General features: G+C 35.9%; 1 non-coding gene across 1 annotated transcript; it reads right to left on the reverse strand.

The window, feature by feature from the left end:
• Positions 1-75,906: 75,906 nt before the first annotated feature.
• LOC141715686 (small nucleolar RNA R71) lies at positions 75,907-76,013 on the reverse strand. Its single transcript, XR_012572438.1, has one exon. It is a non-coding gene; the product is annotated as a small nucleolar RNA R71 (small nucleolar RNA).
• Between the last annotated feature and the right edge of the window lie 68,166 nt (positions 76,014-144,179).

A 144,179-nucleotide genomic window follows, 5' to 3' on the forward strand; every position in this document is an offset into this window, starting at 1 on the left:
CATGCTGTGCAGACTCTATACAAGATGCATTGGGGTGAATGCTCTTTTCAATAGATACACCCTATTTAGAGGATGTATCTAGAGTCTGTTTAGTCCCCATTATTACAATTGCATCCTTTTGGGAGGATACAGAGTTAGCATGAGTGGTCAACTCAGATTTCTTACTCTTCTTTGTTCTCTTGACCAAGAGTGATTCGGTTTCTGTTTGGTCCTCACCACTCTCATTCATAACTGTTAAGGTTACCTCCTTTCTCTTCCTTTTACTCACCTCATCCTTTTGAGAAGATGAGGTGGTTGGTTTCCTAGCTACTAATGGTTTTGAATGAACAGGCTCAACATGGGTAGGTTCCTGTGGGTGTGCCTGTGTTTGTGCTTCCACAGGCTCAGGAACCATTGTTGCACTAAGTTGGCTTGCACTGGTTCTCATGTCTGGCATAGAATAAGGGTAAGTCTTAAATCTTTCAATCATGAAAGGTGTTAACTTAAGACTTACTGGAACCTTATTCTTAGTAAGAAGTGATCCAAATAGAATTTTAGATACGTGCTTACAGTTTCCAATTAGTGACCTATTTACTCCTTCTAGCATATTTATGTCATTAACTTTATTGTTTAAAGCTGACATAATAAATCTAGGTAGAAAAATTTCCTTACCTCTTGATTCCAATGACATTGTTAGCCTGCTGCTCAATTCCTCCAGTATGTAGTGTCCTACATTGATCTGTTTATCGGTGGCCATTGAGTAGACCAGCTTCTGGACAACACTTGATATGTTGTCAAATCCTGACTTCCTACAGGTGAATGCCCTTATTACTGAGTCAAAAATAAAGGACCATTCCCTCCTTAAATGCTTCTTGTTCATGTTGGCCATGTTGATCTTCTCAGAATAATTGATGAAGTCCATGAATTCATACAGCTCATCCTGAGTTGGAGCCTCCACCAGCTTGTCAATAGGAATGCCCATTGCTAGATTGACATCATTTTCAGTGATCTCCACCTGTTTTCCCTTGATTGTGCATTTTATCATAATTGTTGCAGCTTGGTTCTCATGCACAATTGTCCTTGTCTGTGTTCCAAAAGTCCCCTAACACATCCAAATACAACACAGGATTAGCAGTAAGAGCACCTACAAAGTAGGTCTCGGACAAGAACTTGACAAAGCATTGGAAAATCTCAGGCGCTTGGTTTGCATCCAGAAATGCAAGGAAGTTGCTCTCTTTGTGGATGAAGGGTACAATATTGTTGGCTGCCATTGATATGAGTATGAAGTTTAGTGGGTAAAAGAAATTAGTGAGAAATGAGTGAAAATAAGAGATAAATTGGTTTTGGATTGAAAAGCTGGGTCACTTGAGATCTCAAAAGTTGTAAGTATGTATATGTATCGAGATGTCTGGGTATTTATAGTAAAAGCAAATGACTTGTTGAGAACTAAAAATAGATGTTTGGAATTAGTCTATCGAGAAGTCATTTTAAGAAATGAAAGACATATCGATAAGTTATTTTATTTATTCTTGTAGAGAACTAAAAATAACCTTATCGAGATGTCAAATAAATACCCAGTTTGTCCAGAGTGGATTGAATTTGATTCCAATATTTTTTATTTGAATAAATTCAAAGTAAAATCAGAATGATTTCGCCAAAATTATTTTACCAAAATAATTTCTTGAATTAAATTATTTTAGTTCTGAGTTATTTATAAGTCTAAAAATATATTTGTAGAGAACTCTGTAAATTTTCACTACTAGAGAACTCTACAATGACTTATCGATAAGTCATAATAATGCTTATCGAGAAGTCACTCGAGAAGTCAGTAATTGACTTATCGAGAACTCACTCGAGAAGTCTTAATATGACTTGTCGATTAGTCAGTTTGATTTATCGAGAACTCAGTTCTCTATATACTTTTGATCACTTTAAGCCTGCCTTGTGTTAATTTTACATATTAATGATGTAAATTAACAACTAAGCGGTTTATTTAAAATTTGAAAAATTCCAAGTTCAACTTTTGTTTTTGAAAAATAGATTTATGAAATATTTATAATTCATATTTCAGTTAATTTCTAATTAAATCAAATTAATTTTTATTTACTAGAAATTAATCTGCTACAACACATTAACTGATTTCTTGCCTTATGATAAAGAATTAAGCATTCCAATTTCACCTACAAGTGTAGTGAAAGTTGCTTCATCCAAAGGTTTAGTAAACATGTCAGCTAATTATTTTCTGTTGGAACAAATTGAGCTCAATGGTACCATTTGTAGCATGTTCTCTAATAAAATGGTACCTTACATCGATGTGCTTTGTTCTAGAATGATTCACTGGATTAGCTACTATAGATATAGCATTAGTATTGTCACACATGATAGGAATTTTGTGTAACAGTAGGCCATAATCCATTAGTTGATTTTTAATCCAAAGCACTTGAGCACAACAACTTCCTACAGCTATGTATTCAGCCTCTGCTGTAGAAGTTCATACAAATTATTATTTCTTGCTATGCCAGGATACAAGTATTTATACAAGAAATTGACAGCTTCCACTAATACTCTTTCTGTCAACCCTGCATCCAGCAAAATCTGCATATGTGTAGCCAACAGCTTCAAAACCAGTTCCCTTATAATACCATAATCCCAAGTTTGGAGTCCTCTTCAAGTATCTGAAAATCCTCTTTACAGCCATCAAATGTGATTCTTTTGGATTGTCTTGAAAACTTGCACATAGACATGTTGCAAACATGATGTCTAGTCTACTTGCAGTTAAGTAAAGAAATGATCCAATCATTCCTCTATAGCTTGAAATATCTACACTCTTTCCTTTTCTATCTTCATCCAACTTTGTTGCTGTAGACATAGGTGTAGAAGCAGGTGAATAATCAACCATACCAAACTTTTTCAATAAATCCTTTACATACTTAGTTTGGCTGATGAAGATCCCATCACTTCTTTGACTAACTTGAAGTCCAAGATAGTAACTTAATTCCCCCATCATACTCATTTCATATTCATTCTACATAACTTAGAAAATCTCTGGCAAAGCTTCTCATTTGTAGAACCAAAGATAATGTCATCCACATAGATCTGAACTAGGATCATATCTTCACCATATTTCTTGTAGAAGGGAGTCTAGCATATAGTACCTCTAGTAAAACCATGTTTAAGTAGGAATTCTGACAATGTATCATACCAAGCTCTAGGTTCCTGCTTTAGTCTATATAGAGCCTTGAGTAGCTTGTACACAAAATCTTGAAATTCTGGATCTTCAAAGCTAGGTGGCTGTTTCACATAAACCTCTTCTTCTAGCTCACCATTTCGGAAGGCACTCGTGACATCCATTTGATACACTTTAAAATTTGAACATGCAGCAAATGCTAGAAAAATCCTTATTGCTTCAAGTCTTACAACTAGACCAAAAGTTTCATCATAATCAATTCCTTCTTCCTGTGAGTAGCCTTTTGCAACCAACCTAGCCTTGTTTCTGGTAACTATACCACTTTTATCCATCTTGTTCCTGAACACCCATTTTGTTCCAATTACACTTCTATTCTTTGGTGCAGGAACTAGCTCTTAAACTTTGTTTCTTTCAAACTGATTCAGCTCTTCCTGCATGGAAGATATCCAATCAGGATCCATTAGAGCTTCTTCAGTTTTCTTAGGCTCTACTTGAGACAAAAAGCATGCATGTAGGCACTCATTAGCAGTTGCAGTTCGAGTTCTCACACCAGCCGTAGGATCACCAATAATTGCTTCTCTAGTACGACTTCTATCCCACTTCCTTGTGTGAGTCTGTTGACTTGTGCCTTCATCATTTTCTTCATCATTGGCATGACTTGTAGATACTTCTTCTCTTCCCCCCCTGAGTTTGTGCTGTCAAATTCAGGAGTTTGAGATGAGCTTCCATTTCCATGATTTTCCTGTTCAGTAGTCTCTTCATTCAACATCTGTTGTGCATTGACTTCATCTTCACCATCAGAATCCCTATCAATGTAGAGGTTTTCAAATGCAAGGGCTTCAACTTTATTTTCATCAAGGCATTCCAAGCATGGACACTTGTCATCATCAAAAGTCATATATGTGCTTTCCATAATTTTCTTTTGATCATTCACATAGACCTTGTAGGCCGTTCTCTCCAATAAATATCCCATAAAAATTGCTTCAAAAACCTTTGAGTCAAATTTTCCCACATATTCAAAGTTGTCTTTTAAAATGTAACACTTGCTTCCAAACACATGAAGATGTTTTACAATAGGCTTTCTCTTAGACATGATTGAGTAAGGTAATTTTCCATGGGCCTTGTTAATAAGATATCTGTTTTGAGTATAACATGTAGTATTAACAGCTTTCTCGTAGAAACTTGTTGGCAACTTAGCATCTGGTAGCATTGTTCTAGCAGCTTCAACTAATGTTCTGTTCTTTCTTTCAACTACTCCATTTTATTAAGGTGTTCTAGCAGCTGAGAATTCTTGAATAATGTCTTTGCTTTTGCAAAATTCACTCAATGTTACATTCCTGAATTCTATTCCATTATCACTTCTCAATCTCTTTACACAATTATGATCTTCATCCTGTTTTTCTATCTTCTTGATGTGCTCAATTATGATGTGTGGAGTCTCATCTTTAGAGTGCGTGAATTCTACCCAAGTGTATCTTAAGAAATCATCCACCATCACAAGTGCATATTTTTTCCTTGAAATTGATAAGACATTTACTGGTCCAAACAATTCCATGTGAATAAGCTGCAATGGTGCACTTATAGAATTCACAGTTTTTGACTTGTGACTTGATCTTTTCATTTTTTCTTTCTGACAAGTTTCACAGACTTCAACTTGAGCAAACTCCAGATTAGGCATGTCTCTTACTAACTCTTTTTTTACCAAGGTGTTAATTTCCTTGAAATTTAAGTGAGACAACTTTTTATGCCATAGCTTGCTTTGTTCTTCTGATGCCTTGGTGTAGAAGCAACAAATATCATCCTTATTTGTTGAGTCCAAATTTGCAACAAACAAGTTTCCTTTTCTTGCTCCTTTTAGAGCAACTTCACCAATTTTCTTGCTGATTAAAGTGCATTCTTCTTTATTGAATAAAACTTCAAAGCCTTTGTCTGCAAATTGGCTAACACTAAGAAGATTCACTTCAAGACTAGCTACCAGGGCTACACCATCAATAACAACATTTACGGAAACAATATTACCATATCCCATTGTGAATCCTTTAATGTTGTCTCCAAAGGTCACCAAAGGGCCAACCTTTTCCTCAAACTGTGATAGCAGGGCCTTATCACCTGTCATATGTCTGGAACACCCACTATCTATGATCCATATGACCTTCTTTATTTTTCCCTGCACACAATGATTTTTACGTGTGTTTAGTAACCCAAGCAGTGTTGGGCACTTTCTTCTTGTTAACTGATTTAGCAGAAGTAGAATGAGTTATTTCAGATAAAATAGAATTCAATGACTGTTGTGCATTTTCCCTATCTGTTGTAGACCCATTTTTTGTTTATTTAAGGTCTACTCTCAGTTTGAGACAACTTTTCATCACTTTCAAGTTGCAAGGAATGCAATCAAACTTGTCACAGAATGAGTAGGGATCATTTGCATCTGCTTTATTATATTTGCAGGCTCCTTCAGCTGGCTTGCTAACAGCCTTTTTGCAAAGGTGAGTTAGGTCATTCATAGAGCCACATTTTTCACTTTTGTTTCTTAGAGTGTCTGCAATATAAGCAAAATTATTGCTTTTGTTTATCTCAATTTTCCCATTTCTATTTATCTTCTTCTTTCTTGCATCTTCAGTTTTGGTTTCTTTTACAAGTGTTCTGGAACCTTGGTTATCCATGAGCTTCTCTTCAGCTTTGAAATATTGAGTTACTTCTGCATCTTTCTTCTCATTGTCTTCATCAACAATTTCTTACTTGATAATGAACTCTTCTTCACTGAAGTTAACTTCACATGCCTTGAACATAGGTGAGTCAACCTTTTTCAGGATTGTTGGAACATTTTCATTTTTTGTTGCTTTTCCTTTCTCACCTATATTTTTCTTCTTGTTGTTCAAGGCATCATAATCAAGACCAATAGCAATATTTGCACATGGCTTGTTTTTCTCATGTTATTGCCCAACTAATTCAGATGCATTCTTGAAGGACTTCAACTTTACTTCATTCTTTTCCAGCTTTTTCCTTAACACTGCTTCAATTTCACTTGCACACTTGAGCTTATTCTTTAGATATGCATTTTCTTGTCTTACAGCTTCAAGCTCTATCAGCAACAATTCAGTTACTTGTTTCTCATTTTCAAGCTTCTCATTTATCTTTGTCAATCTGCTAACTTCTTCATTAGCAACAACCATACTTGTATGTATGTGAAACATTTTTATGCTCATCTTCTCTACAGTTTCCTTATATTGACTCATATTTAAATCAATGGTAGTGAGAGTTGGTACCTGTGATTTTGATGAGGATGACTCTCCTTGCTCCAAGGCCATTAGTGCATAATTTCCAACTTCCTCATCTTCATCATTATCAGAATCATCCCAACTTTTTCCCTCTGCAATATAAGTTTTGCTTTGTTATTTCTTCATAAGAGCTTCATACTTTGCTTCCAATTCAAGATAAGCTTTGTCTTTCTTTGATTTCTTGGGTTTCCTGCATTCTGGAGAAAAATGGCCTAGTTCATCACAATTAAAGCACCTTATCTTTGATCTGTCAACAGATACAGTTTTGTAACCATTTTTGCTATTAGATGTGTTTCCTTTTCCTTTCCAGCTGTTGTCTTTGTTAAATGATTGTCCTTTACCCTTGAAGAATCTTGGCTTCTTTACTCTAATATTAGAGAACTTTCTTGCGAGATAGGCCATTGACTGATCAAGCTCATCAAGTTCATCCAGGATGTAGAACTCATCTACTTCCAATTTCAGAATGACTTGTTCTTGTGAATCATTGGTTCTTTGCTTACTTGTTGAGGCAATTAGAGTCTGGGATCTTGGCTCATCATTAGAGGTCTGAATTTCATTAACAATTAGAGCACTTGAACCATCTACAATATGCCCTTGACCAGCTCTTAATGATTTTCTTTGAATCATTTCTAATTCATATATTTTTAAGATTCCATACAGAACTTCCAGAGTTATTCTGCTCAAGTCTCTCCCTTCTCTGATAGCTGAAATTTTCTGTTCCAAATGATCATGGAGTGTAAGAAAAAATTTCAAATTCACTTCTTCAGCTTGATAATATTTGTCATGGAGCTGCAAGTCATTTATCGGCTTATTAAACCTTTCAAACACATCATTGATACATTTTTTGGCTTAGCCATGAAACCCTCATATTGTAAAATCAGTATCCTTCTTTGATTAGATCTTACTTCCTCAGTTCCCTCAAAGAGTATTTCATTCTTTTCCCAGATCTGCTTGGTAGAGTCACAGTGGACAATGTTGTTGTACATTACATTGTCAAGTGACTCAATCAAAATCAGTTGCAAGCCACTATCCATGGAAACTTTCTCTTTTTCAGGCTCAGTGTACTCAGAAGGATCTTTTGGAGCATAATAAGCTGGAATGACCATATCACCATCTGTTGATTCCTCAACTCTAACCATAGGAGTGGAGGGCCCATTTTTGAGAATCTGAATATAGAGTGGATTGGCCATCTTGATAAACAACAATATTTTCTTTTTCCAAAGAGCGTAGTTAGCTTTGTCAAAGGTAGTAATTTTGATGCTACTGAGCTTCTGTGTATTCATTTTTCCAAGATCTTGAATCTGTTTACTTTCAGATTTTTCTCTGATACCACTTGTCAGGTAATGAATTACACACAGGGGGGGGGGTGAATGTATTTTTGTGTTTCTATGCTTTCCTTGAAGTATTTATGGTTTGAACAAAGTAAATGTAAATCTTGCAGTGATATGTGTTACTACTAAATTTAAGCAAGCAATAATAGTGAACACAAATCTTTCAAAACTCAATTTTATATTAAAATTAAAAATGTTTTGCTATAAAATTTCTAGGCTCTTTGTTAATAAAAAGCTTAGCTTTTTCCTTGAGAGAATATAATATTTCTGATCTAAATTGTTACATCTAACAAAGGACCAGTGTTAAATTTATATCATAGTTAACTACTGGTTTACACAGTATACAATAAGAGATGCTGGTTACTTTAGTAAACTGTCACTTATCATTTCCATTTTTGGAAAAGTATATCTTCCATTTTTGGCTTAGCATATCTTTGCATACTGTGTTAATCTTGATCTTTCTTTGTAAGTTAATTTTCACCCTTGATCTTGCACACTCTTTAAACTTCTTTTTATAGACTTGTCAATCCAACTGATTGGATTGTTTGTTGATTGTTAATCTTGGATATTGAACTAGTTTGCAATTTGTACTTTGAGATTTTACCTCGAGATCACCAGTAAGGCATATAGAAATCTTGACATCTCGATAAGTATAATGACTTATCGAGATGTCTAATACTCCATAGTTGATTTAAATTGTAGAGGTCTCTAAGTTCCCTAAGAGAATTTATCTTATCGAGATCTCTAATCTTCATATCTTCACTTTGACTTATCGATATCTTTAAGTTCTCTAGTGACTTATTGTAACGTGCTGATTCTCAATGATCAGGAGAAGCTCAGGATATGACTGTTTTGGATGTCATCAGGATTTGATGTGCCATCAAGATTTGATGCATCATCAGTATCTGTAGAACATCAGCATCTGAGATAGTCTGTTGTGAAGATTAAGTCTGTTCCTTATTTTGAGGGATGGATATTTGTTCGTTCTGAGTGATAGGACTTTGTGTATTCAGTTCAAGATATATATCATTTTCTGTTAGTAATTGATAATGCATATCCTAGACTGATTTGTAGCAGCTGTGTATTATATAAACACAGTTTAGGTCATCACATAGTGATTAACTCGAGTATTGTACGACCTAGCAGCTCTGAAGAATATCAGTATTTCTTGAGACAGTTTATAACAGTTTTTATCATAAATATAAAAAACTGTTATATTTTTATACTTGTTCAAAAAGTTTATACAATTGTATCCAACCCCCCTTAAACAATATTATCATTACTGGGCAATAATTGGTATCAGAGCAAACTGATAAATTTACAATCATGAAGCGATCTAAACATGTCTCTGAACAAGTATGAAAGTATTAAAATCCCCATTCTGAAAAAGGCTAAATATCCTACATGGAAGGTGAATATACTCATGCATCTGGAGGCTACAGATCCAGACTATCTCGACGTAATCAATAATGGACCCTACATGTCAACAAACTGGTGCCTGCAACTCCTACTGTTGCTGAACACTATCAGTTGAAGGAGAAGAGTGAGTGGCACCAGAAGAGAAAGTAGCTGTGCTGAAAGATGTAAAGGTAAGAAACATTTTGCATAACAGTCTTGATTCGGTGATGTCAAACAGGGTTATAGCCTACAAGACTGCCAAGGAGATCTGGGATGCTCTTGAAACTCAATGTCAAGGAACCATGGCCATCAAGAAGAACAAAAGGGTTGTTCTAATTAAAGAATATGAACATTTTGAGGCCAAACTTGATGAAAGCCTCACTGATATCTATGATAGGTTTCTCACCCTTCTCAATAACATATCCTTGGTGGGAAAAGTTTATGATCGGGAGGATTCAAACACTAAGTTTTTGAGAGCCTTGAATGAGGAATGGGAGACTCAGACTTCAATCATACGCCATCAGTATGATTTGGAAATAATCACCCTGGATGAAGTCTATGGCATGCTGAGAACTCATGATCTGGAAGTTCAGCAAAGGAAAGAGAGGAAAAGCAACAAGGTAAAATCAGTTACTTTGAAAGTGAATGCTAAAGCTTCAAAAAAAAGGTCAGTTGAAGTTGCAAGGAAAAAGAACAATCTACCAGTATTAGATACTGATTATTTATCATCAAATCCTGATAATGATACTGATTCTGAAACTGATGAGAACATGACAAATTCTGATATCATGCAAATGGCTGCATTGCTAGTTAAGGGCTTCAAGAGGATACAATTCAGGAAGTCTCTGAAGAATAGAAGCTTCTAGAAAAAGTTCACTAGAGGAGAAAGGAAGTCATCTGGAAGAAGTGAAGGGAAGAACTCTAAAGCTGGAAAAGTCGACATGTCAAAAATCAAGTGCTACAACTGTGATAAACCTGGTCACTTTGCTACAGAGTGAAAAAAGCCAAAGCATGACAAAGGGAAGAACAAAGCCTTGATTACATCAAGCAAGGATTGGATGGACTCCACTGATTCTGAAAATGAAGAAACATGCTATACACTGATGGCTAGCTTTGATGCTCCTGCTTCCTCTGATTCTAAGGTATCAACTTCTTTCTTCTCTTTTGACAATGAAGATAAATCTGAACTGAAATCTATTCTTATGTCTCTACATGGTAATTTTAAAAATAAGACTTTGGAGAACAATAGACTGTTATCTGAAAATGAAGTCTTAAATTCTAGGAATGATCAGTTAGAGTCTAACTTAGTAAGCCAGATTGAAGTTCAGAAAGAATGTGAGAAAGCTAAACATACAATATAGATACTAGAAGCTAAGTATAGTATGTTAGAGAATGAATTAGAAATTAGAGGAAAGCCCTTAAAGCCTAGACTGTTTCAGGCAAAAAGGTTCATGAGATGATCTCTAAGAAAAACTGGAAAGAATGTCTTGGTTATATAGATGGAATTAAGGATGTTGACAATGAAAATAAAAATACCCTTAAGACTCCTGTAAAGTTTATCTCTTCAGAAGCTGATGAACCCAAATCTACCTTTGAAAAGGGTTCAACATCAGCATCCAAAAAATAGTTAATAAGTGATAAATTTCAAAGAATGGAAAACAAGGAAATCATTAAGACTGTTAAGAAAGAAAATAATATAGGACTATTGTCTAAAAGACAATTGAAAAAGAAACTATCTGAGGTTACTCACAAACCTCAAGTTAAAAGTCCTACAAGGAACAGAAATGGTAAGCAAGGTATTTCTAAGGATTCTAATTATAAGTTTGTTCCCAATGCTCCTAGAAAAATTTGTTTTAACAGTGGTAATACTAATCATCTTGCTATTGGTTGCAGGAGGAGTAAGAAAATGAAAACTGTTATTCCTGAGTCTGATGTTAGGGGTAGACCAATATTTTACAAACCATAAAATCCTTGTTTTAATTATGGTAGTAGTTGGCTTTCAATTTACACCTGTAGTTCTTATCATAAGCTGTATCACAACTATTATAAACCTTTGCCTAAATTCAATAAAACTGCTTATGTACTCAATTCTTCTACTTCTACTAAATCAACTTCTGACAAGACAAATCCTGAAAAAGGAAAAATTGTCAGAAATACTTCTGAATTACAAAGGCTTAAGTTGTCTAAAAAGAGGTCCCAATAAGTGTGGGTCCTTAAAAATCCTTCTAATTAATTGCTCTTCTGACTGCAGGGTAACAGGAAAAACACTCTTGTCTTGGATAGTGGATGTCCAGGACATATGACTGGAAATAAATCCTTGCTATCAGAGTTTGAGAATAAGGCTGACCCAAATGTATCTTATGGAGATGGAAATGTAGGACACACTCAGGGATATGGAAACTTGATAATTGGAAAGGTAGAAATAGAGAATGTAGCTCTGGTGGAAGGACTGAAGCATAATCTTCTAAGCATCAGTCAAATCACTGACAGAGGTTATCATGTGGTGTTCTATGACTCCCACTGTGAAGTGGTTCAAAACAAGTCAAAGAAGATTTTCTTGATGGGATATAGACATGGAAATATGTATGAAGCAAGGCTACATGAAAGTCTTGAGCAAGAAGCTACTTTCCTTATCTCAAAGGCATCAGTAGATGAAAGCTGGAATCGGCATAAGAAGCTCTCACATCTCAACTTCAATTCAATCAATGAACATGCCAAGAAGGAGCTAGTAAGAGGATTACCAAATATGCTATACTCATCTGATGGTCTTTGTGATGCTTGTCAAAAATCTAAGCAAAGAAGAGTATCTTTCAAAAGCAAAACAGAATTCTACATCACTGAACCATATCACATGCTACACTTGGATCTCTTTGGACCAGTGAACATAATGTCTATCAACAAGAAAAGGTACACACTTATAATTGTTGATGATTTCACTAGATACACTTGGGTTTATTTTCTACACAGGAAGGATGAAATTCCAGAAATTCTTCTGGATCATATAAGGCAAATTGAGAACGGATCCACCATAAAGTGAAAATTTTGAGAAGTGATAATGGTACCGAGTTCAAGAACTGAAAAATGGAGGAAGTCTGCAAGTACAAAGGCATGCAACAACAATTCTTGGCTCCTGGTACACCTCAACAAAATGGTGTTGTTGAGATAAAGAATAGAACCCTGATTGAAGCTGGCAGGACTCTGCTGGAAGAAGCAAAACTACCCACTTACTTCTAGGCTGAAGCAGGAAGCAGTAAACACAACATGTTATACTCAGAATATAACACTGATAAACAAACATGGTGTTACTCCTTATCAGATGCTAAAAGAAAAGAAGCCCAGTCTCAAACTTCTTCATGTATTTGGATGTGAGTGCTTTGTTTTGAGAACTCATACTGATTAGTTAGGAAAGTTTGAATCAAAAGCTGATGAAGGAATCTTTGTTAGTTATTCACCATCAAGAGCATACAGGGTTTTCAATCCGAGAACAAATATTGTAGTTATCTCCATAAATCTATCTTTTGATGATAAGAAGATTCCTGATTTTGAAGAGGACTCTCATGAAAGTCTAATATTTGAAAATGAAAATGCATTGTTGGAATGTGGATCAAACTCTAATGAACTGTCAAATCTTGATGGTCCAAATCCTGATACTCCTTCAGATTCTAAAGATAATCATTGTACTAATGAACCTGCACATGTTGAGGGGGAGCAACATCAAGGTTTAGCTGATGGTACTAACACTGAAGAATCAACTCAAGGTTCTTCTCAATCTAGTCATTCAGAATCCAATGTTGATTCAATATCAGATGGACATGACTCAAGTCCCAATACTTCATCAAGAGATAACAACACAGATTCAAGGGGGGCGTCAAATACATTTGATGAGGCATACAATTCAGGGGGAACATCTAGCTCTAGAAGGACACTTACTAGTGCTAGAAAATGGACTAAAGATCATACTCCTGATCTAATCATTGGAAATCTTGCTGAAGGTGTAAAGACAAGGAGTGCAACTTAAAATGAATGTTTGTATCACAATCTACTTTCAAAAGAAGAGCCAAAGAAAGTAGAAGATGCACTCAAGGATAGAGATTGGGTCATAGATATGTAAGAAGAGTTAAATGAGTTTGAAAGAAATGAAGTTTGGAAGCTGGTGCCTAGACCTAAGAACAGGTCAATTGTGGGCACAAAATGGGTCTTCAGAAATAAGATTGATTCTGATGGAACAATAATCAAAAACAAGGCAAGATTGGTGGCTAAAGGATATTCTGAACATGAAGGCATTGACTATGATGAAACATTTGCTCCTGTTGCTAGGCTGGAAGCAATCAGAATTTTCTTGGCATATGCTGGACACAAGAAATTTAAAGTCTTTTAGATGGATGTCAAGAGTGCATTTCTTAATGGAGAACTTGAAGAGGAAGTCTATGTTGAACAGCCACCAGGTTTTGTAGATCCTAAACATCCTGATTATGTTTATAGACTTGACAAAGCACTCTATGGACTAAAGCAAGCACCTAGGGCATGGTATGAGACCCTTGCTCAGTTTCTATTGGAAAGTAGATTGAAAAGAGATACAATAGATAAAACTTTATTTTATCTAAATCAAGGTAAAGATCTGTTTTTAGTTCAAATTTATGTGGATGATATCATTTTTGGATCAACTAATCAAAAACTGTATGATAAGTTCTCAAAGTTGATGCAATCAAGATATCAAATGAGCATGATGGGAGAGATGAGTTACTTCTTGGGATTGCAAATTAAACAGACTGATAATGGTATCTACATTAATCAGTCAAAGTACACAAATAATATGTTGAAAAGGTTTAATATGCAAGAGAGTATAGTTGCAACGACTCTTATGGCAACTACTACAAAGCTTGATCCTCATGAAGGTACAACAGTTAATGTCACAAACATTAAGAAGCAGAAATATATTTCTACTTCAAGGGAACCACATCTAATTGCAGTAAAGAAAATCTTCAGATACCTCAAAGGTACTGCATCACTTGGTCTCTGGTATGCAAGGGAAGCTGACTTTGAATTATGTGGATATTCAGACACTAACTTTGCTGGCTATAAGATAGACATGAAGAGTACATCTGGGAGCTGTCAGTTTCTGGGAGGCAGAATAGTCTCATGGTTCAGTAAGAAGCAGAAATATATTTCTACTTCAACTGCTGAGGCTAAATATATTGCAGCTGGGAGTTGTTGTGCTCAGTTGTCATGGATGAGAAACCAGCTCATGGACTATGGATAATCATTTTCTAAAATTCCTATTTATTGTGATAATCAAAGTGCTATTGCTATGAAAGGAAACCCAGTGCAACACTCTCTTACTAAAATATCAGCATCAGATATCACTTTATAAGAGAGCATGTCATGGAAGGAACGATTGATCATCATTTTGTTCCTACTAATCAGCAGCTGGCTGACATTTTCACGAAGCCATTTCCTGAAGCAACATTTACAAAGCTTTTCAATGAACTTGGTATGGTTAGTTGGGACAGATAAATTCTTTTAAATTTATATTTGATCAAATCCTGATGTATGTTGATCAAATCCTGATATGTCCTAAATACTGTTTAAGATATTAAGCTGGGAATTTTTGGTGTATTTTGTTAAATGCATGATAAATTAAGTGAATTTATTTTCTTAATGTGCATGTATGAATATATATATCATTGTCATCATTGCAAATCAGTCTAGGGAGACGCGCTTTAATAAGATATCTTTTGGTTAAATCATCAACTTAACTCTACACTTAATAATTGATCAGTCTCATTGTCCTTTGATATTCCTTTTCTCTCTCGGTTATTTAAACCGTCATTCTCATTCAGTCCAATCATCTCTTCCCAAACACAAAACACTCTCCTCACTATTGTTTCTCATATCCCTTTCTTCTCAGACGATGGCGCATTTCAACTGGTTTTATAACCATTTCATTAATATTGTGACTATCTTTCATGATGGAATACAAACTCCGTACCACATCAATGCCATCTCAAATGACATCTGGATTCAACTTCCAGAAGTCATCAAAAATGATCTTTTGGGTTTCCAAAAAGATCTTCACCTTTACACTCTTCGACAGCAAGAGAGAATCATTTGTCTTGTTGTTCTCTTTGTTGAAAGTAGGAAGAAGCACTGAACATCCTCTGTCTAGTTCTCTTCACCATCAGCTTTTCCAGGCTTCTTAGACCAAGGATGTTGATCTTCTTCTATTAGACTAGGATTTTCTTGTAATCATCTATGCATGTAATCAAAAATTTCATGAATTGTACTCTCTTGAATTATTAATGAAATTTTGTTTATTTTGCTTACAAGACCTAATCTATGATCTTTGGTTGTGTATGCATGTGCTCATTTCTTTTTTTTTTGTAGCCTGTTAATCTCTATATCACACTATTAACATCTATCTTTTGATGATTCTTGAGATTAAAACTGTGGTTCTCTGATATGCTTGTGTTGTTTTGACAAATACTGATGAATTTGAATCGACAAATCCTGACGATGTCAAATCCTGACAGATAAGAGGTACCAAATACTGATGACAGGTCAACTTGTTTTGATTTAGAAAATTATTGACAAATGATTTCTGAATTTTTTAATGCTGAAAAAGTGATTGTCTTCTTTGTTATTGTTTAAAAGTGGATAAACTGTTGAATAAAGTCACACAGTGATTTACTAAAAGAGTGGTGCGTTCTTTGATTCTGATTCCGCACATTACTCCAATTTCCACTCCAATTCTTCAGTAATTACCCTCTATCAGAAGTCTAATTCACTAAGCTTCCTTCTCCGAGTGTGTTACATATAACAAAGCCTTGCAAACTTATATTTACACAAGAACCTCTGTGACACATATTATCATACACATACAGCCTCACTATTCACATCTAACGAACATCTTTTCTCAATACCTATGAACATCATGTCATCTTCTGAGCTTTCACCCTTTTTTAGTCAAACCACTATTATTCATGGCAAAACTTTTGGAACCAATAACTAATTGGCTCCACTTACACATCAACAATTTCCTCAATCGTTTCATGATATATAGGATTTCTTACTCCAACATCCAATTGGATATGCTCTCACAAATCCTACTAAGGTATCAAACAGAGCTGTAATGCAGGTATGGGATACAGCTCTAGTTAATGCAACAAATACTGGTTTCTCTTTTGAATTTAAGGGATACAGGTATGAAGTTGATGCTGATGTTCTAGTTCAAGCATTGAGGTTGTCTGCCTGTGATGGTGCTCCTGACAATTATACAACTGAGAAGCTGTTTGATATGCTCATAACTCTGAACTATAAAGGTGACATCACAACAATTGGGTAATTGACAAGAACAAAATTAAAGAGGAAATGGAATTTCTTCTTTGATTGCATCCGCAAATGTTTCTTGAATAAGACAAGAAATTTTGATGCTCTTCCATCCACTTCTCTGAAAATTGGGTATTCTCTTCTCTATTCTGGTAATTTTGACTATGGTAATACCATTCTTTAATTCATAATTGCTAGGAGAACAGATGCATCAGGTGTAATAGGGTATACTAGATTTCTTCAACTAATTTTTAATTTTCTATTCCTTAATGTTGAATTTGATGATGATGAATTGCTTCTTGTATTTCAAATTTCTGAGAAAGCTATTACAGATCATATCAAAAGAGATGAAAATAATAAGTTTTTAGGACTTCCCTTCCTGCCTTAGGAGGTCAGGCAATTTCTATTGAGAAATAGACCTACTCCTTCACAAGTGCCTGCAAATCCTGATGCTGGCACCTCTATAAATTTCTAGATGCTGTGGAACAAGACACTACCCTTCTTGTTTCTAACCCAAGCATTTCTTCTACTAAACAGAACTCCAACTCAGCTCCTAAATTAGCCAACTCTGATGTCTCTCAAAAGGCATCAGTTGTACTAAAGAAAAGGCTGGTTAAGAAATCTGTTCAATCTAAACAGAAAGCTCAACAGGCCTCACTGAGTGAGAGTGAGAAGAAAGAAGAATGTTTTCCAGTCAGGAAAGGAAGGCTGATCATGCAAGATGATTCTAACTCTGATGATCAGATGCCCATTGGGCCCAGGATGAAGACAAAGAAATCAACAGTTGCAATTCTTGGTGACTCTGTTGACACAACTGGAACTAAGGAGCCAACTACTGATGCCAGTGTTCTGATCAAACAGATTTCAGTAATCAAAGAAATTGCTGTGCTCAAGAAAACTGACGAGAGCAAGTTGAAAAGAAAAGCTAAAGATGTGGTTAGGTACATCAAGAAGAAGAAAAAGAGTCAGTCTTCTACTATGGATGTCAGTCCACAAGAACCTAAGTCTCAAAGGGATTTAGCAACTGAGACACATCCAGTCACACAAGAACCATCTTCTTAAAGGGAAGATGCAGAAAAAGAGGCTGCAAAAATAATTGTTGATTTTGCTCAAGGTGATCTTCTTGCTGACTCTGAACAACTGTTACAAGAAAAGAAGGCTCATCAGGATGTATTGTCAAAGGTGGATGCAGTTATTAATGATCTGATGTTTGGGGAGAGTATACAAGAACCTTCATCACTTCTTGTTGAAGCAGCTTATATTCCTCAGGCCCCACAAGAATCATCAGTTTAAAGTACTAATGTTGGCCTAGTTCATTCTCCTGACTAATCAAATCCTAATGCTACAACAAATCCTGGTGTTGATCAACTGTCCATTCAAGCAGCTTCTACTGATGATTCTTTGTTGCACACTATCTTGTCAAAGCATCCTGATGCGTTGTTTGTTCCTCCACTATCATCACTGCCACTTGAGGACTCACCTTCAGGTATTGCTTATTTTCCTCTGTTGTTCTCAATGTTTGAATGATTATAAATAGTCTCTTATTTGAGGTTACCTCTATTTATATGACAAGCATACTACTCCTCCCAACCATCTCTTATTTCTTTGCAAAATATGTGATTGTGCCTCTCTGTGAGACTGTGTGAAAATACTATGTGAAAAACAATTAAATCTGAGTAGTAGTCTCCTATACTGGCAAAAGGAGAGGTAGTTTTGAGAAAAGAATTTTATAAATTTTTCCTTGCTTATAAACTTTTTTATGTGAGAAACATATTACTCTTCAAAGTAATATATTGTGTGAGAAGTGATGAGATCACTTGAAAAGAAAGGAGAGATTTGGGTGTTACATTGTTTTATATTTCAGGATCTCATCAAAAACAGATAATTATTGCTAAGGATCCTCTGAAAAGCAAAGCAATTATGCGGAGCTCCGCTGTAATAACCCCAATTTTTGGAATTTTTGAAACCCTTATGAATAGTGTTTTGCTGATTATGCTGAGTAAGAAAACTTTTCATGCCACACTATGTAGGGGCTCTTTTATTGATCTTCTGGGATATTATTAGTACTCTATATGATAAATAAGTGTATGTAAAGATCGTCAGAATCCAAATTCGAACACTTTGATTTTTCCCAAAAATCTACCAGATACAGAAAGAATTGAGTATAAGGTAACAGAATAAAAAGGATTTAAATTCAAGGATTAAAAGAAAGGATCATGAAAGGAATATAATGTATTGAGAAAGGTTAAAGAAACCTAAGTAATAAGATCCCGGGTATGATCCCTCAAACGATAAACGAAAACGAAAGTTAAGCGAACCGTATAACAGATCAGCGGTCATTAGGCAAGCAATTAAGAGTTAATCAAGGAGGTTAGGGATGATGATGTCATCAAACCAACAAGAAGAGGACAAGTGTGGAGGGTGACATCACATGATGACCAAAGCATGACATAAGGGAAAGAAGTGTGGTTGATTTATAACCACACAATTTTTTTTCATGGTTAAAGATGATTAAAACAAAACAAAAGTCAACCAACCAAGGCAAATCAAAACAAATCACAAAAAACACAAAAGCTCTTCCCTTTTCTTCATCAAGCTCTCGGCCAAAATAAACACAGTAACTTCAAACTGCCATATCTCCTTAAATGCTCACTCAAATGTTGTGTTCTATAGCTCGTTGGAAAGGTATTGAGATGGCCTACAACTCTTGTTCACAAGTCTTGTCCAAATAAGCATGGTAAGACCCTCATTTTTACAGTTCTTTCAATCGGACTTTTAGAAACTTTAAGCCTAACTTTGTGTTCTTCATTTCTTTGGAAAGATCAAGCTTGTAGTAGGCTCCATAAGGCTTCCTAGTAACTTTCCACCCTCCAAGAAAGGTATAAATCTTCACACCCTTTAGTAATAAGTTTGAATGTTAAAGTTTGGAGATGGTTTGGATGGATGAGTAGTAATTTGAATGATAAGCATGATTCGAGCTTAATTGTTAAGTAGTTTAGTTGAATTTGGAGATGTTATAATATATGATTGGATTGAGATCCTTGAGCTTATTATGACTTAAATCAGTAGCATTGATGTGTATCTTGAGTTGTTGTTGATTGATAGTTGGATTGATATGATTTGGAATTGTAAAAAATTTGGGAAATCGCGTAAACATAGCCGTCGTAATGTCCGATTTACTTTAGACTGTTTTTGCTCTTAACATCAGGACCCGAGAACTCCCTGTTAGGTTTTTACCATTGCCATGATTAGATAGTTCATGTTACAAGCTTCGTTTTGATATGTGGTTTGTTTGAATCCGATGTACGGTTTAGGAGAAACGACCGTTTTATGTAACGGCGTTTCGCGACCGAACCATTACCCCTCGCCTTACTTTGAAACCTTGGTTAAGGAATTTAAATGACTAATTGGAGTATGAAACAATTATGTAAAGTGGATTAGGCAGTTGGTAGAGTACTCGCGAAAGAATCGCCTTAAAATTTGTAACAGTTAATTTATTAAAAATGTTGGAGCCGAGGGTACTCGAGCGACTTATGTAAATCGCTAAGCGCAAAAGCGAACGTTAGGGTCTAAGTGGTTAAAAACTAGTTTCTTAAGCGACCGTGGTCTAATTCCGGCTTATGTTGTTGTTCATAGGTTACCGGACCCACTCTAAGCTTAAGTCTACCCCGGAGCACTCAGGCAAGTTTTCTACCCGTTATACTGTTGTTGTGATGTATATATGTATATGCATTATCTTGTGATAAGTGCATGATTGTTATTAGCAAATTCTTGCGATATATTGGAGCATGTTGATATGATATATATGCATGCCTGTTTCGTATTCTTGATTTATATATCTGTTGGTTCAAATGCTTATTAGTTGCATAATACCTATGCTAGAGATAAGCAGTAGTTGCGTATACCCTGAGTGTAGGGGACCCAAAGGTGAACCCTTTTCTAAAACCGGGAGTAGATGTTCCCGAGTATATTATATATATATATATATTTATTTATTTATATATATATTGATGTAGTTTTCAAAACTATTAATCGAATAAGGTTTATTCGATAACTTTATATTATTTAATGAATATTATTTCGAATATTCATTCGGGGGCTTATGACTCCTTTTATTTTATCTAATGAATATTATTTCGAATATTCATTCGGGGGCTTATGACTCCTTTTATTTTATTTAATGAATATTATTTCGAATATTCATTCGGGGGCTTATGACTCCTTTTTTTATTGAATATTATTCGAATATTCATTCGAGGGCTTATGACTCCTTTTATTTTATTTAATGAATATTTTTTCGAATATTCATTCGAGGGCTTATGATTCAGTTTATTTTATTAACTGAATATTATTTGAATATTTATTCGGGGACTTATGACTCAGTTTATATTATTTAATGAATATTATTTGAATATCCATTTGAGGACCTATGACTCCGATTATTTACTGAAATATATTCTTTATTTTATTAAAGAATAAGGTGTCGATAATCAAACTTATTTTTCATTATTCAAACAAAGATAGTACTTTCGTATAAGTATATCTTTGGTTATTTAATACTCATTTCAAGTATAAATTTTACAACTTCTACTTCAATTATTTGTATAAAGATTATTCTTTATGGGAATATTATTTAAATAATAATATTCAGATATTTTCTAATATATTGGGACTGATTTACTTTATTAAATCAGCATTACTCCAAACACTCTTTAAAGTGTTTTCGAGTCTTTAAAATGATTTTTAAAAGTTAGAGCGGATCCCAAAACTCATTTTTTATATATTTAAGATCTTCCTTTTAAAGAGGATTTAAATACTCGCTCAAAACCAGAGGGATCCGGCTCTGTGGTATATTTTATATTCGCAACAAGGTTGCGGTTTTGGTAAATGAATTGATTACTTACCCAACGTTCGGGAAGTAAGTCCATCTATTTGAGTCGGCATAAGCAACATGGGCTCAGTGGGCGTCCATGAAAGTGTAAGTGGCTCAGTGGGAGTCCATCAAATGCGTAAGTGGCTGAGTGGCAGTCCAGCATAAGGTCCTATTGCGACCAGGGTGATGACCAGTGGGGAATTCGTCCGTCTACTAGTAGGAAATGTTACTTATTGGTATCTTTGCCTGATCAGCAAGATATCAGGTTTATGCTAAGGTTTTCTCCTTTCCAAAATTCATTGGATATTGCAACTCTGTTTATAATTTTCATAACAGAGGTTTTCAAGGAGTGTATGAAATGTACATATATATAGGTGTATATATATATCGGGACTTAATGAAGTATCTCATAACTTCATTATTTATAATGATATTTCAAGGATTGAATCTATTCAAGTCTTATCTTGTAGTCTCATCTGGGTGATGAACTTTTGAAACTGATTATAACTTGAACGGTGGTAGTTCAAGCAGTATTCAGATATAAGTATATTGGAGTATCTTGTAACTTCATCTTTTAAACTTATATCTAGTAAATGATTATCTTGTGCATGTCAAAGATTTTCGGAAAAACATTGAGACACGGTTAGATATAGGAGATCACCTTGCAACGATATTTTATACAGTTATAAACTGGAACTCTGTGTATATTATACATGTCAGAGGATTTCAAAGATTGTGAAAAGTTTATATGTATATATATATACTGAATATTTTGCGACTTGGTCGCGTTAAGATATCAGCTTGGTTCATTTCTTCTTGACCAAGACTTTCATGAGTACTATGAGAATGCTCATATATTGTTAATTATTATACATATTATTTCGGTGGGCTTGTTGCTCACCCTTGCTTTCTTCTTTCATCACACAACAACAGATAGAAAAGATGAACATGACCAAGCTTCCAATTCGCATGCGGTTAGGAAACGTTCCGCAGTTTCCTGTAGGCGTTGATGCCGTTGTAGCTGAGGTAGGAGATACCAGTAGGCTAGGCTTTCAACTTTTGTTGTTCCAGACATATGTATCTCTATCAATTGTAATAATGGCAAAGAAATGTAAATTTATTCAGAAACCCTTTTAAGGTGTAATGGCATATAATTTTGGAATAAAATGTCTCGTGTTATTTTTGGATATTCATCTCTGAGACTATAACTTGTGGTGTGTGTGTTTATTATGGGGTCACAGTACAGAGTAGTTGATTGTTTATTAAGATTGGGTGTTATTAAGGGAAATGGAACTCGTGACAACCCGGATCCCCGACCCCGGATTTGGGGGTGTTACAGTAATGGTATCAGAGCTAAGCGTTATAAACCTCAGAGATGATATGACGGTAAAATAATAAGTTCCCTAAGATAATAAGAACTCTTGCCAAGTTCATAGTCGGACTACCTAACGTAGTACTGACAGTTAAAACCCTTATGGGAACCCTTATAAATATCGTGATAGAAGCGTAGTTCTTTATCATAGATGGTAGCAGGACTCCGAACCCTGAGATTGAGGAGCAACAGCGCGATGATGTTTTATTACTAATTGGAGATCGGATTGTGGATCCGATAGAGCGTCCTAACGCAGGACCGGATGATGTTCATATTGAGGATGTAGTGGTTGAGGATGTTGTCCTAGATGGGATTGTTGCTGAGGAGGATCTCGTGGAGGATCCTAACAAGAATGAATAAAGGACCACTGAGGAATTGATGACCATGGTTAGGGCGACTACCAGAGGTAGGATTGGGCGGTCACTACCAGAGGTTCGTTCAAGTTTGTAAAGATAGTAGCCCCTTTAACGCGACTTACTTATAAGACTGAGAAGTTCGAATGGACAGAGAAATGCGAGAACAGCTTTTAAGAACTGAAGCAATGATTGGTGACGGCCCCTATGATGGCATTGCCGGATGGAAAAGGAGATTTTGTGATCTGTAGTGACGCTTCGCATAAGGAATTAAGGTGCTTCTTATACAGCACATCAAGGTAATCGTGTACGCGTCAAGACAATTAAGGGAATATAAAATTTGATATCCCCACCCATGAGCTTGGGCTCGTGGCAATAGTTTTGCCCTAAAGATTGGAGGCACTACTTGTATGGAGAGAAGTGCGAGATTTACCTAAGCCATAAGTGCTCTAGTACATTTTCGCGCAGAAAGAGCTCAACATGCGCCAAATGAGGTGGTTAGAGCTAATCAAGGATTACGATTATGAGATTCTTTATCATTCGGGGAAAGCCAATGTGGTGGCTGATGCCCTTAGTAAAAAGGAGAGACTCAAGATGATATCTTTGAGAGAGTTTATAAGAGGTTTGAGAAAATGGAAATAGAAGTGAAGGTAACCGGAGCCGGTACCGAAAAGCTGTTTGGGATTGCAATACAGCATGAATTATTGGAAAAGAACAGATTGTGCCAGAGAAAGTGATGAATGAAGGCAGAGAGCCAACAGATAGATAAGAGATTAATACCGAGAAAGATGATAAGGGAATAATGAGGTATTCCTACAGAATTTGGGTTCCAAATGTTCAAGAGCTTAAAGATGAGATCTTAGATGAAAGCTAGTTTGAGGAATAAGATTTAGAGCAAACCGTGAACGTGATAGTCAGGGAGGTCGCCATCAAGATAGAAGGAACACATAACATGATGAAGTGGAAAATAAGGATTTAAAATATGTAGGAGGACCCCGATTATGGGGAGGAGGAGGGAATGTTCAGACTAAGGAAACAGAAGTCGAGTAAGGAAAGGAGATCCGAGACGGTACTCCTATACGAAAATTTATGGACCTTTCTAGACAGAACTTAGACTATTATCCCCAACCACCACCCTGAGGAAACAATGCGGTGAGAAACTCTTTCAGGACCTTTAACTCGCTAAGCCCTTAGAGTTCCAAGGAACAAGCTGACCCAGTCGAGGCAAGAGCCTGGCTAAAGGAAATATAGGAATCATTTGAGATTCTAAATGATGGACGAATCACAAAAGACTATTTTTGTCACTTACCCTCCTAAGAGAAGGGCCACCACTGGTGAAAGACCAAGAAAGGCACGGAGCCAGAGGTTAGAATAAACTGATTAAAGTTCAGTCAATTGTTTTCGGGAAAGTAATTCCCAAGGTTATGGAGATAGTGTAAAAGCTTTAGAGTCAGAACAAAAGCGGACGAGTATGATGAATTATGAACCTCAGTTGTAAAAGTTGTCAAGATTCGTTCTGAGGACACGAATCCAGAATGACGTGATGTTTGAAATCAATGCTTATGTTGTGTTGGGCATGTAATGGTTGTAATAGAAATGAAAATAAAAGACTGAAAAGGGAAGGAGTATAAAGTGATATAAAGGAAATAGAGTTGAGAAGTGATAAGGGAGTTAGGTATGGGAAACCCTAAGAAACCCTTGCAATAAATATAAAGAAGTGCGTCATCATCAGCGCGATGGTGACTGATCATGAGATAAATTCAAGGTTTGAAGGCGTAAGCGATACTTATAGTTAATTCCCTTGAAGTTGAGAGTATTCGATGAAACTTTGAGATAGATCGATGGATTAATAAGGAAACACAGATGGACTGAGGAGACATGATAACAAGAATTTAGGAAAATGTGATGAAGGAAGTGACCTTCAAAAATGTGAAGTGTAAGACCGGTGGCTTGATACCCAGGAAGGGAGACGCCAGGTATGAGAGAAATCCCAATATTGAGATAAACAACAAAAGTAAATACGGAATTATTAAGAAGAAGTTCACGTTGAACACGACCAATATCTTCCAGAACATCCTTGTTATAGTTACCAAATCAAGCAAGAAAAGTAGATAACCTTAGTTATCTTTTGGAGGCCATATTGATTGACCTCATTTTGAATACAGATGTTATTGTGAAATTAGGCATATACTATTGAGGTGGGAATGATTGAATAAGACACCCTTATCAGGGATATATGACTTGATTTATCCATGGAAGGATGCATGTACCTTTTTAAAGGTGGCATTAAAGATTAACATCGGTAACTTAAAATGAATCCTAGGGGAATACATAAAGGTTGGCATTTCACCCTTAATAGGGATAGTATGAGTTTTGACAGTATGAATTGGAAAGGATTAAGGTAATAACAACCTTTAAGTATCAGTGGGGAAATTTTTCAGAAACATATAGACAATGGTTCTAGTATTAGTAAAGGGTATTTCGATATGCCCTATATCTAGGGAATACAGGAGGAACGATTCAAGGATAACCTTAGAGGTTTTACAAGGAGAAAGGTAATATTCAAAATTCTCAAGAGTAAAAATGTTGATAAAGGAAATATGACATAATTATAATGATGCCAAGTGGGGCACGTGTTAAACCACGAGAAAGTATGGATCGAACCAGTAAAGGTCGAAATTGTTCAGGGCCATTAGGGCCTAAGATAAAAGATGTTCTAAGTATGATTGAGATTCAGTCGTGGCAATGTTCACATCTAATGACTAAGGCAATGACTTATGGAAAAAATGGTGATTTTTTTTTTCTCACCAGGACTTAAGAAGAGCATTTTCACATAAGCAGTGATTGAAATGAGGTAGAAAATTTAGTTGGAGGTGGTTAAAATGACATTGATTGTAAGGAAATTTTACTATCAGGAAAGGCAAAGAGGTGGCCGACACTTTAAATGTAAGAGGATAATTATAGGCGCTCGTGCGAGAGGAATACAGTGATGATGGTTGAAGCCGGGAAGGTTGTATTACGGTTTGGAAGATTGACATTCCTTCTGATGACTGTGCAATACTCAACCGTATTAGTAGTTGGATAAAGGTTTAATTCATGTTATCGCCATGAGCGGGCTATCTATCTTAGAAGGTACTATCTTGAGATAAGCCAGGACCATGTTTCAAGAAGGACTAAACGAACCTTTGAGTTAAGTCTTCTATTGAAGGCATATGATTAAGAAGGGTATTAACCTGCTATCGTTGCTTTGATTGAAACTCTTCTACAATTTTATCTGCTTCATGTCATGAATGTACGCCAGGATCTGAAGTGTTCTTCATGAATTATGAATGGTGATTATGTTAACTCCTTAGAAGAATTCGATAAGGTAGGTATGGACTTTGTATGGTTAGATATGAAGATTTCATGGAAAATGAATGACTACAGTAGGTCAGTGGTAGACCATAGTAATGCTCCAATGAGTCTATGAATAATGAGACAATGACAACTGTGAGAGTTGTACTGTAATGAATGTTGAGATTGAGTACCACTAATCGGGTCATGGTGATGTATAAGTTATCATTGAATAGACTAATTAAGTAGATTATTTACCTATTGAATATTTATTCCTCCTTATTAATAGAGGGTCGTATGACTATACGAGGAAGGTTGCGATGCAAGCATAGAATTCTAGTAACGATGATGTCTAGAATGAGATCCCAGATTCGATTTTCAATGTCGAGGGAGTTTCAAAGGTGATTGTGTATAAGCTCGAGGAAGAGCATGGGTCCATAGAATGATGGACGGAATAGCAAAAATATTTAAGCATGTGAAATGCGATGCGATAATACTTGATGTTGATATATATATACGTATATGATTTGTTCTCCTATGACAAACCTCTATAGTTCAGATGTAGATTCCAAGCCAGATATTTTGTGGCAGTATATTTTATATATATATAATTTTCTTCAGTTCGTTCTTTTCTCTCCTTTTCATTTCATATAAGCTGAGAAGAACAACCCTTCCAGAAGGGGAGGTATTGCCGAATGACTATCTATCTGTGTGATAGAAGCCTAGTAGGATACCATCTATTGTTTAATTGCTTGTCAAGTACTAAAGGCTGGCCACCTTCTGTACAAACTATGCGATATAACAAGTGTTCATGATCATAGTGATCTCTCAATAAATTCTTTTACTTCTATATGAAGGACCAAGCTTTCGAAGATGAAAGCAGCTAAAGGAAGTAATATCAGTACTGTGGTATTCCGATTCTAACGCGTTCGTGATAATAAGGTTGACGTGGTTATTAAAAGGTTATAGAACGCTAACGAGCAAAAGTCTAACCAGTATAGTATTATGTACGGAAGATAGTAATGACTACAAACTGGAAAAGAATGGGTATTGAGAAGCAAAAGCCATAGTGCTAGAAGCTATAATGAGAGTATGTGCAATAGACTTGAATGAATTTAGAATGATCACTTAACGCGGATTGAGTTTTCTTATGAAAATAGATCATATGTCATTATTGAGATGTCGCCTTATAAGATCCTTGAGGGAAGACAATGTCGATCTCCCTTATGATATGATGATGTTCCAGAGCGCAAGATGCTTAGACCAGCAGTGGTCCAAAGGACCAAGGATATAATAGATTTAATTAGAGGACGGCTGGTAGTAGCCCAAGATGGGCACACGAAGTATGTTAATTTGTTATGAAAGGACAAGGAATAGGAAGTAGGGGACCTAGTGCTGTTATAGGTATTCCCTTGGAAAGGATGGATGAGGTTCGGAAAGAAAAGAAAGCTAAGCCCACGAATTGTTGGACCCTTTGAGGTATTAAGACGTACTGGAAAGTTAGCATATGAGCTAGCCCTACCCTCGCACATGTAGCAAGTTCATAACGTGTTCCACATATCAATATTAAGGAAGTATAATTCGGATGCCAGACAAATAAGGGCATATGAGCGCATAGACATGCAACACGACGTAACCTATATGGAGCAACCAGGAAGGGTTATAGATTGAAAAAGGAACAAGTGCTTAGGAGAAGGGTTATCAAACTATTCAGAGTTTGATGGAAGAACCACAATGTGGGAAAATTTACTTGAGAATTAGAAAGTGCAATGCTAAGAAAGTATCCCTATTCATTTTCTATCTGATTCCGGGACGGAATCCTTTTAAGGAGGGGAGACTAAAATAACCCCAATTTTTGGAATTTTTGAAACCCTTATGAATAGTGTTTTGCTGATTATGCTGAATAAGAAAACTTTTCATGCCACACTATGTAGGGGCTCTTTTATTGATCTTCTGGAATATTATTAGTACTCTATATAATAAATAAGTGTATGTAAAGATCGTCAGAATCCAAATTCGAACACTTTGATTTTTCCCGAAAATCTACCAGATACAGAAAGAATTGAGTATAAGGTAACAGAATAAAAAGGATTTAAATTCAAGGATTAAAAGAGAGGATCATGAAAGGAATATAATGTATTGAGAAAGGTTAAAGAAACCTAAGTAATAAGATCCCGGGTATGATCCCTCAAACGATAAACAAAAACGAAAGTTAAGCGAACCGTATAACAGATCAGCGGTCATTAGGCAAGCAATTAAGAGTTAATCAAGGAGGTTAGGGATGATGATGTCATCAAACCAACAAGAAGAGGACAAGTATGGAGGGTGACATCACATGATGACCAAAGTATGACATAAGGGAAATAAGTGTGGTTGATTTATAACCACACAATTTTTTTTTCATGGTTAAAGATGATTAAAATAAAACAAAAGTCAACCAACCAAGGCAAATCAAAACAAATCACAAAAAACACAAAAGCTCTTCTCTTTTCTTCATCAAGCTCTCGGTCAAAATTAACACAGCAACTTCAAACTGCCATATCTCCTTAAATGCTCACACCCTTTAGTAACTTTCCACCCTCCAAGAAAGGTATAAATCTTTACACCCTTTAGTAATAAGTTTGAATGTTGAAGTTTGGAGATGGTTTGGATGGATTAGTAGTAATTTGAATGATAAGCATGATTCGAGCTTAATTGTTAAGTAGTTTAGTTGAATTTGGAGATGTTATAATATATGATTGGATTGAGATCCTTGAGCTTATTATGACTGAAATCAGTAGCATTGATGTGTATCTTGAGTTGTTATTGATTGGTAGTTGGATTGATATAATTTGGAATGGTAAAAAATTTGGGAAATCGCGTAAACATAGCCGTCGTAATGTCCGATTTACTTTAGACTGTTCTTGCTCTTAACATCAGGACCCGAGAACTCCCTGCTAGGTTTTGACCATTTCCATGATTAGATAGTTCATGTTACGAGCTTCGTTTTGATATGTGGTTCGTTTGAATCCGATGTACGGTTTAGGAGAAACGACCGTTTTATGTAACGGCGTTTCGCGACCGAACCATTACCCCTCGCCTTACTTTGAAACCTTGGTTGAGGACTTTAAATGACTAATTGGAGTATGAAACAATTATGTAAAGTGGATTAGGCAGTTGGTAGAGTACTCGCGAAAGAATCGCCTTAAAATTTGTAACAGTTAATTTATTAAAAATGGTGGAGCCGAGGGTACTCGAGCGACTTATGTAAATCGCTAAGCGCAAAAGCGAACGTTAGGGTCTAAGTGGTTAAAAACTAGTTTCTTAAGCGACCGTGGTCTAATTCCGGCTTATGTTATTGTTCATAGGTTACCGGACCCACTCTAAGCTTAAGTCTACCCCGGAGCACTCAGGCAAGTTTTCTACCCGTTATACTGTTGTTGTGATGTATATATGTATATGCATTATCTTGTGATAAGTGCATGATTATTATTAGCAAATTCTTGCGATATATTGGAGCATGTTGATATGATATATATGCATGCCTGTTTCGTATTCTTGATTTATATATCTGTTGGTTCAAATGCTTATTAGTTGCATAATACCTATGCTAGAGATAAGCAGTAGTTGCGTATACCCTGAGTGTAGGAGACCCAAAGGTGAACCCTTTTCTAAAACCGGGAGTAGATGTTGCCGAGTATATTATATATATATATATTTATTTATTTATATATATATTTATATATATATATTTATATACTATTAATCGAATAAGGTTTATTCGATAACTTTATATTATTTAATGAATATTATTTCGAATATTCATTCGGGGGCTTATGACTCCTTTTATTTTATTTAATGAATATTATTTCGAATATTCATTCGGGGGCTTATGACTCCTTTTATTTTATTTAATAAATATTATTTCGAATATTCATTCGGAGGCTTATGACTCCTTTTTTTATTGAATATTATTCGAATATTCATTCAAGGGCTTATGACTCCTTTTATTTTATTTAATGAATATTATTTCGAATATTCATTCGAGGGCTTATGACTCAGTTTATTTTATTAACTGAATATTATTTGAATATTCATTCGGGGACTTATGACTCAGTTTTTATTATTTAATGAATATTATTTGAATATCCATTTGAGGACCTATGACTCCGATTATTTACTGAATTATATTCTTTATTTTATTAAAGAATAAGGTGTCGATAATCAAACTTATTTTTGATTATTCAAATAAAGATAGTACTTTCGTATAAGTATATCTTTGGTTATTTAATACTCATTTCAAGTATAAGTTTTACAACTTCTACTTCAATTATTTGTATAAAGATTATTCTTTATGGGAATATTATTTAAATAATAATATTCAGATATTTTCTAATATATTGGGACTGATTTACTTTATTAAATCAGCATTACTCCAAACACTCTTTAAAGTATTTTCGAGTCTTTAAAATGATTTTTAAAAGTTAGAGCGGATCCCAAAACTCATTTTTTATATATTTAAGATCTTCCTTTTAAAGGGGATTTAAATACTCGCTCAAAACCAGAGGGATCCGGCTCTGTGGTATATTTTATATTCGCAACAAGGTTGCGGTTTTGGTAAATGAATTGATTACTTACCCAACGCTCGGGAAGTAAGTCCATCTATTTGAGCCGGCATAAGCAACATGGGCTCAGTGGGCGTCCATGAAAGTGTAAGTGGCTCAGTGCGAGTCCATCAAATGCGTAAGTGGCTGAGTGGCAGTCCAGCATAAGGTCCTATTGCGACCAGGGTGATGACCAGTGGGGAATTCGTCCGTCTACTAGTAGAAAAGGTTACTTATTGGTATCTTTGCCTGATCAGCAAGATATCAGGTTTATGCCAAGGTTTTCTCCTTTCCAAAATTCATTGGATATTGCAACTCTGTTTATAATTTTTATAACAGAGGTTTTCAAGGAGTGTATGAAATGTACATATATATAGGTGTATATATATATCGGGACTTAATGAAGTATCTCGTAACTTCATTATTTATAATGATATTTTAAGAATTGAATCTATTCAAGTCTTATCTTGTAGTCTCATCTGGGTGATGAACTTTTGAAACTGATTATAACTTGAATGGTGGTAGTTCAAGCAGTATTCGGATATAAGTATATTGGAGTATCTTGTAACTTCATCTTTTAAACTTATATCTAGTAAATGATTATCTTGTGCATGTCAAAGATTTTCGGAAAAACATTGAGACAAGGTTAGATATAGGAGATCACCTTGCAACGATATTTTATACAGTTATAAACTGGAACTCTCTGTATATTATACATGTCAGAGGATTTCAAAGATTGTGAAAAATATATATGTATATATATATACTGAATATGTTGCGACTTGGTCGCGTTAAGATATCAGCTTGGTTCATTTCTTCTTGACCAAGACTTTCATGAGTACTATGAGAATGCTCATATATTGTTAATTATTATACATATTATTTTGGTGGGCTTGTTGCTCACCCTTGCTTTCTTCTTTCATCACACAACAACAGATAGAAAAGATGAACATGACCAAGCTTCCAATTCACAAGCGGTTAGGAAACGTTTCGCAGTTTCCTGTAGGCGTTGATGCCGTTGTAGCTGAGGTATGAGCTACCAGTAGGCTAGGCTTTCAACTTTTGTTGTGCCAGACTTATGTATCTCTATCTATTGTAATAATGGTAAAGAAATGTAAATTTATTCAGAAACCCTTTTAAGGTGTAATGGTATATAATTTTGGAATAAAATGACTCGTGTTATTTTTGGATATTCATCTCTGAGACTATAACTTGTGGTGTGTGTGTTTATTTTGGGGTCACAGTACAGAGTATTTGATTGTTTATTAAGATTGGGTGTTATTAAGGGAAATGGAACTCGTGACAACCCGGATCCCCGACCCCGAATTTGGGGGTGTTACATCCGCAAATTCTTCTGAGGGTCTGTCTTGCTCTGATTCTGATGAAGACAGTGATCCTGATGATCCTGACACAACTCAGCTTAAGATTGCTATTGATGCATCTAAGAAGTCAAATATTGGTTCTTCTTCATATTTCAATGTTGATCCTTCTTATTACAATGCTGATGCTGACCATTTTTAAAAGACTGAATGGAATTTTGCATGGAGAGATGCGCATACTTCTATCTCCTCAGCTGTTGGTATGCAACATGTTCACAAGGCATATGATGGACTTCAAAACCCTGACCTTAAATTACATCTTAAGTCTTCTACCATCTCTATGAAAGGAATTCTCTTTGAACTTGCTGATATGAAGACGTATCATGCTAATTTACAGAACAAGATTGATGCCTTTATGATTAATCCACTTACTTCAGCTGAACTCATTGTAACATCCGAAAAATATCGTGTAATTATTTTTATCAATAAATAATTATTATGTGAATTTTGATGAATTATTTGATGATTGATATTAATATTTGGGTGTTTATGTCTGATAAAATTAGGATATTTTAATTTTTAATTATCCAGAATAAAATATAGATAATTTTGGTATTTTCTGGGAATTTTTGGATTGTTATGTGATTTTATAAGGATTTATAGAATTAATAATGATTATTTTTAGATAAATATAAAATTACTTTTTAGAGTCAGAAATCGTCCCACTTCAACCGTTTTTGCGTTTTTACAAACCTGAAACTCTTCATAAAACTCCTTCCTAGCCGAATCTGATAATTCTGAACACTTTCCGTGTTTTGACATTTTCGATCCGGATTGAATGGGGTCATTTGTATATTATTTAACGTTATGTAAAGATTGTTTAGTGACACCAAATCTTGACCCCAGATTTGGGCTGTTACACTCATAAGTGTGAAAAAGGCTGTTAAAGTCGTGGTTCAGTCTCAATAAAGCATGGATGCTCGATTTTCTTCCTTGGAAGATAAAGTGTCTTCAATGGCTGATAAACGGGATGCTATATTTTCTCTTCTTTCAAATACTGATGCCAAAAAGGGGGAGAAGATAGCTATCACAAAATGTACACCTGACTCTATTCAGTTGAAAGATAAAGATACTGATGATGATGTGATAAGAATCCAGTTGCAAATGTTTAAATTGCTCCTGTTGCTCAACAACCTCAACATTCTAAAAGATCTAGTTCTTCAGGACAAGGAAAGCCTACTGGTGCTCATGAAGTTAAGCACAAGACTAATGCTAATGCTCCTGAAACTGGTAATGTTACGATCTCTAACATAGCAGATGCTAAAGGATTATTCTTTCCTTACAGACACAAGAAAACATGTGAAGAGATTGTTCTGTACTACAAGGATAAGAGGTTTGAGCAAAAGAATGCCAGAAGTGCTCTTGGGTTGATAACTGAAGAACTTCCTGATCTAATAACTGAAGAAGCAGTTATGCAACAGAAGGAGCTAATGGCTCAAATTGAAGCTGAAGCAAACACCTCTAAAGAAAGAGGAAAAAGAGGTGGAAGATCCACAAGAGCTAGAAGAAGAAGAGGAAGAGGAAGAATTTCTAATTCAAGTCAAGGTTCTGCGATTGATTTTGTATTTCCGAATGTTCTATTCAGGGAAGGTTTTGTTCCTGTACAAGGAAATGATGTAAAAGAAGAAGCTGAGGATACTGAAGAAATGATTGTCCAAAGAAATATGAAATTAACCGCTGACATTGCTCAAGTTGATATAACTAATGCAAATGTGTCTCTTGAAGCAGACAGAATATCTGAGGAAAAAGCAAATCCTGATGCTGTCAATCTGATAGTTGATTTTGACACTGATAAAAAGGTGATCAAAATATTGGATGAATCAATTCTTGATGAATAAGAAAGAATTGACATAAGAAAAGCTGATCGAGCAAAGAATTCTAAATTCAAGAAGAGAGTTGTGGCAGAAAAAAAGAGGAAAGATTCATGATTTATCTACAGGGTATGCTCCTCTCAGCAAGAAGGATAAAAGATGGAAAGATGTTTATACATTTAGTTATCCTAAAGAATTCAAGCATATTAAATTTGTGTCAGCAGGACATAGGGAGTCTATTTTAGAACAGGAGGATATTGATAAGTCCATCAAGAAACCTTCTTGGGTGGAACATAATGAAAAGCTAAAACTTATCAAAACTCGTACTAGAGGAGGTATTGGTCCTCCTGGAATGGAAACTCTGAGGTCTGATTTACTGGACACAAATATTCTGACTGACAATCTTGGTGAGAGAATTACTCCTTCACATCTTGAAAAAGTTGAAGCTGTAAATATTGTTTATAGGAAGATAAATATTGGTGATGTCATAGAAGAGATTTTGTACTTCTTGAGAGATGGTAAAGTGAAAAGCATTACATTGCAGTAACTCTTGATGAAGACTATATCAGAGTTAAAATATATGTACTATCTTCTTATAGTTGAGGATAATGTCACCAGAAACTGGTCTTCTATGATACTTGAGAGTATCAGAAGAAGAGTCATGAACAAAGAAGAAAAATACAACGGTGATTATGTTTCTATGTACAAAATTTATATTGGTTAAGAAATGAAGAAAGGGAGCTGCAGTTCTGAAAGTTTTTCTCAACAATCCTCAGTTATCTTTCAGTCCTGATCATAAAGATATCAGTTTAAGCTTTATGTTAATTGGTGATCTTGAAATAACTAAGAGTTTGATTTCTAAATTAAGATCAGCCATTTATCAGCTTGGAGAAGATATTGAAGAGAAGAAAGAGTTGAAGAAAAATCTTGTCAAAGTCTTTCAAGACAAGGAGGAAGAAAGGTGAAATAGATTTCTGGAAACAACTGTCAGTTATCTTAGGATGCTGAAGTAAGCCTTATTCCTTGTACATTTTGTAATTGGTTTTGGCATCATTGAGAATAGAATTTGTGCTTCATTACATTAAGCATAAATTTGGGGAGATTGTTACGTGCTCATTCTCAATGATCAGGAGGAGCTCAGGATATGACTGTTTTGGTTATCATCGGGATTTGATGTGCTATCAGGATTTGATGCATCATCAGTATCTGCAGAACATCAGCATCTGAAGACAGTCTGTTGTGAAGATTAAGTTTGTTCCTTATTTTGAGGGATGAATATATGTTCGTTCTGAGTGATAGGACTTTGTGTATTCAGTTGAAGATATGTATCATTTTCTGTTAGTAATTGATAATGGATATCCTAGACTGATTTTTAGTAGCTGTGTATTATGTAACACAGTTTAGGTCATCATATAGTGATTAACTCGAGTATTGTACGACCTAGCAGTCCTCAAGAACATCAGTATTTCTTGAGAGAGTTTGTAACAGTTTTTATCAGAAATATAAAGAACTGGTATATTTTTATACTTGTTCGAAATGTTTATACAATTGTATCCAACCCCCCATAAACAATTGTATCATTATTGGGAAACACTTATTGACTTGTCAATAACTCAGAGTTCTCTAGTCAAATTTGACTTGTCGATAACTCAGAGTTCTCCAGTGAATTTTGGCTTGTCGATATCTCTGAGTTCTCTAGTGAAATTTGACTTATCGATAACTCAGAGTCCTCTAATGAATGTTGACTTGTCGATAACTCTGAGTTCTCTAGTAAAGAATTGACTTGCCGATATCTCCAATCTTCATGTCTTTAATTTGACTTTTCGATATCTCTGAGTTCTCTAGTAGCTTTTCTGAGTTCTCTATAAGTCATTCTGGAGTTCTCGAATGACTTCTCTATGACACTAAATCTGTGACTTGTAGAGATCTTGACTTAGAACATTTTTCCCAAAACAGATTTATTCAACTCAAAGCTTCTTCATAATTCTTCTGAGGCATGATCTTCTTGATCTTCTTCCAAATAGAATTCTTAGGCTTGATACTATTTAAAGAAAAAGACTCCATTCTGCTCTTTTGACATTTTATAGACTTTAAATGTTACAAGTACAAAATGTAAACTTAGATTATAATACAACTTACTTAGGGTTGTCAATTTGACAGTCTTGTTAAAGTACAGGCATGTCTTGCACAATAGAGTAGAAATTTCCGAACCACGTAAATCTTTGTCTTGTGTGATTGTCGTTTATTTTCTTGTTCTTGTTTATTCTCTTTGGGTTTTGCTTTCGTTGTTTTATACTCAACAGAAGGTGTAACAAAATTGTATAAATACATTATTGCAAGTATATTTACATATCAGTAAATGAAAAAAACGTTTACTTAAAGAATTAATTGAATTGAATTACAAATGTTTTAAATGGAGTCTATTTATAGGTTGACTTGGTTCAATTGACTGCTAATTGCTTGTACTTCTCTTCCAATATATTGAAATGTGATGGAGAGAGAATATTCAATCTGGAGAGCAGATTCCAGTGAGTCGTGTGATATAATCTCTTAGTTAAAATGTCAGCAAGTTGATAGGAGCTGGGCACATAGATGGGCTGTATCGGCTTTATTTGCAGCTGTTCCTTGAAAAAGTAAAATTCAATAGCAAAATGCTTAGTTTTTGGATGAAATACAGGTATGCCTGACTAATCACTGTAAATCGCAGTTGAATATGATTGAGGAACAAGTAATTCTCGAATCAATAAGTGCATCCAAGCAAGATCATAAGAAGTATCAGCTAAAGCTTGTAATTCAGACTCTGTAGTAGATTTATAAACCACTCCCAGTTTCTTGGTATTGACCAAAAAAGTACCCAAAAGTAGACAAAAACCAGTAATTCTACGACTAGAATCAAGAAAATTGCCCCTATCACTATCACAGAAAACCTTGAATTGCAAAGTTGAATTTGCATGGAAAAATAAACCTTGAAAAGGAGTGCATTTAAGGTACGTAAGGACCCTTTGCACAACAAGTAAATGGGGAACCCTCGATGCTTGTAAGAACTGGCTCAAGTGATGAATAATGTAAGAAATATCTGGACATAAAACAGTAAGATATAAGAACTTACCTATATTTTTCTTGTAGATAGAAGGGTCATCTAAAAGAAAGCCATCATCTAAAGATAGTTTGATAGTGGTATCAACAGGAAGGGAAAGAGGTTTACAACGTTCAAGGCCAGCATCAACCAACAGATCATGGATGCATTTATGTTAGTGAAGAAAAATTCCAGAATCAGACGGGAGACTTCTAATCCCAGATAATGTTTCAGTAAACCTAATTTTTTATAGTAAAGGACTGATCAAGGAAGGCCTGGACTTGATATATGAGATCAGAAGAGGTGCCAGTTAGCAAAATATCATCGACGTAGACTAAAGCTATGAAAATTCATCATGGTGGTTAAAAATAAACAAGAGTAGTCTACAGTGGTTTCTTAAAACCAAAATTGATCAAGGTTGTTCCAAGTTTCTCAAACCAGGCTCTAGAAGTTTGTTTTAAGTTATAGATGATTTTATTAAGGCGAAAAACAAGATGAACATCAGAATGATATTGAGGATGTCCTTTTGGAAGCTTCATGTAAACTTATTCAGAAAAATCGCCATATAAAAGGTGTTATTTATGTCAAGTTAGTTCCATGGAAAGGACTTAGCAGAAGTAATAGAAAGAATAGTCTGAACAGTAATCGTTTTGGCTACGGATGCGAACGTATTTTGGCTTGAGACTGTTTACAGAAAAATACTCCAATCTGATCTTTAACATTATTACAGACTCAAGTAATACAATACAAAATACAGATTTAGAATATCATACAACTAAGCTTAGGGTTGTCAATTTGACTAAGTCTTGTTATGATACATGCATGTATTGCACAACAATCTCCCCCAATTTTTGAGAAGATTGCTTATTACAAATTTATGCATGGTAACAAGACTAACCCCAAGTTACAATAAAATAATAAAAGATTACATAAAATTGATAGAGCACAAATACAACTTTTATACACTGATTGATTACATGAGTTTGATATGTATATTCATCACATGAAATTCTCATAGCCTGATTCCTTTCTAATGAGGTCCTTTAGATTTAGAAGTACTTGAAGTTCCTCTATGAATTGTGTCCCTCTTAGAGCTTCCACAAGCTTGAGCCAATCATCCAGTGAATATCCATTCAAATAACCAACTCTGAATCTTGAATATCTGGAAACTTTTATGTTCAGAAAATGTCCATCCTTGGAAATTCTGATCATCTCCTTTGCCTTCAGCTCATTTGATCTTTGTTCAAATAATGTAATTTCTTCCGCATATTTCCTATCCCTTTCATCCTTTTTAGGCTTTGCTTTTGTTCTTCTTTCATCTCTTACTTTCGGCCATACATACAACACAGCCCTCCATGCTCTTGTACTAGAGTCCTTATCTTTCATTAAGCTAATCACCCTCTTGATTTATATGGTTGAAAGTGTATTCATTAAGTCATCTTGATAACAAATTCTGACTTCCCTCAATGATACAACCCAAACTTTGACTATTTCTTCAGCTAATTGTTGAAAGTATTCATCATCTGTGATGCACCAGTTTAATGGTAGAAACTCAGTTTGATCAAAGTGATTCCAGATAGCTCTTTCTTCAACTTGCAGCTTCTTTGGTTTTCTCCCAACAGTTTTGAAATGAGTTTTGATAGGTGGATTAAATGAAGGTAGGTTTGAGATTTTCTTTAGAGTGGTTTGGCTAGAGGGGGTTGGTATTTTAAGTAGAGTGTTTGCAGTTTGTTTATAAAAAATTTTAGGCTTAGAGGTCAAGGGTAGTTGAGTGTTTGAGCTTGTAGGTTTAGTGGTTTGAGCATGTTAGATTTGGATTGGTAGGACATTTTTCTTTGAGCCTTCACCATCTTCCTTCTTCTTTCTTCTTCTTTCATCTCCCCTTTTGTAATAACCCCAATTTTTGGAAATTTTTGAAACCCTTATGAATAGTATTTTTGCTGAATGAGAAAACTTTTCATGCCACACTATGTAGGGGTTCTGTTATGGATATTCTGAGATTTTATTAGTACTTTATATGGTATATAAGTGTATGTAAAGATCGTCAGAATCCAATTCCGAACACTTTGATTTTTCCCGAAAATCTACCAAATACAGAAAGAATTGAGTATAAGGTAACAGAATAAAAATGATTTAAATTCAAGGATTATAAGAGAGGATCATGAAAGGAATATAATGTATTGAGAAAGGTTAAAGAAACCTAAGTAATAAGATCCCGGGTATGATCCCTCAAACGATAAACGAAAACGAAAGTTAAGCGAACCGTATAACAGATCAGCGGTCATTAGGCAAGCAATTAGGAGTTAATCAAGGAGGTTAGGGATGATGATGTCATCAAACCAACAAGGTGTGGACAAGTGGAAGCATTATGACATGTGCAAGATGACATAAGCATGACAAGGGGTTTTGTTTTGTTGGTTGATTTTGGGCCATGTAAAATTTACCATGGTAAAAAGCTAAAACTCTTTCCAAGGCCAAAAAGTAGAAGCAACCAAGCAAATATCATAAAACACAAAAATTAGAAGTTGACTTTCCCATTTCAAGAAGAAAGCTCTCGGCTAAAACAAACCCAGTTAACTTCAAACTGCCATATCTCCTTCAATACTCACTCAAAAGTTGTGTTCTATAGATCGTTGGAAAGGTATTGGGATTTCCTACAACTCTTGTTCACAAGTCTATTCCAAATAAGCAAGTTAAGACCCTCATTTTTACAGTTCGTTAAATCGGACTTTTAGAAACTTCAAAGCCTAACTTTGTGTTCTTGATTTCTTTGGAAAGATCAAGCTTGTAGGAGGCTCCCTAAGGCTTCCTAGCAACTTAACACCTCCCAAGGAAGGTACAAATCTTCACACCCTTTAGTAATAAATTTGAATGTTGAAGTTTGGAGATGGTTTGGATGGATGAGTAGTAATTTGAATGATAAGCATTATTCGAGCTTAATTGTTAAGTAGTTTAGTTAAATTTGGAGATGTTATAATATATGATTTGATTGAGATCCTTGAGCTTATTATGACTGAAATCAGTAGCATTGATTTTTATATTGAGTTGTTGTTGATTGGTAGTTGGATTGATATGATTTGGAATGGTAAAAATTTGGGAAATCGCGTAAACATAGCCGTCGTAATGTCCGATTTACTTTAGACTGCTTTTGTTCATAAAATTAGGACCCGAGAACTCCCTGTTAAGTTTCGACCATTGCCATTTTTAGATAGTTCATGTTACGAGCTTCGTTTTGATATGTAGTTCGTTTGATTCCGATGTACGGTTTAGGAGGAACGACCATTTTAAGTAACGACATTTCGCGACCGAACCATTACCCCTCACCTTACTTTGAAACCTTGGTTAAGGACCTTAAAGGGTTAATTAGTGTATAAAACAATTATCTTAAGTGTGTTAGGCAGTTGGTAAGACACTCGCGAAGGAATCGCCTTAAAACTCATAATGGTTAAATTATTAAAAATGGTGTAGCCGAGGGTACTCGAGTGACTTAAGAGAATCAGTAAGCGCAAAGCAAGCGTTAAAGTCTAAGTTGGTTAAAGTATAGATTTACAAGTGACTTTGGTTTAATTCCAACTTACTTGTTGTTTATAGGTTACCAGACTCGTCCCGAGCCATTCGTAACCCCCAGTCGCTCAGGCAAGTTTTCTACCCGTTATACTGTTGTTGTGATGTATATGTGTATATGCATGATCTTGTGATAAATGCATATTTGTTATTAGCAAATTTTGCGATATATTGGAGCATGCTGATATGGTATATATGCATGTCTGTTTCGTAATCTGGTTATCTATCTGTTGATTTCAATGCTTATAGTTGCATAATACCTATGCTAGAAATAAGCAAGTGGTTGCGTATACCCTTAGTATAGGGGATAAAAGGTGAACATATTTCTAAACCGGGAGTCGATATTCCCGAGTATATTATATATATATATTTTTATATATATATATGGATATAGTTTTTTTAAAACTATTAATCGAATAAGAATTATTCGATAACTTTTATTTTATTTAATGAATATTATTACGAATATTCATTCGAGGGCTTATGACTTCTTTTATTTTATTTAATGAATATTATTACGAATATTCATTCGAGGGCTTATGACTCCTTTTATTTTATTTAATGAATATTATTACGAATATTCATTCGAGGGCTTATGTCTCCTTTTATTTTATTTATTGAATATTATTTGAATATTCATTCGAGGGCTTATGACTCAGTTTATATTATTTAATGAATATAATTTAAATATTCATTTAAGGATCTATGACTCCGATTATTTGCTGAGATATATTCTTTATTTTATTAAAGAATAAGGTGTCGATAATCAAACTTATCTTGATTATTCAAATAAAGATAGTACTTTCGTATAAGTATATATTTGGTTATTTAATACTCATTTGAAGTATAAATTTTACAACTTCTACCTCAATTATTTGTATAAAGATTATTCTTTATGGGAATATTATTTGAATAATAATATTCAGATATTTTCTAATATACTGGGGACTAATTTACTTCATTAAATCAGCTTTACTCCAAACACTCTTTAAAGTGTTTTCGAGTCTTCAAAATGATTTTTAAAAGTTAGAGCGGATCCCAAAACTCATTTTTATATTTAAGATCTTCCTTTTTAAGGGGATTTAAATACTCGCTCAAAACCTGAGGGATCCGGCTCTGTGGTGTATTTTATATTCGCAACAAGGTTGCAGTTTTGGTAAATGAATTGATTACTTACCCAACGTTCGGGAAGTAAGTCCATCTATTGAGTCGGCATAAGCAACATGGGCTCAGTGGGCGTCCATGATAGTGTAAGTGGCTCAGTGGGAGTCCATCAAATGCATAAGTGGCTGAGTGGCAGTCCAGCATAAGGTCCTATTGCGACCAGGGTGATGACCAGTGGGGAATTCGTCCATCTACTAGTAGAAAAGGTTACTTATTGGTATCTTTGCCTGATGCAGCAAGATATCAGGTTTATGCCAAAATTCTTTCCTTTCCAAATTTATTGGATATTGCAATTCTGTTCATACTTTACATGACAGAGGTTTTCAGGAAACGTATGTATATATATAGGTGTATATATATATCGGGACTTAATGAAGTATATCATAACTTCATTTTCTTCAAAATATTTCAAAGATTGAATCTATTCAAGTCTTATCTTGTAGTCTCATCAGTGTGATGAACTTTTGAAGTTAATTATAACTTGAACGGTGGTAGTTCAAGTAGTATTTGGAAAAAGATATAAGTATATTGGAGTATCTTGTAACTTCTTCTTTTAAACTTATATCTAGTAAATAATTATCTTATGTATGACAAAGATTTTCAGAAAAACGTTGAGACAAGGTTAGATATATTAGATCACCTTGCAACGATATTTTTATACAGTTATAAACTGGAACTTTGTGTATATTATGCATGGAAGAGGACTTTCAAGATTTTGAAAAGTATATATGTATATATACTAAATATTTTGCGACTTCATCGCATTAAAATATCAAACTTGGTTCATTTCTTTTGACCAAGACTTTCATGAGTACTATGAGAAGGCTCATATATTGTTAATCATTATACATATTATTTTGGTGGGCTTGCTGCTCACCCTTGCTTTCTTCTTTCATCACACAACATCAGATAGGCAAGATGAACAGGACCAAGCTCCCAATTCGCGAGCGGATAGGAAATATTCCCCAGTTTCCTATAGGCGTTGATGTCGCTGTAGCTGAGGTAGGAACTACCAATAGGCTAGGCTTTCAACTTTTGATGTACCAGATTTATGTATATTTATGAATTGTAATAATGGCAAAGAAATGTAAATTTATTCAGAAAACCTTTTAAGGTGTATTGGCAGATAATTGTGGAATAAAATGACTTGTGGTTATTTTCGGATGTTCATCTCTGAGACTATAACGTGTGGTGTGTGTGTTTATTGTGGGGTCACAGTACAGAGTAGTTGAGTAATTATTAAGATTGGGTGTTATTAAGGGAAATGGAACTCGTGACAACCCGGATCCCCGACCCCGGATTTGGGGGTGTTACAGAAATGGTATCAGAGCTAAGCGTTATAAACCTCAGAGATGATGTGACGTTAAGATAATAAGTTCACTAAGATAATAAGAACTCTTGCCAAGTTCATAGTTGGACTACCTAACGTAGTACTGACAGTTAAAACCCTTATGGGAACCCTTATAAATATCGTGATAGTAGCGTAGTTCGTTATCGTATATGGTAGCGGGACTCCGAACCCTGAGGTTGAGGAGTAACAGCGCGATGATGTTTTATTACTAATTGGAGATCGGATTGTGGATCCGATAGAGCGTCCTAACGCAGGACCGGATGATGTTGATATTGAGGATGTAGCGGTTGAGGATGTTGTCCTAGAAGGGATTGTTGTTGAGGAGGATCCCGTGAAGGATCCTGACAAGAATGAATAAAGGACCACTGAGGAATTGATGACCATGGTTAGGGCAACTCCCAGAGGTAGGATTGGCCAGTCACTACCAGAGGTTCGTTCAAGTTTGTAAAGATAGTAGCCCATTCAACGCGGCTTACTCGTAAGACTGAGAAGTTCGAATGGACAGAGAAATGCGAGAACAAATTTTAAGAACCGAAGCAAAGGTTGGTGACGTTCCCTATGTTGGCGTTGCCGGATGGAAAATGAGATTTTGTGAAGTGTAGTGACGCTTCGCATAAGGAATTAGGGTGCTTCTTATACAGCACAGCAAGGTAATCGCGTACGCGTCAAGATAATTAAGGGAATATAAAATTCAATATCCCCACCTATGAGCTTGGGCTCATGGCAATAGTTTTGCCCTAAAGATTGGAGGCACTACTTGTATGGAGAGAAGTGCGAAAATTACCTAAGCCATAAGTGCTCTAGTACATTTTCACGGAGAAAAGAGCTCAACATGTGCCAAATGAGGTGGTTAGAGTAATCAAGGATTACGATTATGAGATTCTTTATCATTCGGGGAAAGCCAATGTGGTGGCTGATGCCCTTAGTAAAAAGGAGAGACTCAAGATGATAATGTCTTTGAGAGAGTTTATAAGAGATTTTGAGAAGATGGAAATAAAAGTGAAGGTAATCGGAGCCGGTACCGAAAAGCTGTTTGAGATTGCAATAGAGACCGAATTATTGGAAAAGAGCATATTGTGCCAGAAAAAGGTGATGAATGAAGGCAGAGAGCCAACAAATAAATATGAGATTAATACCGAGAAAGATGATAAGGGAATAATAAGGTATTCCTATAGAATTTGGGTTCCGAAAGTTCAAGAGCTTAAGGATGAGAACTTAGATGAGAGCCATAGTTTGAGGAATAAGATTTAGGGCAAACCCTGAATGTGATAGTCAGGGAGGTTGCCATCAAGAAAGAAAGAACCCATAACATAATAGAGTGGAAAACAAGGTTTTTAATGTATAAGATAACCCCGATTATGGGAGAAGGTTGAAACATTTCATACTAAGGAAACAGAAAGTCGAGTAAGGAAAGGAGACCCGAGACGGTACTCCTATACGGCAATTTATGGACCTGTCTAGACAGAACTTAGACTATTATTCCCAACCACCACCTTGAGGAAACAATGCGATAGGAAATTCTTTCAGGACCTTTAAGTCTCTAAGCTCTCAGAGTTCCAAGGAACAGGTTGACCTAGTCGAGGCAAGAGCCTGGCTAAAGGAAATAGAGGAATCATTTGAGATTCTGAATGATTGACGAACCACAAAAGACTGTTTTTGTCACTTACCCTCCTAAGAGAGAGACCACCCGCTGGTGAAAGACCAAGGAAGGCACGGAGCAAGAGATTATAATAAACTGATTTAAGTTCAGTCAATTGTTTTCGGGAAAGTAATTCCCAAAGATAAGGAGATAGTGTAAAAGCTTTAGAGCCAGAACAAAGGCAGATGAGTATGATGAATTATGAATCTAAGATGTAAAAGTTGTCAAGATTCGTTCTGAGGACACGAATCCAGAATGACGGGATGTTTGAAATCAATGCTTATGTTGTGTTGGTTCATGTAATGGTTGTAATGGAAACGAAAATAAAAGACTGAAAAGGGAAGGAGTATAAAGGGATATAAAGGAAATAGAGTTGAGAAGTGATAAGGGAGTTAGGTATGGGAAACCCTAAGAAACCCTTACAATAAATATAGAGAAGTGTGTCATCATCAGCGCGATGGTGACTGATCATGAGATAAATTCAAGGTTTGAAGGCGTAAGCCATATGTAAAGTTAATTCCCTTGAAGTTGACAGTATTCGATGAAAATTTGAGATAGATCGATTGATTAATAAGGAAACACGGATGGACTGAGGAGACAAGAAAGTAAGAAATTAGGAAAATTGGATGAAGGAAGTGACCTTCAAGAATGTGAAGTGTAAGACCGGGGGCATGATACCCAGAAAGGGAGACGCCGGGTATGAAAGATATCCCAACATTGAGATGACTGTTGAGATAAATAAAAGAGGTAAATGAGTAGTTAGAACTAAAAGGTTCACGTTGAACACGACAAACATCTTCTAGAACATCCCTGTTATCATTACTGAATCAGGCAAGAAAAGCGGATAACCGTTCTTATCTTTTGGAGGCCATATTGATTGACCTCATTTTGAATACAGATGTTATTGTGAAATTAGGCATATACTATCGAGGTGGGAATGATTGAATAAGATACCCTTATCAGGGATATATGACTTGATTTATCCATGGAAGGATGCATGTACCTTTTTAAAGGTGGAATTAAGGATAGAACATCGGTAACTTAAAACGAATCCTAGGGGAATGCATAAAGGTTGGCATTTCACCCTTAATAGGGATAGTATGAGTTTTGACAGTATGAATTGGAAAGGATTAAGGTAATAACAACCTTTAAGAATCAGTGGAGAAATTTTTTCAGAAGTATAGACAATGATTCTGGTATTAATAAATGGTATCTTGATATGCCCTGTATCTAGGGAATACAGGAGGAACGATTCAAGGATAACCTTAGAGGTTTTACAAGGAGAAAGGTAATATTCAAAATTCTCAAGAATAGAAATGTTGATAAAGGAAATGTGACGTAATTATAATGATGCCAAGTGGGGCACGTGTTACACCACGAGAAAGTATGGATCGAACCAGTAATGGTCGAAATTGTTCAGGGCAATTAGGACTTAAGATAAAAGATGTTCTAAGTATGATTGAGAGTCAGTCGTGACAGTGATTAACCTCTAAAGACTGAGGCAATAAGTTATAGAAAAATGGTGATATTTTTTTTACTTATCAGGTTTTAAGGAAAACATCTTCACATAAGCTGTGATTGAAATGAGGTAGAAAATTATTTGGAGGTGGTTAAAATGACATTGACTGTAAGGAAATTTTACTATCAGGAAAGGCCAAAAAGGTGGCGGACACTTTAAAGGTAAGAGGATAATTATAGGCGCTTGTACCAAAAGAATACAGTGATGATGGTTAAAGCTGTGAAGGTTGTATTATGGTTTGGAAGATTGACATTCCTTCTGATGACTGTGCAATACCCAACCGTAATAGTAGTTGGTAAAGGTTTAATTCGTTAATCGCCATGAACGGGCTATCTATCTTAGAAGGTCCTATCTTGAGATAAGCCAGTACCATGTTTCAAAAAGGACTAGACGAACCTTTGAGTAAGTCTTCTATTTAAGGCATATGATTTAGAATGGTATTAACCTGCTATCATTGCTTTGATTGAAACTCTTCTGCAATTTTATCTGCTTCATGTCATGTATGTATGTCAGGATCAGGAGTGTTCTTCATGAATCAGGAATGGTGATTATGTTACCTCCTTAGAAGGATTTGATACGACATGTATGGACTCCGTATGGTTAGCTATTAAGACTTCATGGAAAATGAATGACTACAGTAGGTCGGTGGTGGACCATAGTAAGGCAGCAATGATTCTGCGAGTATTGAGCTGATTACAACCGTGAGAGTTGTATTGGAATGGGTGTTGAGATTGAGTACCACTAATCGGGTCGTGGTAGTGTATAAGTTATCATTGATAGACTAATTAAGTAGAGTATCTACCTGTTATATATTTATTCTTTCTTATCAATAGAGAGTCGTATTATTATACGAGGAAGGTTGCGGTGCAAGCATAGAACTCTAGTAACGATGATGTCTAGAATGAGATCCCAGGTTCGATTTTCGAAATCGAGGGAGTTTCAAAGGTGATTGTGTATAAGCTCGAGGAAGAGCATGGGTCCATAGAATGATGGACGGAATAACAAATATTTAGGCATGTGAAATACGATGCTATAATACTTGATGTTGATATAAATACTCATATGTTTCGTTCTCCTATGACAAACCTCTATAGTTCAGAGGTAGGTTCCAAGCCAGATATTTTGTGGTAGTATATTTTTTTTTATATATACAATTCTCTTCAATTCGTTCTTTTCTCTTCTTTTCATTTCATGTAAGCTGAGAAGAACAACCCTTCCAGAAAGGGGAGGTATTGCCGAATGACTATCTATCTGTGTGATAGAAGCCTAGTAGGATACCATCTATTGTTTAATTGCATGTCAAGTACTAAAGGCTGGCCACCTTCTGTACTAACTATGCGATATAACAAGTGTTCATGATCATAGTGATCTCTCAACAAATTCCTTTACTTCTATATGATTGATCAAACTTTGGGAAATAGAAACATCTGAAAAAGGAGTAGTAAAGTTATGGTGGTATTCAGAATGGAAGCACATTCGTGATACTAAGGTTGACGTGGTTATTAAAAGGTTATAGAGCGCTAACAAGCAAAAGTATAACCAGTATAATATTAGGAACGGAAGGTAGTAGCGATTACGAACTGGAAAAGAATGGGTATTGATAAGCAAAAGCTCTAATGCTAAAAGCTATAATAAGAGTCTGTGCAATAGACTTGAAAGAAATTGGAATGATCACTTAACACGGATTGAGTTTTCTTACGACAATAGATCTTATGTCATTATCGAGTTGTCGCCTTATGAGATCCTTGAGGGAAGACAATGTCGATCTCCCTTATGTTAGGATGAAGTTGTATAGCGCAAGATGCTCGGACCCGCAGTAGTCCAAAGGACCAAGGATATAATAGATCTAATCAGAGGACGGCTGGTAGTAACCCAAGATGGACATAAGAAGTATGTTGATTTGACACGAAAGGACAAAGAATAGGAAGTAGGGGACTAGTGTTGTTAAAGGTATCCCCTTGGAAACCCTTGGAAAGGATTGATGAGATTCGGAAAGAAAGGAAAGCTAAGTCCATAATTTGTCGGACCCTTGGATATATTAAGAAGTATTGGGAAGTTAGCATATGAGCTAGCCTTACCCCAGAACATGTAGCAAGTCATAACGTGTTTCACGTATCAATGTTAAGGAAATGTAATTCGGATGCCAGATAAATAGGGGCATATGAGCGCATAGACATGCAACCAGACGTAACCTATATGGAGCAACCAGGAAGGGTTATAAAGTGAAAAGGAACAATTGCTTAGGAAAAGGGTTATCAAACTAGTCAGAGTTTGATGGTAGAACCACAATGTGGGAAAATTTACTCGAGAGTTAGAAAATGCAATGCTAAGAGAGTATCCCTATTCATTTTCTATTTGATTCCGGGACGGAATCCTTTTAAGGAGGGGAGACTGTAATAACCCCAATTTTTGGAAATTTTTGAAACCCTTATGAATAGTATTTTTGCTGAATGAGAAAACTTTTCATGCCACACTATGTAGGGGTTCTGTTATGGATATTCTGAGATTTTATTAGTACTTTATATGGTATATAAGTGTATGTAATGATCGTCAGAATCCAATTCCGAACACTTTGATTTTTCCCGAAAATCTACCAAATACAGAAAGAATTGAGTATAAGGTAACAGAATAAAAATGATTTAAATTCAAGGATTATAAGAGAGGATCATGAAAGGAATATAATGTATTGAGAAAGGTTAAAGAAACCTAAGTAATAAGATCCCGGGTATGATCCCTCAAACGATAAACGAAAACGAAAGTTAAGCGAACCGTATAACAGATCAGGGGTCATTAGGCAAGCAATTAGGAGTTAATCAAGGAGGTTAGGGATGATGATGTCATCAAACCAACAAGGTGTGGATAAGTGGAAGCATTATGACATGTGCAAGATGACATAAGCATGACAAGGGGTTTTGTTGGTTGATTTTGGGCCATGTAAAATTTACCATGGTAAAAAGCTAAAACATTTTCCAAGGCCAAAAAGGAGAAGCAACCAAGCAAATATCATAAAACACAAAAATTAGAAGTTGACTTTCCCATTTCAAGAAGAAAGCTCTCGGCTAAAACAAACCCAGCAACTTCAAACTGCCATATCTCCTTCAATACTCACTCAAAAGTTGTGTTCTATAGCTCGTTGGAAAGGTATTGAGATTTCCTACAACTCTTGTTCACAAGTCTCTTCCAAATAAGCAAGGTAAGACCCTCATTTTTACAGTTCTTTAAATCGGACTTTTAGAAACTTCAAAGCCTAACTTTGTGTTCTTGATTTCTTTGGAAAGATCAAGCTTGTAGGAGGCTCCCTAAGGCTTCCTAGAAACTTAACACCTCCCAAGGAAGGTACAAATCTTCACACCCTTTAGTAATAAATTTGAATGTTGAAGTTTGGAGATAGTTTGGATGGATGAGTAGTAATTTGAATGATAAGCATGATTCGAGCTTAATTGTTAAGTAGTTTAGTTGAATTTGGAGATGTTATAATATATGATTGGATTGAGATCCTTGAGCTTATTATGACTGAAATCAGTAGCATTGATGTGTATATTGAGTTGTTGTTGATTGGTAGTTGGATTGATATGATTTGGAATGGTAAAAATTTGGGAAATCGCGTAAACATAGCCGTCGTAATGTCCGATTTACTTTAGACTGCTTTTGTTCATAAAATTAGGACCCGAGAACTCCCTGCTAGGTTTCGACCATTGCCATGTTTAGATAGTTCATGTTACGAGCTTCGTTTTGATATGTAGTTCGTTTGATTCCGATGTACGGTTTAGGAGGAACGACCATTTTAAGTAACGGCGTTTCGCGACCGAACCATTACCCCTTGCCTTACTTTGAAACCTTGGTTAAGGACCTTAAAAGGTTAATTAGTGTATGAAACAATTATGTTAAGTGTGTTAGGCAGTTGGTAAGACACTCGCGAAGGAATCGCCTTAAAACTCGTAATGGTTAAATTATTAAAAATGGTGTAGCCGAGGGTACTCGGGTGACTTAAGAGAATCAGTAAGCGCAAAGCAAGCGTTAAAGTCTAAGTTGGTTAAAGTATAGATTTACAAGTGACTTTGGTTTAATTCCAACTTACTTGTTGTTTATAGGTTACCAGACTCGTCCCGAGCCATTCGTAACCCCCAGTCGCTCAGGCAAGTTTTCTACCCGTTATACTGTTGTTGTGATGTATATGTGTATATGCATGATCTTGTGATAAATGCATATTTGTTATTAGCAAATTTTGCGATATATTGGAGCATGCTGATATGGTATATATGCATGTCTGTTTCGTAATCTGGTTATCTATCTGTTGATTTCAATGTTTATAGTTGCATAATACCTATGCTAGAAATAAGCAAGTGGTTGCGTATACCCTTAGTATAGGGGATAAAAGGTGAACATATTTCTAAACCGGGAGTCGATATTCCCGAGTATATTATATATATATATTTATATATATATATATGGATATAGTTTTTTTAAAACTATTAATCGAATAAGGTTTATTCGATAACTTTTATTTTATTTAATGAATATTATTACGAATATTCATTCGAGGGCTTATGACTCCTTTTATTTTATTTAATGAATATTATTACGAATATTCATTCGAGGGCTTATGACTCCTTTTATTTTATTTAATGAATATTATTACGAATATTCATTCGAGGGCTTATGACTCCTTTTATTTTATTTATTGAATATTATTTGAATATTCATTCGAGGGCTTATGACTCAGTTTATATTATTTAATGAATATAATTTAAATATTCATTTAAGGATCTATGACTCCGATTATTTGCTGAGATATATTCTTTATTTTATTAAAGAATAAGGTGTCGATAATCAAACTTATCTTGATTATTCAAATAAAGATAGTACTTTCGTATAAGTATATCTTTGGTTATTTAATACTCATTTGAAGTATAAATTTTACAACTTCTACCTCAATTATTTGTATAAAGATTATTCTTTATGGGAATATTATTTGAATAATAATATTCAGATATTTTCTAATATACTGGGGACTAATTTACTTCATTAAATCAGCTTTACTCCAAACACTCTTTAAAGTATTTTCGAGTCTTCAAAATGATTTTTAAAAGTTAGAGCGGATCCCAAAACTCATTTTTATATTTAAGATCTTCCTTTTTAAGGGGATTTAAATACTCGCTCAAAACCTGAGGGATCCGGCTCTGTGGTGTATTTTATATTCGTAACAAGGTTGCAGTTTTGGTAAATGAATTGATTACTTACCCAACGTTCGGGAAGTAAGTCCATCTATTGAGTCGGCATAAGCAACATGGGCTCAGTGGGCGTCCATGATAGTGTAAGTGGCTCAGTGGGAGTCCATCAAATGCATAAGTGGCTGAGTGGCAGTCCAGCATAACGTCCTATTCCGACCAGGGTGATGACCAGTGGGGAATTCGTCCATCTACTAGTAGAAAAGGTTACTTATTGGTATCTTTGCCTGATCAGCAAGATATCAGGTTTATGCCAAAATTCTTTCCTTTCCAAATTTATTGGATATTGCAATTCTGTTCATACTTTACATGACAGAGGTTTTCAGGAAACATATGTATATATATAGGTGTATATATATATATCGGGACTTAATGAAGTATATCATAACTTCATTTTCTTCAAAATATTTTAAAGATTGAATCTATTCAAGTCTTATCTTGTAGTCTCATCAGTGTGATGAACTTTTGAAGTTAATTATAACTTGAACGGTGGTAGTTCAAGTAGTATTTGGAAAAAGATATAAGTATATTGGAGTATCTTGTAACTTCTTCTTTTAAACTTATTTCTAGTAAATGATTATCTTATGTATGACAAAGATTTTCAGAAAAACATTGAGACAAGGTTAGATATATTAGATCACCTTGCAACGATATTTTTATACAGTTATAAACTGGAACTTTGTGTATATTATGCATGGAAGAGGACTTCCAAGATTTTGAAAAGTATATATTTATATATACTAAATATTTTGCGACTTCATCGCATTAAAATATCAAACTTGGTTCATTTCTTTTGACCAAGACTTTCATGAGTACTATGAGAAGGCTCATACATTGTTAATCATTATACATATTATTTTGGTGGGCTTGCTGCTCACCCTTGCTTTCTTCTTTCATCACACAACATCAGATAGGCAAGATGAACAGGACCAAGCTCCCAATTCGCAAGCGGATAGGAAATATTCCGCAGTTTCCTATAGGCGTTGATGTCGCTGTAGCTGAGGTAGGAACTACGAATAGGCTAGGCTTTCAACTTTTGATGTACCAGATTTATGTATATTTATGAATTGTAATAATGGCAAAGAAATGTAAATTTATTCAGAAAACCTTTTAAGGTGTATTGGCAGATAATTGTGGAATAAAATGACTTGTGGTTATTTTTGGATGTTCATCTCTGAGACTATAACGTGTGGTGTGTGTGTTTATTGTGGGGTCACAGTACAGAGTAGTTGAGTAATTATTAAGATTGGGTGTTATTAAGGGAAATGGAACTCGTGACAACCCGGATCCCCGACCCCGAATTTGGGGGTGTTACACCTTTTCTTGTTATCTCTCTTCTTGTCTTCTGTCTTGCTGCAAGTTCCTTTGAAGGTTGACTTGAATTTGAGCCAAAAGGTTTTTCATCATCTTTCTTCTACTCATCATCATCCAAGTCACCATTAGTATTGATTTAATTTTTGGGCAATTGGTTTCAGCATCTTTCAGATATCTCCCCAGTAACTTGATCATATCTTCATCTTCAACAGTCTTGTATTGCTTTGTCTTCAAGTCTGTCTCCAAAGTCATTATCAGCTTCTTGTTTGCCATAACATATTTCTTAGGAATTTGGAAATGTTTACAATATTTGGTGGTTGGATAGATGTATACCACTCCCTTGCTTGGTTGTAAATATGCTTCTGGAAAAGCAGCTACTTGAGCCTTCTTCAATTCATTTAGAAAGAGAGTGTCTTCATTAATCACTCTGTTGACTTTGTTGATCAGAATGTCCAATTCGGATGCCCTTCTTGTTATGAGATAATTAAGGGACACCTGTATACACCTATTCATACCAGAGTCATTTATATTGATAACAATCATTTTCTCCTGAAAGTTGTCCTTTGTCACCAAGATCACCCTTATAAAATGTATTGTCGTGTCCTAGGCCTTTTTGTATGTAAGAAGTTGTTGTTTAGAGAAGCCCTAAGAGCCTTTAGTAATTCATCAAATTCTTTGCTTGGACTAGGTCCCTCAGCTGCTTTTAGTAGCCTCTCCATTTCAACATCAACTTGTTGTTCACTTTCCTTGGATTTGCCTTTTTGAGCTTGGACAGATGATCTTAGTAACCTAGCCTCTATCTCCCCCTTAGTCTTGTCAATAGGCAAGATGAGAGGTGTAGGGATTTCAGGCCTAATAGCTCCTGGAAGTGCAGGCAATGAAATTTTTAGAGCACCCATGATGGCTCCCAAAGCTACAGAATTTTGCATTTGAAGATGCTTATGAGAGTCCACCAGAGTTTGGATGTCAGCCTATTGACTTTGTACCAGAGCTATGAGTTGAGAGACTTGAGCTGTCAAAGACTCATTGGATGATTGCAGAGTAGAGATCTGAGTTTGAAGGGATTGAATTTGCATATTGGTTGATGTTGACACTAATGGTTGGGATCTTGAGGAGACAAGAGCACCAAATGTAGCTTGTACAAATTCCTTGATGCCTTCCATTAAAAGAGTTGAAGGTGTATACCTAGCCTGATGCAGTTGATCCAGTTTGAGTCTTATCTCATTTGTACTAGTGATGTGATTCTGGACAACTTCATGGAGAGCAACAAAGGACTGTTTGAGATTCTTAATGCTTTGCTCCATACTGGTCATGTCAAACCTTGCCATTTGATCAGAAAATGTCTTAAACTTTCTTCTTTACCATCCATCTTATTCTGTCTTGATGGATGTCCAGAGTTTGTTGTAGAGCTTTACTCATGAGATGAAAAGCTTTAAGTTGAGCTTTATAGACTTCTGTCACAGCATCATATAGTTCCTGTGGAGTGAGGGCCTTGGAATTGCTTCCCAGTATTGTGACATACTCTTCTCTAAATCTTGCCAAGACCTCATCCATGCTCAAGCTAAAGTCCTTTCTTAACCAAGCATCCACATTTCTATTCTGCTCAGCTTCATTCATAATCTTTTATTGCTGCTTTTCAGCAGTTGTTTTATAAGATAGCAATATGGCTTGATAGTCCTGATTGGACATGTCTGTTGTGAGAAGCTGTTGTGTGATGTTGGCAAGTCTAGAAAGTTGATCAACCAAGAGGTCATTCATTATAATGGGTTGATCTTGGGCATCTTGAAGCCATTAAGAGATAAGATTTGATGGTCGTTGTGAAGGGTTTGATGTGGAAGGTAAGTCTGTTTGGGTTGAGGTTGATGGTTAAAGTTCAGTAACATTACCTTCGACAGATGCCACAGTTGTACTCACAGTTGGAACTATGGTTATGACAATATTGTTGTTCACCACTTGTGGGAACCTCCAATTGAATTGGAGTGGATTTGTACAGGTTACTGTCATATAACATGGCCTTAAACCCTTGTTCTTCTTGCAAAGAGCTAGCACTTGAATGTTCCTGACTTGCCTCCCCTATAAAAGGCTTATTCGCAATTGGACTCCTAGCTTCAATTATTAAGGCAATTTCAGCTAGGGTTTTGAGGGGAGTTGTCCCTACATGAAGAACCTCCAATTAAATTGGAGAGGATTTAGATAGCTCCCCCTTAGGAGTACTACCCTCAAACCTATCAATTTGTGAAGATTTTTTAGCATATGAAGGTGCTTGAGTAGATACCACAGGGTCTTCAGTAAAAACTAATGAAACCCATGTGTTTGTGTTGGTGTCATCAAGGTCTACCCCAGAGTGTATCATATCACCAACTGGATGTGGTTCCTGGGTGGTGAGCATAGTTTAATGAACCATGTCACTTGATTTTGAAAACACTTGAGAGTTAGATTTAATTAGTTGATTGTATGAAGAAGAAATTTTAGATATTAGATTTGTAATTTCAGAATTGAGTGTTGGCAGCTCCCCCTGAATAGATGTGGGAGATTGAAAAGATGTGCTCTGTGTGTGTGTGTGCCATCCTTATTCCTTCTTTCATACACTTGAATGTGTTCAAGTGTTGGTGCAGACTCTTTACAGGTTGCACTAGGGAGAATGCTCTTTTTAATAGACGCATCCTGTTGAGAGGAAGCCCCTGGAGTCTATTTTATGCCCTCTTTTGCAACTACATCCTTTTGAGAGGATGCAGAGGTAGCTTGATTCGTCAAGTCAATTTTCTTTTCCTTCTTAGGTTTCTTGACCAAGGTTGACTCTGGTTCCATTTGATCCTCACCACTCTCATTTATCACAGTCAAAGGTGTCTGCTCTCTCTTCTTTTTACTCACCTTACCCTTTTGAGAGGACGAAATGGTCGGTTTCCTAGCTTCTAATGTAAAGAAGAAAGGGTCTCAGTTTGCGAGGGCCTCTTTTGGTGTTCCTGTGTTTGTTCTTCCATAGGTACATGAGCCATTACTGTACTAGATGTGATTGTAGACCTCATGTCAGGCATTGGGTAAAGGTAAGTCCTGAATCTTTCCAATATAAATGGAGTGATTCTAAGGCTTACAGGTACCTTGTTCTTTGTAATGAGTGAGCCAAATAGATTTTTGGACACTTATTTACAGTTGCCTATTTAATTCTTTCTATACCATTAAGCATATGAATATTATGCACTTTATGATTTAAAGCAGACATTATAAATCTAGGAAAAAGATTTCCTTACCTTTTGATGTCAAGGGCATTGTGAGCCTGGTGCTGAGCTCCTCCATTATCAGGTGTCCTACATTGAGGTGTCTATTATGAGCTATATAGAACACCGGCTTCTGAACAACACTTAAAATATTGTCATACCCGGTCTTCCTACAGGTGAATGACCTCACAATTGAATAAAAAAGGATAGACCATTCCCTCCTCAAGTACTTCTTATTCAGGCTAGCCAAGTTGATTTCCATGAACTCAGCTAGCTCATCTTGTGTTAGAACCTCCACCAAATTTTCAGCAGGGATGCCAAAGCCACATTGACATTATCTTAAGAAATCTCCACCTGTTGGTCTTGAATGGAGCAGTTAACCACCATGGACATATCTTGGTTCTCATGTACCACTGTCCTTATCACAACTATATTCCAGAAATCCCTAATAACATCCAAGTATAGTACTGGATTTGCAGTTAGAGCACCTTCAAAGTAAGTTTTAGAAAGAAACTTCACAAAGCTCTTGAAACTGTCAGGAGCTTCATTTGCATCTGTAAAAGCAATATAGTTGGTTCCCTCATTTGGGATGAAAGGTGTAGTTGTGTTTGATGCTATTTGAAGAGTTTGAATTTGAGTGGGTAAGAAAAATTAGAGAGAACGAGCTTGAAATGAGAGAAAATGGTTTGGATTTGGAAAAATTAGGTCACTAAGAGATCTTTAAGGCGTAAAGAGGTGTATGTCGAGATGTCTGTGTATTTATAGTATAATGTGAATGACTTATCGGGAACTCAAAATAAATGTTTGGAATTAGCTTATTAAGAAGTCATATGGAAGGAATAAATACATATCGATCTGTCATTTTCCTAACTCTTTTCGAGAACAAGAAAATGACTTATCGAGATGTCAAATAAATACCCAGTTTGTCCTAAATGGACTGAATTTTTCTAATTTTTATTTGAATAAGTCAAAATAAAATCAGAAGGATTTTATCAAAAGTATCTTACTAAATTAATTTATTATATTAAATTATCCAAACTCTAAGTTATTGATAACTCTAAAATTTATGCTTGTAGAGAACTCTGTGAATTATCACTTATCGAGATCTCTACAATGACTTGTCGAGAAGTCATAATAAAGCTTGTCGAGAAGTCCTTCGAGAACTCAATTAGACTTATCGAGAACTCAGTTCTCTATATACTTTTGTTCTTTTTGATTCTATCTTGTACTAATTTTACATATTAAAAATATAAATTAATATTTAGACAGTTGTCTCAGAATTGAAAAATTCCAAGCTAAATTTTGAATTTTGATAAATAAATATACATAGATTTCTGAAATATTTATAACTCATATTCCAGTTAATTTCCAATTAAATCAAATTAATTTTTATTTATTAGAAATCATTCTGCTACAAAATATTAGTTGCGTTCTTGCCTTTAGGATGAAGAATTTAGCATTCAAATTTCACCTACAAGTATAGCGAAAATTGCTTCATCCAAAGGTTTAGTAAAAATGTCAGCTAACTATTTTTTTTGTTGGAACAAAAATGAGCTCAGTGGTACCATTTACAACATGTTTTCTAATAAAATGGTACCTTACATCAATGATTAACTGGATTAGCTACAATAGATATAGCACTAGTATTGTCACACATAATTAGAATTTTAATGTAACACTAGGCCATAATCTATTAGTTGATTTCTAATCCAAAGCACTTCAGCACAGCAACTTCTAGCAGCTATGTATTCAGCCTCAGCTGTGGAAGTTGACACATGTTGTTGTTTCTTGCTATACAAGGATACAAGTCTTTTTCCAAGAAACTGACAGCTTCTACTAGTGCTCTTTCTGTCAACCCTGCATCCAATAAAATCTGCATTTGTGTATCCATCAGCTTCAAGTCCTGTTCCCTTAGGATACCATAATCCCAAGTTTGGAGTCCCCTTTAAGTATCTGAAAATTCTCTTTACAGCCATCAAATGTGATTCTTTTGGATTGGATTGAAATCTTGCACACAGACATGTTGCAAATATAATGTCTGATCTACTATCAGTCAAATATAGCAAAGATCCAATCATTCCTCTATAACCTGAAATTTCTACACTTTTTCCTTTCTTATCTTCATCCAACTTTATAGTTGTAGACATAGGTGTTGATGCAGGTGAACAATCAACCATACCAAACTTCTTCAATAAATCTTTAACATACTTAGTTTGGATGATGAAGATTCCATCACTTCTTTGACTAACTTGGAGTCCAAGAAAGTAACTCAACTCTCCCATCATACTCATTTCATATTCACTCTGCATGAATTTTGAGAATATTTGACATAGCTTTTCATTAGTAGAACCAAAAATGATATCATCCACATAGATCTGAACTAGGATCATATCACCACCATGTTGCTTGTAGAAGAGAGTCTTATCAATAGTTCCTCTAGTGAATCCATGTTTAATCGAAAATTCTGATAGTGTGTCATACCATGCTCTAGGTGCTTGCTTTAGTCCATAGAGAGCCTTTAGAAGTTGGTAGACAAAATCTGGAAATCCAGGATCTTCAAAGCCATGTGGTTATTGCACATAAACTTCTTCTTCCAACTCACCATTTAGGAATGCACTCTTTACATCCATTTGATACACCTTAAAGTTTGAATGAGCAGCAAATGCAAGAAAGATTCTTATTGCTTTAAGTCTTGCAACTGGAGAAAAAGTTTCATCATAATCAATTCATTCTTCATGTGAGTAGCCATTTACAACCAACCTTGCTTTGTTTCTTGTCATAATCCCGTTTTCATCCATTTTGTTCCTAAACACCCATTTTGTTCTAATTACACTTCTATTCTTTGGTGCAGGAACCAACTTCCAAACTTTGTTCCTTTCAAACTAATTTAGCTCCTCTTGCATAGCAGATATCCAATTAGGATCAAGTAGAGTTTCCTCAGTTTTTTTAGGCTCAACTTGTGACAGAAAGCATGCATGTAGACATTCATTTGCAGTTGCACTTCTAGTCCTCACTCCACCATTTAGATCATCAATAATTGATTTCCTTGTTTGACTTCTATCCTATTTCCTGGTGTGAGTTTGTTAACTTGAGTTTTCTGCATATTCTTCATCATTGGCATGACTAGCAGAACTTTCTCCTCATTCTCCCCCAGAGTTTGTGCTATCAAATTCAGGTGTTTGAGATGAGATTCCATTCTCATGATTCACTTGTTCAGTTGACTCTTCATTCATTCTGTTGCTTGTGTTGACTTCAGCTTCATCTTCAGAATCACTATCAATGTTGAGATTTTCAAATTTAAGGGCCTCAGCTTCATTTTCATCAAGGCATTCAAAGCCTGGACACTTGTCATCATTAAAAATCACATATGTGCTTTCCATAATTTTCTTTTGTTCAAGCACATATACTTTGTAGGAAGTTCTCTCCAATGAATATCCCAGAAAAATGCTTCAAAAACCTTAGAGTCAAATTTTCCCACATATTCAGAGTTGTCTTTTAAAACATAGCACTTGCTTCCAAACACATGAAGATGCTTCACAGTAGGCTTTCTTTTAGATAAGATTGAGTAGGGTGATTTACCAAGATTCTTATTAATGAGATATCTATTTTGAGTATAGCATGCAGTGTTGACAGCTTCTTCCTGAAAATTTGTCGATAGTTTGGCATCATGCAGCGTTGTTCTAGAAGCCTCTACTAGTATTATATTCTTTCTCTTAACTACCCCATATTACCGAGGTATTCTAGCAGCTGAGAATTCTTGAACAATGCCCATATCTTTGCAGAATTCAGTTAAAGTTGCATTTCTGAATTCTGTGCCATTGTCACTCCTCAATCTTTTTACACAATTCTGATCTTCATCCTGCTTCTCAATCTTCTTGATGTGTTGAATTATGATGTGTGTAGTTTCATCCTTAGAATTCATAAATTCTACCCATGAGTATCTTGAGTAGTCATCCACCATCACAAGTGCATATTTCTTCCTTAAAATTGATAGGATATTAACTGGCCCAAATAAGTCCATGTGAATAAGTTACAAAGGTGCACTTATGGAATTCACAGTTTTACTCTTGTGACTTGACTTCTTCATTTTGCCTTTTTGACAAACCTCACAAACTTTATTTTGAGAAAACACCAGATTTGGCATGTCTCTCACTAACTCCTTTTTTCTCCAGGGTGTTGATTTCCTTGTAATTCAGGTGATAGAGCTTTTTGTGCCACATATTGCTTTGCTCTACAGATGCCTTGGTGTAAAAGCAACAAATTCCTTCCTTATTTGCTGACTGTAAATCTGCAACAAACAGGCTTCCCTTTCTTACTCCTTTCAGAGCAACTTCACTAGTCTTTTTGCTGATGATTAAGCATTCTCCTTTGTCAAATGTAATACTGAATCCTCTATTTGTGAATTGACTGACACTTAGGAGGTTTACTTCCAAACCAGCAACAAATGCTAAATCTTCAATGATAATATTTCCAGAAATTAACTTGCCATATCCCATTGTGAAACCTTTGATGTTATCTCCAAAAGTCACTAATGGGCCAGCCATCTCCTCAAACTGTGATAGCTGGACTTTATCACATGTCATATGTCTTGAGCATCCACTATCTATGATCCATATGACTTTCTTTATTTTTCCCTACACACAATGAGTATTAAGTGTGTTTAGGTACCCAAGCAGTGTTGGGTAGTTTCTTCCTGTTAACAGAATTTACAGAATTAGAATACGTTGATTCAGAAAGAATGGTGTTCATTGATTGATTTGCATGTTCTCTTTTAGCTATATACCCAATATTGACTTCTTTGAGCTCTACTCTTAGCTTGTGGCAACTTGTCATCACTTTCATGTTGCAGGAAACGCAATCAAACTTATCACAAAAGTAATAGGGATCTTCAGTCTTTGATTCATTATAATTGCATACTCCCAATCTTGACTTACTAACAGCCTTTTTATAAAGGCGAGTTAGATGATTTGTAGAGCCATATTTTTGACATTGTTTCCTAGAAGCATCTGCAACAAATGAAAAGTTATTGCTCTTATTTATTCCAATCTTCCCATATCTGTTTTTCTTCTTCTTTCCTGTATTCTCAGTCTTAACCTCCTTTATTAGCTTCTTGGGGTTTTGATCCACGATGGGCTTCTTCTCAGTTTTATGAGATGGAGTTATTTCTGTGTATTTCTTCTCATTGTCCTCATCAGCAAGTTCTTGCTTTATCACCAACTCCACTTCACTGAAATTGACTTCACATGCCTTAAACAAAGGTGAATCAACCTTTCTCAGCATAGCTGGGAAATTTTCATTTATAGTTGCTTTGCCCTTGTCACCTTCATTCTTTTTGTTGTTATTTAAGGCATCATAGTCTAGACCAGTAGCTATGTTAGCACATGGCTTATTCTTCTCATAGTATTGACCAACTAACTGAGAAGTATTTCTAAAAGACTTCAACTTCGCTTCATTCTTCTCTAGCTTCTCCCTCAACACAGCTTCTATATCAGTAGAACACTTTAGCTTGTTCTTTAGATATTCATTTTCTTGCTTGACAGTTTTAAGCTCAACAAGCTGCAGTTTCAGATTTTGCTTCTCAATCTCAAGCTTCTCATTTACTTTTGACAGCCTACTCACTTCCTTAGTAGCTTCCACCATGCTTGTGTGTATGTGAAACATCTCTACACTCATCTTTTTAACAGTCTCCTTATATTGACTAGCATTTAAATCAATAGTAGTAAGAGTTTTTACCTCTATTTTTGAAGTGGATGATTCTCCATGCTCAAGATTTATTAGTGCAAAGTTTCTAACTTCTTCATCCTCATCATCATTATTAGTATCATCCCAACTTTTACCTTCTGCAATATAGGCTTTTCCAGACTTTTTCTTCAAGAAAGCTTCATACTTAGCCTCTAATTCCAAATTTTCCTTGTCCTTCTTCACCTTCTTGGGCTTCCTGCATTCGGTAGTAAAGTGACCCAACTCATCACAATGGAAATATCTTATCTTTGATCTGTCCATAGATCCAGTTTTGTAGCCAACTTTGCTAGCTGAGTTATACTGAGCTTTTGGTTTCCAATTTTTGTTGTTGAAAGATTATCCCTTGTTCTTGAAAAACCTTGGCTTCTTGACACTTATGTTGGAAAATTTCCTAGCTAAGTAAGCCATGGATTAGTCCATTTAATCTAGCTCATCCAAGGCGTAGTATTCATCTTCCTCCGATTCCAAAACAAATTGCTTCTGACGTCCTTTGTTCTTTTGTTCCACAACTTGAATAACTGAAACTTGATTATCTTGCTCATCTTCACTATCTTCACTGTCATGTACAACCAAGGCACTTGAACCATCAACAATATGTCCATGATTTTCCTTTAATGACTTTATTTGCAACATCTCAAGTTCATAGGTTTTCAAGATTCCATACAAAACTTCCAGTGTCATTCTGCTTAGATCTCTTCCTTCTCTAATGGACGATATCTTTTGTTCAAGATGGTCAGGGAGAGATAGCAGGAATTTCTGGTTAACCTCCTCAGCTCCATAATATTTATCATGTAGCTACAAGTCACTTATCAATTTATTGAACCTCTCAAAAACTTCAGTAATTCCTTTTCTTAGCTTTGCCATGAATCCCTCAAACTAAGACACCAGTATTTTCCTTTGGTTGGATCTAACTTCCTCTGTACCTTCACACAAAATCTCTATTTTCTGGCAGTTGACAATGTTGTTGTACATAACATTATCAAGTGACTCTATCAGAATTAATTGCAGGCCACTATCTAGAGAGAATTTCTTTTTCTCAATTCTATGTATTTTGAAGGGTCCTTAGGTGCAAAATGAGCTAAGATGACCATATCTCCATTTATAGATTCATCTAACCTTTTCATGGGGGTGAAGGGGGCATTCTTGAGAATCTGGATATACAATGAATTAGTCATCCTTATGAACATCATCATTTTCTTTTTCCAGAGTGTATAGTTGATTCTATCAAAGGCAGGTATCTTAAGACAACCTCTGACATAGCTCAAGTTGTTCAGAGTGAAGAAAGTTCAAAATAGCAAGCTACAAAAGAATCTGCAAATCCTGAACAAGTCATCAAGACATCAACCTCTGATAGAGCTCAAGTTGATTTTAACAAGATGACAGTTACTAATAAGAAGAAACTCCTATGGAAAAATGTTAAACCATCAGATCCTAAGAAAAGTCAACTGCTATATGATTTCTTGACTGTTGGATTGAATGCCAGAGAAGCAAGAGACAAATCATGGTTAGGATCAAGCGAAGCCAAGCTAAAAACATGAGTTGAAGTAACTATAAAAGATCTATTCTTATTAACTGACAAACCACTTGAGGAAGTTACAAAGAAACATCTTGAGAAGGTTATCTTTGTTCAAGTGTACTGGATGGCCATGATAAGAGTAATGTCAAAGAAAAGCTGATTCTATTTCTTAAATATGGAAGAACATACAGAATGTCAGAATCAGATGTGCTGAATAAATCTCTGAAAGAACTTCAATTCTTTCATTATCTTTTGGAGATAAAGTCTGAGATTATCAGAAGATGGTCAAATTTCATCATGAAGACCATAAGGGATAAAGCCAGAATCTCTGGATCAAGGGTTGCAGAAATTATTCCAAAGATAGTTGAAGATGATGGAAGTGATATTCATATGAAGAAGAATTCTGCTAAGATAGAAGTTATTCTGAAAGAGAAATGTCTGTGCTACAATGAAGACTCTTCTCATCCAAGAGTAATCAGACTTGGTGATGGTTTAAAAAGAAATCATATTTCAGCAATTAGGACTGCCATCTACCAGATTGGAAGTCAAGATGAAGAAATGAAGCAAGTCAAGGCTACATTAGCTCAAGTCCTGAGAAATGCAGAAGAGAAGTTGATATCAAACTTTGTCAAGAATCACTTTGGATTCAGATTGATTCAGCAAGATTGGTAAAAGCTGCAAGGACTGTAAGTTATAGTTGGTTGTCTAAATAAACTCTCATTGTATTTGTACTTAAATATTTTTGACATCATCAAATCTATTAACTTGTATATTTTTTATAATTTACAAGTTGGAGGAGATTGTTAGATATATTTATGATGTCATGACTAATCTGATGTGTTTAGTTTCAGAACTTAATATCAGGACTTATCAGGACTTATTGGAAATCAGAACATACGAAAGTCAGAACTTATATCAGAACTTAAGGCCGTCAGGATTTATATCAGGACTTAAGTACGGGTACTTTAGATAAGGAATGCAACTGATTTCTAGGAGAGGATCTGGACTAAAACAAAGGAAGATATGCATGGAGAGTTGGATGACTAGAAGACTTGTAGAAGATAATATCTAATTGATATATTTTAGGAAGAGATATATTTCATATCAATTAGAAGATATCTTGTAAATGTGTACTATATAAACATAACTTAGGGTTTACACTATATGTGTTATCATTCACGAGAATATTATTCTTTATAACCCTAGCAGCTCTTAGTGATATTGTTCATCACTGAGAGAGTAGTTTAACCTACTTTGTAACAGAGCTTATTATATTGAATAAACTTGATTACTGTTACATACTTGTGTTCTAAATCGATTTGATTGTATAAACACTATATTCAACCCCCTTCTATAGTGTTGTATGACCTATCAAGTGGTATCAGAGCGTCTCTGTTGATATACAAACAATGAGATCCAGTTTACAATCATGTCTGACGAAACACAAAGTCCACCTAAGCCCACCAAAACACAACATACTCAAAACAATCAAACCGACAGTCGATATGAGAGTATAAGGGTTCCCATGCTAAGAGCATCTGAGTATCCTATATGGAAGGTAAAGATGGCTATGTTTCTGGAAGCCACAGATCCAGAATACCTTGATAGAATTAATGATGGACAATATAAGACTACCAAGCTCTCTGTTGCAGTTGCTGATCAACCAGAAAAGATGATACCAAAGGAGAAAGGTCATTACACACCTGAAGACATCTCATCTATTGCCAAGGATGCAAGGATAAGGCATCTGCTTCATAGTGCAATTGACAATGTCATGTCAAACGGGATAATTGGATGCAAGACTGCAAAGGAAATATGGGATGCTTTGGAGACAAGATGCCAGGGAACTGAAGCCATAAAAAAGAACAGGAAGACTATACTCACACAAGAGTATAAGCACTTTGACTCAAAAGTTGATGAGTCATTAAATGATTTATATGACAGTTTTGCCAAACTCTTGAATGATCAGTCACTGCTGGACAAGGAATATGATCTTGAAGATTCAAATCTAAAATTCCTTTTAACTCTTCCTGAAAATTGGGATTTGAAGTCTACTACCATAAGAGATAACTATGACCTTACTAAAACTAATGTTGATGAAATTTATGGTATGCTCAAGACTCATGAACTTGAGATGGATCAAAGGAGAAAAAGGCAAGGAAGAAAGTCAAAGACAGTTGCACTTAAAGCTGATGAGGAATCTCCAAAAGTGGTTGTCTCAAAGAGGGGCAAAGGAAAGGCTCTCATCATACAGTTTGATTCAGAGTCATCATATTCTAATGATGATGATTTAGAATTTGAAAATTTATCTGAAGTGGATGTTAATGCAGAGATGATGCAACTGTGTGCTCTTATGGTGAAGGGTATCACAAAGATAGCCTACAAGAAATTCAGAAAGGGTAAGAATTTTTCGAAGAAAGGTGGAAGTTCTGAAAAGAAAGGGTTCAAAAAGACTGACAGCAAAGGAGGAAAGTCTGACAGAGTAGACAACTCAAATGTCAAATGCTACAATTGTGGTGAAAGAGGCCACATCTCTCTTGACTGCAAGAAAGGAAAAGGCGATAAAGGCCATACACTTATCACAAAGAAGAAAAACTGGGTAGACACTTCAGATTTTGAAGAAGAGGTGAACTATGCTTTGATGGCAAATGCTGATAGCAGTTATGAAACTGCTGAATTGAAGGTACCTCATTCAACTCTTGCTTTTCATACTGATGATATTTCTGAGCTAAGATTATATCTGAAAACCATGTTCATTAGTTTTAGAGATCAGACTTTAGAAAATGAAAGATTAAAATCTGAAAGTCTTGCTCTTAAAAACAGAAATGACTACTTGGAAAAAGAGTTAGTTATATTCCATCAAACTCAGAAAGAAAGAGATGAGGCTTTTTATGTTAAAGATCAACTGCTAAAATTAAATAAATCTCTTAAATATGAACTGGAAAAGGAAAAGGAGATAATCAAAACTTGGACTAACTCTGGAAGAACAACTCAGAAAATCTTAGAAAATGGAAATTGGAAAGAAGGACTAGATTATATAGATGATAAAGAAGAAAAGGAAACTGTGTCATCTAAACTAAACTTTACCAAGAAAGCTGAAAAGCCTAAAGTTAATCCTATCAAGTTTGTGTCAAATTCTGACAAGTCAAAATATGAAAAGGAAGTTAAGGACAAATTAACATCTGATGAACTAAGACAAGATAAACCAACTGTGGTAAATGTTGGCTTAATGACAAAGAAGCAGCTTAAGCATAAGCTGAAAGAGATTAGAAATGTGAACAAAGTCGAGGAAGCTAGGAAAAATAGGAATGGAAAGGAAGGTATGAATAAAAGCAATAATTATATGCCTCTTCCTAATCCTCCTAGAAAGAAATGCTATAATTGTGGAAACTCTAACCATCTTGCTTCTTTTTCTAGGAAAAATAAACATATAAACTCCTTACCTCCTAGATCAAGAGTTAAGAGTCAGTCTGTTAGGTTTAAACCATAAAATCCTTGTTTTCATTGTGGTAGTTTATGGCATTCTATTTATACTTGTAAGGAATATCATAGTTTGTACTATGATTATTATCAAATAAAACCATCTTTAAAGAAAGTTAGTGTAATTCCTTCTAGTGTAAATTCTGTTGCAAAGTCTGATATAAAGTCTGATAAAATGCATGTTAGCATAAACTCTGAAACTAAATCCGCTGCAAATGCTACCAAAGGATCCAAGCAAGTCTGGGTCCTTAAAACTAACCAATAGTGGTCTTTGTGATTGCAGGGCAACAGGAAAAACATCCTGGTTTTGGACAGTGGATGTTCAGGACATATGACTGGAAATAAAGCCCTGGTATCAGACTTTGAGGAGAAAGTTGGCCCAGGAGTTTTTTTATGGAAATGGCAGCATGGGAAAAACTCTGGGATATGGCAATATCAATCTTGGGAATGTCATAATTGAATCAGTAGCTCTTATCTCAGGACTTAAACACAATCTGCTAAGTGTGAGTCAAATCTGTGACAGAGGTTATCATGTGGATTTCTATGAAGAACATAGTGAAGTTGTAAGTAATTCTATAGGAAAAGTGGTTCTGAAAGGTTACAGACATGGTAACATATATGAAGCCAGACTTTCAACAAATTATGACGGTTCTGCAATCTGTCTGTTAAGCAGAGCATCAATTGAAGAAAGCTGGAAGTGGCACAAGAGACTCTCTCATTTAAATTTCAACAACAAAAATGAGCTAGTAAAGAAAGATCTTGTGAGAGGAATTCCAAAATCAGTATTTGCTCCTAATGGTCTTTGTGACTCATGTCAAAAGGCAAAACAAAGAAAATCTTCATTCAAGAGCAAAACTGAATCCTCAGTTCTTGAGCCTTATCACTTACTGCATGTTGATCTATTTGGTCCAGTCAATGTCATGTCCATTGCAAAGAAGAAATATGTTATGGTTATAGTGGATGAGTTCACAAGATACACTTGGGTGTATTTCTTGCACAAGAAGAATGAAACTGCATCTACTCTAATTGATCATATCAGACAGCTGGATAAGTTAGTCAAAGATTCTGTTAAAATAATAAGAAGTGATCATGGCACTGAGTTTAAGAATTCAATCATGGAAGAGTTCTACAAAGAGCATGGAATAAAGCAGGAATTTTCTGCACCTGGAACTCCACAACAGAATGGAGTTGTAGAAAGAAAGAATAGGACTCTTATTGAAGTTGCATAAACTATGCTTGATGAAGCAAAGCTATCAACCTATTTTTGGGCTAAAGCTGTGCAGACTGCTTGTTTTACACAGAATACTACACTCATAACAAGCATGGATAAACACCATATGAGATGGTGAAGAAAAAGAAGCCAAATATGAAATACTTTCATGTATTTGGATGCAAGTGTTTTGTTCTTAAGACTCATCCTGAAAAGCTGTCAAAATTTGATCTAAAAGTTGATGAAGGAATTTTTATTAGATATCCACTTTCCACAAAAGCCTTCAGAGTCTACAATTTAAGAACAAGGGTTGTCATGAAATCTATCAATGTATCTTTTGATGATAAAAAGATTACTGGACTTGAAGATTTCAATGATCATAATCAGCTGAGATTTGAAAATGAAGATATAAATTCTGATTTTGTAAATTCTGATGACCTAAATCCTGATCCTGTAAGTTCCGACGGATTAAATTCTGATGTCATTGAAACTGTGGTAACTACTCCAAAGGAAAATGCACCTATTCAGGGGGAGCAAGCTGATGAACATACCACATCTCAAGACTCTCAAGAAGCATCAGAACTAGTCACCGGCTCTTCAAGCTCTGATAAGCCAAATTCTGATAATTTTGGAAACTCTGATTCTTCAATACCTGAAGGATCCAACTCAAATTCTGGAATCTCAGAGAGCATAACTTCAGGGGGGCATCAGAAAATGCTAAAGGAGATAACATGGATCATGGGGGAGGATCCAGTTCTAGAGATCAAATTCCACCTGCAAGGAAGTGGACTAAATCACACACACCTGACTTAATAATTGGAGATCCTAAAGCAGGTGTTAGAACTAGAACAACAATAATAAATGAATGGCTCTATCATTCCTTTCTATCTCAGACTGAACTAAAGAAAGTGGAAGAAGCTCTTCAAGATGCTGATTGGGTGCAAGCAATGTAGGAAGAGTTAAATAAATTTAAAAGAAATAAAGTCTGGACCCTAGTACCAAGACCAAAGAACAGATCCATTATTGGCACAAAATGGGTGTTCAGAAACAAAATTGACAGTGATGGCATAATTACAAAAAACAAAGCAAGGCTGTTGCTAAAGGTTACTCTCAACATGAGGGTATTGACTATGATGATACATTTGCTCCAGTTGCTAGATTGGAAGCCATAAGAATCTTTTTGGCTTATGTTGCTCACAAGAAGTTCAAAGTTTTCCAAATAGATGTGAAAAGTGCTTTTCTCAATGGAGAATTAGAGGAAGAGGTATATGTTGAACAACCTCCAGGCTTTGTAGATCCAAAATTTCTAAATCATGTCTACAAGCTTGACAAAGCACTTTATGGCCTTAAGCAAGCTCCTAGAGCATGGTATGAGACTCTGACTCAATTCCTTCTGGAAAGTGGATTTCACAGAGGCACAATTGACAAGACTTTATTCTACCTCTACCATGGAAATGACTTACTTTTGGTACAGATATATGTTGATAATATCATCTTTGGCTCTACAAATACAAAACTTTGTGAAAGATTTTCCAAATTAATGCAGTCAAGATATCGAATGAGTATGATGGGAGAACTTAGCTATTTTCTGGGACTTCAAGTCAAGAAAACTGAAGAAGGTACTTTCATAAATCAATCCAAGTACACCAAAAATTTACTCAAAAAGTTTGGAATGCAAGACAGTTCTGCTACATCAACTCCCATGGCCACTCCCACCAAGTTAGATAAAGATACTGGAGCATCAGTATATATTACTAACTACAGAGGTATGATTGGCTCTTTACTCGATTTGACTGCAAGTAGACCTGATATCATGTATGCTACATGTCTTTGTTCAAGATTTTAGGCTGATCCAAGAGTACCTTATCTAATAGCTATGAAAAGATTTTTCAAGTACCTCAAGGGTACAACTGATCTAGGATTATGGTATCCTAGGGAATCAGATTATAAGCTAATAGGTTACTCAGATGCAGATTTTGCAGGATGCAAAATAGACAGGAAAAGCACTAGTGAAAGCTGCCAATTTCTTGGAGGCAGATTGGTTTCTTGGTTTAGCAAGAAACATAAATCAATTTCCACATCAACTGCAGAAGCAAAATATATTGCTGCAGGAAGCTGTTGTGCACATATTCTTTGGATGAAGAATTATTTACTGGACTATGGGTTATAATTTTCTAAAATACCTATTTACTGTGATAATCAAAGTGCTATTTCTATGACAGGAAATCCAGTTGAACACTCAATGACAAAGCACATCGGCATTAGGTACCATTTCATAGGGGAACATGTGATAGAAGGTACAGCGGAATTGCATTTTGTTCCAACAGATCAACAACTAGCAGATATCTTCATAAAACCACTATGTGAAGCTACTTTTACAAGACTGGTAAATGAACTTGGAATGGTTATAGGTTCTTTCTCAAAATTTGTTTAGTTTCTGTTCTCATACATCAGAATTTATTATCAGTGTTTACAGATTTTCTTATCTCAATGTAATCTGTGCTTAAATTGTAACATATTAAACACTGCTTATTATTTGATGTGATTCTATAAACTCTGAAAGTGTTTTGAATGTTCTGTGACTATTCAATCCAATGAGGATTATCTTGTTAGATGCTGACTTAGTAGTATTTACCAAACTAGGAATCCCATGTTTGAATTAGTTATTTATATGGAAATCAATAACACAAGCAAATTCTGATTTTGATCTGAGTCAAATTTACTTTGTGTATCTTATTACTAAGTCACAAACTATATTATTTCTTCTTATCTATCAAATTCTGATGTCAGTAAATCTTAAGGATGAACTACATGCTTGATAAGCCTCACTTATCTGAAGAAAACAAAAGAAAAAAAATTGAAATCAGGTACTTTTTTGAGATCTAGAGTAAATATGTGAAAGGGAAGATCCAAGTGCATTGCTGGTATTAAGTAATATGCATTAGAAAAGAAAACTAATTTTTCTTGGTGACTTTTCACATTCTCTGATTACTGGAGAAATACTCTGATAACATCATAAATTATGATGGCAGTTGTAACTTATTTACACTGAGAAGCCACTGTCTAAAGAATTTCAAAAGATGCATAAAATGAGCACAAACAATGAGGTGGATTCTTGCATAACTTTATTCTATAGTAGACTTCACAATTCAAGACAGATTTTAAGTACTTTTCTTAGTTATGCCTTATTTCTAAGATATACTGAAGTTTATGAGACTTTAATCTTTATCTGATCATTTACACATACACATACTATCACTCCATATGAATGATGAAAATTACTGTGGTGATTAAGTTGTTTCTGACAAACAGTTAAGTATTATTTGCATAAATTCCGAAGACAAGTTTTGATGAAAGTTCTGATGATTAAACTCTGAAGAAACCAGTCAGTATTTGTGTGAAGAAACACATAAATAGTCATTCATTTTTTTGAGTACATGAGCCATGTTCTGATGACCATTAAATTCTGATAATAGTCGAGTGCTGATGCAAATCCTGATGCTTACGTGGCATTATTTATTTACTTGACTTATTTGTAGTTTTTACTATAACGGTTATATTTATCAGAAAATAATTAAGTGAGATAAAAACAGTGATAATCATTTGGTTAATGGGTTGTGTGTTTGTTTTGGTAACCGTATGTGAGCAATAATTACTACACGTTTACCGTGCCCACTAATAATGTTTTGACTGTTTACATGCTGTCAGGTGTCACATGTCTGTTTTACTTCCAAAAAGAGCCGTTGAGTGGGAAGAGTATTGTAACACCCCCAAATCCGGGGTCGGGGATTCGGGTTGTCATGAGTTCCATTTCCCTTATCAATACTTAATCTTAACAGTCAATCAACTACTGCGTACTGTGACCCCCCAATATACACACACACACCACAAGTTATAGTCTCAGAGATGAATACCAAAAATAACACAAGTCATTTTATTCCACAATTATAAATTTCACCATAAAAAGGGTTTTTGTATAATTTACATATTCTTTGCCATTAGTACAATTCATAAAGATACATAAGTTTGGTACATCAAAAGTTGAAAGCCTAGCCTATTGGTAGTTCCTACCTCAGTTACAGCGACATCAACGCCTATAGGAAGCTGCGGAACATCTCCTATCCGCTCGCGAATTGGGAGCTTGGTCCTGTTCATCTTGTCTATCTGATGTTGTGTGATGAGAGAAGAAAGCAAGGGTGAGCAACAAGCCCACTGAAATAATATGTATACTAATTAACAATATATGAGCATTCTCATAGTACTCATGAAAGTCTTGGTAAAAAAGAAATGAACCAAGTTGATATCTTAACGCGACCAAGTCGCAAAATATTCTGTATATATATACATATATACTTTTCACAATCATTGAAATCCTCTGACATGTATAATATACACAGAGTTCCAGTTTATAACTGTATAAAAATATCGTTGCAAGGTGATCTCATATATCTAACCTTGTCTCAACGTTTTTCTGAAAATCTTTGTCATGCATAAGATAATCAATAACCAGATATAAGTTGAAAAGATGAAGTTACAAGATACCCCAATATACTTATATCTTTCCCAAATACTACTTGAACTACCACCGTTCAAGTTATAATCAGTTTCAAAAGTTCATCACATAGATGAGACTACAAGATAAGACTTGAATAGATTCAATCCTTGAAATATCATTATAAATAATGAAGTTACGAGATACTTCATTAAGTCCCGATATATATATATACACCTATATATATATACATTTCATACACTCCTTGAAAACCTCTGTTATGAAAATTATAAACAGAGTTGCAATATCCAATGAATTTGGAAAGGAGAAAACCTTGGCATAAACCTGATATCTTGCTGATCAGGAAAAGATACCAGTAAGTAACCTTTTCTACTAGTAGATGGACGAATTCCCCACTGGTCATCACCCTGGTCACAATAGGACCTTATGCTAGACTGCCACTCAGCCACTTACGCATTTGATGGACTCCCACTATGCCACTTACACTTTCATGGACGCCCACTGAGCCCATGTTGCTTATGCCGACTCAAATAGATGGACTTACTTCCCGAACGTTGGGTAAGTAATCAATTCATTTATCAAAACAACAACCTCGTTGCGAATATAAAATACACCACAGAGGCGGATTCTTTAGATTTTTGAGCGAGTATTCAAGTCACCTTCAAAAAGGAAGATCTTAAATTTGAAAACGAGTTTTGGGATCCGCTCTAACCTTTAAAAATCAATTTGAAGACTCGAAAACATTTTTAAGAATGTTTGGAGTACTGCTGATTTATTAAAATAAATCAGTCCCAATATATTAGAAAATATCTGAATATTATTATTTAAATAATATTCCCAAAAAGGATAATCTCTATAAAAATAATCGAAGTAGAACTGTTAAAACTCATACTTGAAATGGGTACTAAATAACCAAAGATATACTTATACGAAAGTACTATCTTTATTTGATTAATCAAAAATAAGTGTGATTATCGAAACATTATTCTTTAATAAAATAAAGAATATTACTTAGTAAATAATCGGAGTCATAAGTCCTCAAATGAATATTCAAAGTAATATTCATTAATAAAATAAACGGAGTCATATTGATAAGTGGCATTTTATACCACTTAGAACGTCTTAAAATGGCTTAAATTGGTGTCTTAAAATCAAGTATTTTGTGTATTTGATGCGTTTTTCTAGTGTTTATGCATTTCAGGGTATTAGTTGCATTTCGGGGGAGGAATCATCAAGAATAAGCCTTGGCATGTGTTCACCATTGCGAGAGGAAAGGAACGGGCAGATTACGGTGAAGAAATGGAGCAAACTTGGATTTTTTCCAGTGGAGGCCTGCGCGCCCGCGCAGCTATGCTGAGCGGCCGCGCAGGGTCGGGAATTTTGCTGAATTATTTTAAACTTCTACTTCTGTTTGGCTTCCAACTTCTATGTAATCTGAGTTTTATGGGACTATTATATAAGTAGATTTGAGACGTTTTCACAGGGAGAAAAAGAAGAAGAAGATTGTGTTTTACGCAAGAAGCGAAGGAGATAAGGAAGAAGACCGATTTAGCACACCGCAACGAAGAGGAAGCATATTTTCTTGTGATTCTTGTTTCGTTGTAACGTTGGATGCTAGTTTTCTTGCTTTGACTTATTTACTCTTGTGACGTACTCTGTTTTAATATAATTAGTTTAGTTATTATTTTCTTGTGTTTGTTTATCATGATTTCATATGAACCCATGATGGCGATAAGTTCTATTATGGGCTAATCGTGATCATGGGGTTGCAACGGATTTATTATGGAATTATTTAGTTAATTGTTTAATACTTTAGTGTGTGATGATTGCTTGATATCTAGTATTGGTTGTGCGTATTCGTCTTATGTGCGTCGCGAACATATAAGATAGGGTGTTAATCTTTTGTGAAGCGACGGTGGATCTTGAGATTTAGAACTTGCCATGCTAGCATAGGTTCATGTACGTTGTGCATGATTAGTGGGTAACTCTAACAGTTTTATTTGCCCTATGTAATCAAAAAGGAATAACTTGTGCTTAAATCGTTGTGTTGTCAATTTCTGTAGACATATAGGAACTCAACATAATTGATGACTATTCGACTTCTATCTTAATTGTGGATGCTTGGTAGAATGGTATTAGTACAATGAAAGTTGGCTTTTATCAGTTTCGTGTTATTCGATTAATATCATCACTGTCACATGCTAAAGGTAATAACAATGGCTATAGAAGGAAGTAATAATGAAGTTGTGATCTCATGAGTGTTTTATTATTGATAAATTGAAGTGTTAGTTAAGTGGTTAATTAAGTAGTTAATTATAGTTAATATTTAATCAACAATTTTAAGTGTTATTATCTTAACATTGAGAAGTAATCATACATTGGTGAGTGAGTTTAATTAGACAATAATTTAGTCTTAGTCTCTGAGGGAACGAACTAGAAAATATTCTATATTACTTGCGAATGCGTATAATTGCGTGAATATTAGCGCGTGTTTTCGCCCTAACAAGTTTTTGGCGCCGCTACCGGGGACTCGGCGTATTTGTTTAGTTTATGTACTTACCATCATTGGTCATTAGGACTCAGTGATTAGGACGTAGTAGTTACTTATTTTTTTCTGGTTGTGTTTCAGGTACTTTAGCAAGCGTTTATGCAAACGTGTTCTCGTGCTCGCAAGAGGACTTTAGATACAGCTGAGGAGACAGACGAAGTTCTTGATATTCCAGAGAAGTTAGATTTTGAGGATTCGGATTCAGGAACTGAGCAGAAAGAACCAGTAAACATGGGAGATCGTATTGTTCAAGCTGATCCAGCTCTTATGGATTTTTCTCGGCCTAAAATTGATGACATTCAGTCAAGCATCCTTCATCCGGCTATTCAAGCTAACACCTTTGAAATCAAGCTGGGCACTATTCAGATGGTGCAGAATTCTGTTTCTTTTGGAGGAGCGGCAACTGAAGACCCCAACATGCACATAAAGAATTTTGTCGAGATCTGTAGCACTTTTAAGTATAATGGCGTGACTGATGAGGCTATCAAGTTGAGGCTTTTCCCATTCTCACTAAGGGACAAGGCTAAAGACTGGTTACATTCTGAACCAGCTGGGTCCATCACTACGTGGCAAGATCTTGCGCAAAAGTTTCTGGTGAAGTTTTATCCGATGACAAAGACTGCTGCTATGAGGAGTGCTCTTACTCAGTTTGCGCAGCAACCTACAGAATCTATGTGCGAGGCTTGGGAACGCTACAAGGAAATGTTGAGAAAATGTCCACATCATGGAATGCCGGATTGGATGGTGATCACTGGTTTCTATAATGGTTTGGCGGCCCAATCTCGGCCCATGCTCGATGCAGCAGCTGGAGGCGCCTTATGGGCTAAAAGCTATATGAGGCGTATAATCTTATCGAGACGATGGCTGCAAATGAGCATCAAAACCCAACTCAGAGGATGACGTCAGGCAAGGTAGCAGGTATTCTGGAAGTTGATGCAGCCACCGCTATTGCAGCCCAGCTCCAAGCGCTATCAATGAAGGTTGATTCTCTGGCTATGTATGGAGTTAATCAAATAGCTATGGTTTGTGAGCTTTGTGCAGGTTCTCATGCTACAGATCAGTGTTCTCTTGTAAACGAATCTGTTCAGTATGTGAATAATTATCAGCGACAACAACAGCCTATGCTAGCGACCTATCATATTAACAACAGAAATCATCCAAATTTCAGCTGAGGGAATAATTAGAATGCTATTCAGCCACCATATCAGCAAGGAATGAGTAAACAGTTTAACCCACTTGGATTCCAGCAACCACAGAAGTATGCTACAAGGCAATCATATCCTCAACAGGGAAGTGCAGCTGCACCTACTAGTGCTGATTTTGAGGAACTTAAGCTGTTGTGCAAGAGTCAGGCGGTTTCTATCAAGACCTTGGAAAATCAAATTGGTCAATTAGCCAATGCAGTGCTCAATCGTCAACCTGGCACTCTTCCCAGTGACACGGAAGTACCAGGCAGGAAGGAAGCTAAAGAGCAAGTCAAGGCTATTACCTTAAGGTCTGGAAAAGTAGCTGATGCTGAAAAGGCAAAAGAAGTAGAAGCTGAAATTAGAGGTGAAGAATCTAAGCAAAAGGAGAAAGCGGAGGAACCAAGGAAGACTACTGTTGAACACACTCTGCTTGAGGCTAATACAGGGGAGAAACAGCTTTATCCTCCACCACCTTTTCCTAAGAGATTGCAGCAACAAAAGCTGGATAGACAGTTCGGGAAGTTTCTGGAGGTGTTCAAGAAACTTCACATCAATATACCTTTCGCTGAGGCTCTGGCACAAATGCCTAGTTATGCGAAGTTTATGAAGACTATTCTTTCAAGGAAGGTGAAACTGGATGACCTTGAAACCATTGCTCTCACGGAAGAATGCAGCGCTGTTCTGCAACAAAAGTTACCACCAAAATTGAAAGATCCAGGAAGCTTCACCATTCCTTGCACAATTGGCAATCTGACGTTTGGCAAGAATTAATCTGATGCCGTTGTCGATCTTTAAAAAATTGGATCTGCCTGATCCAAAACCCACGTACATGTCACTACAATTGGCTGACCGTTCCATTACTTACCCAAGGGGCATAGTTGAGGATGTGCTCGTCAAAGTGGATAAGCTCTTCTTTCCAGCAGATTTTGTTATTCTGGATTTTGAGGAAGATAAGAAGATTCCCATAATCTTGAGGAGGCCTTTCTTGGCTACTGGCCGTACCTTGATAGATGTGCAAAAAGGTGAACTTACTATGCGGGTCCAAGATCAGGATGTGACCTTCAACGTATTCAAGGCAATGAAATTCCCTACAGAAGATGAGGAGTGCTTAAAAGTGGATGTGATTGATTCTGCGGTTACTTCGGAACTCGATCACATGCTAATGTCTGATGCATTGGAAAAGGCCTTAGTGGGGGATTTTGACAGCGATGATGAAGATAGCAACGAGCAATTACAATATCTGAACGCTTCTCCCTGGAAGCGAAAGCTGGACATACCATTTGAATCTCTTGGTACTTCTGACCTCTAGAACGCTGAAGGGAAGCTCAAACCATCAATAGAGGAAGCACCTACCTTGGAGCTCAAGCCATTACCTAAACACTTGAGGTATGCTTTTTTAGGTGATTCATCTACGTTACCTGTTATTATTTCATCTGACCTTTCAGTAGTGAGGAAGACAAGCTCTTAAGGATTTTGAGAGAATTCAAATCGGTTATAGGATGGACCATAGCAGACATCAAGGGGATAAGTCCTTCATATTGTATGCATAAAATTCTGCTAGAGGAAGGTAGTAAGCCAACTGTGGAACAGCAGCGAAGACTGAATCCCATCATGAAGGAGGTGGTGAAGAAAGAAATTCTGAAATGGCTAGATGCAGGCATCATTTATCCTATTTCTGACAGCTCGTGGGTGAGCCCCGTATAATGTATACCTAAGAAGGGAGGTATCACTGTGGTCGCAAATGAAAAGAATGAGCTCATCCCTACTCGAACAGTTACAGGATGGAGAGTATGCATGGATTATAGAAAATTGAACAAAGCCACAAGGAAGGATCACTTCCCTCTTCCATTTATTGATCAGATGCTTGACAGATTGGCGGGACATGAGTATTTTTGTCTTCTGGATGGTTATTCCGGGTATAATCAGATTTGTATTGTACCAGAGGATCAGGAAAAGACGACCTTCACTTGTCCATTTGGCACATTTGCTTTTCGCAGAGTTTCGTTTGGGTTATGTGGCGCACCGGCCACCTTTCAGAGATGTATGATGGCTATATTCTCTGACATGATTGGAAATAACATCGAAGTGTTCATGGATGACTTCTCCGTCTTTGGACACTCATATGATGAATGTTTGAATAATCTGCGCGCCGTACTCAAAAGATGTGTGGAAACTAATTTGGTGCTTAATTGGGAGAAATGTCATTTTATGGTGCGTGAAGGCATTATCCTTGGGCATAAGGTCTCTAGCAAGGGTCTGGAGGTGGACAAGGCCAAGGTGGGAGTCATTGAAAATCTTCCCCCACCTAATTCTGTGAAAGGAATCCGTAGTTTTCTTGGTCATGCGGGTTTTTATCGGTGATTCATCAAGGACTTTTCAAAGATATCTAAGCCGTTGTGCAATTTGCTTGAGAAAGATGTGCCTTTCAAATTTAATGATGAATGTTTGGCAGCATTCGAGACTCTCAAGGAGAGTTTGATCACGGCACCAGTCATTACAGCACCAGATTGGACAGAACCATTTGAGATGATGTGTGATGCGAGTGATTATGCGGTAGGTGCAGTTCTGGGACAGCGCAAGAAAAATCTCTTCCATGTGGTCTACTATGCGAGTAAGACTTTAAATGGTGCCCAATTGAACTACACTACTACTGAGAAGGAGCTTTTGGCTATAGTCTTTGGCTTTGAGAAATTTCGATCTTATCTGCTTGGTACGAAAGTAACAGTATTCACTGATCATGCAGCTATTCGCTATCTGGTTTCTAAGAAGGATTCGAAGCCGAGACTCATTCGTTGGGTGCTTTTACTTCAGGAATTTGAGTTAGAGATCAAAGATAGAAAAGGTACTGAAACTCAAGTAGCTGACCATCTCTCTAGGTTGGAGAATCCCGATTCTACTTCACAAGATAGGACGTTAATCAATGAATCTTTTCTGGATGAGCAGTTGTTCGCAATTCAGGAGGAAGAACCATGGTTTGCAGATATTGTAAATATCTCGTCAGCAATATAATGCCTCTTAATTTGACATCCGCTCAAAAGAAGAAGTTTCTGCATGAGGTGAAGTGGTATATGTGGGATGAACCATATTTGTTTAGACAGGGAGCTGACCAGATCATCAGGAGATGTATCCCGTTCTGTGAGACGAAGGGGATATTACGAGACTGCCATTCCACGGTTTATGGGGGACACTATGGAGGTGAGAAGACGGCAGCTCGTATTCTGCAAGCAGGTTTTTTCTGGCCTACTTTGTTCAAGGATGCTCATCAGTTTGTTTTAAGGTGTGATCGTTGCCAAAGAGTGGGAAATTTGTCAAGGAAGGATGAAATGCCATTAAATGTGATGCTTGAAGTCGAGGTCTTTGATGTATGGGGAATCGATTTCATGGGGCCTTTGATCTCGTCTTGCAATAATCAGTACATCTTGCTGGCAGTCGATTATGTCTCAAAATGGGTCGAAGTTAAAGCTTTACCGACAAATGATGCAAAGGAAGTACTAAATTTTCTTCATAAGCAAATCTTCACAAGGTTTGGAACACCTCGGGTAATCATAAGTGATGAAGGATCGCATTTTTGCAACCGTAAGTTCACTTCTATGATGCAGCGTTATAATGTGAATTATCGAGTAGCTACTGCCTATCATCCGCAAACAAATGGTCAAGCGGAAGTGTCTAACAGAGAGATAAAGCGCATTCTAGAGAAGGTTGTTTGTCCGTCAAGGAAGGATTGGTCTTTAAAGCTCGATGAAGCTGTTTGGGCTTACAGAACAGCATACAAAACTCCACTTGGGATGTCACCGTTCCAGTTGGTGTACGGTAAGGGATGTCATCTACCTGCGGAGCTTGAGCATAAGGCCTACTGGGCATTGAAGAAGTTGAACCTGGATTTAGATGCAGCTGGTAAGAAAAGAATGCTTCAGCTTAATGAACTGGATGAATTTCGACTTCAAGCGTACGAAAATAACAAAATGTATAAGGAAAAGGTGAAGAGGTGGCATGATAGGAAGCTACATCCAAAGTTATTTGTGCCAGGGCAACAAGTTCTCTTATTCAACTCTCGGCTCCGACTTTTTCCTGGGAAGTTGAAATCAAGGTGGTCTGGACCTTTTATTGTCAAAACTGTGTTTCCACATGGAGCGGTGGAAATTTTTGAGAATGATCCGGACCAAGCATTCAAGGTTAACGGTCAGCGGTTGAAGCACTACTATGGGGACATGGCAAACCGAGAAGTGGTTAGTGCCATTTTGTTGACTACTTGAGCAGGGTACGAAACGTCAAGCTAATGACGAAAAAGAAGCGCTGCGTGGGAGGCAACCCATGAATTATTGTTACAGGAACCCTTAGAAGTTAATAACCTATCCAAAAACACAAAAAAATCTGAAAACAGGGGCTGAAAAAAAAAAATTCCAGTGACCCCCTGCGCGCCCGCGCAGCTAAGCTGAGCGCCCGCGCAGCTATGCTGAGCGGCCGCGCAGGGGTCGAGGACCAGAAATTTTTTTTTACAGTTCAGAAAAAAAAAAAAAAAATGAAACAAAAACAAACACAAAAACAGTTTTAGCCTATAAACCCACGATTTGTTCCCACTACCCCATCATTTTATCCCTTAATTCCCAAACCCTAATCTAATCCACACCCTATATATACATACACCTATCCTACATATCTCCCACAAAACTTCCTACACTTAAACCCTCTCACAAACATCAAATATCAGTTCTTACACGATTTTATTCACGAATCAATGGCTTCCAAGAGAGCACGCACTATTGACAGCAGCAGCACAGTTTCTATTGCTGATTCATCAAGGGGTACTGCTGCAAGGCCTCGGTTAACTGACAGAGCCGCGGAGGAGGAGTACACTAGGCTGTTGGGTAAGCCGATTCTGAAGGAGAGGGGGTTTTTACCATCGGGGAGGGATGGTGAGTTGTTGCCCATGATTGCAGAGAAGGGGTGGATAGCTTTTTATGAGTCACCCGAAGCAGTACCGATGAGCGTTGTTCGCGAGTTCTACGCGAACGCGAAGGCTGAAAAGAATGGGTTTTCTGTGGTCCGTGGGCTGACGATTGATTATCATCCTGCGGCGATTCGCCGTGTGATTGGACAGCGAGAGAGGAAGCCCGAGGAGGAGAACTGGAATGAAAAGACTGCTGAGGATTTTGACTTGGATTTGATTTGTGCGACTCTCTGTCGACCGGGCACAGTTTGGACCCGCAGTACAGGCAATAATGAGTATTGTCACTTTCCGGCGATCGCCATGAACAGGTATGCCCGTGCATGGAATGCATTTATTTGTGCTAATATTTTTCCTTCTTCGCATGCACACGAGGTCACAGTTGAGAGAGCACAGCTGTTGTGGGGAATTCTGAATGAGGAGTACTATGTGGACCTTGGTGAGTTTATCTACCAAGGAATTCTGAAGTTTTTGAGGGGAGCAAAGCATATGAACATCCTTATGCATCTACGGTTACGAAGCTATGCCGGGCAGTGGGAGTGAACTGGCCGGCTCATGAGCAGTTGCAGTTGCCAGCCGCTCCGATTGATTCTGGCACTCTGAATGGGATGCAGGAGTGGACCGGTGGTGAGCCTGAGGAGCATGGGCTGGGTTATCGTCTTCCAGGAAGGCGTCCAGCATGAGGTGCTACTATGGCTAGGCCAAGGCGTGATGAGGCTGGTTCTTCGAGAGCTCAGGAGGGTGCTGGGATGGTTGATGTCCAGTATAGGAGGCTTTCACGGCGGATGGATGCCATGTATGAGACACAGAGCAGGTTTGCTCAGGAACTCACCCTTGCGTTAGGGACTTCTTTTCGAGGCCTTGGAGCTGATATCCGGTGGCCAGTTTTTGGTGAGGACTCTGCATACCCGCCGCCTGATACTCCACCCACTGAGGGTGATGATGATGATGACTACGAGTAGGTATACCCTGTGTTCCTTTCTACTACTTTCACTGAGGACAGTGAAGATTTTTAGTTTGGGGGTGGTAGTTAAGGAATTTTGTGTGTGTGTCATTTAGTTGCATATTCATGATAGTTTAGTTCATATAGTTGCATAATTTATGCCATATAGTTTTTTTTTATGAATGTCATGTAGCTCATGCATTTACCATGATCCCTTTTGCAATGATTTATCGACTGAATTGTGATATTGATGTGAGTGTAGTGATAGCATTAAAGTGATATTAAGTTGTGTAGGTTGATATGCATGCTAGAAACAATTGTAAGTCCACTAAGTCTTAGAGAATGTGAAAGGGCTAGATTGTGTTATGATTTGGTTATTTTCAAGGTCAATCTACTTATTATGCTTAGAATTCGATTATAGGTTCTTAGTGATAAAGACATGAAAAAGAAAAATTTTGGAGAAAAAAATATGGAAGTTGTTGCTAGTTGTGGCTAGGTGTCAAATGGCTAGTAGCCGGCTCGCGTATGTTGCGAGTAGTCTAGGGTTGAGCAAGATGGAGCGAAACGCACTTGCTCAGAAATTAAAAAAAAAAAAAAAATTGGCATAATTGATCAAGAGTGGGCTCTTTGGTATTCGAGTTATTAAGTTCTTAGGGGACTTTGTGCCTAGCGACCTAAGGCTTTTAGAGTCTGGGATCCGCTAACCTAACGCTCGTTACATGGATATCATTGTATAAGTCTTTTGTGGACCTCACTCATTGCACGGTCAAATAAGCACTTGAGTTGTAAATAAAAAGCACAATTCCGTAGTAAGCTCCAGAGTTCTTGTAGTGTTGTATATCACTTTGTGCCTGGAATTTTTATTCTTTGTATAATCGTAGGATTGCCTTGAGGATAGTCTAGTCATAGTAATTGGTCTAGTTCCGAAGCATATCTGTTAAGCATTTGCACACACCACGTTTCTGGCTGTATGTCCGTTTGCATGAGTTTATTGATCTTTAGTTGTCTAACTGCATTCATTGAGATGTGGCAATTTGGTTGATTAATTGTAGTAAGGGGGATCGTTGCATTTTAATATAGATTGTATTCATGCATATTTTTATTTGTTTTTGAGTCTGTGACGCTTGAGGGCAAGCATCGATTTAAGTTTGGGGGTGTGATAAGTGGCATTTTATACCACTTAGAACGTCTTAAAATGGCTTAAATTGGTGTCTTGAAATCAAGTATTTTGTGTATTTGATGCGTTTTTCTAGTGTTTATGCATTTCAGGGTATTAGTTGCATTTCGGGGGAGGAATCATCAAGAATAAGCCTTGGCATGTGTTCACCATTGCGAGAGGAAAGGAACGGGCAGATTACGGCGAAGAAACGGAGCAAACTTGGATTTTTTCCAGTGGAGGCCTGCGCGCCCGCGCAGCTATGCTGAGCGGCCGCGCAGGGTCGGGAATTTTGCTGAATTATTTTAGACTTCTACTTCTGTTTGGCTTCCAACTTCTATGTAATCTGAGTTTTATGGGACTATTATATAAGTAGATTTGAGACGTTTTCACAAGGAGGAAGAAGAAGAAGATTGTGTTTTACGCAAGAAGCGAAGGAGATAAGGAAGAAGACCGATTTAGCACACCGCAACGAAGAGGAAGCATATTTTCTTGTGATTCTTGTTTCATTGTAACGTTGGATGCTAGTTTTCTTGCTTTGACTTATTTACTCTTGTGACGTACTCTGTTTTAATATAATTAGTTTAGTTATTATTTTCTTGTGTTTGTTTATCATGATTTCATATGAACCCATGATGGTGATAAGTTCTATTATGGGCTAATCGTGATCATGGGGTTGCAACGGATTTATTATGGAATTCTTTAGTTAATTGTTTAATACTTTAGTGTGTGATGATTGCTTGATATCTAGTATTGGTTGTGCGTATTCGTCTTATGTGCGTCGCGAACATATAAGATAGGGTGTTAATCTCTTGTGAAGCGACGGTGGATCTTGAGATTTAGAACTTGCCATGCTAGCATAGGTTCATGTACGTTGTGCATGATTAGTGGGTAACTCTAACAGTTTTATTTGCCCTATGTAATCAAAAAGGAATAATTTGTGCTTAAATCGTTGTGTTGTCAATTTCTGTAGACATATAGGAACTCAACATAATTGATGACTATTCGACTTCTATCTTAATTGTGGATGCTTGGTAGAATGGTATTAGTACAATGAAAGTTGGCTTTTATCAGTTTCGTGTTATTCGATTAATATCATCACTGTCACATGCTAAAGGTAATAACAATGGCTATAGAAGGAAGTAATAATGAAGTTGTGATCTCATGAGTGTTTTATTATTGATAAATTGAAGTGTTAGTTAAGTGGTTAATTAAGTAGTTAAATATAGTTAATATTTAATCAACAATTTTAAGTGTTATTATCTTAACATTGAGAAGTAATCATACATTGGTGAGTGAGTTTAATTAGACAATAATTTAGTCTGAGTCTCTGAGGGAACGAACTAGAAAATATTCTATATTACTTGCGAACGCGTATACTTGCGTGAATATTAGCGCGTGTTTTCGCCCTAACACATATGTCCTCGAATGAATATTCAAAGTAATATTCATTAATAAAATAAATGGAGTCATATGTCCTCGAATGATTATTCAAAGTAATATTCATTAATAAAATAAACGGAGTCATATGTCCTCAAATGAATATTCAAACTAATATTCATTAAATAAAATAAAGTTATCGAATAAACCTTATTCGATTAATAGTTTTGAAAACTATATCAATATATATATATATATTATACTCGGGAACATCGACTCCCGGTTTAGAAAAATGTTCACCTTTGGGTCCCCTATACTAAGGGTATACGCAACTACTGCTTATCTCTAGCATAGGTATTATGCAACTATAAGCATTGAAATCAACAGATAGATAACCAGATTACGAAACAGACATGCATATATATATACCATCTCAGCATGCTTCAATATATCACAAAATTTGCTAATTAACCAACATGCATTTATCACAAGATAATGCATATACATATATACATCACCACAACAGTATAGCAGGTAGAAAACTTGCCTGAATGCTCCCGGATAGACTTAAGCTTAGAGTGAGTCCGATAACCTATGAACAACAACATAAGTTGGAATTAAACCCCGGTCGCTTAAGAAACTAGACTTTAACCAATTGAACCCTAACGTTCGCTTATGGTCACTCCTACGCTTAACGAATCACCTAAGTCGTGCGATTACCCTCCGCTCGACCATTTTTAATAAATTAACCATTAAGAGTTTTAAGGAGATTCTTTCGCAAGTACCTTACCAACTGCCTAATATTATTAACATAATTCTTTCATATCCCAATTAGTCATTTAAAGTCCTTAACCAAGGTTTCAAAGTAAGGCGAGGGGTAATGGTTCGTTCGCGAAACGCCGTTACTTAAAACGGTCGTTTCTCCTAAACCGTATATCGGATTCAAACGAACCACATATCAAAATGAAGCTCGTAACATGAAATATCTAATCATGGCAATGGTCAAAACCTAACAGTGAGTCCACGGGTCCTGATGTTAAGAACAAAAACAGTCTAAAGTAAATCGGACATTACGACGGCTATTTTACGCGATTACCAATTTTTATCCTACTCCAAATCAACCACAAACCAACCAAAATTCAACCATACAACCAAACTCCATCCATTCATCACTACAACAGCCCAAACACCTCAAGTTTTCCAATTTATATTAATCTCAAACATGAACTAAAACTATTCTTAAGTTCATTAACTAATAACCAAGATTTACAACTCCAAAAACATCACAAAACCAACTAATCTCTACATATTCAAACACCATGCTTCTCATGAACTATAATACTCATATTAAGCTCTTAACATTCAATAACAAAGCTAGGTTAAGAGATTATACCTTCCTTGGTGAGTAAAAGTAACTAAGGAGCTTGGAATCACCCTTGAAAGTCCTTACCAAAGCTTAATCTAAACAAAAACTCAAGAACAAAATTTCAAGTTTTTGAAAAACACTATTCACCAAGAACTTTGATGAATTGATTAGCTATGTTAAACATGGAATCTTGAGCTTAAACTTATGGCTCATCTAAGTTATGAATTATGGAAGCTAAAGAAACAAACCTCTTGAATTATGAAAGCGTGTAGCTTGATTTTTGAAATTTTTCCTTTGCTTTTCATGGAAAAACCGAGAGCAATAGATGGGGGAAGAAGAGAAATGAGTTTGTTTTGGTTACTTTTGATTTTGGTGTTTGTGAAATGAATATTTGGTGGAGATTGCTTTGATAAAGTGATGACATCACTTGGATGACCTCACCTCCAAGCCACATGTCTTTCCCTTAAGGTTTGATGATGTAACCTTCTCTTTTAACCACTTGCTTTAGCTTTTCTTGGAAGCTTCCTTCCCATTCTACTTGTATGTGCTTGTCCCTTGGTCGTTTATTTGTTTTTCAGTTCGCTTAACTCTGTTCTCTTTCGTTGTTTGAGGGATCACATCCGGGATCTTATTACTTGGGTTCCCTTAAATATTTCTCAATATCTTATAATCCTTTAATGATCCTCTCTTATAATCCTTGAATTTAAATCCCTTTAACCATGTTACCTTATAGTCAATTCTTTCGGTATCTTGTGGATTTTCGGGAAAAATCAAAGTGTTCGGATTTGGATTCTGACGATATTTACATACACTTATATACAACATAGAGTACTAATAATATCTCAGAAGATCAATAAAAGAACCCCTACATAGTGTGGTATGAAAATTTTTCTTATTCAGCATAATCGGCAAAATACTATTCATAAGGGTTTCAAAAATTCCAAAAATTGGGGTTATTACAGTCTCCCCTCCTTAAAAGGATTCCGTCCCAGAATCAGATAGGAAAATGAATAGGGATACTCTCTTTGCATTGCACTTTCTAATTCTCAAGTAAATTTTCCCACATTGTGGTTCTTCCATTAAACTCTGACTAATTTGATAGCCCTTCTCCTAAGCACTTGTTTCTTTTCAATCTATAACCCTTCATGGTTGCTCCATATAGGTTACGTCTGGTTGCATGCCTATGCGCTCATATGCCCTTATTTGCCTGGCATCCGGATTATACTTTCTTAATATTGATACGTGGAACACGTTATGAACTTGCTACATGTTCGGGGGTAGAGCTAGCTCATATGCTAACTTCCCAATACGTCTTAATACCTCAAAGGGTCCAACAATTCATGGGCTTAGCTTTCCTTTCTTTCCGAACCTCATCCATCCTTTCCAAGGGAATACCTATAACAGCACTAGGTCCCCTACTTCCTATTCCTTGTCCTTTCGTGTCAAATCAACATACTTCGTGTTCCCATCTTGGGCTACTACCAGCCGTCCTCTGATTAAATCTATTATATCCTTGGTCCTTTGGACCACTGCTGGTCTAAGCATCTTGCGCTCTGCAACATCATCATATCATAAAGGAGATCAACATTGTCTTCCCTCAAGGATCTCATAAGGCGAAATCTCGATAATGACATATGATCTATTGTCGTAAGAAAACTCAATCTGTGTTAAGTGATCATTCCAATTTCTTTCAAGTCTATTGCACAGACCCTCATCATAGCTTCTAGAATTATAGCTTTTGCTTCTCAATACCCACTCTTTTCCAGTTCGTAATCGCTACTATCTTTCGTTCCTAATATTATACTGGTTACACCTTTGCTCGTTAGCATTTTATAACCTTTTAATACATGCGTCAACCTTAGTATCACGAATGTGTTAGAATCAGAATAGCACCATAATTGGTACCACTTCCTTTCTAGCTGCTTCTATCTTCGAAAGCTTGATCCATCATATAGAAGTAAAAGAATTTATTGAGAGATCACTATGATCATGAACACTTGTTAAATTGCATAGTTAGTACAGAAGGTGGCCAACCTTTAGTACTTGACAAGCAATTAAACAATAGATGGTATCCTACTAGGCTTCTATCACACAAATAGATAGTCATTCGGCAATACCTCCCCTTCTGGAAGGGTTGTTCTTCTCAGCTTACATGAAATGAAAAGGAGAGAAAAGAAAGAATTGAAGAGAATTGTATATATATTAAAATATATACTGCCACAAAATATCTGGCTTGAAATCTACCTCTGAACTATAGAGGTTTATCATAGGAGAACAAAACATATATGTATATAAATCAACATTAAGCATTATAGCATCGTATTTCACATGCCTAATTATTTTTGATATTTCGTCCATCATTCTATGGACCCATGCTCTTCCTCGAGCTTATACACAATCACCTTTGAAACTCCCTTGACATCAAAAATCGAATCTGGGATTTCATTCTAGACATCATCGTTACTAGAATTCTATGCTTGCACCACAACCTTCTTCGTATAGTAATACGACTCTCTATTCCTAAGAAGGAATAAATATTCAATAGGTAGATAATCGACTTAATTAGTCTATCAATGATAACTTATACATCACCACGACCCGATTAGTGGTACTCAATCTCAACATCCATTCTAATACAACTCTTACAGTTGTAATCGACTCATTACTCGCAGAATCATTCCTGCATTACTATGGCCCATCGTTGACCCACTATAGTCATTCGTTTTCCTTGGATCTTAATAGTTAACCATACGGAGTCCATACCTGTCGTATCAAATTCTTCTAAGGAGTTAACATAATCACCATTCATAATTCATGAAGAACACTCCAGATCCTGACGTACTTTCATGATATGAAGCAGATAAAATTATAGAAGAGTTTCAATCAAAGCAACGATAGCAGGTTAATACCTTTCTTAATCATATACCTTCAATAGAAGACTTAACTCAAAGCTTCGTTTAGTCCTTTTTGAAACATGGTCCTGGATTATTCTCAAGATAGGACCTTCAAAGATAGATAGCTCGCTCATGGCGATTACACGAATTAAACCTTTACCAAACTACTATTACGGTTGGGTATTGCACAGTCATCAGAAGGAACGTCAATCTTCCAAACCATAATACAACCTTCACGGCTTCAACCATTATCACTATATTCCTCTGGCACGAGCGCCTATGATTGTCCTTTTACACTTAAAGTGTCGGCCACCTCTTTGGCCTTTCCTGATAGTAAAATTTCTTTACAATCAATGTCTTTTAAATTATCTTCAACTAAGTTTTCTACCTCATTTCCAATCACTACTTGCGTGAAAATGATCTTCCTTACGCTTTGGTGAAAAAATATATCACCATTTTTCCATAAGTTATTGCCTCGGTCTTTTAGAGGTTAACATTGTCACAACTGACTCTCGATCATACTTAGGACGTCTCTTATCTTGGGTCCTACATGTTTTCACCAATCTCGACCTTTATTGGGTCGATCTATACTTTCTTATGGTTCAACACGTGCCCACCTGGCATCATTATAATTATGTCATATTTCCTTTATCAAAATTTCTATTCTTGAGAACTTTGAATATTACTTTTTTCCTTGTAAAACCTCTTAGGTTATTCTTGAATCGTTCCTCCTGTATTCCCTAGATACAGGGCATATCAAAATACCATTTACTAATACCAGAATCATTGTCTATATACTTCTGAAAAATTTCTCCACTGATCCTTAAAGGTTATTGTTACCTTAATCATTTCCAGTTCATACTGTCAAACTCATACTATCCCTATTAAGGGTGAAATGCCAACCTTTATGCATTCCCCTAGGATTCATTTTAAGTTACCGATGTTCTATCCTTAATTCCACCTTTAGAAAAAGTACATGCATCCTTCCATGGATAAATCAAGTCATATATCCCTGATGAGGGTGTCTTATTCAATCATTCCCACCTCAATAGTATATGCCTAATTTTACAATAACATCTGTATTCAAAATGAGGTCAATCAATATGGCCTCCAAAAGATAACAACGGATATCCGCTTTTCTTTCCTAATTTGGTAATGACAACAGGGATGTCCCGGAAGATATTGGTCGTGTTCAACGTGAACTTCTTCTTAATAATTCCTTATTACTCTTGTTGTTTATCTCAACAGTCATCTCAATGTTGGGATATCTCTCATACCTGGCGTCTCCCTTTCTGGGTATCATGCCACCGGTCTTACACTTCACATTCTTGAAGGTCACTTCCTTCATCCAATTTTCCTAATTTCTTACTTTCTTGTCTCTTCAGTCTATTCGCGTCTCATTATTTATCCTTCGAACTATCCCAAGGTTTCACCGAATCCTTCCAACTTGAAGGGGGTACAACATATATATCTCTTATGCCTTCAACCATCAACTTTAACTCATGGTTAATCATCCTCATCCTGATGATCATATACTTTTCTATTTCTATAACTACGAGTCTTTAGGGATTCCTCATACCCGACTCCCTTATCATTCCTCAAACTCTATTGCCTTTATGCTCCTTTTCACTTCAGTTTCTTTTTATTTTCCTTTCTCTTACAATCATTTTACGTACCCACTAATCATTGACTTCAAACATCACGTCGTTCTAGGATTCTTGTCCTCCAGACGAATCTTGACAACTTTTACAATCTTAGATTCATAATTCATCATATTCGTCCGCCTTTATTCTGGCTCTTAAAGCTTTTACACTATCTCCATAACCTTGGAATTTACTTTCTCGAAAAAAATTTTGATTGAACTTTAATCAGTTTATCATAACCTCTTGCTCCGTGCCTTTCTTGGTCTTTCACTAGTGGGTGGTCTCTCTCTTAGGAGGGTAAGTGACAAAAACAGTCTTTTGTGATTCGTCAATCATTTAGAATCTCAAATGATTCCTGTATTTCCTTTAGCCAGGCTCTTGCCTCGACTGGGTCAGCTTGTTCCTTGGAACTCTGAGAGCTTAGCGACTTAAAGGACCTGAAAGAATTTCTCACCGCATTATTTCCTCAAGGGTTGGGGATAATAGTCTAAGTTCTATTTATAAAGGTCCATAATTTGTCATATAGGAGTACCGTCTCGGGTCCCCTTTCCTTACTCGACTCCCGTTTCCTTAGTCTGAACGTTCCCTCATTCTCCCCATAATCGGGGTCATCCTACATGTTTAAATCCTCATTTTCCACTCCATTATGTTATGGGTTCCTTCTATCTTGATGGCGACCTCCCTAACTATCACGTTCAGGGTTTGCTCTAAATCTTATTCCTCAAACTAGCTTTCATCTAAGATTTCATCTTTAAGCTCTTGAACATTTGGAACCCAAATTCTGTAGGAATACCTCATTATTCCCTTATCATCTTTCTCGGTATTAATCTCTTATCTATTTGTTGGCTCTCTGCCTTCATTCATCACTTTTTCTGGCATAATATGTTCTTTTCCAATAATTCGGGGTGTATTGCAATCTCAAACAGCTTTTCGGTACCGGCTCCGGTTACCTTCACTTTTATTTCCATTTTCTCAAAATCTCTTATCAACTCTCCCAAAGACATTATCATCTTGAGTCTCTCCTTTACACTAAGGGCATTAGCCACCATTTTGGCTTTCCCTGGATGATAAAGAAACTCATAATCGTAATCCTTGATTAGCTCTAATCACCTCCTCTGGCGCATATTGAGCTCTTCCTGCGTGAAATGTAATGGAGCACTTATGGCTAATGTAAATCTCGCACTTCTCTCCATACAAGTAGTGCCTCAAATCTTTAGCGCAAAACTATTACCACGAGCTCAAGCTCATTGGTGGGGATATCAAATTTTATATTCCCTTAATTGACTTGACGCGTACGTGATTACCTTGTTGTGCTGTATAAGAAGCACCCTAACTCCTTATACGAAGCGTCACTACACATCCCAAAATCTCCTTTTCCATCCGGCAACGCCTACATAGGGGTCGTCACCAACCTTTGCTTCAGTTCTTAAAAGCTTTTCTCGCATTTCTCTGTCCATTCAAACTTTTCAGTCTTACGAGTAAGCCGCGTTAAAGGGCTACTATCTTTACAAACTTGAACGAACCTCCGGTAGTGACCGGCCAATCCTACCTCTGGTAGTTCCCTAACCATGGTCATCAATTCCTCAGTGGTCCTTTATTCATTCTTGTCAGGATCCTCCACGGGATCCTCCCCAGCAACAATCCCTTCTAGGACAACATCCTCAATCGCTACATCCTCAATATGAACATCATCCGGTCCTGCGTTAGGACGCTCTATCGGATCCACAATCCGATCTCCAATTAGTAATACAACATCATCGCGCTGTTACTCCTCAACCTCAGGGTTCAGAGTCCCGCTACCATATACGATAACGAACTACGCTTCTATCATGATATTTATAAGGGTTCCCATAAGGGTTTTAATTGTCAGTACTACGCTAGGTAGTCCGACTATGAACTTGGCAAGAGTTCTTATTATCTTAGTGAACTTATTATCTTAACGCCACATCATCTCTGAGGTTTATAACGCTTGGCTCCGATACCATTTCTGTAACACCCCCAAATCCGGGGTCGGGGATTCGGGTTGTCACGAGTTCCATTTCCCTTATCAATACTTAATCTTAACAGTTAACCAACTACTGAGTACTGTGACCCCCCAATATACACACACACCACAAGTTATAGTCTCAGAGATGAATACCAAAAATAACAAGTCATTTTATTCCACAATTATAAACCATTTCACCATAAAAAGGGTTTTTGTATAATTTACATATTCTTTGCCATTATTACAATTCATAAAGATACATAAGTTTGGTACATCAAAAGTTGAAAGCCTAGCCTATTGGTAGTTCCTACCTCAGTTACAGCGACATCAACGCCTATAGGAAGCTGCAGAACGTCTCCTATCCGCTCGCGAATTGGGAGCTTGGTCCTGTTCATCTTGTCTATCTGATGTTGTGTGCTGAGAGAAGAAAGCAAGGGTGAGCAACAAGCCCACCGAAATAATATGTATAATAATTAACAATATATGAGCATTCTCATAGTACTCATGAAAGTCTTGGTCAAAAAGAAATGAACCAAGTTGATATCTTAACGCGACCAAGTCGCAAAATATTCAGTATATATATATACATATATACTTTTCACAATCTTTGAAATCCTCTGACATGTATAATATACACAGAGTTCCAATTTATAACTGTATAAAAATATCGTTGTACGGTGATCTCATATATCTAACCTTGTCTCAACATTTTTCTGAAAATCTATGTCATGCATAAGATAATCAATAACTAGATATAAGTTGAAAAGATGAAGTTACAAGATACCCCAATATACTTATATCTTTCCCAAATACTACTTGAACTACCACCGTTCAAGTTATAATCAGTTTCAAAAGTTCATCACATAGATGAGACTACAATACAAGACTTGACTAGATTCAATCCTTGAAATATCATTATAAATAATAAAGTTACGAGATACTTCATTAAGCCCGATATATATATACACCTATATATATACATTTCATACACTCCTTGAAAACCTCTATTATGAAAATTATAAACAGTGTTGCAATATCCAATGAATTTGGAAAGAAGAAAACCTTGGCATAAACCTGATATCTTGTTGATCAGACAAACATACCAATAAGTAACCTTTTCTACTAGTAGATGGACGAATTCCCCACTGGTCATCACCCTGGTCACAATAGGACCTTATGCTGGACTGCCACTCAGCCACTTACGCATTTGATGGACTCCCACTGAGCCACTTACACTTTCATGGACGCCCACTGAGCCCATGTTGCTTATGCCGACTCAAATAGATGGACTTACTTCCCGAATGTTGGGTAAGTAATCAATTCATTTATCAAAACAACAACCTCGTTGCGAATATAAAATACACCACAGAGCCGGATCCTTTAGATTTTTGAGCGAGTATTCAAGTCCCCTTCAAAAAGGAAGATCTTAAATTTGAAAACGAGTTTTGGGATCCGCTCTAACCTTTAAAAATCATTTTGAAGACTCGAAAATATTTTTAAGAATGTTTGGAGTACTGCTGATTTATTAAAATAAATCAGTCCCAATATATTAGAAAATATCTGAATATTACTATTTAAATAATATTCCCAAAAAGGATAATCTCTATAAAAATAATCGAAGTAGAAGTGTTAAAACTCATACTTGAAATGGGTATTAAATAACAAAAGATATACTTATACGAAAGTACTATCTTTATTTGAATAATAAAAAATAAGTGTGATTATCGAAACATTATTCTTTAATAAAATAAAGAATATTACTTAGTAAATAATCGGAGTCATAAGTCCTCAAATGAATATTCAAAGTAATATTCATTAATAAAATAAACGGAGTCATATGTCCTCGAATGAATATTCATGGTAATATTCATTAATAAAATAAACGGAGTCATATGTCCTCGAATGATTATTCAAAGTAATATTCATTAATAAAATAAACGGAGTCATATGTCCTCCAATGAATATTCAAACTAATATTCATTAAATAAAATAAAGTTATCGAATAAACCTTATTCGATTAATAGTTTTGAAAACTATATCAATATATATATATATATTATACTCGGGAACATCGACTCCCGGTTTAGAAAAATGTTCACCTTTGGGTCGCCTATACTAAGGGTATACGCAACTACTGCTTATCTCTAGCATAAGTATTATGCAACTATAAGCATTGAAATCAACAGATAGATAACCAGATTACGAAACATACATGCATATATATACCATCTCAGCATGCTTCAATATATCACAAAATTTGCTAATTAACCAACATGCATCTATCACAAGATAATGCATATACATATATACATCACCACAACTGTATAACAGGTAGAAAACTTGCCTGAGTGCTCCCGGATAGACTTAAGCTTAGAGTGGGTCCGATAACCTATGAACAACAACATAAGTTGGAATTAAACCCCGGTCGCTTAAGAAACTAGACTTTAACCAATTGAACCCTAACGTTCGCTTATGGTCACTCCTACGCTTAACGAATCACCTAAGTCGTTCGAGTACCCTCGGCTCCACCATTTTTAATAAATTAACCATTAAGAGTTTTAAGGCGATTCTTTCGCGAGTACCTTACCAACTGCCTAATCCTCTTAACATAATTGTTTCATATCCCAATTAGTCATTTAAAGTCCTTAACCAAGGTTTCAAAGTAAGGCGAGGGGTAATGGTTCGTTCGCGAAACGCCGTTACTTAAAACGGTCGTTTCTCCTAAACCGTACATCGGATTCAAATGAACCACATATCAAAACGAAGCTCGTAACATTAAATATCTAATCATGGCAATGGTCAAAACCTAACAGTGAGTCCTCGGGTCCTGATGTTAAGAACAAAAATAGTCTAAAGTAAATCAAACATTACGATGGCTATGTTTACGCGATTACCAATTTGTATCCTACTCCAAATCAACCAAAAACCAACCACAATTCAACCATACAACCAAACTCCATCTATACATCACTACAACAGCCCCAACACCTCAAGTTTTCCAATTTATATTAATCTCAAACATGAACTAAAACTATTCTTAAGTTCATTAACTAATAACCAAGATTTACAACTCCAAAAACATCACAAAACCAACTAATCTCTACATATTCAAACACCATGCTTCTCATGAACTATAATATTCATATTAAGCTCTTAACATTCAATAACAAAGCTAGGTTAAGAGATTATACCTTCCTTGGTGAGTAAAAGTAACTAAGGAGCTTGGAATCACCCTTGAAAGTCCTTACCAAAGCTTAATCTAAACAAAAACTCAAGAACAAAATTTCAAGTTTTTGAAAAACACTATTCACCAAGAACTTTGATGAATTGATTAGCTATTTTTAACATGGAATCTTGAGCTTAAACTTATGGCTCATCTAAGTTATGAATTATGGAAGCTAAAGAAACAAACCTCTTGAATTATGAAGGTGTGTAGCTTGATTTTTGAAATTTTTGCTTTGCTTTTCATGGAAAAGCCGAGAGCAATAGATGGGGGAAGAAGAGAAATGAGTTTGTTTTGGTTGCTTTTGATTTTGGTGTTTGTGAAATGAATACTTGGTGGAGATTGCTTTGATAAAGTGATGACATCACTTGGATGACCTCACCTCCAAGCCACATGTCTTTCCCTTAAGGTTTGATGATGTCACCTTCTCTTTTAACCACTAGTTTTAGCTTTTCTTGGAAGCTTCCTTCCCATTCTACTTGTATGTGCTTGTCCCTTGGTCCTTTATTTGTTTTTCGGTTCGCTTAACTCTGTTCTCTTTCGTTGTTTGAGGGATCACATCCGGGATCTTATTACTTGGGTTCCCCTAAATCTTTCTCAATATCTTATAATCCTTTAATGATCCTCTCTTATAATCCTTGAATTTAAATCCCATTAACCATGTTACCTTATACTCAATTCTTTCGGTATCTGGTGGATTTTCGGGAAAAATCAAAGTGTTCGGATTTGGATTCTGATGATCTTTACATACACTTATATACCACATAGAGTACTAATAATATCTCAGAAGATCAATAAAAGAACCCCTACATAGTGTGGTATGAAAAGTTTTCTTATTCAGCATAATCATCAAAACACTATTCATAAGGGTTTCAAAAATTCCAAAAATTGGGGTTATTACAAGTATTAATATTAGAGATAAAAGATAATACAAATTTTTTACCTTATCTCTTACTTTAATCTCTTATTTCTTTTACTCTCTCTCTCTTTCTCTATATTTTCTGACGGACTTTCTTATAGGCATTAAATCAAACACCTTGCAAACACACAACTTTTCACTTAATTTTTCACAGAAATGGCACCTAAAGATCTTATCTATGATGGAGCCAAGTTTGTCCCCAACAACTACATGGCTATTCTCAACAAGGACGAGGCTCCTTCAGAACTTCACTTCATTCAAGATTTTCTCACTCGAAGTGAAATTGGGTATGCTCTGACCCAACCACAGCTTCTCTCAGGAAAAGAAATTCTGGAGTTTTGGAGATCTGGGGTATATGATGATGGTGGTGAAAATGGGTCGCCAAGCATTATTTTTACAATAGGGGAAGATGAGCACTTGGTCACCCTGTCTACTATTCAACAAGCTTTGCATCTGTCAGAAAAATGTACTTATAGTTCACAAGTTGGGGAGTCAACTCTTCAAAATATGATGGTAAATCTTGGGTATGAGAAATCTTTGTCCACGCTAGGACAATTGAAGAGGCCCTACATCAGGAGGGAATGGAGTTTCTTTTTCGACTGCATTACCAAAGCCTTTGCCAACAAATGCTCCAACTTTGATGCTATCCCAATAATGAGTCAGCAAATTGGGTATGCCCTTCTTAATCAAACTCATTTTGATTATGCTACTGCAATTTTGGGTTTTATAGGTGATAGGATGAAAGAAGATAGCAACACAGTTTATTTTGCTAGATTCTGTCAGCTTATATATAATTTTTGTTGTTCTGATGCACCTTAAAACTTTAGTGAGACGATTGAACCCTTTAAACTTCACAAAAGGGCTTTCACAGACTTATTATCTGCTGATAATAAGAAGAATGTACTAAGACCCCTCCAAATTCCTCTATCTGTAAAACAGTTCTTAGTAAATTCTGATCCTCACACATATACACCCATATATCCTGATGTTGCACATACAGAACCTACCACTTCTCAACCTCAACCAACACAGCCTTTCAATACTCAACCACAGCCAACTATCAGAACCTACTATCAACCTGCACAATCCTCTCAACCACAACCATCAACACCTACCATCAGAACCTCACCTCTCAAATCCAAACCAACCTCTGGTACTTCTCAAAAGGTGCCAGTTGTAAAATCTGACACATCTTCTAGGCCCAAAACCAGAAGAACTATTTTTGTGCCTAAATCTCCACCAAGGAGAAGAAGAAGGATCATTATGAGAGATGAATCTGATGAGGATGAACAAGTCCAGGTTCCTGGATAAGAACCTGTGACAAATGAAGCTGAAAAGGTAATTTTTCAGAAGGAGAACGAAACTGAGGGTTTTGGCATTTTGAAAAGGAAAAGATTTGTAAATTCTGATACAGATCATATCTCTCTACCATCTAGAAGATCAAAGAAGACAAGAGCAGGTGTGCATATGGCAGAAATTCAATTTGAAGATGCTGAAGAAGTTGAGGAAGGGGATCAGGAATCTCTAATCTCACAAGAACCTACAGTAATTGAAGCCCTTCCAGCACCCGGAGAAATTCTGATTCAGGAATATAAAATTCCTGAAGTTCACAGATCAAAACCTGTGATTTCTCCACCTCACTCTCTAATCCAAGCTACAGATGATGTTGAACAACAAGAGACAAATTCTGAAATATATATTCATACCTTGAATATTCCTACTATTCTCTATCTGGAAGCTCCACCAGTAAAATAGTCAACACCTCCTGTTTCACCAGTTCTACAGGCTGAGAGACCATCAACTCCAATTCTTGATCTTGGAACTGAAGATCATAATTTAAATGAAGCTACTACAGAATATCCTTCAGTTATACACACTCTGGTGTTAACAGAAGATGATGAGAATTTATCAAGTTCTGGAGACAGTGCTCCAGCAAGTGCTCCAGTCAGTGCTCCAATTCTTGGAAAGGAGGCACTACTTAAGTTTGTTGAAGAAAAGATGCTCCTGTTCCATGGGAGGAAAATTTTAGAGGAGTTGAGTGGATAAAGAAGTGGAATGAACCTGACTTCATTCCTAGCTCACATGTTCTGTCAGAACATATTTCAAAAGCTGGTGAGTTGCTGACAAATTCTGATTTCAAGCACCAACTTAAAGTCACTGCTCTCAGTACTAAAGCACTTCAAGGTCTACACTCCAAGACTCATGAAAAGGTTGATAAACTTCAGGGAGATGCTGATAAGCTAGACCTGATGCTCAAGCTAGACAAGAATAGGTTTATCAGACCAATTCATGACAAAGTGGAAGCTATTGAGCGTGTTCAAGAAAAGCAGCAGGTCCAACTGGATGAGGACCTGCCGAATTAAGCCTCTCAACAAACACAGCTAAATGAAATCCAATCTTCAGTGGAACTCCTTCTTTCACTACTCCTGCCAGATGATGCCAAAACGGGGGAGAAGGTAGTTAAGTCCAAATGTTCAATTAGCAAATCACTGAGGAAAAAGGATGATTCTGAAGATGACCAGGGAAACCCTTGCAAGGGTAAAGGTAAAGGTCAAGTTAAGCAAAGCAGCAAAGTTTCTTAATGGAAACTAATTTCTGATTCTAGCAAATCTTCTACACAGAAGAATTCAAGTTCTAAAGCTGTGAATGCTCAAACTCTGATAGCAAGTTCTGATAATCAAATTCTGATGACAAAGTCTGATGTTCTGATTCAGTCTGGAAGTCAAGACTCTCAGAAGCTTTTACAAACTCTGAAGCTTAAGGGAAGGGAGACTACTATCTACTATAAGGATCCCAAGATTCAGACACTTGATGAAAAAATTGCTAAAAGATTATTTTTCAAGGATAATCCTGGAATGGATTTAGAGACTCTAAGGGAGGAAGAAGCTAGATTTGCAGCTGAGAAGACAAATCATAAGTCTAAAGCTTCTAATACAAAGAAACCTCCAAGGCCTAAGGAGAAAGGTATAGTGATAAAAGAAAGAACTGCCACAGAGATTCCTACATCAAGGACTAGATCTCAAACTATTACTGATCCCAAAGACAAGGGAAAAGGAAAAGTTGGGGAGATAGTCAAGAAGCAAGAAATGAAGATTCCTCAAATTCTGATGGATCCTGTATACAAGTTGGTTCAAGTCTTTGATGATGCTGTTGCTGAAGATGAAACTATTGAAACTCTGAAAATAAGAAAGGTGACAAAAGAATCTAAGATAAACTTTGACATAGCTCAAGTTGTTCAGAGTGAAGAAAGTTCAAAATAGCAAGCTACAGAAGAATCTCCAAATTCCTAAACAAGTCATCAAGACATCAACCTCTGACAGTGCTCAAGTTGATTTGAACAAGATGACAGTTATTGATAAGAAGAAACTCCTATGGAAAAATGTTAAACCATCAGATCCTAAGAAAAGTCAACTGCTATCTGATTTCTTGACTGTTGGATTGAATGCTAGAGAAGCAAGAGACAGATCAGGGCTAGGATCAAGCGAAGCCAAGCTGAAAACAGGAGTTGAAGTAACTATCAAAGATCCAATCTTATTAACTGACAAACCACTTGAGGAAGTTACACGGAAACATCTTGACAAGGTTATATCTGTTCAAGTGGTACTGGATGTTCATGATAAGAGTAATGTCAAAGAAAAGCTGATTCTATTTCTTAAAGATGGGAGAACATACAGAATGTCAGAATCAGATGTGCTGAATAAATCTCTGAAATAACTTCAATTCTATCATTATCTTTTGGAGATAAAGTCTGAGATTACCAGAAGATGGTCAAATTTCATCATGAAGGCCATAAGGGATAAAGCCAGAATCTCTGGATCAAGGGTTGCAGAATTTATTCCAAAGATAGTTGAAGATGATGGAAGTGAAATTCCAATGAAGAAGAATTCTGCTAAGATAGAAGTTATTCTGAAAGAGAAATGTTTGTGCTACAATGAAGACTTTTATCATCCAAGAGTAATCAGACTTGGTAATGGTTTGGAAAGAAATCACATTTCAGCACTTAGGATTTCCATCTACCAGATTGGAAGTCAAGATGAAGAAATAAAGCAAGTCAAGGCTACATTAGCTCAAGTCCTGAGAAATGCAGAAGAGAAGCTGATATCAAACTTTGTCAAGAATCACTTTGGATTAAGATTTATTCAGTAATATTGGTAAAAGCTGCAAGGACTGTAAGTTGTAGTTAGCTTTCTAAATAAACTCTCATTGCATTTGTACTTAAATGTTTTTTACATCATCAAATCTATTAACTTGTATATTTTTCATAATTTACAAGTTGGAGGAGATTGTTAGATATATTTATGATGTCATGACTAATCTGATGTGTTTAGTTTCAGAACTTAATATCAGGACTTACTAGAAATTAGAACTTACTAAAGTCAGAACTTATATCAGAATTTAAGGCCGTCAGGATTTATATCAGGACTTAAGTGCGGGTACTTCAGATATGGAATGCAGCTGATTTCTAGGAGAGGATCTGGACTAAAACAAAGGAAGATATGCATGGAGAATTGGACAACTAGAATACTTGTAGAAGATAATATCTGAATGATATATTTTAGGAAGATATATATTTCATATCAATTAGAAGATATCTTGTAACTGTGTAATATATAAACACAGCTTAGGGTTTACACTATATGTGTTATCATTCACGAGAATATTATTCTTTGTAACCCTAGCAGCTCTTAGTGATATTGTTTATCACTGAGAGAGTGGTTTAACCTACTTTGTAACAAAGCTTATTATATTGAATAAACTTGATTACTGTTACATACTTGTATTCAAAATTGATTTGATTATATAAACACTATATTCAACCCCCTTCTATAGTATTGTGTGACCTATCAAGTCTATATACATTTTGACTTATAGATATCTTTGAGATCTCTAATGAGAGTTGACTTGTCGATATCTCCAATCTTTATATCTAAATTTGATTTGTCGATATCTCTGAGACTTCTCTATAAACCATTTTGGACTTCTTGATAAGTCATTCTAGAGTTCTCGAATGACTTCTCTATATGACTTGAACTGTGACTTGTAGACATCTTGACTTAGAACAATTTTCCTAAAACAGATTTATTCAACTCCAAGCTACTTCACCTTTTTTCTGAAGCATGATCTTGTTGATCTTCTTCCATAGTTTATTCTTAGGCTTGAGACTGTTTACAGAAAAATACTCCAGTCTGATCTTTGACATTTTTACGGACTTAAGTAATACAATACGTTAGATATATTTGATAATGTCATGGTTAATATGATTTATGTTTAGTTTCCAGATCTTACTTAAACATGATAAATCAGTACTTACTGGAAGTCAGGACTTAAGGATATCAGTACTTATATTATCAGGAGATAATCATCAGAAGATGGATATCGGAACTTAAGTGCTGAAGGACCTTCAGAAAAGGAAAGTAGCTGATTAAAGGAAAGAAGATCGAGATAAACATAAGAAGAGATATGCATGAAGAAGGAATTCTATGAAAAATACAATACTTGGAAGAAAAGATATCTGATTGATATATTTTTGGAAGCATAATTATATTCCATATCAATTAGCGATTGTCTTGTAACTGTGTAGTATATAAACACAGACATAGGGTTTACACTATAAGTGTTATCATATTCGAGAAGATTATTCATTGTAACCCTAGCAGCTCTCGTGATATTTGTTCATCACTGAGAGGTAACAGTTCCATACTGTAACAGAGTTTATTGTTTTAATAAAGTTTGTTTTCTGTTACTTGAGATATTAAAGTTCGATTTGATTGTACTTTACACTTTATTCACCCCCTCTACAGTGTGTGTGACCTAACAAGTGGTATCAGAGCCTATCTGTTAACGCACATACAGTTAAAGATCCAAACACAATCATGTCTGACACAGAAACTCCAACTAAGCCTACACAAACTGAAGAACCTCCAAAGACACAAATTCAAAGTCGGTATGAAACCATCAGAGTTCCCATACTGAGACCATCTGAATATGCCATATGGAAGGTGAGGATGACCATGTTTCTGGAAGCTACAGATCCAGAATATCTTGATAGAATCAAGGAAGGACCTCACAAACCAACCAAGCTCGCTGTTGCAGTTGCAGGTGAAGCAGTAAAGACCGTACCAAAGGAGAAGAGTGATTATACTGCTGAAGATATCACATCAATTGCTAAGGATGCTAAGGTACGACACTTACTGCATAGTGCCATTGATAATGTAATGTCAAACAGGGTAATTAACTGCAAGACTGCTAAGGAGATATGGGATGCTCTGGAAATAAGGTGTCAGGGAACTGATACAATTAAGAAGAACAGGAAGACAATACTCACTCAAGAGTATGAACACTTTGACTCAAAGGCTAATGAGTCATTGACTGATTTATATGATAGATTTGTCAAACTCTTGAATGATCTGTCACTGGTTAATAAGGAGTATGATCTTGAAGATTCAAACCTTAAATTCCTGTTAGCTCTTCCTGAATGTTGGGACTTGAAGGCAACAACAATAAGAGACAACTACAGTCTTGATGAAACAACTCTTAATGAAATTTATGGAATGCTCAAGACTCATGAACTTGAGATGGAACAAAGAAGCAAGAGGAAAGGAGGAAAGTCAAGGACAGTTGCTCTTAAGGCTGAAGAAGAATTCCTCAAGGCAGCTACCTCAAGGAAAGACAAGGGTAAAGCTCTTTTCACAAAGTCTGATACTGAGTCATCAAATTCTGAAAGTGATGATGACTCAGATTCTGAAAGCTTGCCTGAAACTGATGCTGATGAGGAGATGATGAAGCTGTGTGCTCTTATGGTGAAAGGGATTACAAAGATTGCATACAGGAAGTTCAGGAAGGGAAAGAAGTTTTCCAGGAAAGGCACAAGTTCTGATAAGAAGAATTTCAGAAGATCTGAGGGCAGAGGAGGAAAGTCTGATAGAGGAGATTATACCAATGTCAAATGCTATAACTGTGGTGAGAAAGGCCACATATCTCCTGATTGTAAGAAAGTGAAGGGTGACAAAGGCAAGGCTCTTGTCACAAAGAAGAAAAGCTGGACAGACTCCTCAGACTCTGAAAGTGAGGAGAACTATGCTTTGATGGCAAATGCTGATAAAGAAAGTGCTTAGAGCAGTTCTGAAGGTGCTGAAACAAAGGTACATCAGACTACTTATGCTTTTCATACTGATGATATTAATGAGTTGAGAATATATCTTAAAACCATGTTTGTTAGTTATAGAGATCAAACTTTAACATGTGAAAGATTAACTTCTGAAAATCTTGCTTTTAAGAAAAGAAATGATTTCTTAGAAAAAGAGTTAGTTATGTTCTATCAAACTCAGAAGGATAGAGATGATGCTTTTTATGTTAGGGATGAAGTGCTAAAAATGAATGAATCTCTAAAAACCGAGTTAGAAAAGGAAAGAGAGATAATCAGGACTTGGACTAACTCTGGCAGAACAACTCAAAATTTGCTAAATAGTGAAAATTGGAAAGAGGGCTTATGTTATGGAGTAGATAAGAATGATAAAGGAACTGTAGAAATTAAGCCTGTTATTAAGCAAAAGCCAAAGTTAAAACCTGTTAAGTTTGTAACTGAAAAGTCTGATAATGAGAAATCAGAAGTTAAAGAGGGATTAACTTCTGACAAACTAAAACAGGAAAAGACAGCTGAAGTAAACATAGGCTTAATGACTAAGAAGCAGCTTAACCATAAGCTGAAAGATGTTAAGAATGCAAACAAGGTAAAATCACCTAGGAAAAATAAGAATGGAAAGGAAGGTGTGAATAAAAGCAATGATTATAAGCCTATTCCTGATGCTCCTAGGAAAACGTGTCATAACTGTGGAAGTTCTAACCATCTAGCTTCTTTTTGCAGGAAGAATAAGAACATAAACTCCTTACCTTCAAAGTCAGGAGTTAAGAGTCAGTCTATTAGATATAAGCCACAAAATCCTTATTTTCATTGTGGTAGTTTATGGCATTCCATTTATACTTGTAAGGAATATCATAGTTTGTACTATGATTATTATCAAATAAAACCTTCTTTAAAGAAAGTTTCCATTGTTCCTTCTAGTGTAAATTCTGATTCAAAGTCTGATAGTGTAAATTCTGATAAGAAAAATGTTAACATAAACCCTGATGCTAAATCCGCTGCAAATGTTAACAAACTTGATAAGGCCAAAGGATCCAAGCAAGTCTGAGTCCTTAAAACTAATTATTAGTGGTCTTTGTGATTGTAGGGCAACAGGAAAAATATCCTAGTCCTGGACAGTGGATGTTCAGGACATATGACTGGAAATAAAGCCCTGCTATCAGACTTTGTGGAGAAAGCTGGCCCAAGTGTTTCTTATGGAGATGGCAACATTGGAAAAACTTTGGGATATGGCAATATCAATCTTGGGAATGTCATCATTAAAGAATTAGCTCTGGTCTCAGGACTTAAACATAATCTGCTGAGTATAAGTCAAATCTGTGATAGAGGTTATCATGTTGATTTCTTTGAAGAACACTGTGAAGTTGTGAGTAAATCTAAAGGAAAAGTTATTCTGAAAGGATACAGGCGTGGTAACATCTATGAAGCTAAGCTTTCAACAAGTACTGATGGTTCTGCAATCTGTCTGATGAGTAGAGCATCAATTGAAGAAAGCTGGAATTGGCACAAGAAGCTCTCTCATTTAAATTTCAACAATATAAATGAACTAGTCAAGAAAGATCTTGTGAGAGGACTGCCAAAGTCAGTATTTGCTCCTGATGGCCTTTGTGATTCTTGTCAGAAGGCCAAATAAAGAAAATCTTCATTCAAGAGCAAGACTGAATCATCAATTCTTGAGCCTTATCATCTACTACATGTTGATCTATTTGGTCCAGTGAATGTCATGTCAATTACAAAGAAGAAATATGCGTTGGTCATAGTGGATGAGTTCACCAGATACACATGGGTGTATTTCTTGCACACAAAAAGTGAAACTGCATCTATCTTGATTGATCATGTCAAACATCTGGATAAATTGGTCAAAGATTCTGCGAAAACCATAAGGAGTGATAATGGCACTGAGTTCAAGAATTTGATAATGGAAGAGTTCTGCAAAAACCATGGAATTAAGTAGGAATTTTCTGCTCCTGGAACTCCACAACAAAATGGATTTGTTGAAAGGAAGAATAGAACTCTCATTGAAGCTGCACGTACAATGCTTGAAGAAGCAAAGCTTCCAACCTACTTCTAGGCTGAAGCTGTGCAGACTGCTTGTTTTACTCAAAATGCAACACTCATTAACAAGCAAGGAAAAATACCATATGAGATGGTGAAGGAAAAGAAGCCAAATTTGAAGTATTTTCATGTATTTGGATGCAAGTGTTTTGTTCTCAAGACTCATCCTGAATAGCTATCCAAATTTGATCTAAAAGCTGATGAAGGAATCTTTGTTGGATATCCACTTTCCACAAAAGCCTTCAGAGTCTATAATCTGAGAACAAGAGTGGTCATGGACAAGAAGATTACTGGACTTGAAGATTTTATTGATCATGAACAACTGAGATTTGCAAATGAAGACTCAAATTCTGATACTGAAAATCCTGACAATCTAAGTCCTGATACTGTAAACTCTGATGGATTAAACTCTGATGTTATTGAAACTGTGGTGACTACGCCAAAGGAAGATGCACCTATGCAGGGGGAGCATACTCAAGATCTTACCACATCTCAAGAAGCATCAGAATATACATCTGGCTCTTCAAGTTCTGATTCGTCAAGTTCTGATAAGCCAAGTTCTGATATTTCTGAAAATCTAAATTCTGAAGAATCCAACTCAGAGAGCATAGTTTCAGGGGGAGCATCAGAAAATGAAGTTGAAGACAACATGGATCATGGGGGAGCATCCAATTCTAGAGAAAACCTTCCATCTGCAAGTGTCAGAACTAGAACAGGTACTTCAAACGAATGTCTTTACAATTCTTTTCTTTCTCAGACTGAGCCAAAGAAAGTGGAAGAAGCTCTTCAAGATGCTGATTGGGTGCAAGCAATGCAGGAAGAGTTAAATGAATTTGAAAGAAACAAAGTCTGGACCCTAGTGCCAAGACCAAAGAATAGATCTGTTGTTGGTATAAAGTGGGTGTTCAGAAACAAAACTGACAGTGATGGCATTATTACAAGGAATAAGGCAAGGCTGGTTGCAAAAGGATATTCTCAACAGGAGGGAATTAATTATGATGAAACATTTGCACTAGTTGCTAGGTTAGAAGCCATAAGGATATTTTTGGCTTATGCTGCTCACAAAAAGTTTACTGTCTTTCAAATGGATGTGAAAAGTGCTTTTCTCAATGGAGAATTGGAGGAGGAAGGATATGTTGAACAACCTCCAGGATTTGTAGATTCCATACATCCAGATTATGTCTACAGGCTTAATAAAGCACTTTATGGACTTAAGCAGGCTCCTAGAGCATGGTATGAGACTTTAGCTCAGTTTCTTCTGGAAAGTGGATTTAACAGAGGAACTATAGACAAAACACTGTTCTACCTCAACTATGGAAAGGACTTACTTCTGGTCCAGATTTATGTTGATGATATCATTTTTGGGTCTACAAATGACAGACTTTGCAAGAAGTTTGCCAAACTGATGCAGTCAAGGTATCAGATGTGTATGATGGGGGAACTTAGCTATTTTCTGGGCCTTCAAGTCAAGCAGAATGAAGAAGGCACTTTTATTTGTCAAACTAAGTACATCAGAAACTTGCTGAAGAAATTTGGAATGCAAGATTGTTCAAGTGCATCCACTCCCATGGCCACTGCAACAAAACTGGACAAGGATACTGGTAAATCAGTAGATATTACTAATTACAGAGGTATGATTGGCTCTCTACTCTATCTAACTGCTAATAGACCTGATATCATGTATGCTACCTGTCTTTGTGCAAGATTTCAAGCAGATCCAAGAGAACCTCACTTAACAGCTGTAAAAAGAATATTCAAGTATCTTAAGGGAACAGCTGATCTGGGATTGTGGTATCCCAGAGAATCAGATTTTAAACTAATAGGTTACTCAGATACAAATTTTGCAGGTTGCAAAATTGACAGGAAAAGCACAAGTGGAAGCTGCCAATTTCTTGGAGGCAGATTGGTTTCTTGGTTTAGCAAGAAATAAAAGTCAATTTCCACATCAACTGCAGAAGCATAATATATTGCTGCAGGAAGCTGTTGTGCACAGATTCTTTGGATGAAGAATCAGTTACTGGATTATGGGTTAACATATTTCAAAATCCCTATTTACTGTGATAATCAAAGTGCTATTGCTATGACAGGTAATCCAGTTCAACACTCTATGACAAAGTACATCAGCATCAGGTATCACTTCATCGGGGAGCATGTGGATGAAGGTACAGTGGAATTGCACTTTGTTCCAACAGATCAACAACTAGCAGATATCTTCACAAAACCATTGTGTGAAGCTACTTTTACAAGATTGGTAAATGAACTTGGAATGGTTTCAGGTTCTTTCTCTAAATCTGCTTAGTTTTGTTCTGATGCATCAGACTTTATGATCAGTATTTACAGAATTTTCTCTCTTTGTGTATTATGTGCTTAATTGAAAAATGTGCTTAAGTACTGACTGTTGTCTGATATATATTTCTAAACTCTAAAAATGATATGTCTGTTTGTGTAACTATTCAATCCTATGAGGATAACTGTGCTAGATGCTGACTTAGTAGTCTTCAATAAACAAGGGATCCCATGTTAGAAGTAATTATTTATGTGGAAATTTATTGACACAAGCAAAATTCTGATATTGAGCTTAGTTGAGTTTACTTTGTCTATCTTATTACTAAGTCACAAACTAGAATATTACTTCTCATCTGTTGAGTTCTGATGCTAGTAAATCTGTTTGGATGTACTAAGTGCTGATAAACCTCACTTATCAAAAGAAAAGGAAAAAGAATCAAGAATTAAACTTCAGGTACTCCTTTGAGATCTAGAGTACAAATGTGGAAGGAACGACCCAAGTGCATTGCTGGTATTAAGTAAATATGCATCAGAAAAGCAAAATATTTTCTTGGTGACTTTTCACACTCTATGATTACTGGAGAAATACTCTGATAATAGCATAAATTCTGATAAGCAGTCGTAACTCACTTACACTGAGAAGCCACTGTGACGGCCTCAACCCCGGGGTCAGGAATTGACGTCACTAAACCCCATTACCAAAAATATAAACAACAGAATTGCTATTAGAATATACTAACTTGATCCCAAACCAAGATCCGATCCAGGTTCAAGTATAATTCAGGTTCTCAATATTACAAACTCTTTATTTATTATCTAAGACACAATACTCTATTCAACAACTCTTCAGACCTCATGGTCTGATACAACTACCTCAGAGGAGCCAGGTCCAGTAGGGGCGGGAACACGGGTCGGTCTGACTGATCTTCTAGGCATATGCGAAATATACTTAACAGTTTGCAAGGGTGAGCATAATCGCTCAGCAGTACCAAATATGAACAACAGATTAAAACAATAATGTAACAATAATAGGAACAGAGCTGTAATTATGATATCAACCTTTCATAATGATAATCAAAGTAACTAGATATCACTAATTAGCATGCTTTGTGAAAACAACATTGTAGTGTGCTGCGGAATACCAGAGTCCAATTTTAGCATGCTAACCATTTTATAAAACCGCTGTATCAATAAATCATGCTTTTATATAATTCACAAATCCCAATCAGATATATAGCGGATATGTGAAGACAGCTGATCAGGCTATCAACACCAGACGGCTCTAACTGCCATACCATTTACCTGTTCCGGAACTCAGAGACTAGCTAGGTCTCTAACCTGCTGGACTAATCAGTTTTATAATGCGCGCAACCGAATTAGCCTCTTACGCCACCTCAATAGGCCTACTCTGGCCCCAATGTATCCCATATCTGACCGTTTTATCCAGTTTTCAAAACACTTGTACCTATCTTATTTCAAAACCATTTATTTAACCAGCACACGTATAAAAATCCAGTTCGCAAATCATTTCAGTCGAGATAGGTACCTTCGAAGTTACTTTTCCCCAAAACAATTCGAAAACAGTGATTTATAACTTCAGGGGATACGTAACTTAAAACATTTATGTTCCATTACAAGAATAAAATATGTAGCTATTCATATATACTGAACCATAAAAGAATGGTCAGGGGTACTTGCCTTGCAACGCTTTACAAACCCTAATAGCTTTCACGCTGACTTTGATCCTGGAATAACTCGACTGGGATCTACAATTACAGAATAGCCTAATTAGTTATACTGACATGCTTGATATCCTCAAATTATAGTAACCCAAATCCGACAACCCGACTCGTATTCATATTATACACATAATCATGTAATCATATTTCTCGAATGTAAATAGGGGTAACATGTAGCACATAATTATATACGATTACAAATATATTTTTAGAAAATTTTGGCAGCAACTTCTTTATTTATAAGACTACCCGTCGATTATAATCGACACCAACAATTCTCAACAATCCACAATATTATTTTATCCTTTTATACAACTTACATCCCAACACCAATCATAATTAATTATTTAAGTCCGAAAATATTTTACGAAAAATCATTTTATTTATTTATAAAATTTAGGACTCAGAACACCGTCATCACCGGCCACCGTCCGCTCGTAACGAGTCATCGCGGTACGACGGCAAAATTTATTGGTGCCCGAAAATATTCGAGTATCCAAATAAATTCTACCGATTATTTTCAAATCAATTCCAACACGAATAATTAATATCATGAATATTAATCAATAATTTCCTGCAATAAAAGAAATTAAATTAAAAATCTGAACAATCCAAACAATCAACACCCAAGCGGCCCAACAAGGCCCAACACAAAATCCCAACTGTAAGTGTATACTGAAAATATTTATTTGAAGTATGTACATTTATTTCTGGCCAGTTTATTTGAGAATCATTTGAATGTTTACATGTTATCTAATATTATATATTGTGAACAATCTAGTATCAAATGGGATACAGAATATTAGATTATTAAATACGGTTATATAATATAATAAGGTTCACAGCACAGGTGGTGTTGGACAATCCACTAGTATGGCTGTAGTATTATTTAGATTAGTTTATATTGACTAATAAATAATACTAGTATACTTTGTGTATATTGAACAGGATCAAATTTAGAATTGTTCCCTTAATACTGATTAAGAAGGAGAACTAAGATTCTATGTTATTATTAATGCTTAGGTTCTTAATCCGGAAATAGTAATTGACACGTGTATATTACTTACATGCTTTGATTTATATATGAAATAATTCTTTTGAATTATATCATTATATTTTGGGTGATGGAATTATATACATGGTGGATATTATTTATTGAAGGAATCCATGTCCTGATAATATTCGGGTTAATGATGTGCCCTTGAAAGCTTAAAAAGATTTAATTATGTGAAACCCTGCAGGTGGAATTTATTCTGGCATAATTAAATAAAGGTTGAGTGGATGATCAAGGATAAAAGATATTAATTAAATAAATTATCAGTAATTTATTTAATTAATGGACATATGATATTTTAAACATGGGGAATTTAATAAGCAAATAATATTGGAACCGAATTAATTAAATTACGGTATTAGGAAAGGTAGTGTAAATATTAATTCTTTAGTGGATTGAATTAATATTTAATTACATTGGGCTAGGCTCAAGATGTAATTAGAAGGCCCAACCTAATTATCCATGGTCCCTATTGTAGCCTATATATATTCTTATTCTCTTCTTGCTTGGAATTGGGTGAAAACATATTGTAGCCACCAAGGAGCAAGAAGAGAGGATAACTTGAGAAGACGGAGGCCACACTTCGCTCAAGGGAATTTGGGAATACAATAGAAGAGCGTGGAATCAACCATTAACAAGGTAATCCTATTTTCGTAATCTTTATCGTAAAACGTAGTAACACCCTAAGTCCGTGGTTCCCAACAATAAACATATTGTAGCCACCAAAGAGCAAGAAGAGAGGATAACTTGAGAAGACGGAGGCCACACTTCGCTCAAGGGAATTTGGGAATACAATAGAAGAGCGTGAAATCAACCATTAACAAGGTAATCCTCTTTTCGTAATCTTTATCGTAAAACGTAGTAACACCCTAAGTCCGTGGTTCCCAACAATTGGTATCAAGAGCCTGGTATTGGGTTCTACGTTTTATGATATAATATCCATGTCGTAATTATATATGCGTGTATATAGTGTTTTGCTTGTATTGGTTTTGATGCAGGTTGTTAATCCACTATTATGGCCATGTATATTTTAATTATGTGTTTGGATCCCACGTGGTTTAATCGTGGTTAATTTTTGTTTTGGTTTCCACGTGGTTTAATCGTGGTTGTAATTTACACGAGGGTTGATCGTGTTAGAATAGATTTTACAAAATTAGTTTTGTATTAGATCTATTTTTTTGTAATTGTTCCGGGTATTTTGTAATAGTTATGTGCGATCGGAAATCAATTCCGGTAGTTTTTTGTTCCGCTGTGCGATTACATGGGGCTGCTGGGGCTGCTGGGGCTGCTGCGGCCGCTGCGGCCGCTGCGGCAGCTGTGGCTGCTGGGGATGCTGGGGCTGCTGGGGCTGTTGGGGCTGCTGGGGCTGCTGGGGCTGCTGGGGGCGTCGGGGCGCGCTTGGGGCAGATTTTTTTTGAGAGCTGGATTTTTTTTCAAGGGTCATAATAGTGAAAAATTTATTTTAATTTTTTCCATTAAATTTTAATTATTGCTTTAATTTATTGATTATGTGTGTCGTTAATTATGTATGTAATTCTTTTAAAATTGCATGTTTAACTTAATTAGGACGACATAGACATAAATTTTATTTATTGCTTTAATTAAATGTTATATGTTGCTATAATTATGTGTGTATTTTGAATGCATGATTAGACATAATTATAACAACATAGGGCTCCATTTAATTTTAAAATTCCTCAATTATAATAAAAAAATTCTAAGTGGGAGAGGGAATTAATATGAAATTAAATCCCATGGTCTCCATTATTGGTTGTAGGTAATTTAACATAAAGACGAATATAAATTATATATACGTCATTCATCGTGGCATGTAATTTATGGTGTCTAGAATGTTATAGAAATTACTAGAACAAACTTCTTAAATTAATAAATTTTGAAAGGAATAAATACGGATTTTCTTTATTTCTGATTTGGGGCGATTTTGTCAAAAACGGGTTCATCGAACTTGTAAGGCTGTGGGTTTTAAGCGAGACCGATGTGACTCCTCCACTACCTGGAAATCAAACCATTGATGAATATTGAATTGAAGTATACTATTCAAGGCAAAATTATGAATAATTGGAAGGTATACACGCCACCCATCGTGGCGTACCAAGGTCCATAGATTTCAAATAATTTAAGATTTGATGATGGTATACACTTAGCTATGAAAAAAATATAGTCCACCCCAACGTGGCATATTGTTTAGTAATAGGACCGAAGTAACATTTAAACAAAATTAGGTGGTATACATGTCACACATCGTGGTGTACCAGAAGCTTATGGTGTTTATATGTTAGTGCATTAAATTTTAATAATTGTTAGAGGAAATGAATAGATCTTAATAATTAAAGCACCCTTATTTATGTGATGTTTTTATGCATGATTCTCAGGATAAAATGGGTTTTAATCCACTATTCACCATACTTAAGGATAACAAACTTACCGGACCTAACTATATTGAATGGAAACGAAATTTGGACATTGTGTTGACTGCTGAGGAGTACAAGTTTTGCACTTATGAACCCAAGCCTGAACAGCCTGCTGTTTATGCTCCTGAAGATGAGAAAGAGTATTATAAACGGTGGATTAAGGCTGATGAGATGTCGCGATGTTACATTCTGGCAGCAATGTCGGGTGTTTTGCAGCATCAGCATCAGTCTATGGCCACTGCTTCGGATATGCTCTTTAATCTCAAAGAACGTTTTGGAGATCAGAATAGGGCTGCTAGGAAAGTAGCCATGAAGGCTTTAATGAACACTCAGATGGCTGAAGGCACACCTGTAAGGGATCATATTCTAAAGATGATGTCGCATCTGAATGAGATAGAGATCCTTGGTGCTGAACTTGACGGGGAAACCCAGATTGACATTATCCTTATGAGCTTGTCCAAGAGTTTTGAGCAGTTCCGCTTGAATTACAACATGAACAAGAGGCAGTATAGTCTCGCGGAACTGCTGACAGAACTTCAGGCAGCTGAAGGATTATTTCGGCAGAGTGTTCAAGTGAATGTGGATGAGAAAGGTTCTTCCTCTAAGCCGAAAGGTATTAAGAAGAAGAAAAAGGCTCAGACACAGAAAACTGTGAAGGCAGTGGGAGTTCAGGGTGGTGTGAAAAAGCCTAAGGGAAAGTGCTTCAGATGCAAACAGTCAGGTCACTGGAAACAGGATTGTCCTCTTCCTAAGAAGACAAACAATACTGGTATGTCTCTTTCTCTAGTTACAGAAACATTTATAGCGTCTATATCTACGAGCACTTGGTGTGTAGATACAGGAGCCACTGATCATGTTTATAATTCTATGCAGGGGTTCCAACTATCCAGAATGCTTAGAGATGGTGAGATATACGTGTTCATGGGAGATGCTACGAAAGTAGCAGTAGTTGCAGTAGGAGTTATTCATTTATCTTTTGGTTCTGATAGGATTTTTGTTTTTGAACAATTGTCTTTATGTACCTGTTTTTAGAAGGAATTTAATTTCGGTTTCTAAACTTGCTTTGGATGGTTATAATGTTTGTTTGGATCATAATGTTTCTATTATAATGAATAAACGAATTATATGTTCCGGTACATTGCAAGACAATTTGTATATAATTAATCCAAGTCAACCTGCACTGCAACTACAATTTAGGGAATTGAACAACACATCTTCTAACTTTACTAAAAGAAAGGAACCTTCTAGTTTGAACCAAACATATCTTTGGCACTTGAGATTAGGTCATATTAACTTGAGGAGGATTCAAAGACTGGTAGTAGACGGGCCTTTAAGCTCATTGGTAGTGGAGCCATTTCCAGTTTGTGAATCCTGCTTGGAAGGTAAAATGACTAATAGGCCTTTCAAGGCAAAAGGGAATAGAGCCAAACAACTGTTAGAATTGGTTCACTCTGATTTATGTGGACCCATGAATATCCAAGCAAGAGGTGGTTATGAATATTTCGTCACTTTCATTGATGACTATTCTAGATATGGGTACGTTTATTTGTTGCACCGTAAGTCTGAGTGCTTTGATAAGTTCAAAGAGTACAAAGCTAAAACGGAGAAGCGACTTAATAAAAGTATCAAGTCACTACGATCAGATCGGGGTGGCGAATACTTGCTTGGAGAATTTAGGGAATATTTATCAAAAAATGGGATAGAATCCCAGTTAACTGCACCAGGCACACCCCACCAGAACGGTGTAGCAGAGAGAAGGAACCAGACTCTTTTAGAGAGTGTTAGATCGATGATGAGTTATTCGGATTTACCCAAATCGTTTTGGGGACATGCCTTAGAGACAACAGCTTATCTTCTGAACTTAGTACCTTCTAAGTCGGTTCCCAAGACCCCTTTAGAATTGTAGACCGGGGATAAACCGAGTCTAAGACATATTCGAATATGGGGTTGTCCAGCACATGTGCTGAACAAGAACGCGACTAAGTTAGAATCTCATACAGAAGTAAGGTTGTTTGTAGGCTACCCCATGGGAACGAAAGGATATTTATTTTATAGTCCAAAGAATCGGGATGTCATTGTTAGCACCAATGCAAGATTCTTAGAGGAGGAATATATAATGAATCACAAACCCATGCGTTTTAGAGGAACTAGTGGGAGGGACAAATAATACCCATGAAGCTGTAGTACAAGTAGAACAACCACAACATAATGTACAACCTGTCACTAATACCGCACCAGTGCCTCGTCATAGTGGGAGGGTTGTTCAACAGCCTGATAGATTCATATTTTTGGGAGAGTCTTCAGACTTGGTCCCTGGTGAACATGATGATGATCCCCGTACATACGAAGAGGCAGTACAAGACAAAGATGCAGATCTTTGGCAAAAGGCGATGGAATCTGAGATAGAATCAATGTATTCTAATCAGGTTTGGGAGCTCGTGGAACCACCCAAAGGTATAAAACCTATTGGATGTAAGTGGATCTACAAGAAAAAGAGGGGATTAGATAAAAAGGTGAAAGCCTGGAAAGCAAGACTTGTTGCGAAAGGGTATACTCAGAAAGAAGGTATCGATTATGAGGAAACCTTTTCACCGGTAGTCATGCTTAAGTCAATCCGTATTCTTTTATCTATAGCAGCTCATCTCGATTATGAGATTTGGCAAATGGATGTCAAGACAGCTTTTCTTAATGGAAGTCTTGAAGAAACCATCTATATGCAGCAACCAAAAGGATTCATTAAGTAAGGCCAAGAGCATCTGGTATGTAAGCTTAAGAGGTCTATTTATGGACTTAAACAAGCTTCTAGAGACTGGAATATTCGTTTTGATCAGGCAGTCCAGTCATATGGATTTGATCAAAGTCCAAGCGAATCATGCGTGTATAAGAGAAGTGAAGGTAATGCAGTGGTTTTTCTAGTACTATATGTAGATGATATTTTACTCGTTGGAAACAATGTTGAGATGTTGTCATCAGTAAAGGCATGGTTGTTCAAATAATTTGACATGAAGGACTTAGGTGAAGCGGCATACATCCTTGGGATCAAAGTTATAAGGGATCGCAAGAAAAGGATGTTGGCTTTATCTCAAGTGCCCTACATTGATGAAGTATTAGCTCGTTTTAACATGCAAAACTCCAAGAAAGGTTTTTTACCTTTTAAGCATGGAGTTGCTCTATCTAAGAAGCAGAGTCCTTCGACACCTAAGGATATAGAGAGCATGAAAGCAGGTCCTTATGCTTCAGCATGTGGAAGCTTAATGTATGCTATGTTATGTACAAGGCCTGACATCTGCTTTGTTGTAGGCATGGTTAGTAGATATCAGTCAAACCCAGGTCAGGAATATTGGAGTGCAGTAAAAACTATACTCAAGTACCTGAGAAGGACTAAGGAGTATATCTTAATTTACAAGGCCTCAGATCTATTTCCTTTGGGATATACTGATTCAGATTTCCAATCAGATAGGAGTCAAATGGATGGACACATAGATTTTTATGTAATAGTGGATTAAATAAACACTGATGTACACATAGAATATTTTGAGTATAAGTGGGAGATTGTTAGTGTATACTGAAAATATTTATTTAAAGTATGTACATTTATTTCTGGCCAGTTTATTTGAGAATCATTTGAATGTTTACATGTTTTCTAATATTATATATTGTGAACAATCTAGTATCAAATGGGATACAGAATATTAGATTGTTAAATACGGTTATATAATATAATAAGGTTCACAGCACATGTGGTGTTGGACAATCCACTAGTATGGCTGTAGTATTATTTAGATTAGTTTATATTGACTAATAAATAATACTAGTATACTTTGTGTATATTGAACAGGATCAAATTTAGAATTGTTCCCCTAATACTGATTAAGAAGGAGAACTAAGATTCTATGTTATTATTAATGCTTAGGTTCTTAATCCGGAAATAGTAATTGACACGTGTATATTATTTACATGCTTTGATTTATATATGAAATAATTCTTTTGAATTATATCATTATATTTTGGGTGATGGAATTATATACATGGTGGATATTATTTATTGAAGGAATCCATGTCCTAATAATATTCGGGTTAATGATGTCCCCTTGAAAGCTCAAAAAGATTTAATTATGTGAAACCCTGCAGGTGGAATTTATTCTGGCATAATTAAATAAAGGTTGAGTGGATGATCAAGGATAAAAGATATTAATTAAATAAATTATCAGTAATTTATTTAATTAATGGACATATGATATTTTAAACATGGGGAATTTAATAAGCAAATAATATTGGAACCGAATTAATTAAATTACGGTATTAGGAAAGGTAGTGCAAATATTAATTCTTTAGTGGATTGAATTAATATTTAATTATATTGGGCTAGGCTCAAGATGTAATTAGAAGGCCCAGCCTAATTATCCATGGTCCCTATTGTAGCCTATATATATTCTTATTCTCTTCTTGCTTGGAATTGGGTGAAAACATATTGTAGCCACCAAGGAGCAAGAAGAGAGGATAACTTGAGAAGACGGAGGCCACACTTCGCTCAAGGGAATTTTGGAATACAATAGAAGAGCGTGGAATCAACCATTAACAAGGTAATCCTCTTTTCATAATCTCTATCGTAAAACGTAGTAACACCCTAAGTCCGTGGTTCCCAACACCAACTGTATAAACAGGCCCATCAGCAAAGCCCGAAATGCTAAGCCCAACTGCAAGCCCAACCGCAGAAAAACGAACATCACAGATCAAACCGGAACCAAGGCACAACATCACCATCCCGGCGAACACACACACACACACAACACAACGCACACACACAACACAACACACACAAATAACACAACACACACATAATATATACACATTTATATGCATATATATATATATATATACGAATTAAACCAGCCAAGCCAAGATAAGCGGCAGCTCACCGGAGGTAATAAGCCGGAAAAATAGAAACGATGACTGAATTAAGCAGCCGAAACACTGAGAAAACAGGAAACAGGGAGAAAGCGGAGAGAGAGATATAAGAGAGAGACTGTCGAGATGAACGGGGTGAAAGGGGAAACCCCCCTTTTACTTTGTTAATCTTATATATATATATATATATATATATATTTTAACAGATGCTGCAACCAAGCACAGGCAACAACGCAGGCAACAACACGTGTCCCCTGCTGAAATATAAAAGCAACACGTAGTGTTTAGGATAATTATAAAGGTTTTGATAATCTGTTTTGCCCCGAAACCTGAAATTAAACGAAATAAGTTGCGAATAAAACAACCTCCGAAAATTACGAAAATAGCTTTAAAATATTATAAATATCCCGAAATAAATAAAAACGTAACTTTCGAAATTTTTAAACGATTTTTAAGGTACGCGTTATATCCGCTTTTTTTAATAAATAACGAAACGACGCACGCCTGAAATGATTCCTCAAAATTCCCAAAAAAATTTTAAAATTCTCCGAATAATACGAACCTAATAAAATATAAATTTCATAATTTTTAAAGATTCCCATAATTAAATATGGATTTTAGCGTTTAACACACTCAGAAAATCATTTAAAAATGAATAATTAACGAAATATTGATTTCTCAATTTTATAAAATCCTAAAAATAATTATTGAAATTATAAAATTAGAAAACCAATTTTAAAGGCAACCCAAATATTTATGGAATTAAAATTATCATAAAAGTACTTTTGCATGCGAAATACAATCACATAACTCACCAATAAATCACATAATTCTAATCCCACATATCAACATATCATAATTAATTAAATAACAATCAACAACCGCTGCCAAAATCAATACACTTCTTTTATTTATTTACTTAAACTTTTATTATACTTCCAAATATTAGAAATAAAATAAAAATATACGAGTCGTTATATTCCTTCCCCCTTAAAAAGATTCTGTCCCCAGAATCTAATTTAACTAAATAAATGAGGATATTTATCAAGCATGTCTGACTCCAATTCCCATGTAGACTCTTCTACTCGAGGATTTCTCCACAAAACTTTTACTATAGGAATCGATTTATTCCTAAGGACTCGTTCCTTACGGTCTAGGATTTGAACTGGTTGTTCTACATAGGATAAATCTGGTTGAAGCTCAATCGGTTCGTATTCTATGACTTGATTCGAATTAAAGACATAGGGCTTCAACATAGACACGTGGAACATATTATGAATGTGCTGCCACTGTGGTGGTAACGCTATCTCATAAGCGACCTTTCCCACTTTCTTCAAAACCTCAAAGGGTCCTATGAATCTAGGGCTAAGTTTACCCTTCTGACCAAATCGTATTAACCCTTTCCAAGGTGATACTTTTAGTAACACCAAAGCTCCTATCTCAAAGTCCATGTCTTTCCTATGCAAATCTGTGTATTTTCTTTGTCTATCTTGAGCTGCTTCTAATCTTTTCCGAATCAACACTATAACATCTCTAGTTTACTGAACCAACTCAGGGCCTAACACTTTCTTTTCTCCTACCTCATCCCAGTACAATGGTGATCTACACTTTCATCCATACAAAGCTTCATAAGGTGGCATCCCCATACTGGCATGGTAGCTGTTATTATACGAGAACTCAATCAAAGGTAGGTGCTCATCCCAATTACCCTTAAAATCTAGAACACAGACTCTCAACATATCCTCTATGGTCTGAATCGTCCTCTCACTTTGGCCATCCGTCTGAGGATGATAGACGGTGCTCATATTCAATTTCGTTCCTAGGCACTCTTGGAATTTAGTCCAAAACCTAGAATTAAATCTAGGGTCTTGATCCGACACTATAGAAACAGGAACTCCATATTTGGTAACTATCTCATCCAAGTATAACTTCACTAGCCTTTCCAACGGATACCTCTCATTAATCGGAAGAAAATGCGCCGACTTAGTCAATCTATCAATGATTACCCAAATAGCATCATGATTCGCTCTCGTCTTTGGAAATCCTACTACAAAATCCATAGCAATGTCTTCCCATTTCCATTGGGGAATCTCCAAAGGTTGTAACAATCCACTCGGCCGCTGATGCTCTGCTTTCACCGTCTGACACACGTGAAACTTACTTACCCAATTGGCAATATCCTTCTTCATTCATGGCCACCAAAAATTTCTCTTCAAATCCTGGTACATCTTGGTGCTACCAGGGTGTATAGAAAACCTAGAGTTATGTGCTTCCTGTAATACTTCATTCTTCAACTCTGTTACATCAGGAATCCAAACTCTGAACGAAAACCTATATAAACCTTGACTATCTTTTTGAGTACACAACTATTCTCCAGTCAAAGTATCCAACTCCTGTTCCATAACTTCTTCTTGACATCTTCTAATCTTTTCAATCAAGGCCGGTTAAAAAGTAATTTCATATAGTTGCTCTTGAGTTTCGTTAAATCCTCGAACTTCAATTTCCATTCTTTCTAAGTCTCGTGCCAACTCTTCCGCAATCTTAATCATATTCAGCCTTTCCTTTCTACTTAAGGCATCAGCCACTACATTGGCTTTACCTGGGTGATAATTAATTGAACAATCATAGTCCTTAATCAACTCCAACCACCTTCTCTGTCTCATGTTCAGATCTTTCTGCGTGAATATGTACTTCAGGCTCTTATGATCGGTGTAAATATCGCATTTCTCTCCATATAAATAGTGACGCCATAACTTTAAAGCAAATACTATAGCCGCCAATTCAAGGTCATGAACTGGATATTTTTGTTCGTGAGGCTTTAGTTGTCTGGAGGCATACGCAATCACTTTGTCATGCTGCATTAACACACATCCCAACCCTTTCAGAGAAGCATCACTATAAATTACAAAGTTTCCCGTCTCATCTGGCAATGCTAACACTGGAGCCGTCACTAGTCTTCGTTTTAACTCCTGGAAACTCTCTTCACACTTTTCCGTCCAAACGAACTTCTCATTCTTCCTGGTCAACTTGGTTAGTGGGGATGCAATCTTTGAGAAATCTTTCACAAACCTTCGATAATATCCTGCTAATCCAAGAAAACTTCTTATTTTCGTTGGTGTCTTCGGTTGCTCCCATTTTGATACGGCTTCAATCTTTACCGGGTCTACTTTGATACCTTCTTTACTTATTACGTGACCAAGGAACTGTACTTCCGTCATCCAAAACTCACACTTAGAAAACTTAGCATACAACTGCTTTTCTCTTAACTTTTGAAGGGCAATCTACAGATGCACCGCGTGATCTTCTGGATTCTTCGAGTATATGAGGATGTCATCAATAAATACAATAATAAACTTATCCAGATACTCCTTGTATACCCTATTCATCAAATCCATGAAAGCTGCTAGCGCATTCGTCAGTCCAAACGACATTACTAGAAACTCGTAATGGCCATACCTTGTTCGAAATGCAGTCTTGGGGATATCCTCGAGCTTTATCTTCAACTGGTAGCCGGACCTTAAGTCAATCTTTGAAAAGTAACATGCTCCCTTAAGCTGGTCAAACAAATCATCGATCCGCGGCAAAGGAGATTTATTCTTTATCGTCAACTTATTCAGCTCTCTGTAATCAATATACAATCTCATACTTCCATCCTTTTTCTTCACAAATAACACTGGAGCACCCCACGGGGAAACACTGGGTCGAATAACTCCTTTATCCAATAATTCCTGAAGTTGCTTAGCCAATTCTTTCATTTCCATCGGGGCTATTCTATATGGAGCCTTAGAAACTGGTTCAGCTCCAGGTATCAAATCAATGGAAAACTCTATCTCATGATCAGGTGGCAATCCTAGTAATTCTTCTGGAAAAACGTCAGGGAATTCTCTTACTACAGGGATGTCATCCAAAATAGGGGTCTCTTTCTTCGTATCCACTACATGAGCCAAGTACGTTTCACATCCTTGTCTCAGCAATTTTCTTGCTTGCATCACTGAGAGAAACTTCCTATCTTGCCCCTGCCCTTGGTAACTGATCCTTCTATTATCTGAGGTGTACAGAACAACTCTCTGTTTCTTACAATCAATATTTTCCCTATATCGAGACAACCAATCCATACCTAAAATAACATCAAAATCTCCCAACTCGAAAGGTATTAAGTCAACAGGGAACATATACCCCAAAATCTCTACGGAACAACTAGGACAAAATTGTTTTACAAGTACTTTATCTTTATTAGCCACTTCTATAGTTAAGGGTTCATCTAAATCTTCTAGCATCAATTGCATTTTATTCACACAATTTACAGATATAAAAGATTTGGACGCTCCCGAATCAAACAAAACGTTAACAGGTACGGAATTAAGAATAAGCGTACCTGCAACCACATCAGAGTCATGAACTGGAGACTTCTGGGTCATCTTAAAAGTCCTAGCTCTTGCAGTACTGGTTGCTAGTCCTTTGGACACACTCTTTCCAACATTACCTTGAGTCACTGACTTGCAATTTCTAGTTATGTGTCCCACTTTGCCGCAACTAAAACAAGTAACTCCTTGAATCTCAGACTTACACTCCGTGGAATAGAGACCTTTCTAACCATACTTAAAATAATTAACATTCTCTCAGCACTGTCCACTGTGCTTTTTCCCACACGTCTTACAATCAACTACTGGCTTACTCATCCTCATCGGGGCAGAGTTAACTGATGTTGTACCGGGCTTAACTTGGGGAAAGTTCTGCCCTTTAAACTTTTTATTCTTATTCTTGCCAAACCAACGCTGGAACTTTCGACTAGCTATTCCTGATTCTGACTTTGCAGGTCCACTTTCAAATTCCTTTTCTTTTCACCCTGCTCCTTTGCAGCTAACTTCTGATCACTCTCTATCACCAGGGCAGCCTGAACTACCGAAGTATATGTCTTGAGTTGTAAGGCTACAACTCCACTTCTTATTTCTGGCTTCAACCCTTGTTGAAACCGCTTCGCTCATTGGACTTCTGAACTCACATATTCCGGTGCTATACGGGCCAACTCCGTAAACTTCGCTTCATATTCCGTAACACTCCTATTTCCTTATTTCAACTCCAAAAATTTCATCTCCATTTGACTTTGGAGACAGGCTGGAAAGTACTTTTCCAAAAACAATTCTGTGAATCTGGCCCAGGGAACTGGACCTTCTCCTTCTAGGGCTCGCGTAGATTCCCACCAATAATTTGAATCATTCCTCAGAAAATAACTAGCATAATCAGTCTTTAAATCCTCAATCACCTTAGTGAGCGCAAACGCCTTTTCCATTTCCTTTAACCATATCCTGGCAGCAACAGGATCTACTTCTCCTTTAAACTCTGGGGGCTTCATTGCTTGAAAAGACTTAAAACTAACACCTTGATTTGCCCCTCTCATCTCATGCTGCTGTTGGATTTGTAGTTGCTGCTATTGGATTTGTTGTTGTTGTCGCTGTATGAGCTGTTGTTGTTGTTGTTGATGATGTTGCAATTGTTGCTGCTGTTGCTGGAATTATTGTTGTTGTTGGGCCAGCTGTACAGTCTGCTGACGCAACAAGTTCATCAAATCACTCATTGAAGGATCCCCTGCAGATCCGTTATTGGGCTGAGAATTTTTCTTTGGTGGTATCTCCTGAAACATGATAGTCATATATAAGAAAATGGATTGCTCCAGCAGTTTATATGTATGCATCAGGAGAGCGTTGCCACTAAGACAATATTCTTATCCCCCATTATAATTGGATCCGTCCTGAGTGAATGATTATAATCTAAAAATGCCAGCAACAGAAACAACAATAATAATAACAACAATAATAGCAACACACAATATATAAAAACTGAACAATAATATAAAGCAGCTGAACTACAGTAACCAACAGAACCCAACTAGTACAACTGAAAATCCAAATACAAAGAACCATCCGAATACACGCCAAAATTGGCTGTCATAACAGCCTCGCCTACTACAAACTATCACAACATAATGTACATATACAAAGTAAACAACTACAGAACTCCTAGAAGTCAACTCTGAGCTCTGCATCCCTTTACTGCAGCTCTATCTAGTCTCTACCACTGCCACCAATGGAACCTAGCTCAAACACTAGCCAGTTCACTAGGTCCTGATACTGCACCGCTCTGAACTCTGAGCTAATGAAACGGTCAACAGACACAACCTCTGACACAGCTCAAGTTAACTTGAAATCAGAAGATAGATCAAAGAAACTCCTACCAGGATTCACTAAAGCAAAACAGACACAACCTTTGAAGACTGCTGCAAGTGGTTTTGAAGCAAGAGTAGTTACTGGAAAGGAAGCAAGAGATAAAACTGGATTGGGAAGTGCTGATGAAAGAAGAATACAGAACACTACCAATGATCCAACTTCCTTGAGTGAACCACGTATTGGAGAAACTCCTGAGAGATTGAATCAACTGGAATCTGTACAAATGGTTTACCATACCTACTTGAAAGAACACATCTTGTTGTACTTCATGACAGATGGTAGGGTTTATCATATAAGGCAAAATGCCATTCCTTTGAAGTATTTTGAAGAATTGGAGCGTGTACTATTCTTACTTCAAGTGGATGACAGATTGACAGAAAGTGCTGCAAACTATTTGAAGGATCAGATTCAGAGACAGAAAAGGCTTTATTCTGTTAAGTCTGACAGCACATATGTTCCAAAGTACAGAGATCACAAGGATGATATAGTTGAAATGAAGCCCAATACTGCTAAGATTATAACTACCTTTCTGGGTTACAGGGCTGTGGAATTCAATCTTGAGTCTAATAAAGCTTATTTGATCAGACTGGATCAGGATATAAGAAAAGCAAAGATTAATGATTTCAGGGCTGCAATCTTTCAAATTGGTGAAGATAATGCAGAGTTTAAAGATGCTAAAAGGAGAATGATTGATGAACTTAGATATGCTTAGAGATGTTTGTTGAAGAACTATCTCAGAACAACTCCTGACATCAGAGAGATCAGAAGATGAAGCCAAGTCAAGATATACAACTGCTTAAATTCTGATATTTGTACAGACTGAAGCTGTTATCAGAAGTTAAATATTGGTAAAGCTTTAAGGACTGTAAGTTGTAGTTATCTAGTCTAATTCTCATGCATTTGTACTTAATGTTTTTGACATCATCAAATATCTGTTAAACTTGTATATTATGCTAATTTACAAGTTGGGGGAGATTGTTAGATATATTTGATAATGTCATGGTTAATATGATTTATGTTTAGTTTCCAGATCTTACTTAAACAAGATAAATCAGTACTTACTGGAAGTCAGGACTTAAGGATATCAGTACTTATATTATCAGGAGATAATCATCAGAAGATGGATATCGGAACTTAAGTGCTGAAGGACATTCAGAAAAGGAAAGTAGCTGATTAAAGGAAAGAAGATCGAGATAAACATAAGAAGAGATATGCATGAAGAAGGAATTCTATGAAAAATACAATACTTGGAAGAAAAGATATCTGATTGATATATTTTTGGAAGCATAATTATATTCCATATCAATTAGCGATTGTCTTGTAACTGTGTAGTATATAAACACAGACATAGGGTTTACACTATAAGTGTTATCATATTCGAGAAGATTATTCATTGTAACCCTAGCAGCTCTCGTGATATTTGTTCATCACTGAGAGATAACAGTTCCATACTGTAACAGAGTTTATTGTCTTAATAAAGTTTGTTTTCTGTTACTTGAGATATTAAAGTTCGATTTGATTGTACTTTATACTGTATTCACCCCCTCTACAGTGTGTGTGACCTAACAAATACAAAATACAGATTTAGACTATCATACAACTCAATCTTAGGGTTGTCAATGTGAATTAGTCTTGTTATGATACAGGCATGTCTTGCACAACATAAGTTGAAGGGAAAATAGATAAATCTCATGAATAGGAGTGCAATATTCATCACAAACAGAGGAAGGAGAAATGAAAATGAATAAAGAGGGTGAAAATTGATTAAAAGAAAATTGAGATTCATCAAAAATCACATGTCTTGAAACATTAATAGTTGATGTGAGAGGACCATACACTGTATAACCTTTTTGATGGGAATGATATCCTACAAAAACTATTTTAAGGCACGAACAACCAACTTATCACCTGGATAAAGTGACATATTGGAAAGAAACCCATAAGCCTTTAAAAGACTATAATCAATAGGTCCTTTAAATAATTTGGCATAAGAGATTATGCAAATGTTTAATCAAATATGTAGATGTTAGTAAACAATCACCCCAAAAGCCAGTGGGAAGTTTTCTTTGAATAAGAGTGCTCGAGTCATTTCAAGAAAATTCTATGTCTTATTTCAATTTTGTTGTTTTTTTGAAGAGTATAGGGGCAAGTAATTTAGTGAAGAATGCCATATTTAAAAAAAAAATGAATTGACAAATTCTCGTCCATTATCTATTTTAATATACTTGATAGAGCATTTGAACTAATTTTGGACATAAAAGTGAAAGTCTTGTAAATCTTGAATGGTATGTTGTTTAATATGAAGATGGATTGTCCACAAGGGTCTAAAATTGTCATCTAGTATGGTAGAAAATACTTGCAACCATTGCAAGTTGGAGTGCGATAAGGCCCCTAAAAATCACAATGCACTAGATTAAGGATATGATCAGAATATAAGTAACTAGTGAGAATCAGTATTCTTGTCTGTTTGCTTAAGGAACAGGTATCACAAGTCAAATTTTGAGAAGATAAATCGGATAGTAATGAAATTTTTGACATAACTCTATTGGGAACATGACCCAATCTTTGATGCCACCACAAAGAATGTGATAAAATAGACATAGTCAAAGCAATATGATTAGAAGTAGAAGTGGAAGGAATGCAATATGATTATGAAGCCGATATAACCCTCCTTCATGTCTACCAAGAATCAGAGGATTGGTCTGGGACAGGCCCTGCATAACACATTCATTATTGTAAAATAAATGTGAGAATCAGTTTGTGAAGCCAGTTTGCTAATAGAAAGCAAATTAAATTTGAAAGAAGGAATTAAGAGAATATCATGGATAATAGTTCAAATATGCTTTAACATGACAAATCCTGAATGAGTAACAGTGAAAGCCTCTCCGTTTGGAAAAATAACTAAAATTGGCTCTGGCAAAGCCTTGAGATTATGCATAGCTACACTATCACAACTCATGTGATTGATAGCTCCAGTATCCAATATCCAAACATCACTTGAGATATCATAAATAGAAGTCAAGAAGAATATGGTCTTACCATATTGTTTCCATATGTACAGGTAGGAATGGATGCAGATGTAGTACTCGTCTTAGAGAAACCCTGCATCAAAGTGTTCATTTGTTATTGTAGAATATCTAGTTGAGAGTTAAAGCTTGAAGAACTATCTTCCACAATCAGTTGGCCTGAATTAGGACTGCCAGAAGATGTGCTGATGTGCAGAGCATGATCTGACATTTTAGACTCTGAATTCTGAGAACTAGAAGCAACACCGGTAAGCTTATTGATAGGCCTTTTTTTGCCTTTATTGTTACGGTGATAGGGATGATCTTGTTGAATATATTTGAGATGTCATGTCTAATATATTTCATGTTTAGTTCTGAGATCTTAATAAACAGGAAATATCTGTTCTTACTGGAATCAGGACTTACTGGAAGTCAGAACTTAAGGATATCAGAACTTAGATTATCAGAAGATAATAACAGAAGATGGATATCAGAACTGAAGTACTGGAGGACTTACAGTTAAGGAAGGAAGCTGATTTACAGGAAAGAAGATAGAGACTAATACAAGAAGAAGATATGCAAGGAAATAATTCGAGGACTAGAAGAATTATAAGATATCTGGTTGATATATTTTAGGAGACAGAATTATATTCCATATCAACTAGAAGTTATCTTATAACTGTGTGTCTATATAAACATAGACATATGTTTACTCTATAAGAGTTACGATCATCGAGAAGATCATATAATTGTAACCTAGCAGCTCTCGTGATATTTGTTCATCACTGAGAGAGAACAGTTCCATTGTAACAGAGTTTGTTATATCGAATACATCTGTTTTCTGTTACTTACGCTTTAAATCAATTTGATTATATTTTACACTGTATTCAACCCCCTTCTATAGTGTTGTGTGACCTAACAAGCCAAAGAATATCCTACCAACTTGAAACACTGGTCTCGTGTGTGTGATTATTATAATGACAATAACTACATTCCTGAGAGCCGATGAATTTATGTTGATGTTGAAAGGATTGCTATTTATGCAAATTAACCATCATAGCAAGTTGAGAAGGTTGATGTTGAACTCGACTTTTCCTCTCTTCTTGTTTAGGAAGCATGCAAGCTTGATTTATAGATGTCTAGGGGTTCATCATAAGTAAATATCCCCTGACAGCAGTGTAGCTAGTATGCAGGCCCGTAATCGACTGTTTCTTTTCAAATTGATCTACCACATTCTTTGTAACACCATAAGTACATTTTACAACTAGCTCTAAAGCACATTATTCATCCCTAGACCTTTAAGCTTGTAAAAATAGAATTCAATAGAGTCATTACCTTGTTCTAATTTGAATAACTCCTTTTTTGTTTTATATAACTTATGACCGCTCATAAAAAAATGATCATTAAGCTCATTTTAGACATCAATAGCACTATCCATATATTTTTACTCTATTGCTAATATCATCTGAAACGGTGTTTAAAATTCAAGTGATCACTATGTCGTTAAGACGTTTTCAGTGCGGAAAAAGTAATGAATCAACATTAGGAGCAAAAAAAATAACCAGTTAAAATGATAAGCTAATTTTTAGCAGAAATTGTTATTTACAAAGATCGTTTCCAACTAGTAAAATTATCAGATATAGTAAATTTCTTGGAGATTGAGATCATACCAGGTTGATCATTATTATGAAAAAATAATGAATGTGTATTGTTATTTATACTTGAAAAAAATATCTGTATTAGAAGAAAGAGGTTCAGGATCTGGATTGCTTACTTGTTGTGAGATAGTATTGGTAGTATTGTGACGAGAATTATCACATGATATTGCATTTGCGTATGATTGATTCCGTGTGAAAGCTATTAGATCAGTAACTTAAGATCAGTAGCGAGAGATCAATAACAAGATCGAGAAAGAGATTGTGGATGAAATTGAGAGAGATCGCGAAAAGAAAGAGATCGATAATATATCATAATCATAAAGAAAATCAAAAAAGGAATAAGGAAAACAATCAATCAATAGAGAAAGAAGACCAGTGTGTACGGAATTACTCTAATACCATATAGAGTTTGTAGAAGCTTACAGATCTCCATTAAAGTATGAAAAGCAAGCATGTAGAAAGGTGTAAAAATATTGTATACATAAATTATTGAAAGAATATTTACATCTCAGGAAATGATAACATAAATGTTTACTTGAAGAATAAACTAAAATGAATTACAAATGTTCTAAATGGAGTCTATTTATAAGTTGACTTGATTCAGTTGACTGCTAATTTCTTGTAGAGTTTATAAACGTGTTTAGAGTTATGCCAATAATATATTTTTCTGCTTCACGAAATAAAGTTAGCTGGATATCATCAATTGTAACGCCATAAACATTGCATGCGGGAAATTATTATACAATATTCAGCTAAATTCGTAAAATTATTTTTATATATTCTTCCAATTCAATATTCGGCGTCTTCTTCTATCATCTTAAAATTTTAGAGACATTGATTATATTGATTATTCAACACGATATTAGAGTTTAAATCTAAGAATGACACATGATTCAACTTCTAGATTTTTTAATAAGTACAAAATTTTATAAGGTCTTCCTATGTTTTAGAGGACTAGGTTAGTTAACTAACCATTACATGATAAATGAATGTTCAAATATTTTTTTACCCTACTTTACCATTTTGATCTAATATAAAAATTTGGCTTAGAAAAAAAAATATTTTTTGAGACATTAATGAATATTCAAATAACGTTTTGTGCAACTGAAATGATATATAAAAATAGTTGTTGCAATATTATATTTTATTATACAATACGAATAAGAGAGATAATTTTAAAATAGAAGTCAAGGGTTTAAAATTTATCAAGCACTTTTTATCCTACATGTAATAGGATTGAAAGTATTAATAATTAACATATCTTTTAACATATTTAAATTAGAATAGGCATCCTAAGTTATAAATTGAAGTAGATAGTTTAGAATTTATAAACAAAAAAAGGTATCATAATTTACAAAGAAGAGAAGTCTGAATTTTATTTTAACATATAAGAAATAGAACATGTTAGGAATATGTTGTGAACTTGATGATAAATTAAATAAAATATCTTAGTAGATTTAACTTAGTGAATTTTGTAGCACTCGATGGATAATCAAATATATTCTCGACGGATTATTTAATATAGTCCCGACAGATGACAATTTGACATCCACCGGGTGAGTAGCTTATGTAACAAATAAGTATTGTAGGACATTTCTGCAAACAACTTTGTGTAGATTCTGTAGGAGTATATGAGTCATGTTGACTACTAGTGGATATGCAGAATAGGTTGATTAATTGTAAATATGAGATGTATTGTAATTTTGTATAAGTGAAATGGAGTCAAGTGACAAATAGCTACCTGACGGATGATTAACAAAGATACCCGATGGATGATCAACAAAGCTTCCGACAGATGACAAATATGTACCCGACGGATGATTAAATTCAAATATCTGTTGACAGTGATAACACAGTCACATGTGTTGGGTGTTTGCAAAAGGAATGTGGCAGCCTGTTAAGCAGGAATTTGAGAACAAAGAAGCATTACCATTTCTATGCAATTGTGAAGATATTCAAAGGTGTTGGAATAGAGTAGTAAAGTAGCATGGAGTTAGACTAGATATATTTATTTTATTATCTTGTCTTATTGTCATGTAAACTTGGTGATATATAAACCAAGTGTAGCTAGTAGAACATTCAACTAAGAAAACACATTTTAAAGAGAGATAGAAAAAGTTGTACTTATCAAGAATTTATTTGTAGTTTGTTTGTTCTACTTGTAAAGCAGCTGCGAGCCATTTTAAGCTACACAGAGTTCTCAAACTAATATATATATATATCTGGTGGATACATTGAAATCCACCAGAAAGTTTTAAAAGCTTGTGTTTTTATTACTTTGTGTTTTGATTTATATAACTCTTTCATTCCGCACTCTGCAAATCAAACACTTATATATTTTCAATTAGAATAGTTTTTAAAATCTTGAAAAAGTAGCCAGAATTACATTCAACCCCCCTTCTGTAATTCTTGTTGTATTGTTAGGGAATAACAATTGATATCAGAGCAAGCTCTTGAAGTACAAAGAGTGTAAAGATCAAAACAAATAGCAAGATGAACAAGAAGGATGTTGGAGTCAAAATTCCATTTCTGGATAAAGATTATTATCACCACTGGAAGGTGAAAATGCACCTACATCTTCTTTCCCAAGATGAGGCCTATATGGATTGCATAGAGAGAGGTCGTCATGTACCAATGAGAGTTGCAACTGGCAATGAATCATCTATTCCCAAACCTAGGCATGAATGGTCAGATCCTGATATTGAGCAAGTCAGGAAAGATAAGAAGGCCATGAAACTTTTGTTCAATGGAGTTAATGGTGATATGTTTGATAACATCATTAACTGTAAAACATCCAAAGAGGTTTGGGACACAATCCAGATTATTTGTGATGGTACTGAGCAAGTAAGGGAGAACAAGATGCAGCTACTGATTCAGCAATATGAACATTTTCACTGTGAAGAAAGTTAGCCTCTCACTGATATTTTTAGTAGATTTCAAAAGCTACTAAATGCTTTGAAGTTGCATGGAAGAGTCTATCAAACAAAAGACTCTAACCTCAAGTTCCTTAGATCTCTTCCAAAAGAGTGGAAGCCAATGACAGTTTTATTGAGAAATTCTCAGGATTACAAGGAGTTCACCTTGGAGAGACTGTATGGCATCCTAAAACCTTATGAGCTTGAAATTGAGCAAGATGAGAGGATGGAGAAAGAAAGGAAGAAAGGAGGGTTCATAACACTGGTTACTGAGTTAGAGAAAGAGAAAGATGAATGTAGAAGCTGTTGAGTCTACATCAAAGGTCTGTGAAAGCAAGGGTAAAGGGCTGGTAGCTGAAAATGAAGATCAGTTGAGCCAAGATGACATGGATGATATTGATGAGCATCTAGCATTCCTATCCAGAAGATTTTCCAAGCTCAAGTTCAAAAAGAATTTTGGAGCAACCAAGCCAAGTAGAAACATGGTGGATAAATCCAAATTTAAATGTTTCAAATGTGGCTTGGCAGGGCATTTTGCCAATGAGTGTAGAAAGTCAGATTCTAACAAGAAGAAGTTTGAGCCTGTTGATTATAAACAGAAATATTTTGAGTTGCTGAAGCAAAAGGAAAGGGCTTTCATTACACAAGAAAATGACTGGGCAACTGATGGATTGGATGAAGATGAAGAAACAAGCTATGTCAATCTAGCCCTGATGGCCAAGTCTGATGAAACAGAAACAAGTTCTTCAAGTAATCAGGTAATCACCACTAACCTAGCACATGTATCTAAAGCTGAGTGTAATGATGCAATCAATGACATGTCCACAGAATTATATCACTTGCGTGTTACACTTAAGTCCATCACTAAGGAAAATGCTAAAATTAAAGAAAACAACTTATTTTAAAGTGAGAGGAATAATTTGCTAGAGTCTCAATTTATTGAATTTGAAAAACTGAGAATTAAGTATAAGATTGCTAAGGATGAATTAACTGAGTCCTTGAAGAAAGAAGAGATTTTAAAGAAGCAGCTTGAACGAGAACATGAAGTGATTAAGGCATGGAAATCATCCAGAGATGTCCATGCTCAAATCACTAAAGTTCAAGGTATTGAGTCCTTTTGTGATGCAGCCTGGAAGAAGAGTAAGGAGAAGCTGGAATCCAATTTGGTTGAAAGATTGTTGACAAATATGGACTCGACGAATGATGAAAATCATCCGTCAGATAATCAAAAGGATTATCCGTCGAGTGATAAAGAGCCACACCCGTCGGCTGTAGGAAACCTGTGAGCAAAGCTAAGCTAGCCAAGTTAAATGAGAAATATAGCTGAGTCTCTAAGAACTTTATTCCAGGAGAATCAAGTCAAGTCAGGAAGGACAAGAAAGTTAATGTTGGTCATCTGTCCATCAAGCAATTGAATGACACATTAGAAAAGATTGAGGTTAAAACAAGAGCTAAATAGAAAAACAATAGAAATGGGAAAGTAGGAATTAACAAACATAACAACTACACACCTGACAAATATGCACCCAGAAAAATCTGTGTTAAGTGTGGCAGTGTTAATCATTTGTCTCTTAATTGCAAACTTGTAATGCCTACTTCCATGTTTGCACCCTCTTCTTTTCCCAACATGACTGCCATGCCTACCATGCCTATGAATTCTATGTCTGCTCATAATATGAATGCACAATTTGCTATTATTCCATTTTCACCTAATCCTTATTATGCTGCATTTAGTATGCCTCAAATGCCATTTAGCATGCCTTTCCGAAATAACATGTTTGCAAATAGCATGCCTTTTCCTGTTAATCAAAATATGCATGAAAATTATGTTCTAATGGCTGGTTTCAAAGGTCCAACTCAGATGACTAAGGATGAATCAGAAATTCCCAAGTCAAATGAGATTAAACCTAAAAATCCAAAGAAGAAAGCTAACAAGGAAGGATCCAAGGAAACTTGGGTACCAAAATCAACTTGATTTGATTTTGATGTGTGTAGGGAAATAGAAAGAATCTTTGGTATCTTGATAATGGTTGCTCAAGGCACATGACTGGAGATTCTACCCTGCTCACTGAGTTCAAGGAAAGAGCTGGCCCAAGTATTACTTTTGGAGATGACAGCAACGGTTATACTGTAAGATATGGCTTGATTTTAAAAGACAATGTCATCATCGAAGAGGTTTCCCTAGTAGATGGTCTCAAGCACAATTTGTTGAGTACCAGCCAGCTTTGTGATAAGGGTAATTCAATAACCTTCAATTCAGAAGCCTGTGTTGTGACAAACAAATAGAGCAACAAAGTGGTTCTTACTGGAGTGAGAAAAGGGAATGTATATTTAGTTGAATTCAATTCATCAAATGCAGAATCAGTAACTTGTCTTCTCAGTAAAGTAAGTCAAGATGAAAGTTGGCTTTGGCACAAGAAGCTGTCCCATCTAAACTTCAAGACCATGAATGAGCTTGTCAAGAAAAAACTGGTTAGAGGTATTCCTCAAGTGGAGTTTACTAAGGATGGATTGTGTGATGCCTGCCAGAAAGGAAAGTGTTGGATTTTTAACGCAGCAGGGATGGCAAAACACTTTTACACATACAAAATCCAAATAAAAGCATATAAATCGTGAATAAAAATTCGAGGGATTGAATCTATCCTTTTAAAATAATTCGGAGACAACGATCAGAGATCCTTAGCAGTTGCTCCTCAAGTGTGAAGCACTCCACCGGTATACACCAAGAAAACGATGTTAATGAGGAGGAAGGAGGTGGAGAGAATTGGGTTTTCCAAACTTTTTGGGTTTTCGGGTTGGTTAGTGGGTTGGAATAAAATAGGGTCTATTATAGTGTATTTATAGGCAAAATTTTTAGCTGAAATTTTCCCATAAATAATATTATTATTATCCCATTTATTATTCTCATTAATAATTAAAACACCTTTTAATTATTAATCCTTTTTCTAAACACTTTAGAAATAATTCTCTCTCTTGATTTAATTTCCAAAAATTAAATCCTTTAATTAATAATATTAAGAACTTTTCTTAATTATTTTATAATCAATTAAATCTCATTTAATCAATTATTAAATTTGCCAATTAATTATTTATTTCACAAATAAATAATTATTAGCCATTATTAATTAATTCCTCCACCATTAAATCATTCTCTTTTTATGGTGTGACCCTGTAGGTTCAATATTAAGCCGGTAGTAGAAATAAATAATAATAAAACTATTTTATCATTACTTATATAAATTCTCTAATTTATTAAATATGATTAATTAATTAATCACATTTATTCTACATCGTGAGTGATGCTTCTCAACATATCGCGACTATCCGGATAATATGAATTCACTGCTTAGAATACCAAGAACCTGTTAGTGAATAGTTACCGTACAATAAACTCCTTCTACCCTACAATGTCCCGATTAAATACAAGGCATGGATCTCGTGTCAAGCCTATCTAATTCAATCACTTTGCTTACCATTTACTATGCGTAGTTCTATGCAAATTAGAAATTCCTTTCTAATTTCATTTACTATGGCCAGAGATTCCTGAACTAGCATAAGTGGATCAGCCTTGAACATTCGCTTCCTTCACTGGAAGGGGTAGATCCTTTATTGATCATACACTATCTTCGTGTACAAATTCCTATACCCAGAAGAGCCCTAATAATTGTCCCTGGAGACTAAGAACTAAACCCAAGCATAGTTCAGTGCACACAAGATGACTATGACGACCTCAAGTCTAAGGATACGTGTACAACTATCACTAGGTGAACAACTGCTGACACATGAGTGAACTCCATCAGTTGTTCAGCTGTGCGAGTCATGTTCAGTGAACTTATTCCATAATAAGCACCTACATACTAGCTATAGTGTCACCACACAAATGTCTATGAGAACAGACATCCTTCATAATGAAGCAAGCATAGTATGTACCGATCTTTGCGGATTATTAATTACCAGTTAGTAATCCTTTGACCAGGAACTATTTAAGTTTAGAGTTTTCATCTTTTTAGGTCTCACTATTATGATCTCATCATAATCCATAAAAAGCTTTACTCTAAACTATGGTATATCTTATTTAAACACTTAAATAGATAAAGCCCGTAATAAAAACAAAACAAGTCTTTATTAATATCAATGAAATCAAAACAGATTACATAAAAGTTATTCCTAAATCCTAATACATGATTGGACTTAGGACATATTCCTTTCAATCTCCCACTTGTACTAAAGCCAATCACTCTGGTATCTAATACCCATCTTGTCTTTATGACGATCAAAGTGACTTTCATAAAGTAGCTTTGTGAGTGGGTCTGCTATGTTGTTATGTGTGTCAACTCTAATTTCAATACAACACAAGAAATGTTATCGCGCTCCCACTAACCCTTTTGTAGACGCATGGTTCATCTACGTTTTTGATAAAATCAAACTGTTTGATTGTCTCATCAAAACGAATGTTCCATCTTTCGAGAAGCTTGCTTTAAACCACATATGGTTCGCAGTAGCTTACACACTAGGTTTTCATTTCTCTTGGAAAGAAAACCATCTGGCTATTTGCCAGATCTCATAGTTGTAGTAAGCAGCAATCGCAAGCAAAATCCGAACTGATTATAACAGGACTACAGGTAAAAGGCTTCATCAAAGTCAATCCATTGCCTTTGTTTGAATTCTTTTGCCACAAGCATGGCCTTATAGGTCTCCACCTGGCCATCTGCTATAATCTATCTTTTGTATACGGTATACATAGATTCCATTCTGGATTTCATGGCACTATGCCATTTCTCTTAGTCAACACTACTCATAGCCTCATTATAGGTTACAGGGTCGTCATCATCAATGATCGACAACTCATTGTCATTCTCAATGACAAGGCCATAATACCTCTTAGGTTGGCGAGACACTCTCCCTGATCTATGAATGGGCTGTTCCACAAAAGGTTGTTCAATCAGAACAGGTGTTTCCACTCGATCTGTAGTAGTTTGTGCTTCTTGAACTTCATCAAGTTCAATTTTGCTCCCACTATTTCCTTCAAGGATAAACTCCTTTTCCAAGAAGGTAGCATGTCTGGAGACAAACACCCGATGATCGGTGTAAAAGTAATACCCTAAAGTCTCTTTAGGATATCCCACAAAACTACATTTTATGGATCGATATTCCAGCTTATCTGGGTCAACTTACTTGACATAAGCTGGACATCCCCAAATCTTAACGTGTTTAAGACTCGGTTTCCTTTCTTTCCATATCTCATACGAAGTTTGAGGAACAGATTTTGGAAGGCACCTTATTCAGTAAATATGCTGAGGTTTCCAATGCATAACCCTATAGGAATACTGGAAGATTTGCATAGCTCATCATGGACCGAACTATGTCTAACAAAGTTCGATTTCTCCTTTCAGATACCAATCTGAAGGAGTCCACGGGGAGACTATACCATTTACTTTGAGATAATCTAGAAACACTCCATTAAAGTATTCACCACCTCGATCCGATCGAAGAGTTATAATACTATGTTTGGTTGTTTCTCCACTTCATACTTATATTCTTTGAACCTTTCTAAGGCCTCAGACTTGTGTTTCATCAAACACATATCCGAATCCAGATCTATCATCTATGAAAGTAATGAAGTATGAAAATCCACCCATGGCTTGCGTAGACATTGGTCCACATACATCTGTGTGTACCATTTCTAGCAAATTTGCAGTCCTCTCTCCATGTCTACTAAATGGAGACTGCAGTGCCACAATCAAGTGAGATTTTCATCATCCCTTTTCTTTTATTAGTTTGTTCAATCTGAAGTAAATTATGTCACATTTATACAGACCATTATTTAAAGTACCACGTCCATAAAGAATATTATCTCTAAGAATAGAACATTCATTATTCTCAATAATAAATGAAAATCCAGCCAAGTCTAACATGGGAATAATATTCCTCACAATCGAGGGAACAAAATAACAATTATTTCAAGCAATAGTCTTGCCCGTAGGCCTATGTAAATGAAATGATTCTACATCTTCAGCAGCAACTCTTGCTCCATTTCCCATCAGTAGAATCACCTCCTCTTCCTCACGAGTCCTACTTCTCCTTGGTCCCTGCAACAAATTGCAGATTTGAGAACCACAGGAGGTATCTAATACCCAAGTAGAAATTTGATTTAATGACATATTCACTTCTATCATGAACATACCTAAATCAGAAGCGGGAGTCTCACTACCCTTCTTCTTCTTCAATTCTGCAAGGTAAACCTTGCAGTTCCTCTTCCAGTGCCCCACCTTGTTACAGCGAAAGCAAATAACTTTGCTCTTGGGGTCTTCAGCTTTTGGTGGAACCGGTATTTTCTCACCTACTTTCTTCTTCTTGGAAGGGTTCCTCTTCCTTTTCTTAGGATTGGAACCTTCACCAATTAGAAGAACAGAACTCTTCTTAGGGGGAAAATTCGATTCCGCAGTCTTCAACATGTTGTGGAGTTCAGGAAGGCTGACATCCAACTTATTCATGTGAAAGTTCACAACAAACTGTGAGAACGAACTCGGAAGCGATTGCAAGACCAGGTCTTGGCTCAGCTCCCCATCCATGACAAAACCAAGTTGTCCAAGACGTTCAATCAAATTGATCATCTTAAGTACATGGTCATTCACAGATGATCCCTCAGATATCCTACAACCGAACAGCTCCTTCGATATCTCATATCGAGCTGTCCTCCCCGCCACATCATACAACTCTTGTAGATGCATGAGGATAGTGTGAGCATCCATATGCTCATGTTTCTTCTGTAGCTCAATGTTCATGGAAGCTAGCATGATGCATTGAGCAACATTTGCATCATCTATCCACTTACGATACACAACATGTTCATCATTATGTGCATCACTAGCAGGTTCAGTAGGCTTAGGTGAGTCAATCACGTATTCCAGCTTCTCAATCCTGAGAACAATTCTCAAGTTTCGAAGCCAGTCAGCATAATTAGGACCAGTCAATTTGTGAGCATCTAGTATGCTTCTGAGTGATAGTGCAGAAGACATAACGTAAAAACACATAACAACACTTAGCAAATATTCGATTTCATTTCAAAACACTATATGAATCAGGTCCTTATTCATAAGTGGCTCCCACTAGTTTTCCTAATTTATTCAACCCCCTACGTGAAAAATTAAGCATTCATAATGCTAGTGGGAATAGGGATCCTACATTCCATTACACAACCCCGGCTGTGGCACGAAACGCCATGTAATGTTCAATAGGTAGACAACTCTTGTCAATTACATCTTATGTTATTCCCTAATCAAACTTTAGCCTCTTGAATAATTGAGTCACGGCTGTGGCATGACAAACTCAATATTCTAAGTCAAGTCTAACCCAAAATTCCATACAATTGAATCAGTCCCCAAAGGCCCACGGCTGTGGCACATAACGACCTTTAGATTCTTATTCAATGTACACATCTCTATGTAATAGACAAGTATTTCTTATTTCGAAATCAAAGCCCTCGGTTGTGGCACGAAACGACATTGATTCAAAAATAAGAACTACTTTCTACCATGTTGGAAGGCTATGACCGACACAAGCCCGTTGTGTCATTGGCCAATTACTACTTGATATTATTTAATTTTAGAGGGATTATATTACGTTACAATCATAATCATATTATAAAGAGATTCTTCCATTTAAATTAAATATTTCAAATCAATAATCAATAATCAATAATCAGATGATTCCCAGATCGGGTGGAGCATTGTCAAGAGGCGTCACTTAATAACCCTTTCTTATAGATAGAAATCTGTTATTGACAGAATCATCCTTTCTCTCATATCGAAAATTCATATTCAATTACGTGTTTCATAAACACAAGAATCTCATGATTGTATTCATAATATTATTATTAAGGTTATGAAACAATTTCACTATACTAGGTTGTCTAACAAACGCCTTATGTTTATTTAAGTTCACATAAATCTATCATCGCATGATAAACTAAGCATATATCACATATATCAACATGAATAAACATCAAGGTAGGCATGTTACATCATCTAGCACATTAGTCTAAGCATTATACATCTCTATGTATCACATGAAGCATTTAAAATCAATTCAAACGATCAAAAACAGCTTTAAAACATTTCATGGAATATAAACAGTTCATAACTTTTATATAAACTAAAATTGATCACTCCATTAGATCCGTCTCAGAAAAACGAATCCAACGGTATATTGCACGCCTAAAACGGAGTTACGAAACTCCCAGAAAATCAATTTTAAAATCAACAGACGGGCTGTAACGCATTACGGGAACGCGTTACAAGCCCTGTAACGCATTCCGGTGATGCGTTACACCCCTTTTAAGCCATTAAAGGGTGTAACGCATTCCATGAATGCGCCACAGGTGTGTAACGCATTCCCGGAATGCGTTACACCCCTATTTTCTTTTTTATTATTTTTTATTTTTTTGCAGCCGCAGCCGCCTTTTCCCTCCTCGAACTGCGTGCATGTCAGACCTACATGTTTTGTGCTTTTCTTGTTTCTTCCGTGCAGCAGACACAAATAAACACAGACAACATACAGATGTTGTACAGATATATATACATACTTATAAACAATTTATATATATATATGATTTATTTAATTACGAATTTTAATTGAAACAACTTCAAAAATTTATAATAAAAAATCTATACATCATAAAATTATCAAAAAAATACCCAGACGATCTACAACACTTGTAGAACCCAGATCAACATTCAAAATTATTCTGAGAAACGATTTCTCATCAGACAAAATTAATCCATGATATAACTTGTAAAAATCATAATTAATTCATACAAGCACATAAAATTCTGAAATTTTTATAACAGATCTATATGCATACAACCTATGCTCTGATACCAATGTTGGATTTTTAACGCAGCGAGGCATGTCAAAACACTTTTACACATACAAAATCCAAATAAAAGCATATAAATCGTGAATAAAAATTCGAGGGATCGAATCTAACCTTTTAAAATAATTCGGAGACAACGATCAGAGATCCTTAGCAGTTGCTCCTCAAGTGTGAAGCACTCCACCGGTATCCACCAAGAAAACGATGTTAAGGAGGAAGAAGGAGGTGGAGAGAATTGGGTTTTCCAAACTTTTTGGGATTTCGGGTTGGTTAGTGGGTTGGAATAAAATAGGGTCAATAATAGTGTATTTATAGGCAAAATTTTCAGCTGAAATTTTCCCATAAATAATATTATTATTATCCCATTTATTATTCTCATTAATAATTAAAACACCTTTTAATTATTAATCCTTTGTCTAAACACTTTAGAAATAATTCTCTCTCTTGATTTAATTTCCAAAAATTAAATTCTTTAATTAATAATATTAAGAACTTTTCTTAATTATTTTATAATCAATTAAATCTCATTTAATCAATTATTAAATTTGCCAATTAATTATTTATTTCACAAATAAATAATTATTAGCCATTACTAATTAATTCCTCCACCATTAAATCATTCTCTTTTTATGGTGTGACCCTGTAGGTTCAATATTAAGCCGGTAGTAGAAATAAATAATAATAAAACTATTTTGTCATTATTTATATAAATTCTCTAATTTATTAAATATGATTAATTAATTAATCACATTTATTCTACATCGTGAGTGATGCTTCTCAACATATCGCGACTATCCGGATAATATGAATTCACTGCTTAGAATACCAAGAACCTGTCAGTGAATAGTTACCGTACAATAAACTCCTTCTACCCTACAATGTCCCGATTAAATACAAGGCATGGATCTCGTGTAAAGCCTATCTAATTCAATCACTTTGCTTACCATTTACTATGCGTAGTTCTATGCAAATTAGAAACTCCTTTCTAATTTCATTTACTCTGGCCAGAGATTCCTGAACTAGCATAAGTGGATCAGCCTTGAACATTCGCTTCCTTCACCGGAAGGGGTAGATCCTTTATTGATCATACACTATCTTCGTGTACAAATTCCTATACCCAGAAGAGCCCTAATAATTATCCCTGGAGACTAAGAACTAAATCAAAGCATAGTTCAGTGCACACAAGATGACTATGATGACCTCAAGTCTAAGGATACTTGTACAACTATCACTAGGTGAACAACTGCTGACACGTGAGTGAACTCCATCAGTTGTTCAGCTGTGCGAGTCATGTTCAGTGAACTTATTCCATAATAAGCACCTACATACTAGCTATAGTGTCACCACACAAATGTCTATGAGAACAGACATCCTTCATAATGAAGCAAGCATAGTATGTACCGATCTTTGCGGATTATTAATTACCAGTTAGTAATCCTTTGACCAGGAACTATTTAAGTTTAGAGTTTTCATCTTTTTAGGTCTCACTATTATGATCTCATCATAATCCATAAAAAGCTTTACTCTAAACTATGGTATATCTTATTTAAACACTTAAATAGATAAAGCCCGTAATAAAAACAAAACAAGTCTTTATTAATATCAATGAAATCAAAACAGATTACATAAAAGTTATTCCTAAATTCTAATACATGATTGGACTTAGGACATATTCCTTTCAGAAAGTAGATCAAAGCATCATTCAGAAAGAAGCTTGATTCAACAATTGAAGAACCTTTGCAATTGCTACATATGGATTTGTTTGGACCAATCAATGTGTTGTCCATCTCAAGAAAAAGATTTTTCCTAGTAATTGTGGATGATTTCTCAAAGTTCTCTTGGATATATTTCCTAAAGTCTAAAGATGAAGCTAGTGAAATCATCATCAATCACGTAGGGCAAGTCAACAATCATCCTGATTTTAAAGTAAGAAGAATCAGGAGTGACAATGGAACCGAGTTCAAGAATTCTGTGATGAGATCATTTTGTGAAGAGAATGGGATTATGCATGAGTTTTTTGCAGCAAGAACTTCACAACAAAATGGAGTAGTGGAAAGAAAGAACAGATCTCTTATTGAAGCTGCAAGGACAATGCTTGAAGAATCAAAGTTACCAACATATTTTTGAGCTGAAGCTGTGAATACTGCTTGCTACACTCATAATATTTCTTTGGTTAATCAAGCAAAGTGTATGACACCCTACCAATTGTTCAAGAATAGGAATCCAACTCTAAATTTTCTTCATGTCTTTGGCTGCAAATGTTATATCTTAAGGAATCAAACTGATCAACATGGGAAGTTTGATGCTAAAGTAGATGAAGGAATCTTTGTTGAATATGATGTGGGAAAGGCATATAGAGTCTACAATCTAAGAACCAACATTATTATGCAATCAGTACATGTTGTGTTTGATGATAAAAAGATTGAAGGACTTGAAGATGGAGATTTCCATGAGAACCTCAAGTTTGATAATGTGGCGATGGTCAGTGATGACAGTGATGATGAAAGTGATCAAGAAACAGTGAATAAGGATAATGCAGAAAAATCTACAACCAATGAAGCACATGATTCAACATCTATCGAGTTACAAAATGCTTTATCCGTCGGGAGACAATCTGCCTTATCCGTCGGGAGACAATCAGCTTCATCCGTCAGGACACAAAGTGCATCATCCGTCGAAACATTAAGAGAAGCTGAAAGTCAGAATAGATCACCTATAGAAAGTTCCCCTTTCTCAAATCAAAGATTCAAAAACTCAGGGGGAGTTTCTAATAATCAAAACTCAGTCACACATCAAGACAACAATGAGGCCTCTTCATCTAGAGCTAATCTACCTCAACAAAGAAAATGGACTAAAGATCACCCTTTTGAGCTCATCATTGGTGATGCATCTTCTAAAGTTCAAACGAGGAGAGCAACTCAAGAAGAATTTCTATATAGTATCTTCCTATCTAAGGAAGAAC

The sequence above is a fragment of the Apium graveolens genome, chromosome 3, assembly GCF_009905375.1.
Source record: "Apium graveolens cultivar Ventura chromosome 3, ASM990537v1, whole genome shotgun sequence".
Taxonomy (NCBI): Eukaryota; Viridiplantae; Streptophyta; class Magnoliopsida; order Apiales; family Apiaceae; genus Apium; species Apium graveolens.